The sequence below is a fragment of the Pan troglodytes genome, chromosome 22 (assembly GCF_028858775.2).
Source record: "Pan troglodytes isolate AG18354 chromosome 22, NHGRI_mPanTro3-v2.0_pri, whole genome shotgun sequence".
Lineage (NCBI taxonomy): Eukaryota > Metazoa > Chordata > Mammalia > Primates > Hominidae > Pan > Pan troglodytes.
In genome coordinates this window covers 42,835,245-42,978,064 of record NC_072420.2, presented here as the reverse complement: position 1 = coordinate 42,978,064, position 142,820 = coordinate 42,835,245, and the positions used below count along the sequence as shown (strand labels likewise).

The window sequence follows — 142,820 nt, the reverse complement described above, 5'->3', positions numbered from 1 at the left end:
GAATGAAAGAGTCCACTGGGGATAATTCTGGTGACAGGGGATTTTGGGAAGGGATCAAATACATGTCTGGGGATTGATGATAGCCAGGGACTCGTGGAGACCAGCAATCGGATGGGTGCCGGGAAGGACAAAGGCCGAGGCCTGGCGATGTGTGGGGTCAAAGGCATCCAGGCGGCCGAGTGGACCCGTGGTCCTGGCTGGGGGGCACTGAGCACCCGGGCAGAGCTCATCCAGGGCCCCAGGGAGCCAGGCCAGGGCAGGAAGGGAGAGGTCACCATGAGACAAGCCATTGGGATCGTTCAATGTGTCCTTCCTTTCCCTCTTCCCTCACACCAGAAAGCACAGGCTGAACAGACCCTGCTGCCAGGTGCCCCTTGTGTGTGAGGGTCCTGGGCCATCATAACCAGCACCGCAAGCTGGGTGGTTTAAACAACAGATGTTTATTCTTGTTTATTCTCTCTCAGCTCTGGAGGTCAGAAGTCCAAGGTCAAGGTGTCACAGGGCCTCCTCTCTCTGAGGGCTCCAGGGAAGGGTTCTGCCTGCCTCTTCCGGCTTCCGGAGGTGCTGAAGTCCCCGGCCTCCTTGGCTTGCAGGCATATCACTCGGTCTCTGCCCCGGTTGCCATCGCCATGTGGCCTCCCTGCCCCGTCTGTGCTCACATCTGCACCCCTGTGTGTGTCTCAGTGTTTCTTCTCTTCTTATACTGACACTAGTCATATTGGATTTAGGGCCCACCCTACTCCATCTAGACCAGGCCAGATGGCGAGCGGATCCATCTAGACCGAGGGTGTCCAGTCTTCTGGCTTCCCTGGGTCACATCAGAAGAAGAAGAATTGTCTTGGGCCACACGTGAAATACACTAACACTAACGATAGTTGATGAGCCAAAAAAAAAATCGCAAAAAAAAATCTCATAACATTTTAAGAAAGTTTATGGATTTGTGTAGGGCCGTCTTCAAAGCCATCCTGGGTTGCATGCGGCAGACAGACCTCACATTGAACAAGCTTGATCTAGACCTTATCTTAGTTTAATTACAACCGCAAAAACTTTATTTCCAAATAAGGTTACATTCCGAGGTTTCAGGAGGGACGTGAATTTTGGGGAGGACACCCTTCAACTCAGTGTACTTGGGAATCACTTGGTGATAAAGGCTTGACTCACAGGTATGAGCCAAGTCCAAAGGCCGAGAGCGGCTGCGGCTTCCCAGTCTGGTGGTGGGAGGACCTGGCTCCCCATGGGGTCCCCTGTGCTGTCTGGGGCTGTTGAACTTGGCTGCCTGCACCAATGCATTCAGGGACTGTCTGTGAGAACTGCATGCCATCAGCCCAGGTCTGGTACAAGAGGGGCTCCCAGCTGTCAGCCCAGAACTGGCTCAGTGCAGGACTGCAGACTGGAGTGTGTCACACGGAAGGTGAGGTGACACCGTGCCTCCGGTGCCTGGGTGAGGGCCTTGCACCCTCCTCTCAGGCTCTGCTTCCTGGTAGAGCAGGTCTGGCTGCTGGGGAAGGGCCCATCTGGGTCCAGCAGGTGGGGCTGCGGGTGAGGTGCTCCTATCCACGGCGGTCAGCTGCATTATTTCTGGCCGTCAGTCCATGCCTTTCTGGGAACCCTTCCTGTCCCTTGCACGTGGGGCTGATGCAACGGTCCCAAACCCACAGACGCTCTGGGTTTAGAGGGCTCTGTGGCTGCTTCTCAAGACGAGTGGCTGAAACATCACCAAGTGCTCCTTGAGCTGCACAAGGGAACCCTGGAGCCCATGCCCCCTCCCGAGCCCACTGGGCTGCTCTGCGTTCTGACCTTCCTGTTTTACACGTGGTGGTGGCATTTGCTCTGCTCCTGGTCCCCACCCCCATTTGTCCTCAGTGGACTATGTGTCAAGACAGAAGCATCCTTGAATGGGTCACTGCGTTTGCCTCCCCAAAGCACCTACATTCAGGTCGTGATGACTCAGGAAGGGTCTTCGAGCCTCTCTCAGGGAGGCAGGAGGAAGTTCTGTGCAGAGCGAGGGGCGGCACCCATGGCAGCTGCAGACCGAGAGACAGCTGGGCAGCAGGGTGCTCCTGGGAGGCGTGCGGCCCTGGGCCACCCACGGGTGCTGATTAGCACAACTTCCTACTTCCTTCCTCCATCGGACTGTCTGCTGCTTGAGTAATCGAGTGACAATACCAGAAAACTGAGCGGTGATGCAGACCCTATAACCTGCATGTGCCATATCAACTCTGAGTTTTCTGTGGGGCAGTGAGTTAGTGCAAAGTAGGCAGTGTTATGGCCTTACTTGCCCCCTGCACTTTGGGAGGCTGAGGCAGGCAAATCACTTGAGGTTAGGAGTTTGAGACCAGCCTGGCCAACATGGTGAAACCCCAGCTCTACTAAAAATACAAAAATTAGCCGGGCGTGGTGGCGTGCACCTGTAATCCTAGCACTTTGGGAGGCCAAGAGAGATGGGTTGCCTGAAGTCAGGAGTTCGAGACCAGCTTGGCCAACATGGTGAAACCCTGTCTCTACTAAAAATACAAAAATTAGCCAAGTGTGGTGGCATGCACCTGTAATCCCAGCTACTCGGGAGGCTGAGGCAGGAGGATCGCTTAAGCCTGGGAGGTGTAGGCTGTAGTGAGCTGAGGTCGAACCACTGTACTCCAGCCTGGGTGATGGGAGAGAAGCCCTGTCTCAAAATAAAATAAAATAAAATAAAATGAAATTTGCCCCTCTGACCTTCACCCCTCCCATCTGGTGAACTTGTACTCATCCCTCAAGACCTAGTCAGATTTCACCCCACTCTGCCAGCTCTAATCATACTGCACCACAATTCATGCTTGAAGGCTTGTTCCTCCTCACCAGCCTGTGAGCTCTGAGGGCTGGGGCTCTGCCTGATGTTTTGGGGCTCCCACATCTACAGGCCGAGTGCCTGACCTGGGACCCATGCTCAGCTTGTGCTTGTTATATGCACGTGACAATGACCATGCATCCGGGAGGTGAAAGGTTGCAGCCCCGGCATGGGGGACCAGACTGTCTTCTTCTTGGATCCGTCCAGGAGCCCCTGCACAAGGCCCAGGGTGGGAGGGATTTGCAGGGCTCCTGGGACTACCCACACCCCCACACCGCACACAGCTGAAGAGGCTGCTGCAGGGATGCGGGATGCGGCTCCCAAGGAGGAAGGGGAGAGGCTCCTTTAGAGCCAGTCCTGCTCACCCCCAGGTCTTGGGCTGCCCAGGGGAGCCACCTGTCTGGGTGGGGCCCGATGCCCACTACCGCATGGCCTACAGCTCTGACAACAGCTCTGCTTTTTCTCTGGAACTGGAACTCCCCCAAGGGAATAGGGTGGCTGGGGAAGGCTGTGGGAATGCAGGCTCTGGAAGGCAGGGTGGGCTCTCCCGTGCCATCCTCTGTTCCTGTACAGAGCCCAGGGCTCCTGGGGAGGGGGCTCCTAGAACAGAGAGAGGGGACACACACGGGCCTCCCCATCGTCCTCTCCAGAGGTGCAGCCCAAATCCCCCTTCTCTGAGAAGCCTGTGCGTCTCCACCTGGCGGGACCCAGCTCTGGCCCCCTTGCCACAGCCTTTGCTCCTACCAGAGCCGGGACCAGGAATCCTCTCCTCTGCCATCATGGTTGATCTAGCGCACCCGGCAGGTGGTCAGTGTGTGTCCCAGGCGCCTGGCTGGGCTGTGCAGCACCACTTCATGCTGTCCTGTAGGGTGAGCACCCTGTGACAGGTAGGGAAACTGAGGTACAGATGGGACGTGACTTGCCCAAGGTCAGGCAGTACAGGACTTGGGACCCAGTCTTGGCTTCACCATCTTAACTCTGACATGATCCCGTCTCCCTTTGTGGGGGGACTCTTCAAGGACAAGAATGTGTCACCTTTGTTATTCCTTCCCCAGCCCTAAACCCTGGGTGTGGGCAGTAGGAGCTCAGTCAACATTCACTGAGTTAAACGGAAGCAAACCCCAGCAGGGTTCTCAGTGCTGGCCGCAGAGAAGAATCACAGACGGCAGAACCACCTGTCGGGGCGGGGCCCAGGCATTGATATTCTCCCCACTCCAGGCAATTTTGAGTGCAGCAGGTGGAGACCACAGCATCTGCAGAAGCCCCTTGCGGGGGTCCTTCCCCAGCAGGTCATGAGGGCCGGAGGGGCAGCAGTCTGTTCCTGGGGTGTTTGCACCCTCCTGGAACTCAGCCCTGCACCACGACCTGGCCTGGCCTCTGGGTACTAGGAGCAGTGGGAAGGCAGGGAGATCTCACCAGATCCCCCAGGGATTTCCCCTACAATGACCTTTTTAATAACATGAAAATCCTGCTGTCCATTGATGAACCTGGGTCCGCTGTCTCCCAGAAAAAGTGAGTGCCCCGAAAACAAGGCAGGCAACGCTCTTTCCTTCTTCCTCCTTCGCTGGCCTCAGCGGGAGTGGCACATCAGAGGCCAGGGGCCCTCAAATCCAACCACAAAGGGCGTGCTGAGCGCAAGGGCGGGGCCTGGGAGTCACAGGGCAGGACACATCCTGGTGCTCAGCACGTACGCCATCGGGCTCCCATGGGTCACTCGGGGAAGGGCAGTTTGTGGATGCACCCTTGGAGGCTCAAGGCCGCCCTGCACACACCACCGGGGACCCCAGCTGCAGGCTAAATCCGAGCAGCCAGGCGCTCCCATTTCTCGGGGTGATAAACCACGTCCACCCTTCAGACAGAGGCTCCTGGAAGGGCCAGTGGGGGTCATCAAAATGCCTCCCTGGAAAAGAAACACGGAGAACACAAAATCTAGGGGCCCGTCTTCCTGGAATGAGATTAGTCTCTTGCCCACTACCAGCCAGTCCACTGCAGGAGGTTGGGGGGTTGGGGGATGCTGCGGATGCCGAGGGCGGAGGCTTAGGGTCCTGGGAGTGGGTTAAATACCAGCTATACCAGGGATACTGGAGTAACCTCTGATAGGCACCGGAAATGTTGAGTCTTAGTTTCTTCCTCTGGAAAATGGATAGAATCATCGCTGTCTCATCTGATATGTTGTTATAAAACAATTCCTGAGATGTAGTCTTTAGTTTTTAAAAGAGCAGGCTGGGCAAAGGTGGAGAGTCAGTTCCTGTTTGTGTTAAAAATGTGGCCGAGTGCAGTGGCTCATGCCTGTAATCCTGACACTTTGGGAGGCCAAGGAAGGCAGATCACTTGAGTCCAGGAGTCTGAGACCAGCCTGGCCAACATGGTGACACCTGGTCTCTAAAAAAATACAAAATATTAGCTGGACACATGCCTGTGGCCCAGCTACTTAGGAGGCTGAGGTGGGAGGATCACTTGAGCCCCGCGGGGGCGGGGGTCTCAGTGAGTTGAGATTGTGCCACTGCACTCCAGCCTGGGTAACACAGCAAAACCCTGTCTCCAAAAAAAAAAACAAAAAAAAAACAAAAAAAAAAACAAACAAAAAAACCGTGCTTAGATCCAGAGAGAAAGATTCTGAAAGGATACCTAAAAAAGTGTTCACAATAGATCAATAGATGCCTCTGGATAGGAAAGGCTCTTTTGTATTATTTGATTTTAAAAATCAATTATGTGTACTATGTTTTTACTAACATATTTTCAATCAATTCATTTCATCCACTTATTAAAATGTGGTTAATAATTTTTAGGGGAGAAAGCAGAAAGGAAAGACAAGGAATCTCTGTGTTTCAGGAGTTGTGAGAGAGCTGCAGGGTCCTGACTCACTCAGAGCTGCCTGTCTCCGAGGCTGATCTGCGATGAAGCAGCCTGGGGCTCTCTTGTCATGGGACCAGGGGTGTTCTGAGGGCTCCTGGCTGGGAGGCTGAGATGGAATGGACACCACACCCTGGTCCTGCCACCCCACATGGCTCCTGCACCCTACACCAGGCCAGGCTAGGAGGGCAATTGACACATGTCCGCTCCCCAGTAGAGGACCCGGAACCAGAACTGGAATCCGCCCTTACCGCTTGCTGCCAAAACAGTGGGGGCTGAACTGACCTCTCCCCCTTCGGAGAGAAAAACTGTCTGGGAGCTTGACAAAGGCATGCAGGAGAGAACAGGAGCAGCCACAGCCAGGAGGGAGAGCCTTCCCCAAGCAAACAATCCAGAGCAGCTGTGCAAACAACGGTGCATAAATGAGGCCTCCTGGACCATGAAGCGAGTCCTGAGCTGCGTCCTGGAGCCCACGGTGGTCATGGCTGCCAGAGCGCTCTGCATGCTGGGGCTGGTCCTGGCCTTGCTGTCCTCCAGCTCTGCTGAGGAGTACGTGGGCCTGTGTGAGTACTGCCCTGACTGCCCCGGTGGCAGGGTGGGCATGAAGGGAAGGGATCCAGGATAAGGGGGGATTCTGCATTCATTTAATAATGGCCACCTGTCACATATACACTTTTTCCTGCACTAGCCCTTTGATGTGGGTCTTTATTGTCCCCATTTCACAGACAAGGAAACCGAGGCTCAGAGAAAGTTAACAACTTATCCAAGGCAGCCCTGCCCAGTCTGTGTTGAAATCAGGGTTTGAGCCTGAGCCCATCCCCTATGACCCCATAGCCATCTTTGCTGGAGATTTCTAAATTACAATATAGGTCTTTATGCATTGTTCCACATTTACAAAGAAAAAGGAAAGATGCAGGAGAAAAACCCTGACTTCAGAACACTGTCAATACCTGCAGGCACAAGGTTCATTTAGCCATTGCATAGCAACCCTGCCATGGGGTGTGGCTGCTCCATTAACCCGAGTTTGAAGGAATGAGGGTATGGCTTTTATCTGGGTGTCTTCTGAGCAGGGTCAAAGGCAGTGGTTCCCGAACTTGCAGCCCATTAGAATCACCTGGAGAGCTTTAAAAATCCTAATGCTTGGGGCACACCAGTTACATCAGGGCATCTCCAGGCAAGAGCCAGGCCTCAGCTGTTTTGTTTTGAGATAGCCTTGCTTTGTCACTCACTGCTGGAGTGCAGTGGCACAATCTCAGCTCACTGCAACCTCCGCCTCCTGGGTTCAAGCAATTCTTGTGCCTCGGCTTCAAGTAGCTGGGATTACAGGCATACACCACCATGCCCAGCTAATTTTTTGGATTTTTAGTAGAGATGGAGTTTCACTATGTTGGCCAAGCTGGTCTCAAACTCCTGGCCTCAATTGATCCTCCTGCCTTGGCCTCCCAAAGTGCTGGAATTACAGGTGTAAGCCACCATGCCCAGCCAACATCAGTCATTTTTAAAGCTCTGCAGCTGATTCCAGTGTGAGCGAAGTTTGGATGCCAGGAGGATAAGCAATTACGGACTGGGAGCAAGAGAAGGGAATGTAAGACACTGCACGTGATTGCCATTTTCCTAAGGAAATAGTTCGTTAATGAAACGCAGTGAACTTCTGCTGCACATACAGACATAGAGGCTTGCCTGAAACATGAAAATATTGGGGACTGAAGGATGTCCCAGGAGGGTGGGACATGCTCAACAATTCAGGAAGGGGAGATGCAGAAAAAAGTGAAAAGCAAGCAGCATGGGTTGCAATGATCTCTATGGCGTGTGCGTCTCCCGTCACGGTTTTCATTTAAAACAAAGGGGCAAGGTTTTGTTGGTCCAACAATGAAGGGGAACTTTGTTTCTGGGTTCAAGGGACCCCAGATTCCCCAGGGGTTCCTGCCAGCTGGAAGGTACCCAGGTCCGTATGTGACTTCCCGAGAAGGTGATAAGAGCGTGCCAAGGCGAAAGACACTTAGGCAAATGGCCAGAGTCCCCGAGCTGAGCATTTAACAGACTGCCTCTCTTTAAATATTCACAGGGAAAGTGCATCTTCCTAAGGGCGAGGGTTTCAGCAGTGGTTGAACTCGGCGGGGTGGGGCGGAGCGGGAGGATGCAAACTTGCAAAGTGAAGCAAACACACTCACCGCAGCCCAGCAAGGGCTCTGGCAGCTGACGGGGCTTTGTCTGGGACAGCTGCAAACCAGTGTGCCGTGCCAGCCAAGGACAGGGTGGACTGCGGCTACCCCCAGGTCACCCCCAAGGAGTGCAACAACCGGGGCTGCTGCTTTGACTCCAGGATCCCTGGAGTGCCTTGGTGTTTCAAGCCCCTGCAGGAAGCAGGTAAGGCCCCAGTGGCATCGTGGTCTGGGCCTAGCCCCATAAGGCAGGGGGTCTCAGGGCCTCTCTGTCCTTTCTGGGCTGGAGATGGAGGCACAAGGACCCCAGGAAGCCACACACACACACCTGTTCCAAGGCCTCAGAGCAGAGGCTTCACACTTAGGGCAGCCATGGCCAGGGGCTGTCCTTTTCTGTCCCCTTTATGTAAAACATAAAAGCAATTGTTTCAAAAAGGTGTTCAAAATGATGGCATCGCATAGAGGGAACTAATTTAGTAACTATTCTTGAGAGAAGTGGAAACGCATAGGTGTGGGAATCCGGGCCGACTTTCGGGCTGTTTTTGCAAACCGGCCCCCCAGAGTCTTGTCATTTGTGGCATCCCCTCCACAGATGGCAGGAGGTGCCCGCCCTGGGCGTCAGGCCTCGGTGTCACACCCCACCTCCCCCACTCTGCCCCCCACAAGGGTCATCTCCTCTCCCTCTCTCTGCCGTGGTAGAGGGCAGGTGCAGGGCAACCACCCTGGGGGTTCCCTCCCCAGGGGCGGACAGCCTGTGTGCTGTGCGGGTAACAGATGGCCCTGCACACGGGTTTGCCACCCTGGCTCCACCAGGCTTAGCTGCCCCACATCGTGGGTGGGGCGATCGGCTATAAGCCATCTGCCATGTCCAAGTGCCAGCTCAGCCCCCACGAAGGCCGTACCTGCGTGAGGTACCTTCCTGGAACCAGCATCCAGAGGAGCCTCTCTTGCCCTTTGTCCTAGGGTGAAATGCAGGAGGCTGAGTCCTGCTGGCCCTGGCTCCCTGATCAATGATGGGCCCCTGCCCAGGGCCTCCCTTCACCCTCCCCAGCAAGTCCAGCATGGGGGTGGGGGTGGGGGTCCAGAGAAGGCCAGGAGAGAGAGGGGTCTGTCGACTGTCCACTGCCAGTCCTGTTCCTTCGGCTCCACTGGAACTACACTCTCCTCTGAGTGCCAGCCATGGCCCTGCCAAGGCCCATCTCGCTTGTTATCTGCCTGATCCCTGGGTCCCACTATCTTGCTTAGCAACCCGAGGTGGGAATCTTGGCTATTCCCCCATGTGGTGGGGACTCAACACTCCCCGGTGACTCTGGGGAGGAGGCAGCACTAGGTGCTGGCCTTGGAGCCTGCCCTGACCTTGGGAAGCTGGGCAGCGTGGGTGGAGAGAGACTGCTCACACAAGGCTTTGCTCTGTTTGCAGAATGCACCTTCTGAGGCACCTCCAGCTGCCCCCGGCTGGGGCATGCGAGGCTCAGAGCACCCTTGCCCGGCTGTGATTGCTGCCGGGCGCTGTTCATCTCAGCTTTTCTGTCCCTTTGCTCCCGGCAAGCGCTTCTGCTGAAAGTTCATGTCTGGAGCCTGATGTCTTAACGAATAAAGGTCCCATGCTCTGCCCGAGGACAGTTCTTCGTGCCTGAGACTTTCCGAGGTTGTGCTTTATTTCTGCTGCGTCGTGGGAGAGGGCGGGAGGGTGTCAGGGGAGGGTCTGCCCAGGCCTCAAGGGCAGGAAAAGACTCCCTAAGGAGCTGCAGTGCATGCGAGGATATTTTGAATCCAGACTGGCACCCACGTCACAGGAAAGCCTAGGAACACTGTAAGTGCCGCTTCCTCGGGAAAGCAGAAAAAATACATTTCAGGTAGAAGTTTTCAAAAATCACAAGTCTTTCTTGGTGAAGACAGCAAGCCAATAAAACTATCTTCCAAAGTGTTCCTTTATTTCACAACCACTCTCGCTACTGTTCAATACTTGTACTATTCCTGGGTTTTGTTTCTTTGTACAGTAAACATTATGAACAAACTGGCACTTTTTTGTATTTGTTTGCTAATTAAGTTTAAACATCTGTGACACATTGGGTGGCCTTCTTTTCTCTTTTTTTTAAAAAATGGATGCAGCTATAGGAAATGAATGAGCTGGTGGCAGTGGGGATTCCATCTCACGTCCTCATGAAGCCTTATCCACTTCTGGACCTGAGTGTGGTTCTCTCCCCATCGCACTGTCTTGGGACACGGCAGCTCTCCGCTCCCACCAAGACGGTTTTAGATGTACGAAGGCCAGTGAGCGCTGCCTGCCTGGGCCTCCTGTGAGCGCTGCCTGCCTGGGCCTCCTCTGCTGCTCCCACTGCTGGGGCTCTCTTAGGGCCAGATCCACAATTCCACTGCAGTGCGGTCACAGCAGTGGGGTTCTTGCTCTGAGCTATCGCTTCCCTTTTGAAAAGAGACAACTGCTCCTTTAAAATAGCAGCTTTTGTTTTTGAGCTTGCACTCGGGGCCTGGTCCCTAGAGCTCACAACATCCCTAGAAGGGAGGTAGTATTGCCCTTGTCTTACAGATATGGAAAGAGGCTTTCTTGAAGTAGCTTGTCCAAAAGCCCCTACTGAGAGGGGACACTGTCAGGATGTCCTGGTCTCTGAATCTCAAGCCCTGGGTGTCCCGTCCAATGCCCCGAAGCATCAGCTGCCAGCCCTGGGAGTGAAACTTCCAGGGCTATCCCAGGCCTCAGAGCTCACACCAAGTGTGGCCTCCCTGCTCCGGAGCTCTGCTACTGAGAGCTGCTCTGGCCTGGACATCCTCCTAGGTGGGGCTCTGCATCCCTCTCCCTCACAGACCATGTCCAGCCTTTGAGGGCTGCAGGGATGGAAAGCTTGGCCCCAGGCCCTGGCCTCAGCCTCAGGCCACCCTGCCGCCGGCTGGATGACCAGCTCCGTTTTCCTCCTACCCCACCTGGTGCCCTGTCCCCGGGGACAGGGCTCTGCTGCCTCCTTGCCTCATTCATGGGCACCGCCCACCTACATTTCCAAAGAATTTCTTGACTTGCTCCACCCCGCCGTTCCTGGCATTGCCTTCTGCAGTCACTGCAGACACCTCCTGCACTGTGGTCCCCCCGGCCCAGACTCCTTCTCGCTGTGCCCTGAGAGGGAGGGCTCCCCCAGAACTTGAGCCAGGTGGGACTCCTCCTTCACCCACCACAGAGCTGCTCCCTGTCTCCAGCCTGAGCCTGTGCCTTCCTCAGACAGGACAATGCTTCATGCACATTCTAGAAGCTTCACCATTGACTCCTGCTGCCCGTGTGGGCTGGATCGAGGTTGCTTCCATCAAATGAAATAGCATCAGATGGAGAGATCTGCTGGCAACACCCGGCAGGACAGAGACTCCCCATAATCCAGCTGTGCAGGGCAGACCCCAGTGAGGAAAGGAAAGGGGCTGAGGAGGGCTGGGATCCTGGAATGAGCTGGACCGGACCCCCGTCTTTCTCTGTCTCCCGTGTCCTGCCTCCGACCGTCTCTGCCTCTCCCTCGCTTCAACTTCGGTTGCTATGGGGACCTTGGAAGCTCCCTGCCTTCCTCGCGAGCCCCAGGCATGGTCGGGGGGCTCTCAGAACCCCGGGTAGAGTTTATGCTATGAGAAAGAGCGCAACGCCCCTGACAGCACCCACCTGGGGGCTGTGACTTTCTCATAAGAGATCACAGACACCAATGGGGGAGCAAGACCCAAAGCAGCCCACCCACCCCCCAGCCCGACGGCAGAACGGAAACCTGGTCCAAACCACAAAGTGACCAAACAGCGCCCTCTACTGACTGCTGGAGTCACTGCGGCTCGCCACCAATCACAGCTGTGCCCTGCCCCTTCTAGATACAAATTAAGATACCCAGCCCCAGAATGACCTTGGGCTTCCTGTTGGTGAGGAGGATCTGGGACCCAGAACACATGATCTAAGCCAAGGGTTCCCAGTGGAGGCTGCTGCCACGGGGATGTTCGAGAATCTGTGGGTGTGTTTATGAATCGTATGAAAGGGGGTGTTGAGTGGACACAGGCCAGACATGGCAGGACACTGTGGTGTCCCCAGGTGTCCTGAACAGACCACTGCCTCCACCCGATGGACGTCCTGGCGTCCTGCTGGACACGCATGGTGGCTGCAAACCTATTCATGACGATCGAAACCCAGAGACTACTTCTGTGTTACATTTTAACATAGTTGTTTTGGTTGTTGTTTGTTGTTTCAAATGGCTTGAACATACCTGAATTCTCCAGGAGTGTACGTCATGTAAATCAAGAAGACACTGCATTTGTTTGGTTTGCAGCGTTAGCTGAGTCGTTCATTTCAAGCATGTCAGTGCCAGGGCTGCCTGTGTTCGCAGGTGGCCCATCCAGGGGGATTCAAGCCCCGGACTCCTTCATCCCGTCCTCTGATGTGGACGTGGGGAGCACGGTGCACTGAATTGGAATGTACTGAACATTACTCTCCTTTTATTTCTTATATTTTCATAAGGCCTCATGCATATTTAATTTCCAGCACTGGGCATCAGTTGACAACAGCTGTCCAGAGCCCAGGTGGCCTCAACGCCACCTGCTGGGCCTTCCCACCTCCTGGTCTGGGCACATCTGAAACCAACATCCGTCAGCAGCTCATGGTGAATTCAAATAATGAATTGTGACCCATAGGACCCAGGAACCATTTTTATGTCAAATACCTTCATCACTAACTTGGAAATGGTCCATGTTTCCAGAACCTTCCAGAATGAACACTTTGATTGCCAGAAGAAGCCAGAACATGGCTGGGCTCCTTTGCTGCTGGCGTGTGCTGCTGGTGGAAAGGGGAGAGAAACACTAAGCGTCTCCCCACACTGCAGCCGTTACACCCCATGATGGTTTTCCGTGCCATGCCCATGCCTTCCCCCTCCTCTTGAGTTGGTGGTGAAGGGTGTGGCTGTGGCACTTCTCATTTTCCACAGTTCCTCTGGAGTCTGCTAGAAAGCTCTACATTGTTCCATAATACGTTGGATATTCACTTGTATTCATCACTGTATTCCAAGGATTCCTAAATTTCCAATGGCGGGAATTTTGGCTTCAAGCTGAGACACCCATGTGGGCTTCCATAAGTAGCAGATGTACTGGGGAGTTCTTGCCTCCGAAATGAGTGGGGGAAGGACTGGGGAGGAAGAGCCTCCCGCAGGCTGATGGGGAGTCCCCAAAGCAGAGTGCCCCTCGAGGGACCCTGTGTCTGGTGGGAATGCCCTGGTTGGGAGCAGCCTCAGGGAAGTTGGCCTGGCGTGGATGTCATGCTGGATGCGGGGCTGTCGGTGACCTGGGTCCCTGCAGCAGGTCGTCTCTGAGGGACAGCTGAGTGGTAGGTGCATCTCCAGTGGCCAAGAAGCCTCTCTGCTCACTAGGTTTTTGCTCTGAGGCCCTGCAGGGCCCTGGGCTGTGACACAGCTGTGGAGGCTGGAAATTCTCCCCTCAGTCCTCCTTCTTGGGGGCTCAAGAGGCACTGTCATGTATTGGAAAGAGTTAGAGAGCCCTGGGGCTTCAAAGTTCCTATCAGCAAAATGGGACAATTATAATGGCTGTATCAGAGGGTTGCCGACAGCTGCAGAAGCAAGGTGCAGGCTGAGAAAGCTCATTCCCCTGTGAAGTCAGAGCCGCATCCCCTTGGTCGGCCATAGTTTTCTACTGCATTTAGAGTTCATGCTCCCTTTCTTCCTTAGGTTTTATTTTGTTTTCAAAACTGAAGTGTGCTTTATGCTAAGTGAAAGAAGCCGATCACAAAAAGCCATGTGTTGTGTGATTCCATTTATATGAAATGTGCAGAATAGGGAAACCCACAGAGACAGACAGTGTTTCAGTGGTTGCTGGGTAGGGGGAAGGATGGGGAGTGGCTGTTCATGGGGAAGGGGTTTCCTTTTGGGGTGATGGAAATGTTCTGGAGTGGCATATGATACTGGCTGCACAATTCTGTGCAATATTAGATACTAAAAACCACCAAATCGTACATTTTACTAAAACAATACTAAAACCCCCTGAGACGAACACTTTAAAAAAGTGAATTCTATGGCATGGGAATAATATCTCGATTAAGCACACATCTGTACATGTGCTGATACCTCTGTTGATTTGCCCATTTAGACAAAGCCTTTTTGCCCTGAGAACTGAAAGTTTATTTCCAAGGGCATACCGAGCACCAAGGTGTGGCTGGCACATCTGATCTTCAATGCCATGGGTCCTGCCAGGTGGCTGCCAGGCGGCCTTGTTCCCTTCCAGGTGGCTCCCAGGCTCAAGGGTTCTCTCTGCCATTCCAAGACCACACTCAGGCACAGGAATCATTTGCTTCTTCTCGCTGTGAGGCTGTCTTTGCCCCCTGTTGGCCTGAACACTGCAGCCTTTCCCTCTTGGGTTTTGTGGGGCACAACCGACTCCCTCTGCTCCCCCATCCCACTGACCTGTCTCCCTGGCCTCTGTCCTCCACAGGGGCAGGTGGGCAGGCCTCCTGGAGGAAGCATCCAACACCACATCCATTCATTCACTGCTCTGAGCCTCCCATCCTAGCCCCAGCCCTCACCAATCAGAGGAATTGTCTCAGTCCTGCAGTGTGGCGAGATCCCATTTCCCTCTGACACCTGCTCTCAACTATGGCAACCTGGCTATTTACAGATGGGGACATTAGGAAAAATGAGGTCCCAGAGCTCCCAGCGTCACAGAGATTATAGGTTGCCCAGCTGTGGTCCCTGCTGTGACCACCCGGCCCCCTGGTTGTGGCTTCGTTAGTATCTGCAGAGCAGAGCAGCAGGAAGCACAGACCAACAGCTGCTTGCACCGGGGAAAGGGCAGAGAAGGGAAATAAAGCAGCGGGGCAGGCCTGAGGGGATCTGTTGGTTCTTCAGGAAGAGTGCCCTGCCACAGGTTTACCTGCGTCTGACTTCACCATCTCTCTGTAGAATGAGGTTGTTAACAAGTGGCACCTACTGCGATGCCAGCCACAGTGGTGCTGTGGGGAAGATCAGCCCCCTCGTGCAGGGGTGCAGCCAATTTGGCTGGCAACAGCGCTGTGGACTCCTTGTCCAAGAGGCTGCAGCCTTGGGAGGGTTCATGGCACCCCACGCACCTGACATCTCCAAGAGTCACCTCTTTTGGGTATAACCCGGAGGCCCCAGGGCTGGAGGCAGAATGTCCGTGCTGAGTGGGACGACCTGGGCACCGTGAGAGTGGGGGGTGCTCCGTGGGATTGCAGGCCCCACCATTTTTACATTTTGGATATCCTTCTGCTTGGGGTTCCAGAAAGGCTTCTACAGCTTGAATGGTGGGTTGTAAGGATATAAGTAGAAGGATGTTTTCCAAATTTTCAGATTTATGAAGGCATGGCCTTTTGCAGAAACAATCTCAGGGTCCGTTGGAGGACTGTGGCTGCATGGACTCTGGAGCGCTCTGATAAAGATGTGCCAGGCGCTGCGTGGATTCTGGAGCGCTCCCGGTGTGGGGTACTGCTCGCTGCATGGATTCTAGAACGCTATGACGAGGAGATGCCACGTGCTGCGTGGATTCTGGAGCACTCCGGGTGTGGGGTGCTGCTGGCTTCATGGATTCTGGAGCGCTCCGGGTGTGGGGTGCTGCTCGCTGCACGGGTTCTAGAGCGCTCCGATTAAGGGGTGCTGCGCGCTTCATGGATTCTGGAGCACTCTGACGAGGGGGTGCCGCGTGCTTCATGGATTCTGGAGCGCTCTGGATGTGGGGTGCTGCGCTCTGCATGGATTCTGGAGTGCTCCGAAGATGGGGTGCCGCGCGGCTGCATGGATGCTGGAGTGCTGCGACAAGGGGATGCCGCGCGGCCGATAAGCAGGAGTGGGGAACAGTGCGCGTCTGGTCTGTGGCGCCTGCAGCGATTCCGAGCCAGGGAACGAGAGCTGCATGGAGTGTGGGCGGTGCCCAGCCTTTTCCCAGCAGTGGAGGGGATGGGTCATCAAATTGCTATTGGGCGCGGTGGCTCACGCCTGTAATCCCTGCACTTTGAGAGGCTGAGGTGGGCGGATCAAGAGGTCAGGAGTTCGAGACCAGCCTGGCCAATATAATGAAACCCTGTCTCTACTAAAAATACAAAAGTTAGCTGAGAATGGTGGCACGCGCCTGTAGTCCCAGCTACTCAGGCGGCTGAGGCAGAAGAATCTCTTGAACCCGGGAGGCGGAGGTTGTGGTGAGCCGAGATAACGTCACTGCACTCCAGCCTGGGCAACAGAGCGAGACCCCGTCTCAAAAACAAACAAAACAAAACAAAACAAAACAAAAACTGTTATCTGGTTGTCAACTCGAGTGACCTCATGGGGTGGGTGGGGGCGAGGTTATTGTGCTTGGCGGATGGTTTGGGGCATGGGATGGCATCTAGGGATGGAGAAACCAGGGCAGGAAGGAGGGGAGTGTGGGGGACCGTGAGTACAGAGGCAGCTGTTGTCTTCAGTGGATCACCGTGCAAGTGGGAGGGCCGAGTCTGCATGCCAGGTCACCAGGCAGCGGCTTTTTGCACTGTCTGGTTCCACACATGCACACCTTCCTCCTCGCCTACAAGTAGGGCCCAGTAGGGCCATGTCCCAGGTGATGATCCCAGATGACATCTGGACCCAGGCCCCAGCGCTGACTCACAGGGGGTCTTGACAGCACAAGGACCTCCAGGCCGATCCCTGGAGATGTTGGCACATCATCTCACCCCTCAGCCAAGTGTCTGGGGGGAGAAGTTTCCACTGGTCATGAGGGTCAGACCTGCCACACCACTTCCTGCACAACGTGGATTCTCCTCCTGTGTGGTCTCAAATCCTAAATGCCTCTCCCGGAGGAAGGGAGAGCCATGGAGTGGCCAGGAGCCCTGGCTGGATGGCCAGGGTCTCACTTCTGCGTGCACCACCAACCAGCTCTGTGGCTTTGGCAAGTTGTGTAATATCCCTGAGCCTCGGTGTTTTTAACCTGAAAAATGGGGCCAGTTGCGGCTCTCCAGCTCTGATGACGACAGTTTGATGAGATTGCGCATGGAAAAGTAGGGTACTGTGCCACCACGCAGTGCTCCATGGAGTCTGGAGCTACAGGCATCCTTACCATCACTCTTATTTGTCTTCCTCACTGGAATCCATCCTGACACTGAAGAGAGAAGTGCTCCATTGAGAGCAAGGGCAGGTAGGGAGAAAATACTAGATGCTCTACCAGACCCGACTCCCCCAGCAGGTCTGAGAGCTGGGGCTGTTGAAAGCAAAAGGAAAGAGAAGCAGAAATCTGAAAATAATGATGCTTTATTTGATTGACATCACATCATCATAAATGGCATCTAATTTCAGAAAACAAAGTTCAAGTCCGCAAAAAATGCATGTACAAATCTAAGGAGATAGGTCTACAGAAATAGACACGTGGCTCTGTGGTCTGTAAGGTGGAGTCAGGAACCTCACATCCTAGGGTCTGTCTGGGTTCAATGTTCCAGTGGCGTGAGACAACCAAGGAAACAGACACCCAAAAGAGCCGATGTTATTTTTGAATATATATATATGTATATACATGTACATATGTAAATATGTTGCCTTCATCTGTAACAGTGCAAACCTCTCACAGCGTGCAAAGCAACAGTGTTTCCTACAGTCAAGTAACTAAATCAGTGAAAAGTTATCCACACAGCATTATAAAAAGATTATATAATTACATAGCAGATATACAGATATATGCACGCGTTTGCACGCTGATTAGAGTTACTTGCATTGACTTTTGCTTTAGAGGAAATAAAAAAGGAAAATCTTTAAATAGTTCTTCATCAAATAAAAGGTAACAATTTGTAACAGATTCAACTATGAACAGGTATTGCGTCAATATGTCTACAATAGAAAAACATAAATATATAAAAACAAAGGCAAAGGGGTCAGCTACACATATTAACTTACCAAACATACATGTTCTGTTGAAAAACTGATCCCCATTCACACCCTCCAGGTGGGAGGATAAGACTATAAAAATGGGAAGCCAGTGTGTGGGTGTGGTGTTCTATTTTATTAGCAATTTGGATGATAGGATGTTTTGCTACTGTTTTTAGTTGGCCAATGACATAATAGTGAGATACTGATTATTAAGCCTGGGAAGCTGGTAGGTCATGGAAAAGAGACCCCAAGATGCATAATGACAGACATGTAAAAATGCAAACGTGTAAAAATGAAATCACTGCCGTGGTTACTACTATATTTTCAGACAAACCAATTTGTGGTACCATTCAGATTAGACGGCGTTCAGGGATCTCCAGGAGTCCATGGATATGGGGTTGTCAACCCTAAACCCACGTACTTCATAATTTCCTAACCTTCCCCTTCAAGGCCAGATGCATTTCAACCTGCCAGAAGGGGCACGTTAGGGCCCCCTAAGAGGCACGATTGTTTGAGTAACTTCCCCAGAAACGGACATGTCTGCTGCTGCCTCAGCTGCAGCACTGTCATTGGGCAAGCTGTTTTCTAGAGGCTCATAGGCAGGTGCGGTGAGCAGTGAAGAGTCAAATTAATTCTGAGCGCCGGCACTCAGAGCTTCAGAAGCCTCCTTAAAGGGAGATTTGTCTGGGGGACTAGAGGACTGGCCCCCACACAGGTCACCAGGGAGGGTCCTGCCTCACTGCTCGGGGGCTCACCAGCCAGGCCTCAGCATCTCTGCCCCACTCACCGGCCCTCATGGTAGTGGACCACATGGGTCAGAGGTGACAGCAGGTGGCTTACACATTTCCAGAGATCTGATCTCGTAACCTCAGGGACCATAAAATAAAAAGCATTTCTTACTGTGTGCAGTATCAGGGCCACGTTTAAAGTCATGTGCAAAGTTTAGGCCAAAGGCACTCAAAGTGATCAGCCAGATTCTCTCGTATGTTTGTTCAGTGCAGACACACAGACGATGGTGGCGCGCTATTGAGAGAAAACAGCTGAAAGTAATAATTTTGAGTTTTGCTACTTTTTGGGTATGTGGCTTGAGCTCATGCCTTTCCCAAGATCTTGGGGGCTAGAAGACTGTCCCCAGAACCACGAACCCCAGTGAAACAAACACATATATGCCCGTGGCTGTGTCCTCAACCTGGACCTGAAAGGCAGGTGGCCATGGTGGTGGCTTTCTGGAAAAGGGGAGGGGCTTGGGCAAGCTTAGCCCACAGCTGCAGAGAAAACCCTCAGGGCGGGCTCTGCCAGCGGGTCCAGCACGCCCTCAAAATGCAGCGCCCTCGTCCAGCCGGCAGCCCCTGCCTGTGTTTGCGAAGAATCAAGGTGCTTTTGTGCTTCTGTTCCTTTCTCTTCAGCTTTACAATGGCCATTCTACATGGAAAAGCCCCCAAACGGTGCCTCTATAAACAGTAACCCCTTGCCAGGCTGGAATGTGGTAGCCAGTGGCATGGACCGTTTTCTCCTTTTGATGCCAGGAGAGTATTTCTGAGAACAGGGAAGCCTCAGGGTCCTAACCCCAGCCTCTGCTCACATGTGTGTCATTCACATAAACCCCAGGCAAAGCAGGGTTCCTGGGTGGGCCTCAGGCACACTGGGGCAGGCCACACGTGTCTGTGTGAGGGGTGATTCCAGGTTGGCCTCTTCAGAGATAACGTAAAAAACTAGGCTAAGGCTAAACCCTTCTGTTTCCTCAAATATGGAAAAAAGAAACGGGCAGGATGTAGGATAGCTATTAGGAACTTTAGGTCAGCACAGCAGAAGGATGTGCGTGTGTGCCTGTCCCCACATTTCCTTCCTGCCCAGGACACGTGGATTTTAAGGACAGCCTGAATTGAGCTTGTAAGTGAAAATTAGACTGTGCCATGGGGGTGCAGGGTCTCTTATTTCTTCCCTGCTTCTGGTCCCAGGGAGGTTCCCCAAAAAGGTCAGCCCCACAAGTGGACATCAGAAGCCCCTGTCTTTGCAGGGGGCGATTATCTTGGAGGAACCTCCCTGGCGGGACAGCCCAAGCACAGTGGCTCGGAAAGGACCGTGACTTTAACGTTACTGGGACCCAGGGCGGCCGGGCCATCCAGAAAGGCTGGGGTTACTGAGGGGGGAAGCAAACTGTGCTTCGCGAGCTTGTCTGCACGCCTGGGGCAGCCTCCGATTGTGCCTGCCCGCCATAGGAGGAGTGCAGGGGCCACTGCGGGCCGATTCTGTGACCTCACCCAGCCCGGCTCTCTGCTCTGTGTCCCAGAGGTGGGAGGGAAGCTGGATTTGAAAGCCCAGTTCTAAGCCACTGGTGTCCCGGAAAGTCTTCACTCTGAGGGTCACTGCCTGGCCGGAGCTTGGGGAACCATGGGCTAATGCAGCACACAACACCGAGCAACTGCTAGGCCCTGCTCACCTCAACTTTGGGACCAAAACCTCTAGAGGGGCTGCCTTCCCTACTAGCAGCTGCCTCTACAGAGCTCAGCCTGGGAGATGGGTTTCCAGCAAAGCAGAGTAAGGAAGAAGCAACGTCGCCCTGCCAGAGCTACCGCCCCAGAGCCCCGGTTGAGGGAGCCCCTGCAAGGGTGGAGAGGACCAAAGGGAAGGTGTGGCCCAGTGCCCTCCTGCTAGCCCTGCCGCGAGCCTCCTCCAGGCACATTTCGAGGTCATGGCCAACATCACGAGGCAGGAGGACATGGGTGAGGATTCTGGGAGAACAGAAAACACAAAACTTTAAGACAATTCAACATAATACATGAACATCATCGAGAAACGGCTCATCTACAGCCACGTCTTGGACCAGAACATGAGTGACAAATCAGTGCTCTTCCCAGAGGGACAACAAACGCATTCTAGATACAGCCTAAGAATCCATCGACTTAGGAGAATGCAAAGCCAATCACTTGAAGCATCTGACGCTGAACACAGGTAAAAAGTTTTATATAAAATATTTTATTAGAGTCTTTATTCTTTATAAGTATCTAACTTTATATTTATACACTCTGCGCCTCCCCCGCCTGGCCAGTTGGGTTGTTTTGTCTAACGTTCATTGCGTTCTAATTTGGCTGGCATTTGACTAAGGCCTTAATGGGTTTTGACTATACTCTTCCCATCTGTACCACAGACCTGGAATGGGAGAGGTTTTTCTTTTCTTCTTGCAGTAAAGGCTGATTGAGGATTCAGAAGCTGGTATTCTATGGAGATGAGGGAAATATCATAGAATAATACTATCAAACACATGCCTGGAGCCAAGTCTGCACACCTGCATGTATATGTGTGCATGTATGTGTGTGCATGTATGTGTGTGCATGTGTGTGCATGTATGTGTGTGTCCATGTGTGTGTGTGTGCAGGTATGTGTGTGCGCGTGTGCTTGCATGCATGTGTGTGCATGTGTGCACATGTGCTTGTGTGTAGGTAGACATACACACCATACACACACACACACACACACCAGCCCCTGTAGAGCCTGAGCTAGTCCACAGGACTGTTGCAATAGGAGGAGCAGGCAAGGGCAGAGGACAGCCCCTCTCCACGGAGAGGTACCTGTCACGAGTACTCTGATGCAAGGCCACTGAAGGGCGTTAGGCTTGGGTTGCCCTCTCATCTCAGCCACCTGTTTGGTAACAGAAGGAATCACTGAACGAACAGCCACTAAGCTAGTATTGCACTTTAAGCCTTACAAAGCATCTCAGATACATTCATACGCCATGAACAGGAGGCAGTAAACAAAACAGGGACTTCAGGGTCCAACTGGGCTGGAATCCCAACTCCGCTCCTTCCTCATTCTGGGGCCCTGGGGACGTCACGGAGCCTCTCCCCGCCTCCACGTTCCACGTCTGCACCATGAGCACGGCTAAGCCAAGTGGCCACGCGGTTCCCTCCCACCACACTGGAGGGCAAGCCCACGTTGGAGTCCCCTCCCCCTCACCCCCAGGGCCTGGGACAGCACCAGGCGAGAGGGGTGGGTCAGTAAGGGTTTGAGGAGTGGGCAGGGGACAGGGGGTTCCGAGGACATCCAGCCCAGTGCCTGGAAACAGCCATGAGGAAAGGTGCTTGGTGCACCAGAGTCGTGCCTTCTCTTCCCACTGCAACAACCAAGCCCGGTTTCTGCCCCATGGGTGTGGTCTGTCCCTGATGTCAGGCTGGGGGAATGACTTTTTGTGGGTTTCTAAGATGAGTTTTCACCTCAAAGCTCCATGTACCATTTCCTGGTCCTGAAGGCGCCTCCCCCAGGTGATGTAATCCAATTCTGGCACTGACTGCATAAAACTTTGCACAGTTACTCCCCTTCCTGGGCACAGCTTCCCACTTCACCCACACAGGGAGTTTCGGAGAACTCAATCTCCAGTGGATATTCAGCCAGAGGAGAAGAAAGAGAGGCACAAAATGCTTTGGGTGAGGACAAAGGCAAAAGGCCCCAGCAGTTTCCCTGAAACCTCCATTTTCACCTCTACTAACCACTGGGGCATCTGCAAATCTTTTATCCAAGGTTTAATCCTTCCTTCTAATGGAAGAAACTCAATCAGAGATGAAAGGAATATCTTGGTCAATGCATTCAGAAATTACTGAAACAAACTAGATTTGGGGAGTTGGTCTGGGTTTAACGTCCAACATGTGAAAGATAGCACATTGCCGTGTGCGTCTTAACCACAGCTGGTTAGAAAAGTAAACCAGTGAGTTGTTTGATGTTATCTTAGGTCATTGGAATACGGCATTTTACCAAACTACCTTAACACAAAAAGCAGCGGGGAAATATCTGGGAAGCTAAACAATGGCATTTGAGCCAATGCTGCCAAAGGTTACGAGGAAAATGCCCAGCCAGGGACCCTTGCTGAACCTGGAAGAGGGAGGCTGGCTGCACCTAGGACAGATGCATCCTCTCTTCCCTTGGCGGTAGGCTTTCCTCCAGTCTACGGGGGAGGGCTGAGCAAAGCCATCCTGGGGCGTCAACTGCAGAATCCTCACCTACTCCAGTTCACCCTTCAAAAAATAAACCCACGTGGTCTCACATATCCTTTCCCTTCTTGCAGCCTAACAGCTCTCACGGTTCCCAAGCTCTTCCCCCTTAGAATTACCCCCGTCAAGCTCCTACGAGAGTCATTCCATCAGAGGGCTTAGGTGCTCTCCGAAACCAGATTTAAAATCTAGAGGCATCTCACTGTTTCCTCCTGAAATTGATGAGGCACAGCAAGCGGTCTCAGCAAACGAGACCAAGCTGCTTCTGGGGCAGGGCTGTGGGCCCCATGCAGTGCAGTTCCCGGCAGACACACCCCTATTAGGGCCATGAAGCCACAACACTAATCCACAATGGGGAAGGCTCACCTGGAGGGAATGGGCGTTTTCAACACTGACCTCACTTGATGTAGTTCTGAGTCATGAGCAAGGACTTTTGCCTTTTTCCAATTCTGCATTTCACCAGGCTATTCCTAGGTAGGTCTTCCCTATGTGCAATGTCTTACAAGAAGATCTATTTTGAAATTAAATGAGGACTTTTTATAAAGGCTAAGTTTGACTCTGGTTAAAAACTTAATCTGGAAGGCAATGCCATATTTGTGTAGAACAAGCACACTTAAAATTACACTTTAATATCTATCTCAATTGTGTTTACTAAAAAAGATCTAGCAGTAAAAAAGGAATCTCTAAGAATTAGCAAACTAAATCCATGTGTAAATAAAATTCAGACCCTTTTCGTTCTTTCGAAGTGGGAAATAAGACCTTCAGGGACATCGCCAAGGAATCCCACCACCTTTGACCTGGCATGGCCTTGGGCATGATGTACTGTAACTATTTACAGATGAGGAAAAATGTAGCTTAGAAAGGTTCACTGATTTTCCCGCAAAAACACAGCCTTTCCATCGGAAGCCCTGATTCTAGGAGAATGATATTCTAGAGGGAGTAAACAATGGCATTTTCCTAAAGATGGACTTCTTTGGCCAGAATCACCTTCTCTGCATGTAGTCAAACTGCCTCTGAGAGCTGACAAACTCACAGGCAGCCTTGTTGTGAATTCAAAGGCCACCTGACCTCCAGATAGGCACCTGTTCCTGCCCTAGCGGGATTTGACTTATGTGATTCAGTCATAGGAAAGAAGCGGTTTCCAATGTGCAAAGTTTACACAGGCCTAACACTGAGGCGGTGATGCGGTTGTGAGGTTGCAAAACCCAGAGATGAAATCTCCCACCACTCGAAATGCGTTGTTTGATCAAGTTTCAAATGCCTCCACATGCTGAAGTCTACTGACTTTGTCCTAAGCCCTTGGATTCTGATGCCATCTCGTGGCCTCCTCCCCTCTTGCACAGTTAGCCCATCTTTCACTGCTGGCCGCTCCTGCTGAGCCAACCCTCAAAGGTCGTGCCTGAATTTCCCTAAGCCCCGTTCTTCCAGGTTCCGTGGAGGCAGCTGAGGTGATACAGGAGGAAAGGGAAGCTGTTTGTTTGTTTGTTTAAATCAACCTAGGCAAAATTAAAGGTAGTCAGAAAGTTAGGAAGAAACAAACAATATATTTCGCTTAAAATAAGAAGCACATGGAAAAAGAAAGACTTTGAAAGAGTTGGCCAATGTCTTCTCACAATTTTTTGTATAGCTTTTAAAAATGTCTGCATGGCTCAGTGGAGATGGTGTCCACGTCTTCCCTCCACCTGGAACCTGCATTCAATCCTTCACAAGTGCTGTCTATGTATGAGACCAGCTGGGTGACTCGGTTAAACCCCTCGCCTCTCTAAACAAAGTACGTGATTTACCCTGAATCATTCTTCAGCAAGTACTAAAAAGGTATAATTTCTTAAAATGAATGCGATCGATCGACTTTTGGCTTGCAAAAATGACTTCTCATTGGAAAAGAGACACACCTTAGAAAGATGAAAATGTGAAAAACAACAGTCATAAAATGGAATCGCTCCATGCTCGGACTCTCTGCCACCAGACATCTGACTGTGCAGCCATCAGCTGAGAGGCTGCTTGCAGTTCCCCATCCAGGACCCACGGTGCCTGGTGCTAAGGAGCGACTGGACTGAGGAAGCCTCTCATCACCAGCTGTGTTGCAGCTTTAAATTCTGCCCCAGTTGTGGTATTTAAAATTCTGTATGTTAAAAAAAAAAAAAAACCACCAATCTGCCTACATCTTCCTAGTTAAAGCTAGAAAGGGGAATGGAGAGAGGATCCAACCCAGCTGGGTGGAGCGGCTGAGCACGAGACACCCACAAACCCAACGCGGTTCTAGGGGTTGGATCAGAAGAGTCTCTGCGTCGTCGGTCGGGCACAGGCTTGCCTCCTCGATTCTAGACGTGCCCTGGGCCACAGTGTCTAGTCTTCCTGTTTCCTGGCATTCAGGTGTTTTACCTCTCTGCCCGGATTTTGTACCTGAGGACAAAATAGGCAATGAGGCGGAGGGAGATGAAGAAAATCCCGAGTACGATGAAGTCCAGGTACAGCTTGGCATTTTCCACGTCCAGCTCCCGCAGGATGGCCTCTGACTTCTGGAAGTGGCACGTCTCGTCGATGTCACAGTGCAGATCTTCCCGGTCTAAGCCATAGATGGAGAGGATGACCCCTTCGAACCCATACCTAGGAGGAAAGGCCAGGCATGAGGGAGGACGCTCTCCCAGCCAGCCACGCCGTTGGCTGAAGGTCAGTGTTGTTCACCCTCCCTGCGATTCCCAGCTTGGCTATCCTCCCTTCCCAAAGGGCCGCCTTCCCCAGAATACTTCCTCACCGCCCACCACCTTCTTAAGACAAACACGTGCAACAGCTCCACTATGTTTTTCTTCCAATTTTGTTTCCTCCAGGGCCCCCAGCAAAAAAACAAGTTGAATGAGCGGTACATATTCACTGGTGAAATGCACTGAGAAGTCTTGCGTTCACTTCCGAGGTTACATGCTTCCTAACGGTTGGAGGGAATCGTGGGCCGGCCAACTTGCAAGGACTTGAGAGCATTTATATGAAACATTCCTGCCCCCTCTCTCCCTCTGCTCCAGTCCTGCCCTGTCAGAACAAAAGCACTCATTTTGAGAAGAAAGACGTCGGTTTCTGATTTCATGGTGTTGGAGCACACGTAGATTGTCGAAACTCTGTACAAGTGCTTTGTTTTCTTGAACAATATACCTAAGTCTGAACTGACATTCTAGAGAAGAAGAGCTTGTTCCCAACTTTGGATCTTAGTGTCACATGGAACTTCTGCAGCTCGGAAGATGGGCGCTGCCCCTGGTGGGGCCAGCGTGCCAACACCACACTCCACAGAGGGCACGAAACGTTGTAGCTAAGGACCTGAGGCACTGGGCATTCTTGTTCCAAGATATTAGGATGTTTAAAAAGATGTTTAAAAATGACTTGTTTCCCACCAGATTTCTTTCTTTCTTTTTTCTTTTTTTTTTTATTGAGACAGAGTCTCACTCTGTCACCTAGGCTGGAGTGCAGTGGCGCGATCTCAGCTCACTGCAATCTCTGCCTCCCAGGTTCGAGGGATCCTCCCGCCCTCCCGCCTCAGCCTCCGGAGTAGCTAGAATTACAGTCGTGCGCCACCAAGCCCACCTAATTGTTTTGTGTTTTTAGTGGAGACGGGGTTTCGCCATGTTGGCCAGGCTGGTCTCAAACTCCTGACCTCAAGTGATCTGCCTGCCTCATCCTCCCAAAGTGCTGGGATTACAGACATGAGCCACCACGCCCGACTCCCACCGGATTTCTTATAAAGGTTTTACAGTCAGCACTTGTTAGGAGCACTCGGCACTTCGGGGAGGAAGAACGTTCCAAAAAGATGGAAGCGCTTCCACCGAAGGCAGCTCTCGGCAACGCCCAGAACACTTGGGCCTGCCATGGCTCTCCGGGTGTGAAGCGCTGGTTTGTGTGGCCTCCTTGTTTAGTGTGTGTGTGTTGGTGAGGGTAGGAGGAGGTGGAACTAGCAGGAAGATGGAAGGCCTGGATCCTCAGATGTGTGATCTGCTCTTGGCCAGCAGCCCAGAGTGGCTTTTGTGAGCCCCTCACGCTGTTGGAGACGGTTCTTCCCCCGTCACCCTCGGTCCCCACGCCATGCGTGCCCCACACCCGCTACCTGACATAGGAGATGTAGGACATCCACTGTAGGTACGTGGGGATGGTGTCGAAGCTGACGAAGAACCCCGAGAACAGGAGCACCGGGATGGCTGTCACTGGGCCCACGAAAGTGGCCACCTGGAGTTGGGGGCACACGGGACAGATGTAGCAGAACCTGCAGCCTGGCCTCCTGCAGAGGAGGCTCGCCCACCCCAGCTTTCCCCCAGGCAGGGCCAGGGCACCTTCTGGGCAGGGTAATGAGGATGCTTAATGGGGCAGAAGGTGCAGCGTTCCCGAGGTGTGGGGTCACCATCTCTGAGGACCCCCCCGGCTGCCCTGCTGTGACGTGGCAGCCCCAGAGCCTCCTGCAGCCCAGGATGAGCTGGGACCCAGTGGATGTCCCCAGGCCAGAGAGGTGGGGACACACCCTCCTCAACAGACTGCCGTCTGCTCCTCCACAGCTGTCCCCGGGGGCTAAGTGCCTGGCCTGTGGCAGGTGTGTGGTGGGCACCCCTTCGGTCGGGGCACAGTGGAAGGACTGCAGCCTTCACAGGCGGGATGGACGCCTGCCTGTCAGCACCTCCGGGAGAGCAGCCCAGAGACGGAAGCAACCGCCGCGACTCAGGGTTCACAGTGAGCACAGGTCCAACAGGGGCACTGTGAGTGTGTCGGGGGTAGGAGGGTGTGTGGAGTGTGTGTGTGGAGTGTGTGTGTGGTGTGGGCGGTGTCTGCTGTGTGGTGTGTGTGGTGTCTGCAGTGTGTGGTGTGTGGTGTGGAGTGTGTGGTGTGTGGTGTGGTGTGTAGTGTGTGATGTTTCTAGTGTGTAGTCTGTGTGTGCAGTGAGTGGTGTGTGTGCATAGCATGTAGTGTGTAGTGTGTGTTTGTGTGTAGGGTGTGGTATGTGGTATGTACTGTGTGGTGTGTGTATGTAGTTGTGTGTAGTGTGTAGTGTGGTGTGTCTGCAGTGTGTAGTGTGGTGTATGTGTAGTGTGTGGTGTGTAGTGTGTAGTGTGGTGCGTGTGTAGTGTGTGGTGTGTGTGGTGTGTAGTGTGTGTGGTGTGTAGTGTGTAGTGTGGTGTGTGTGTAGTGTGTGGTGTGTACTGTGTAGTGTGGTATGTGTGTAGTGTGTGGTGTGTAGTGTGTAGTGTGGTATGTGTGTAGTGCGTGGTGTGTAGTATGTGTGGTGTGTAGTGTGTAGTGTGGTGTGTGTGTAGTGTGTGGTGTGGTGTGTACTGTGTAGTGTGGTGTGTGTGTAGTGTGTGGTGTATAGTGTGTAGTGTGGTATGTGTGTAGTGCGTGGTGTGTAATATGTGTGGTGTGTAGTGTGTAGTGTGGTGTGTGTGTAGTGTGTGGTGGGTAGTGTGTAGTGTGGTGTGTAGTGTGTACTGTGTGGTGTGTAGTGTGTGTGGTGTGTACTGTGTAGTGTGGTATGTGTGTAGTGTATGGTGTGTAGTGTGTGTGTGTGGTGTGTAGTGTGTAGTGTTGTGTGTATGCAGTGTGTGGTGTGTAGTGTGTAGTGTGGTGTGTGTGTAGTGTGTGGTGTGTACCGTGTGTGGTGTGTAGTGTGTAGTGTGGTGTGTGTGTAGTGTGTGGTGTGTACCGTGTGTGGTGTGTAGTGTGTGTGGTGTGTAGTGTGGTGTGTGTGTAGTGTGGTATGTGTGTAGTGTGTGTGGTGTGTAGTGTGGTGTGTGTGTAGTGTGTGGTGTGTAGTGTGTAGTGTGGTGTGTGTGTAGTGTGTGGTGGGTAGTGTGTAGTGTGGTGTGCAGTGTTTACTGTGTGGTGTGTAGTGTGTGTGGTGTGTACTGTGTAGTGTGGTATGTGTATAGTGTATGGTGTGTAGTGTGGTGTGTGTGTGGTGTGTAGTGTGTAGTGTGGTGTGTATGCAGTGTGTGGTGTGTAGTGTGTAGTGTGGTGTGTGTGTAGTGTGTGGTGTGCACCGTGTGTGGTGTATAGTGTGTGTGGTGTGTAGTGTGGTGTGTGTGTAGTGTGGTATGTGTGTAGTGTGTGGTGTGTAGTGTGTGTGGTGTGTAGTGTGTAGTGTGGTCTGTGTGTAGTGTGTGTGTGCATGTGTGCCGTGTGCAACCGTGCAGACAGGGGCATCCCAGCCCTGGTCTGATTAGTGACCCCCGCGGAGCCTGAGTGCCCTAGGCAGGGGTCCTGGGGGTGGCTGAGCAGGTGCACTGGGGCTGGCCTTGGGGCACACGGGTTGCAGCACCTGGCATGGGCCTGGCACCTTCCTGCAGTGTCATCTTTGGTCCCATGGCAGCCTTGTGAGATGGGCTCCATGGCAGTCCTCATCTAAGGTGAGGGCACCTGGGCCCTGGAGGCCAGGGAGCTGGCTTATGGTGGACTGGAGGTGACTCAGGAATACACTGCACCCAGCATGGGACCCTGGGGCCCTCGGGTGTTCCCAATCCACCCAGGAACACTGCTTTTGTCCAGAAGGACAGGCTGAGGCCGAGCGTCCTAAAGCCACAGAGGTGGAGAACCTGCAGATGCATGTGGGTGGCAGGTCGGGGGGCAGGGTGGGCGATGGGAGGAGGAAGGGGCCCATGGAGAGGCCGAGGGAACCCTACAGAGGCAGTGATGCATAGGTGTTGAGAGCTTGGCTCCCGAGTCAGCTGTGTGACCCCCTGACAAATCACTTTGCCTCTCTGGGCCTCAGTGCTCCCCTATGTAAAATGGGGCCAGCACAGCACCTAAGCGTGGCTGTGCTTGGGGCTACAGGAGCTCAGATCTGGGAAGCGCTGGGAAGAGCGCCCAGCACGCGGTCAGCACACATGAGGCTGCCCGCTGTGCGCACTGTGGAAGCCAGCTGATCCTGACCCTCGACAATGCGGGCCCTTCCCGTGGGAACGACCCCATCTAGGAGGGTCAGGGCAGAAGTAGGGGAAGGGATGGCAGAGCCCCCTAGCTCAGGCCAAGGTAGCTCAGGGAAGCCCAGCCGTCATGCCCTCACTTAGCGCCTCCTGGGCTGGCACCTGCAGGGACGTGGAGGCGGCTCCGATCAGCAGGCCCAGGGACTGTGCCACCAGGGAGGTCATGGTGCCCAGCGCGGCAAACAGCACAAAGCGCACGGCGTCGGACGGCTGCGACGTCATCCAGTACACGATGCTGCAGTAGGCCACTGGGAACATGATCTGGAAACAAGGGCCCGTCAGCCGCGGGCTCAGCCGCTTCCCACCACAGCAGGCCAACAGCAAAGCTCCTGGGCAGCCAGCCCTTCCCCGCAGCTCCCGCCAGAGCTCCCGAAGTCGGGCCATGTCACCCTGCATCCCTGGAAGGCCCTCTTACTCGATATAAAGGGTGTATAGGAGAACTCTTGCCCCCGTTTCAAATTCCAGCCCCTGGCTAACACACCTGAAAGGGCACGTCCGCCATGGTCTTGGCCAGGTAGTAGGCCTTCAGGCTGTACCAGTAGTTCAGGTGTTCCCGAAGAAAGACTCCCATCTCCAGGGGAACTAGGAGATAGAAAAGCAAAAAAGAAGGGTCAGTGACCATGCGCAGCGAGCCCGTTTAACATCCCAACAGGCGATCTTGAGCTGAGCGGCTGGTAACCCAGCTCTGGCCTAGGGCACTGAGAGATTGAACAAACAGAGGATGTGTTTTGCTAGCCTGAAAAACGCCACCCGTTTGCATAACCTGAAGAGTCATTGAGTGGAGAATCGGGATGGGGAGCATGTCTGTGAATACAAAGCATCATCTTAGTGATGAACGCAAGGATTCATGCCTGGCCTTACTCTTCCTGAGTCTGCCTCTTCTGAAACTCTGCATCAACGTGGTGCCTTCCTGTGAGCAAGGCTGCAAGCTGCTCTTGGAAATCAGGGGAAGCTTGGGGAGGAGGTACCTAGGGAGGAGCTGTTTACGCAGAGGTTCTGGAGAAGCAGCCGCTGTGTTCACTGTCAGCCCAAAGTGACCAAGGGCAGTCTCCTTGTGAACAAACTGGAATTGTGTGGAGATCCATCTAAGAGAGCTTATCTGCTCCCGAAGCGGGCTGTGCAGAGCTATCTTAACAATTGAACTAGGTAATGCTTAAGTAGTAGAGTTGGGGGGCTCCTAATTAGTGAATCTTTGAGAAATCTCCCTCCCATCAGCCTTCCATCATGCTTAAAAGTCTTCCATTTGGGATTCATTCCTTTGGCTTAAGTATTGTATTTTCTTATCTAACAGCAAATACAATACAACTTGCATCTGTCAACAAAGAAGATGATATTTTAAAAAAACAAAAACATTGTGTTTAGAAAACTCATCTGTTGGTCAAGGCATGACTTCAGGCCCCCATGCTTGGGTAGGAATTGAAAATAAGGAAGAAGGGGTCAGCGGTCTGTCACTCACATGTCAGAACAGTGGGCATGAGGGCCGCGAACATGAGGAACAGCATGGAGAAGAAGAGGAAGCCGGAGTTGCTCAAGACCTTCTTGGCTTCGTTCCCGATCCCCAAGTACAGCAGGCCAATGAGGAGGCCGATCCCAATGTGCGAGGTGATGCGCAGGTGTGTCAGGACCTGGGGGCAGACCCGCGTCTTACCCAGTGCGTTCGCAAAGCCGTCCTCGGCTCAGAGAACAACCCGGATGCGGCCTTTGGAAGCATGGGACCCTGAACTCTGTGACAGCACGTCTTAGACTTTATCCTGTCTTCTCCTCCAGAGAAACAAGCCAAACCCTAAAGCAACTCACATACACACACACACTCACACACACACACACATACACGCCTGCTCACACACATATATGCACACATGTCAGGCTTTTGTTGTGTTAAAACCGACATAATTACTATCCTTTGTAAAAGATTTAAAAATGGAGAACAAAGGAAGTCTACCGTCAGAAGAGAGGAAAGGTAAAAACAATGGTGAGGGAAAAGTGGCTATATCAGAGGCTCCAAGAACTCTGCTGTGGACGGCGGTGAGCCCCTCTGTCTTTCAAATTAGGTCCCAGAAGCCATGCCAGGCATTCAGCCGCTCCTAAGTAGGTGGCCAGATTGTCCACTTCTCTGGTGGAATTATGGTTCCCCCGTATTCACCACCTCCTTCCCTATAAGGAATTGTCCAACCCCCCATCCCAATCCTCATGATTCACAGTGCTTTCCTGAAGGAGAAATGGACTCGCCTACAGCCCTGGTTTCAGGCTCGGCCATGTGACTTGTTTAGGCCAATGGCATGTGAGTGCAAGTGATGACTTGCCACTTCCAACTGGAAGTTTTAAGGGCTGTCATTTGGTTTCTCTCTTGCACTTTTCCTTTGACATGGTGAAGAAGGGCATGTCCAGATAGGAGCTGTCCCAGGATGAGAAGACTTATGGGACAGAGCCATGATACAACCCACCGTTGCCACCCCTAACACAAGCAGGACACAAATATTGATGGAGGGAGACATGTACATTATGGGAGTGTTTGTTACTGCAGCATTACAGTGAACACTGACTATTGCAAATGGAAGAAAAGTAATTTGAAAGTTTGGTGATATGGTTTGGGTCTGTGTCCCCACCCAAATCTCATGTCAAATTGTAATCCCCAATGTTGGAGATGGGGCCTGATTGGATCATGGGGGTGGACTTCTCCTTTGGTTCTGTGCTCATGACAATGGGTGAGTTATTGTGAGATCTGAATGTTTAAAAGTGTGTAGCGCTCCATCCCACTTTGCCTTCCACCATGATTGAAAGTTTCCTGAGGGCTCCCCGGCCATGCTTCTTACACAGCCTGCAGAACAACGAGCCAATTAAACCTCTTTTCTTTATAAATTCCCCAGGCTCAGGCATTTCTTTCTTTCTTTCTTTTTTCCTTTCCTTTCCTTCCCTTCCCTCCCTTTCTCCCTTTCCCTTTCCCTTCCTTTCTTTCCTTTCTTTCTTTCTTTTTCAGATGGGAGTCTCTCTCTGTCACCCAGGCTGGAGTGCAGTGGTGCAATCTCAGCTCACTGCAATCTCCACCCCCCTGGGTTCAAGCAGTTCTCCTGCCCCAGCCTCCTGAGTAGCTGGGATTACAGGCATGTGCTACCAGGCCTGGCTAATTTTTGTATTTTTAGCAGAGATGGGGTTTCCCCACGTTGGCCAGGCTGGTCTGAACTCCTGGCCTCAAGTGATCTGCCTGCCTTGGCCTCCCAAAGTGCTGGGGTTACAGACATGAGTCACCATGCCTGGCCTCAGGAATTTCTTTATAGCAATGTGAGAATGAACGAACACATTCCGTCAGGACGAGTCTGAGAAAATGACCCACGGGTTCCCCAGCCACAGGAGAAGATGCGGGGCAGCCTTACCGAGTCCCTCATGATGCTGAGGAAGGTCCTCTTGAAGAGGATGCAGAACTGCGTGAGGCAGCTGGCAGAGAAGCTGTGGCAGCCTTCCATGGACGAGGAGTCCTGAGGACACAGGCAAGAGGGGAGCGGGTGAAAGCCAGTCCGGAGCCACGGCTCCTTCTTGCTCGGAAAGAGCTCTCATGCAGCAGTGCACAGTGCCACGTGCAGCCTCCCCCAGGGGGCTTCAGGATTTGCATTACCTTTCTCAACCCCTTTAATCGTTTTGTCTGCTTTACCTCTTCAGAGGGCCGGTGCCAAAGAAAAGGGTTCACCTCGGCATCACCCCCGAGGTCTCTCTTGTGGTCTGAGTCACACATGCCCTCCCGAACTGCTCTCACCAGCCGACTGTTCTGATCACCGTACTCGCCGGATGCAACCTCCATGACTGCAGGAGACACAGACGGGGGTCAGCCCGGGCTCCAGGAAGGACGCCCCAACCACCCAAATGCGAAAGTCGTTATCCAACTGGGAATGTTTTAAAGCGATTACATAGACGCTGCGTGGCGGTGCTAACGGCATGACGTCAAAATCATTTATCAACCAGCGTGCGGCTCTCAAACCCCCCAGCAAGGCCCTTTATCATGTCAGGAGACGGGAAACGCAAACACACACTGGGCTGTCAGTGGTCTGAGAAGTAATGAGCTCCTGCATCTACCGACTGCGCATCCAGCCAGTACTTACTGAATGCCTGCTCTGGGCCAGCCTCCAAGGTGGAGCTGGGAAGGGAGCAGAACGAAGGACTCCTCCCTGAGGGACTCCCCCTTGAGGAGCTTGTGGTTTGGCAGGGTGTGACGAGAGCCACGGCAGTTCTACAAGATGGCAGAGAAGGACGTGCCCATCGCCACATGAGTGGCTGGCACCCTGGGGACTTGGAGGTCCTGGGACCCTCGACCTGCACCTCTCAGATCCCAGTGAGAGTCTCCTGCACCGGCCCTGCCCGCTGCTCCTGCCTCTCGCATCCCAATCGTCACCTCCCCACTCCACCTGCAGACTCGCTCCCCTAAGGTCTCCCTCCACCTCGACTTCCTCTGCAGCCTGCAACTCCTTCCACACTCCCGTGGTGACTGACCTCCTTCCCTCTGCCTACGTCTGCTTTCTCCCAACCCCTCTGCCCTCTCCTGCCTCTGTGTCCTCCCTGTGCGATGCCTTGCCTCCCACTCCAGTAACGTTCTTGCTAAGGCCCAAAGCTCCCCAACACCCTTGCCTTTTCCGCACTTCCCTCTGGCAGAGCCAGCTACCCGCTTCCTCCCAGCTGGTACGGAGGCCACCACACCTCCTAGATCAAGCCACAAACCAGGACACATTGGCCCCACCGGAAAGTCATCCTCAAGGGCTCCAAACGAGCCTACAGCACTGCCAGGCAATGTTTCCAGGCCCCTCTGGTCACCCACACCCTCAACAGTGGGCCACACTCCCCTCACCTCCCGCTCTCTGGTCAGACGACATTGAGGAAATGGAATCCCCAGAAGGGAATGCCCTCATCTCTCCAGGACCTCTCTTCATCCCCACGCACCGTGTTTCCTCTCCTTCCTGCCCGCCCTTGCCTCCAGGTTCTCACCTCCATGCAGGCTTCAGACCTCACCTCCCCTGCCCCACTCAGCAGCATCCGTTAGTGACCCGTTACTGATCTGTTACTCTTCCTTGTGAGCGAGCACGAAACCAGAACCACAACCCTCCTGGGGCTCCCGTCCCCCCTTAAACCACACTCCCTGTACCCCTCGCCCTGTCTCCTCTCCATCACAGCCTACTCCTTGTGGGTGAGAGGCACTTCCGTGAACAGTGTCTCATGGAACACAATTTGGGAAATAGTGTGGTAGAAAATACGGAGTCCTGGGAATTGCATGAATCAAATATTTTAAAGAAAAATGACAGATTAAGGCTGATGGCTGGAAGGCGAAGGAGGAGGGAAGTCCACCTGGACTGTCACTATGCACCCTTATTTGAAAAAGCATCTTTGCAGAGGTAATTAGGATCTTGAGATGAATCATCCTGGACTTAGGGTGGGCCCTGAATCCAATGGCTGCTGTCCTCAGGAGAGGAGGTGATTAGGACATGGAGACAGGAGAGAGGCAGAGACAGGCTGGCCAGATGATTTTACCTAGAGTCTAGAGGAAATGAAACCTAATTTTTTTGTTCTTTAAACGTTTTATAACTGGATGACACTTGAGCTATTTGTGGTAGTCAAGTGGTTTCTGAGTTGGGGGCGTCAGCTAAAAGTGAGACCCACAGAGGAGGAAAATCCCCTTTCTGTCCCCCGAGCTGCTCAGGACTCCGCTTACCAAAATCTGCTGGGTTGTGGTAGGTTGGGCAGTTCAGACCCAAATCCCTCAAATATGGCACAAGATTGCAGACTTTTCCCCGGTACACACATTGTCCTTGACTCAGGACGTAAAGCTGGAAAAAAGGAAGGAGAAAAAGGGATCAAGCCCTGCCTTCCTCGGAAGGCAACCGGAGCCCTCAATCAATCAATCAACCAATCAATCAGTCAGCCCAGCGATCAGCCACTTCCTCTCCTGAGAGCTTTACATCACCCCCAAGGGCCCTATTAAGATCTGAAGGGAAAGCCACGATAAGCCAGGGAAGAATATCGCACGGCCAGGATGATTTGACTATATTGCTTGCTGTTTATTTTTCATGCTAACCCCCTGCTCAGAAAAAATTTTGGAGCTATACACATTTTATCCCTTTGTGACTATTTTTGCTTAGACTAATATCAAAACCTAAGTTTTTTTGTTTGTTCATCTTTTTTTTTTTTGATACAGGGTCTTGCTCTGTTGCCCAGGCTGGAGTGCAGTGACGATCTTGGCTCAGTGCAGCCTCCACCTCCTGGGCTCAGGTGATCCTCCCACATCAGCCTCCCCAGTAGCTGGGACTATAGGAGTGTGCCACCACACCGGGATAATTTTTGTATTTTTTTTTCTTTTGTAGAGACAGGGTTTTACCATGTTGCTCAGGTTGTTCTTCAACTCCTGAGCTTAAGTGATCTGCCCACCTCAGCCTCCCAAAGTGCTGGGATTACAGGGGACAGCCACTGTGCCTGGCCAAAACCTAAGATTTATAAACCAAATGATACTGTGCAAATGCTGTAACCTGTTATTAATTCTGGAAAACAAGTGTCCCCCCCCCCCATTTTAACAGGGGAGGTGATGAAGTTCTACAATGCTGGTGACACCCAGGATCCCATGACCGACCACCAGGACAGAGAGAGGACTCTGCTCACCAGCTTCCACTCCCCAGCCCCCTTTGCTGCCTGTGGTTCCACAAGTCTCACAAAACCCGGCACTTAAACGCTCTCAAAAATGAAGACACGCCATGAGCTAAAAGAAGGCCATGGGTACCCAGGGTTTGGTGTCATGAAGACATCCCACGAGGTAACAGAAGGCTGTGGGTACCCAGGGTTTGATGTCATGAAGACATCCCACGAGGTAACAGAAGGCTGTGGGTACCCAGGGTTTGGTGTCATGAAGATGCCCCACGAGGTAACAGAAGGCAGTGGGTACCCAGGGTTTGGTGTCATAAAGACACCCCACGAGCTAACAGAAGGCAGTGGGTACCCAGGGTTTGGTGTCATTCAGGCTGACCTGAGTGCAGCGGTAATCTGGCGGGGAGGGCCCGGGGCCCGCGTACCTGGTCGAACAGCTCGAAGAGTTTGGCGCTGGGCTGGTGGATGGTGCAAATGATGGAGCGACCCCCTTGAGCGAGCCCTTTCATCAGCGAGACCACCTGGAAGCAGGAGGCGCTGTCCAGGCCGCTGCAAGTCAAGAGGCACCGTGAGACGCCTGCGGGCGGCAGGAACTAGCCACTGCCCCAGGTTCCAGGGGTCCAGGGAGTTCCTGTCCCAGAGGGCTTGGCATCAGGGGCTGCAGCTGCAGCTGCCCCGTCCCAGGCCGGGCTCTGCTCTTGCTGTTTGTTTTGCTGCTCAGTGGCGGGGCACACAGCAGGGCTTTGCATGTTGCATTTTATTCCTGGTAAGAACGGAGGGACCCCAGCGAGCCTTGCTGCCAGAGTCCAGGACTGGGGGGTGGTCCCCACTCATCTGGGCAGGGAGGGACTTCACAACTATCCAGGCGGGACAGAGGTGGGGGGGGGGGTCCCCACTCATCTGGGCGGGGGGGACTTCGCAACTGTCCAGGCGGGACAGAGGTGGGGGGGTCCCCACTCATCTGGGCGGGGGGGACTTTGCAACTGTCCAGGCGGGACAGAGGTGGGGGGGTCCCCACTCATCTGGGTGGGGGGGTACTTCACAACTGTCCAGGCAGGACAGAGGTGGGGGATCCCCACTCATCTGGGTGGGGGGGGTACTTCACAACTGTCCAGGTGGGAAAGAGGTGGGGGTTCCCCACTCATTTGGGTGGGGGGGGACTTCACAACTGTCCAGGCAGGCAGCTGTGCCTCAGGTGGTCTAGTGCCCCGCAGTCACCACCCCCACTCCCCACCTCCCATCTATGGGGCTGGCGATGGGGGCATCACCCCATAGAAGGTGGCCTTGCTGCAGCCCAGGTGGGCTTTACTCCAGCAGGTGTTTCACTGTCCAGCAGGGTCCTGGGGGGACCTCTCTTCTCCTTTCCTAGCCCCTCAGATCTACTGCTATCATCCCCTCAACTCTGAAGTGACAGGCCCGGGGGACAGTGTGTGTTGGGCAGTCCCCCGGAGCCCACCCATCTCAGGGCATTCAGCCTGCAAGATGCTATTCAAGGGTTCATTGTGGTCTCTTTTCCTGAAGTATCTTATAGACACTGTGGGCTGGTACTGTGCAGGCCCAAGAGAAGAAAACAGGTGAGCCCCGCCATCCCCCCCTCAGAAGGCTGCTGTCACACTGCTGTCAAATCTCGCTGGACTTTGGAGAGGTGAGTGAGTGGCAGAAATGAGACAACGTAAAGTCTGGCTGAAGTCATTTCAGGAGAAGCCTGGTTCCTGGCCACCCATCCTGCCTGGGACAACTGGACAGGACACATGCAGGAGTCAGGCGAGCTCAACCTGCGGCTGGGGGCACCAGAGCCAGGACTCCAGGGTAGTGATTCCGCAGGGAGCCCCAAACATAAAGGGCATCACCCAGGAAAGGGGTCAGAGCGCCCGTGGGCATAGAGAGCTAGTGAGCAACCGAGGCAGGATCCTGTCCTGCAGGCGGGGTCAGAGCGCCCGTGGGTATAGAGAGCTGGTGAGCAACCGAGGCAGGATCCTGTCCTGCAGGCATCTCTGAGCCTCTGCTGTGCTAAACTGCAGGGCGTTTCCAGAACACACCTGAAGACACACCGTTTCCCAGGGCATCCCGTGACCTTGGCCTTCAGAGTGGCTGAGCCACGGGGAACTTGGTGTCATGGAAGAGATATGCATCATGAAAGGACGTTTCCCCCAAAGCCATACCCCCAGGGTCAACACAAGCCTTGCAGGTCTGAGCACAGAGTGAGTGAGAGAGGTGGCATAAGTCAGCTCTTCTGCCCAGTGGTCCCAGATGGAAGGAGGAACCGCCGGGTGAGCTCAACTCACCCCCTCTGAGGCTACATCAGGATGTCAGGGTCACCTGGAAGAACCGCTGAATACAGGGGGTTCTTCCTGCCCCTGGACACCAGCCCAGATGCTCCTGACTTACCTGGTGGGCTCATCGAAGAACATGACTGGAGGGTTGTTCACCAGCTCCAGCGCGATGGCCAGGCGCTTGCGCTGACCACCTGACAGGCTCCCGGTCCGCGTGTTGGCGCAAGACAGCAAGCCCAGCGCTGTCAGTATCTCCTTGACCTGGGGGCAACAGAACGAGAGACATTGGGAGCTGCCCGCCAAAGCTCACCACCTCCCATGGCCCATGCAGGAAGACCTGCCGGCCGCCCTCAGCCTGCTGGATGCACCGTGCCTGGCCCACGTGGAGGCCACGCAAGTCGAACCCACTCCAGGCTGCCCAGTGCCAAGTGGGGCAGGTGCCATTTCCACATCAGCCGTCCTGATGAGGGACAGAGACTGCCCAGAGGCTCTGCACTGCCCAGAGGCTGTGCAACAGTGCTGGGGTCAGATACAAGGGCCTGCATCCTCATCAGTCATATGGCCTCTGGCAGGTGCCCAGGGCACGTTCCTCACTGCTAAGCCTAGCCCAGTGTCCCATACGGAGAAGGTGTCCAGTCAATACTTGATGAATGGACACATGAGAGGATGCACAATTTCTGGTGGTTTCTGCCCAGAACGAAGGGGAGGGTCGCTGTGATGGTTACTTGAAAGAGTGGATGCAGAGTGCACAGAGCAGCATGGAGTCCGTGGGGGCTGTTCCCAGCACTCTTGTCATCGCTGAGGTAGGCATTAAGGGCAGGAACACGGTCACACACACCAGGGCTCTCGGGGAGGGGGACAGAGTCACTTTTGTTCTTGTAAATAGGTTTGACTTGAAAGCAAGGTCTCTGAGGTGCCAGGAAGGCAACGAAACAGATCTGCAGTACCCCTCAAAGCAGTCATGACCCACGGTAGCCACACCACGGCACAGGCTCTGGGAAGCAGGCTGCACGCCAGGAACAAGCAGGGCACGCGCACGGAGCCCTCCCTGTCTGCTCCGGATTATTGATCCTGTATTGACTCAGGGAACACGAAGGTCAGCAGATTTCTGTGCTGGCTTGGTGCTGCTTTCAGCCCCAGCATCATCTCAGAAGCAGGCCCTGGGTCAGCCACTGCCATCCCTGCCTCCCTACCCTGGGGACAGCCCACCTGGAGCTCCCTCCAGCATTCACCCAGCTATTGTCCCCACCCTGCCAGGGCAGCCCTGTGGTGGCCGGCCCCTGGGAGCCATAGCAAGCGGACCCTACTCCAGCGGCTCCTCTAGGGAGATGAAGTCATCTGAAGGGTGGAAGAACTCACGAGGAAGAAAATTTCCACCCTGTGCTTCTGAATTATTTATGCACGGTCGGTACAAAGTGCAGCTTCGGTGACAGAAAGAACCGGGGCACGGCTGCTGGACAGGCTGGGGCAGGTGGCAGTACAGGGTCAGCCGACCTGGGCTCCAGCCCTGTCCTGAACCTCCTTGCTGATGCCCTCACCCCAGCCCTGGTGCCTCTGCTGGATGCCTGGCTCTGAGGGCCGCCAACCCAGAAACAGCTTCTGGAAGGCTGTCTGGAAAAGGCTGGTGAGTGGGGGGCGTGCAAGGTGGGCAGAGCCCTCCTCCCAGCCGGCATCGACTGCTGGTCTTCCCAGGACGAGGCCTCCAGATCTTCTGGAACCACTGGGCGACGCTCTCGGCCGACTGAGTGGCTCTGGTGCTTCCAGGCTCACTGTGGGGGCCCCACACATGCGGCACATCTTCTTCTCTCCCTCCACCCTCATGGAGGGATGCTGGAAGCGGAGGCCGCTGTGGGTGCCTTTCCCTCCCCACCCCTGCCCATGAGATGGGCCCACCCCACTTTCTCCAGCGTCCGCTCAGGAGTGATGCCACCCAGATGGGTTCTGTTTTAAAGACTAGTCAGAAAGAACAAACAATGATCTCAGTTATTTATACATTTTCCCTAAACAAACAAACAAAAAACCTGCAAGGCCACTTGTAGCTCCAGCCCCCCTGGGGCTTCCCGGCGGGCACTCCAGGGAGGGTCTCGGCAGCCCAGGCTGCCCCTGGAGATCTCACTCCTGAGGAAGTGGCCTTGCTGGAGGGCTCTGGAGGGCTGAGGCTGCTTTGCTGGGAATTAAGGAAGGCCGTGAACAACACAGCAAAAATTCCACGATCTTCTAGAACATTCCATTCCATTGTGTTTCCATGAGACAGAGAGAGAACTTTGACCTAGGTGCACATCGGGGGTTGGAGGGAAGTGAGTGAAGGCACGAAGTTGCTGCCATGTTCTCCTGAAGCAATCCTGATGGTGGGCCCGATGGCGAGGCATGCACCTGTGCCATGGCTGAGGAACAGCTGGGTCTGCTGGTGAGGAGCATGTGCAGGACGCAGCGTGGCCTCCAGGTCCTGTGGGGAGGGCTCTCTGCATTGTTCAATCCAGCCGAAGAGGAATCTGAGGACGACGCCAGGGGCTCACCCCTCAGGGATGATTCAGCCACATGAGCTGATATTTTTGCCCTTGTAAACCCAGTTGAAAATAGCTGGAGGCTCTCATCCAGGCCGTGTCTTAGGCAGGGCCCAGGCACCACGAGGACACACACCTATGGGTGCCATCTGCCTTCGGGTCCCGTGTAGCTACTCCTGGGAGGCGCCTCCATTCTCCACCAAGATGCCAGCTTGTTCTGGGTCTTCCAGCTCCGGCAGGCCAAGGGACTGGCTTGCTGTGGCTTCAGCACGGAGCCTGCTGAGCAGCACTCACTGTGCACCCAGCCCATGGGGAGAGCGACTTTCACCAGCTACCCTGGAAAAGGCTGGTGGCTGTCGCCTTATGCTGCAGGGAAGCAATCCCACAGCCCCTCCCATATGGATCACATGGGCTCCATCGAGCTCAGAGACCTTAAAGAAACCATCCAGTTCAGGTTGCACTGCCCCAAAAGGCAGGTGGGGCCTGGCTTCCTGTCCCCACGTTACAGGTGAAGCTCGGCTCGGGGCACAGCAGGCAGTGGCCCAAGGCCATCCGGTGGGTTCCAGGAGGCCAGGATGGAGGGCTCCCCCGTGTGCTCAGCTCCACTTCACCACAGGGCCTCTCCGTGTTAGCAAGTCTCTCCGCCCTCCGCCTCCTGCGTCTGCTCCCCCCGCCTCCGGTGATCCCCGAGACCCTCTCCACCATTTGCTCTGTCCTTGGGCCTTATTTTGGGTCAGAGAGACAGAATTCCCTCTCTCCAGCGCCTCCCCCTCCAGAGCTCTTGGCTCCTCCTCCACGCCGAGCATCAGTGACCACTTCCACCGTCTCTCCTTGGAGCCCCCACAGCCGCCCCTCAGCTTGCAGGCCAGCATCTGGAGGGGTCTTTGGGACCTCGATGGAGGGCTATCCGAGACAAAGAGATTGGATTGTGCTTCCGACACCCCATGAAAGCAGGGAGGCCAGGGGATGGGAAGGAGGGCCCTGAAAGGCGGATCCAGGGGCACTGCATCCAGGCTTCGGGAGGAGCAGCTTCTTGAGTCTCCGGGTGGAAAAACCTCTGCTTCGTGGGGGCCCTGCACACTCTTGCTGGCCTCTCCTCTTGTCCTGTAGCTGATGGCAAGGAGGGCCCAGGACTGGGGGGTGGCAAAACTGACCTCAGACAGGGAGAGTGGAGGTTGCCCTGGCTCAATCCCAGGGCCCCGTTCTGTTGATTTGGGTTCATCTCCCATGGGAGACTTCGCCGAGACTCAGCTCTGACACCTGCTTTTCTCCATGTTCTTCTGTGTGCCTGGAACTAAGGCTCTCGTTTGTTACGTTCACTGCCGTAACGAAGCCCCCCACACCGGCTGGTTTCCACAACAGAAACTCCCGCCTCAATTCTGGAGGCCAAAGTCTGAGATCGAGGGCAGCAGGGTTGGTTCCTGAGGCCCCTCTCCTGGGCTGGCAGATGCCACCTCCTCCCTGTGTCCTCACGGGGCCATCCCTTGGTGTGTCTGGGTCCTTCTCTCCTCTTCTTACAGGGACACAGTTAGACTGGACTGAGGCCCACCCATATGACCCCATTTTAACTTCATTACTTCTGTAAAGACCCAATCTTCAAATACAGCCAATTCTGGGTTTCTGGGGCGTAGGCTTTAACATATCATCTTTTGGGGGGAATTCAGGCCATAACACTCATCTTCCATAACTTGGTATAAGTAACATTCTCGGGCTTGGGAGGTGGTGTGTGTGGGGGGGGGGCGTGTCTACGTTACATTGTTTAGAAAACACTATCCAGAGGGGGCTCTCGCCTTTCAGCCTAGACAATAAACTCACAAGGCTGGGTCTTCTGCCCCCACGAAGGGCCAGGAACACATGTGATTTCCACATTTTCTCTCTTTTGGGTTCCATTCATCCATTTTCTTTTCAATCTCAGAATAAAAGAATTCCACACAGAACATTTTCTGTAGCAACAAAGAATCATTTTCCTTCTCTCAGACGTTAGGCTCTTTCCACCTGCACTGGGCATTTCACCCCCAGCCCCGGTGACACGGGCTGAATCCTGAGTTTCGAAGGGCACAGTTGCTGGGGGAGGAGGAGCATTAAGGTTGTCCAACTCTTTTTTTCCATACCAAAGTGGTTTATATTTACTTAATATTAGCTATTACAGATGACCGGAGAGGGGGAAATGCCGGAAATAGAATTGCTATGACTGTTCCTCAGTATGTTTGACTCTGTCCCATCAATCACTTCATTTTATACCAGAACACAAAGGGCCATGTCGAGCCATTGGCACTAACCCGGCAAACCCCACTCTCAGCTGCCGCCAGACTGTGAGCCTTTAAGGGTGTTAGGAGAGAAAGATAATCTTATAGAAGGGGGGTTTCCCCAAATTCCATCTCACACTGAAAATCCCACCAGCACTAGCCGCAGTGGAGAGGAGGACAGTGGGTTTCCCGTGGAGGGTGTGTGAGTCCAGGCTGGTGGCCTCCTTCCTCTGTGTGGCTTTCTGCTGCTCCCCCTGGCTCTGCCCACCTGCATCTGTCCCTGCTCCCTGGGTTTAGGAAGCCAAAAAAAAAAAAAATGGCTAAAGGGATTAGAAAGTCTTCATCATCCTGGAAACGTATTTATTTTCTTTTTTAAGAGGCTGGTTAATAACATGTAAGAACTAAATTTCTTCTTGCAAGTGTAGGTGGGTGGATGGTGGTTATTTTTAAACGAATGACTAACCATCTTCATTGTTATTGTCTTATAAAAAATTTAATATCGATCATATTAAACACTAAAAGGGCAGCACTCTTGGTCTAACCCTGAAGTTGGCATCTTCTGGCCCCATGAGTGCCAAGTCTGTTGTCCCTCACGTTACATTCCAACTCCTGAATCTGAGAATCAAAGCCATGAGCGTGTGCACCAGATCTGCCTTTCTTGGCCTCTGGCTGCTGCAGGCCACAGCACTCCCTGAAATGTCGCCTGTCCCACACACAGAAGGCAAGGCAAAAACAAATCAACAAACAAAAGCCAATGCCAAAATGCCCCGGCAGGCACACCTTCCACATGCACGTCATGCACTTTCTGGACCACTTATGGGCACCAAACAACCCACTTACCATTTCCCTTCTGCCTTCATCCTTCTCCTGAAGCTTCAGATGTGCCGACACCTGCAGGGGACAAGGACAACAGTGTGGAAGCAGAACATACGGCCATTGGCAGTGTGAGCCTCATGCCCGCACTGCAGGCCACGGTGCAGCTAGCCAAGATGCAGCTAGCCACGGTGCCACTAGCCACGGTGCAGCTACCCACAGTGCAGCTAGCCACGGTGCCACTAGTCACGGTACAGCTATCCACAGTGCAGCTAGGCATAAGGCCACTAGCCACGGTGCAACTAGCCACCATGCAGCTAGCCACGGTGCCACTAGCCACCGTGCAGCTAGCTGATCATCATGGAAAACCCAAGGAGTTCTTGGCTTCTGATGCCCCTGCTTTAACAATGGTAGGATGGCAGGAGAGCAGTCCATGTGCGATGCTTCCTGCTATCTCAGTTGAATTTTCTGCTGTACCCAGGAGAGAAGTCAGATGTGGGCCATTTAGAGGTAAGAAAGCCCCAGGCATCAGGGGCTTGGCAACCAGCCTGGGCGGAACCAGTGGTGCGAGTTAGGAATTCCACAAACCGCCTGTTAAACTGCTGAGGCTTGAACTTATCCACAGGGAGAATCTTTACAGCACAGGAATTTACGAGGGCGACACACCAGGATGCCGCATTTTGTTGTTGTTGTGTTTTTTGAGATCCCGTTTGCTAACACAGCACTGGGCTCCTGGCCCTGCTTGGGAAAACCCAGAGTAGATCACCAAGCACAGGACGGGCCTTGCTTCCACCCTCCTGCCTCCTGTGGCCTTGGGCAAACATGCAACCTCCATTTCCTCACTGGAACAACAGTAAGGTTAAGCTCTGTCCACCTCATTAGCTAGAGAAGTTGCTGTGAGGATCAGAGGAGACGGTGAGATGCAGGGCGGTGGCAGGGAGGGGGGCGGGGTGTGGGGTAAAGAGGTCTCAGGCCCCAGAGTTGGACAGGGTCAGGCCCACGCTCCTGCCATGTGACACTGCCTGCCATTTCTCAGTCTGCCTGGCTGCAAGGGTGAAAAGCATAAAAATGCACAACTGTGTCTGATATGGGATCGGGACTCCGCAACGGGCGGCCAATATCTCCTCCGTGTGAGACAGGACCTTGAGTGGTAACATGTACCATAGCCTCAAAGTATTTCTCCAGGGCCTCATGAAATTCTCAGAATCAAAATCGAACTGAATTTGATTGTGAAAATAGATCATTTCACAGCAGGTTCGGTGGCGAGGTTGGGAGAGGACAGCAGGAGTCCCTAGTCGCATCTGTGGAGAATGCAGCCATTAAGCTGGGGTCCCAGTGAAGGGTCTCGAGCATGTGGCCATGGGGTTCACTCAAGAACTTACTGAGAAGTCAAACTCGGGCTACCCAAGACGCAGGAGCTGTTCAGGAATCAAGAGGGTGTGCATGGAGTTTGCACTTAGGGCATACATGGAACAGTGAACATTAGGGTCAAGAAAAACTTCACGACTGCTTTGCAGCATCTGTTCGCCAACTCCTCAGAGGTCCTCTGTGCCCCATCTGAACATCCATTTGGAGGCCAGATCAGCAGTCAGGGCTCCATGGGGCACACACCGCCCAGGGATGCTGGGCCCAGGGGAATGGCGTCTGCTTACCCACAGAACACGCAGGACCAGGGAACACGAATGGGAACAGCCCCACAGGTTCCTGCTTCTGTTTCCCCACAAAGAAGTTTAGGGAGCAGATCATGCGTCTGCAAACATAACCTGCTTCTCTTTGCTGAGCTAAGAACCCCTTGGCACTGCCCTTCACGTGCCACTCTCAGACACCATGGGGAAGAAGCTTTGCCCAACCCAAGTCAGGGTCTCTCCAGGTGGAAAACCAAGGCGAACCCCCATCTACTGACCAAAGCACAGAGCAGATCAAGCTGAGGATGTCCCCTAGGGTGCCAGGAGAGACATGAAGCCTGGGGACTCTTCTTTTGCAGCGAACAAGGAGGAAGCAGAAATATAAACAGTCCCCCACATAAAGCCAGCCATGACTGGCAACTGAAGCTGCACACTGATTTTCAATCTCCTCTTAATGGAAGGATTCTGGTGGTTGCCTCTGCTCACAGTTAGGTCTGTGTGGTTTCAGTCACCATGAGTTGGGCCTTTAAAAAAAAAAGGCCCCTGCCGGGTGCGGTGGCTCACACCTGTAATCCCAGCACTTTGGGAGGCTGAGGTGGGCAGATCACGAGGTCAGGAGTTCAAGACCAGCCTGGCCAACATAGTGAAACCCCATCTCTACCAAAAATACACAAATCAGCCGGGCATGGTGGTGGGCGCCTGTAGTCCCAGCTACTTGGGAGGCTGAGGCAGAAGAATCGCTTGAACCTGGGAGGCGGAGGTTGCAGTGAGCCGAGATCGTGCCACTGCATTCCAGCCTCGGTGACAGAGCGAGACTCTGTCCCCCCCCCACCAAAAAAAGGCCCTGGAAACCCAGACACATGGCACTTGGCTAGGTCGCAGTCTGTTCAAGGAGCACAACCAGCTATTCCAGAAATCCAGGCAGAGGATACCCCCTGGACCCTTCTGTGGCCCCAAGAGGGGAAGATATTTTTAAACTTCCCCAAATACTGGATTTATCCACAGAGGACATAAGTGAAGACACTGTGGTGAGGCTTTCTAGGAGTGAAAAGAAACAGTGACCAAGTTGAATTGATTAGGCACCAACTGTATGCCAGAATTCTACCCCACCTTCCCTGTATTTTCCCTTTCAATATTTACACCAACCCCGTACAGTCTTGCAGATGAGGACACTGAGGCTGTGAGGATAAAGCAGGTGCACGGCAGGGAAGCCGAGCTGGCAGTTAAAGGTGCGCCTTTGGAGACAGACAGCCCTGGCCACGTGTGGCCATCAGCAGCCGTGTGACCCTGGGCTCCTGGCTTCACTGGGGGAAGCTCCATTTCCCACCCACTTTTTTGGGATGACATATCTGGTGTGTGTAGAGCTATGTGCTCAGGGCCTGGGACCCAGGAGATGCTTGGCCACTGCTGGTTTCATTTTCCCACCTGGGAGGCAGGTGAGTCAGAGGAATAGACCCTTGGTATCCTGACCAAGGCACCAGGCGAATGGGTGCTTGGGCCAAAGACACAGAAAGACTCAAGGATGACTGACAGGAAGGAGAATCCCAAGCACTGGCCTGCAGGGGAAATAGGATGGTGGCTGCCCTGGAGAGGATCACCCAAGCCAGCCGGGTTAATAACCTTCTCAGAAACTTGACCCCAACCCTGCCAAACAAAGTCCATTAAACTCACAGTCTTGGGGGGTTTTGGGATGACGCTGCCTGTCCCAACAGCAAGTCTGGTGTTAGAACTCCACTAGAGGGAGGTTGCTGACCCTGTGCAGGCCGCGTGGCAGAGCCCTTGAGTCCCTCGCAGCTGGGCACTCGGCCAGTGCTGTGTCTAATGTGGGGGCTGGGGGCAGATGGGGCGGGGCAGGGTGGAGCTCACCATCATGGCCTCCTGCACAGTGAGATGCGGCAGCAGCATGTCATCCTGCATGATGTAGCAGGACACCTTCCGGAAGCAGCGCAGGTCCCGGGGCAGGCCGTTGATGAGGACGGCCCCCTTCATGCCCGTCTCCCTGCAGAGCCAAGGACAGGAGAAGCCGTCAGCCGGGCTCCTGCTCCTTCTCCACCTCCCAGGGCAGGAGAGGGGAGCCAGAGAGGGGGGCTTGCCTCCCAGCATCTTCCCAGCTGAACCACTGGCCACGGGGACCCCGAGGGGCAGAAAGGGACCGGACCTCGCTAGCACTGCAGCGATCGGGAGGAAGACATTCCACAGAGAAAGCGCCCGCTGGGAAGAGGAAGCCGCACGCAGGCCTCCGTGGGATGGTGTGTTTATACTAAGGGTAACGGCAGCACTTTCTTGACCTGCCAAACAAAGATTCGCAGGGATGGTCCTATACGCAGCCGCGAGGTCGGGATGTACAGCCCCTGGATTTGTGGGGGTTTGTAACGTTGGCTTCTGAACAATTCTGTGTGTAGCTCAGGCTACACCCAACTGCCCAAAGGCCGGACCTCTGCAGACTTCAGGCCTGGGAAGGAGCAGAGAGGGGCCTGGGGCCCGGACCAGCTTAGCCGAGTGGATGGCCCTTCTCCACCAGGGAGAATTCTCTCTGCTGAGCAGGCTGAGAGCCTCCCAGGTGCTCATGCGAGGCGGGCACGGCCTCACCAGGCACACTCATTCACTGGCTGGTTCATCGGCTCCCTGCAGACCTACTGTGCGCCTCTGCTGCCTGCCGTTCTGGGAGCATCAGTGCAGCCCGGGAGCTGGTGCATGCCACAGGCAGTCTACACACTGTGCTTCTAAGGATCCAGTCTTTCTAGCCCTACCTCCTAGACGTTATGGGGAATAAAACAGAGGCGAATCTACAGAGACTAATGAAAGCATGTCTAGCTTCCAACTTTACTCAGCTTGTTACTATGACTGTGGGCCTGCGGCCGGGTCTCTTCTCTTCTCCAGGCACAGGCTGGGGTCAACTGGCTTCCCCTGGATCCCCAGGTTGAAGGCCCCATCCTGAGTGGCCTCTGCAGCTCCGGGATGCCAAGCACCCACACAGGCTGCCAGGAGCTGTGGGTGCATTGATGATCTGAGAAACAGCCACCCCTGCAAGAATACTCCACTCCTCTCTGGCCCTGCCTCACTCTGAGGATTCAACTTCAACCTTTAGATGTGACTGTCACAGGCAGGAATTTGCCATAAGTGAGGTTTTTTCAAACCCCAATTTCTGGCATTAAGGTGTAATTCAGAAGCTCTAAGGAAAAGGGTGATATTTGCCATTTTTTCAGTAAATGAAATTATTACTATTATTACTATTTGCCAAAGTTAGTAAATAAAACCAATCAGACATGAAAATAACTGACTTTAACAGAGCATTTTCTAAACACTTCTAAAGATTCTAAGTTTTCTAATCATTCCCAAATGGATGACATTGGACACAATGGTCGCCAAACTTCTTTGTTTTTTGTTGTTGTTGTTGTTGTTGTTTGTGTGTTTTTGAGATGGAGTCTCGCTCTTGTCACCCAGGCTGGAGTGCAGTGGCGCGATCTCGGCTCACTGCAACCTCTGCCTCCTGGGTTCAAATGATTCTCCTGCCTCAGCCTCCTAAGTAGCTGGGATTATAGCACCTGCCACCACGCCCAGCTAATTTTTTCTGTATCTTCAGTAGAGATGGGGTTTCATCATGTTGGCCAGGCTGGTCTAGAACTCCTGACCTCAGGTAATCCGCCCACCTCGGCCTCCCAAAGTGCTGCGATTGCAGGTGCCAGCCACCACACCCGGCTCAAACTTCTAAACAACTAAGACCATCACAAGCCCCAGCCAAACAGTTCTCATTCTCTTCTGAAAATGCCTTGTCTCTCTTCAACTTGCATTCACTCCTGTTCTCTCCAAGTTCTCTGGCCACCCCTCTCCCTGAACTTGACCTTCCTACTTCCTCCTGTCCCTTTAGCCAGGATGAGCTCATCCAGGGTGCTGATGTGGCCACTGTGCCCAGGGACCCCTCTCTGAGCGTGGCTCTCCACCCATCATATGGCCCTTGGCAAGTGCAGCCTCTCAATGTCACTCTCTCCCCTGGACTACTGCTGTAGACCACAGCCTGCTCCAGGTGATGGGGCTGATGGAAGGAGCTCCACTCTTCCCACTGCTGGCCTGACACCCGGGTGAGAACTTTGCGCCCCGGGCAGGGCTGCTTACCTGTATCCAGCCAGGATGTTCATCAGCGTGGACTTCCCAGCCCCGGAAGGACCCATAATGGCCACCAGCTCACCACTATTGAACTTCCCAGAAATTCCTTTCAGAAGGGTCTTGTATCCTGCAAAAAAGCGGATCATATTCATATTCATTTCATTTTATCTCTAATGCAGTAAATATGCAAATGTTCAAGTACACATGACCAAGGCCAAAGGCAACCTTTGACATGCATCGTAGAAAAGGCTGCATTCCAGGGAAGAACATGAACTTCGTGTCTTTCGAATTCCCTGGTCTACGTCTTCAATTGCATTTCACGGGTTATAATAATGATAATAATTACCAGCACATGTGTAATGCTTTAGAGCTCACAAAGCACTTTCCCACTCATTGTCTAGTCTATGGGGAATCCACCATTCCCGTCTCAGAGTGAGGAAGCGATGTCCGGTGGGCCCAGGTGACCTGCCCAGGCCCTCGGCCAGTATGGGCAGAACCCAGCTCTGAGCTGCAGCACTACCAGCTTGCTCCTGCCCCGATATGCCATGCATGTGTCTGTATTAATTAATAATTCACTTAACTGCATCTACAAATTATTTATTTATGCTTTATATATTTATGTAAGTATAAATTATGTATATATGATTTATTTATAAATAATCAACATATGATTAAATAATCAATATATTATTAATCCCTTAATTAATAATTAAGAAAGTTTGTCATTTTGGAGCCACACCAAACTGCTTTGGAATTTCTGCCAAGTCTCCATCTGAGAGCTTTATAAAAGGGGAAAAGCTGCACATCCCAAGCAAAGCCGCATTAATTTTTTTTTCAAATAGACTGTTTAAAAGTGCTGTAAATAATAAAACAGAAGCAACTGGATGCATAGATAATGTCTCCCAATCCAGGGGCACTTTTTTTTTTTTTTTTTTTTTTTTTTTTTTGAGACTGAGTCTTGCTCTGTCGCCCATGCTGGAGTGCAGTGGCACAATCTTGGCTCACTGCAAGTTCCGCCTCCCGGGTTCACGCCATTCTCCTGCCTCAGCCTCCCGAGTAGCTAGTACTAGAGGCGCCTGCCACCATGCCTGGCTAATTTTTTGTATTTTTAGTAGAGACGGGGTTTCACCGTGTTAGCCAGGATGGTCTCGATCTCCTGACCTCGTGATCCGCCCGCCTCGGCCTCCCAAAGTGCTGGGATTACAGGCGTGAGCCACCGCGCCCGGCCCGGGGGCACTTCTCAGTGTAGTATCAGATCAGAATCCACTGTTAAATGATCAAGAATCACGTGAATGCCATTTTAGCTTCCACACGTTTCAGGGGACCTAATGAGACAGGGACCTGTGGGGTCCTTGGCCCAGTCCCGTGTTTTAGACTTTCTCCCGGTCCCCAGCTGGGCACCCAAGCCTTTATGTTTCCAAGAGTCTGGCCCAGGGGAGTTTGCTCCCAGCTGTCTTCCTGTCTTTCATAGATAGGACACTGGAAAATGCCAACCTGCCACCAGGTGCTGCCTTAATTTGGATGTGGAGTCCCTGAGGCCTTGTTTAGGGGAGTCAGAGAGCTGCGGAAGCCAGTCAGGAAGCTTGGGACTGCCACTCATTACAGACAGGGCGGTTGTCGCCCCAGGGAGGGTGAGGAGAGTCATCCCAGTGGGGGTAGGGGCACAGGAAGAAAGGGCTGGGGCTGGAGAGCAGCTCAGAGCTGCAGGTGAACCAGCTCGTACAATAGGACTGTGGATGACAATGCTTACAAACACACAGCACTTGAGGCCTACACAGATTAGCGGGGCTGGAGGAGGACCGGGAACCCCAAGAATAGCCCTTCTGCTGAGCCACGGGTGCCCCTCAGTGGACAGGCAGACAGAGGAGCTGGGTGGGGACCACATAGACCCTTCCTCCACAGGAGCAAGCTCTCTGCACCATGGAGTACTGCGGCACTTCAGGGACCCAGGCCCCCGGGGACCCACGCGATATCCCCAAGAAAGCACTAAATGCTGGGTACCTGCTAATTACCATCTCTTGTCTATTCAGGGTGGAAGTGGGGCTGCTCCCCAGCAAACCTCCCTTAGGCTGTGTCCTCTCAAACTTATGAGCTGCCTGAAGACGCCTGGTCACTGAGCTCACCAGCAGCCATCATCTGACTATGGCCACGACCCACCTGAGGGTTCATGCCTCGGGCTCTGAGAAGCCTCTCTCCCTCCGTCCAGGGCAGGCAGGGCCCACCTCTCTTTCTGGGCACAGCCTCTGAGCTCTCACCTTTGACAGTGCCTGGGGCTGACCCTCAGTGCTGGGGCTCACTGGGGCACCCGATGATCACCCTGGCTGGAGGAAGCACATACAGGCTGCAGTGACCCCCAGGACCCCAGGAACAGGACATGGCATGGAGGCTGGGAGCATTCGGCCCTCTCATGGGAAGAGCAGGACAGGTGGTCTCAGGCTGGTCTTGCTATTGAGAACCAGCAAACTGGAATTTGCACCAAACAGAGAGTGCACACAACTGGGGCTGCAGGGGTCCACTCCACCTGGCCCTCATGGGGTCCAGCAGTGGACACAAAACCCAATTCAGGGCTGTACTTCTCTGATATTAGAAACTTATTTTTCTTTCTTTCTTTTTTTTTAAAAAAGACATGCATTTGGAATTGAAGAATCTTAAAAGTGGCTCTGGAAACAAAGTCCAGTAAACATTAGTCTGCCCTGCTGTGGGACAGCCCGGGTACAACAGTGACCTTGTGCAGATCTAAAAGTGAGTCCTGGGCTGAGGGGCCCAGGAAACACCAGTCAGAGGCTTCCTGTGGTAGTCGGGTTTCCTGAGTATCCAGCGCGCGCACACACACACACACACACACACCTACCTCTATTTATGTAAGGAAATCACCCTCCCCGCAGAGCCCTGCACTTGGTTCCCATTACAGAAATATAAAGCGAAGATGCGACCATCCCACCCCGCCTGCCCTACTTTCCCACCCCTGAGCTCTGCTCAGCCCACTTCTTGGCATAATGGACATGCACCTGCCTCCCTGTCCTTGTGGGCTCTCGTTCACAGGGCACACTGTCTTCCACTGTTCCTCTGGCTGGGATAGTGAGTGCCCAGGATAACAAGTGCAGAGACTGCCAGAGCCAGGCCCAGTGAAGGCCCATCAGCCCCGTGCAGGATGCCCAGGTTCAGTATTTGAAACAGCCAGATGGTAGCCCAGACCAGAGCTTAGACACAACCCAGGCCAGACCAGAGCCGCAGACTAGAACAGCCAGACCAGAACTTAGACAGAACCCAGACCACACCCAGACAGAACCCAGACCACACCCAGACAGAACCCAGACCACACCCAGACAGAACCCAGACCAGACCCAGATCAGACCCAGACAGAACCCAGACCAGACCCAGACAGAACCCAGACCACACCCAGACAGAACCCAGACCACACCCAGACAGAACCCAGACCAGACCCAGATCAGACCCAGACAGAACCCAGACCACACCCAGACAGAACCCAGACCACACCCAGGCAGAACCCAGACCACACCGAGACAGAACCCAGACCAGACCCAGATAGAACTCAGACCAGACCCAGGCAGAACCCAGACCAGACCCAGACAGAACTCAGACCAGACCCAGACAGAACCCAGACCACACCCAGACAGAACCCAGATCAGACCCAGAAGGAACCCAGACCACACCCAGACAGAACCCGGAGCAGACCCAGACAGAACCCAGACCACACCCAGACAGAACTCAGACCACACCCAGACAGAACCCAGATCAGACCCAGACAGAACCCAGACCAGACCCAGACAGAACTCAGACCACACCCAGACAGAACCCAGATCAGACCCAGAAAGAACCCAGACCAGACCCAGATCAGACCCAGACAGAACCCAGACCACACCCAGACCAGGTCTAGAGAGAACCCAGATTAGACCTAGACAGAACCCAGACAGAACCCAAACCAGACCAGAGCCTCAGACCAGACACTAAACGGAACTCAGATAAAAACTGCAGACCAGAACCCGCGAGAGTGCTAGGCGGGCAGGGCCGGCCTCTGTGAGCCTGGGTGGGAGGAAGGCTCCAATCCCCATTTATCTTTAATCAGTGTCTGTTTCCCCCTTTCCCTGCACCAACCCTAAAGTCTTTATCAATTGCTGGGTTGTCTCTGAGCACTGCATGCTAAGAAGAAATGATGCAACTTAATCCTTTTTTAGGGGACATAAATTCATAGTCAATTAATCAAGGCAAAAAAAGCCATAAGTTCAACCAGACTCCTCTGGGAAATGGAAAGAAATGGGAGGTGAGGGCCATCGAGAACCAGAGGAGAGAATGGGGTCTGAGCAGGGCCCCAGGCGCCAGACACCTGCTCAGGAATTAATTCCCTAAGTGACACCAGCAGGCTACGTATCTTCTTGGGGCCCTAATGTCAACATCTGTAAAAGAGAACTGGACAAGATGGTTTCTAGTGTAGTCTTAATTACCCTAGAAAGGAAGCAAATGCTCTATGAGCCTGTGAAAATCCTTGCTCCTTAACACAAAATATGGGAGCTTAGCAAGGGGCACAACCAGCAGTGCCCGGGGCTGTGGTCATCGCCAGAGGACAGAGATGGGAGGAGGATAGAAGAGTGCTCCAGATAGGGTGGCGACGGACTGCCCTTGGAGCTGCAGACCTACATGATCAGAGAGGAGCAAATCCCTTGGGATATTCCAAAGACAACCCACAGAGTCTATCTCTGCCCCTTTTACAGTTTGTTCCCTAAGATGATGCCTACTTGGGAGAGACAGGAACAGAGCATGCTGGTCCTTCAGAGCTACTCACTATAAAAGGAGCAGTGGAAGCACCTTGATCCCAAACCCTCCTAATCAGACTCACCTTGGCTGAATTTCATATTGCAATTCTTTTATTTTATTTTATTTTATTTATTTATTTTGAGACAGAGTCTCGCTCTGTCACCCAGGCTGGAGTGCAGTGGCGCAATCTCGGCTCACTGCAAACTCTGCCTCTTGGGTTCAAGCGATTCTCCTGCCTCAGCCTCCTGAGTAGCTGGGATTACAGGTGCGCACCACCATGCCAGGCTAATTTTTTGTATTTTTAGTAGAGACGCGGTTTCACTGTGTTAGCCAGGATGGTCTCAATCTCCTGACCTCGTGATCCGCCCACCTGGGCCTCCCAAAGTGCTGGGATTACAGATGTGAGCCACCACACCCAGCTTCATATTGCAATTCACAAGTCCACTGTCAAAGCAAAACCAAGAGCAAGCCCACTCATCCAGGCTTAAGAGAGAAGAACCCTGCCCAGGAAGGGGAGGCCTGCAGATTAATCCCTCAAGCCACGAGGGGCAAGCTATGGCAGTGCGCGAGGGGGCTGCCTCACTAAGGGGGAGGCCAGGGCCGGCAGGACACCACTGACTGTAGAGGTGGAGAAAAATGTCTCCAGGCCATCCCAGCCTGCGGTCCTGAGCCAGCTCGCAGTCCGGTGTAGTGGACCAGAGGTGCACATCTGGAAAGCCTGAGAAGTCAACAGTGGTCAGGCCGCCCTGCGGTGTGTTAGAGCTGACCCCTTTCCAGGGCTCATCCTCTCACAGCCCCGGAGGCTGGAAGTCCTCACTGGAAGTGTCCTCAGGGCCGTGCTCCCCCTGAACGTGCTAGGGGAGGACCTCCCCTGCCTCTGCCAGCCGCTGGTGCTCCAGGTGTTCCTTGACTCGTGGCTGCCTCCCTTTGATCTCTCCTCTGTCTGCGCATGGGCCTCTCCCCTGTGTATCTGTGACTCTGTGTCCAAATTCCCATCTTCTTATCCAGACAGCTGTCATATGGGATCAGGGGCCCACCCTACTTCAGCATGACCTCATCTTAACTAATGCCATCTGCAGTGACTCTGTTTCAAGTAAGGCCACATTCTTAGGGAGCAGGGGTTAGAACTTCAACATATCTATTTGGGGGACGCAACTCAACCCACAGCAGAGCACAATGCTAGGGAGAAAGCGTCACCCGGGGCTGCTGCACTGGATGCAGCCTCCAGGAGGAAACTGACCTGTGGGTGCAGGAATGAGGGACGTGAGGGCCTCAGCACTCTGGACTCTGTTATCGGGGTGCAGCCCTGCCCGAGCACAGCTGCAGCTCCTATGAACCCCTGTGTGCACTCGGAAAGATGGTGTGAAGCTGTCCTGCATGGGGATGGGGGGCCAGCACAAGCGAGCACCAACAAGCTGGCTCTGATCCCGAGGAGCTCAGCCAAAGGGCCCAAGAGGTGGCACCCTCCCACCCACTGTCTGCCACCACGGGCAGAAACCATGAGAGCTAGTGGCCTCAAGGCCAGAGATGGAGTCCTGGTGTTGTCAAGGCTTCCCAAGACCCAACCCTCCCCATGCACGTGCCCCCAGTCAAGACCCTGGAGAGCTCCCCAGAGCACACCAACCAGCACCCCAAACAGCACTCCTCTATCTCTTCTCTCCTGGTCCTCCCCCTTTCCCCATGTGGCCATCTCTCCCCCACCTCCTTCCCTCTCTCCTCTGTCTCCCTCTCTCTCCTCTCTGTCTCTCCTTCTCTCTCTCTTTCTCTCCACCTTCTCTCTCTCGCCCTTCACCTTTCCTTTGCCAGCATCCTCTGAGAAGTAGGAACCTCACCTTTCCATCTCTAAACATTCGGCCCTGGCCCAGTGTAGATACTCAAGTGTCGCTGAATGGATGGATGAATGGATGAATGGATGAACAGATGGATGAATGGATGAATGGATGAATGGATGGATGGATGGACAGACGGATGAATAGATGAATGAATGGATGGATAGATTGACAGATGGATGGATGGATGGACAGATGGATGGAAGGATGGATGGATGGACGGACAGAGGGACGGACAGATGGATGGATGAACAGATGTTTAAAAACCACGCAGATGAAGCATTTAGTAATGTTTAAAATTAAGTGAATATTAAAGAGTTTCCTGAGTTATCCCCTCCTTCAGAATGAGCCACTTTTAGAACATTAGAGATTCAGAGACAGCCTGTGCAGACATCCCGAATTCCGGTGATCATGAGTATAAGGAGATAACGCTGGAATGAAGCTGCCCCTCCTAAAGGCCAGCTGGCCAACCCCAAACCAGGCACCCCAGATGAGCAGGGCATCCAACAGCCGCCATGTGACACACGTCTTCTTCTGCTTCCAGCTCTGTCACTGCCCTGGAGGCCCTGAGAATGTCAGCTCCATGAGGACGTGAGCAAGACCAGCTTCTTGATTATCATGCCCCGCGAACCTGGAATGGAGCCTGCACAATGGTTACTGGAAGGAAATGTTCGTGGCACTCACAAGACAGGAAGGGCTCTTGGCACAAATAAACCTTGAGCAACATCCCGTCTCAGGCAACGCCGTGGCCTTGTCGTCTCTTCCCACACCTCCCTTCTGACAGGACAGACCCCTTTGGGACCACAGCCATCAGGCAATGCCCAGAGGCCACTGCAGGCCCAGCCGCCTGGCCCCTCCCCACAGTCTAACGGCAGGATCAACCTACTTCAGGCATTTTTACGGGGTTGCTGGCTCCGTCTGTCTTGTGTTACATAAGCACAAACCCCTCCCCAAGTGGGCGAGACAGAAGTCATCAGGAAAACTGTAGACAATGGCCATGGAAATGTGCCTGTTGTGTTCACTTCTGAGTAATTATGTTTTGCTGTAAATGTCGCTGAGGTGTAGAAAACACAGAGAAGTGCGCAGACCATAAATACACAGCTTCACATGCTTTTCCAGATCGAACACACCAGGGTCCCAGCCCCCAGATCAGAACTGGGACATGGCCCACTCCTAGGAGCTCCCTCACATCCCCTTCCTGTCACTTCAGGGATAACTACTTTTAAATCTAAAGTAAACCCCCAAAGGTGTTGATTTTTAAATGAAGAAATACAACTTTTCCAAAACAAACAATAAAAAAGACAGTTTCCTCCCTTGGAAATGAAGGCAACATTCCTTTGCCCATGGAAAAGTCAAGGCACCTTTCTGAGATGGAGATTACCCCCCAGTGATCCCATGAGCCCTGTTAGCTGCTGTGGCTGGGCTACACCACTTGCCAGACAGCCCCTGGAACAAGGGGGTTCGGGTCTAGAAGGAATTTCAGGACGGCACTGAATGTTTACATTTCCTACATTAGCTAACAGTGCTTTGCAAAGAGAACCGATACCTGTCAACTGTCAACACCTAGGAAGAGTCAGGGGACACGGCAGCATCGCTCGGGGCTAGGAGAGTTTTCCTCACTCTGTAGAAATGTGCCCTTGAAGGAGGCACAGGCAGGGCCAGCCCAGTCCCCGGGCAGAGGCCATGAGTCACAGAACGGGCCTCGCCAGGCCAGAGCTCACTGGGGTGGGCACGGCGCCAGCCTGGCTCCTGTCACTCCGCTTAGGCCTCACAGCAAGCGAGTACTGCATCCTTCTCCATCTTTTACAGGTGACATACAAGAGCTTGGAGAGGGTTAATGACCTGCTCAAGGTCACACGGTAGGTCAGCAGAGGATCCAAGATTCCAACCCCTTCTGCCAAACCCGGAGGCGGCTCTTGCACCCGGGGCCAAGAGTGCCTTTGCCAGGCCCCGCAGAGCGGTTCCCAGCCGTTCCCCTCCTCCCTCCCTCCTCCTCCGAGTGGGCATATTCTCATTGAATCAATACAGTCAGCTCAATCCAGAATTGTGCATTTAGCCTGATATCGCATGAAATATTGAACAGAGGATCAGAAGGAATTTCAAGCCTTTCCCCTCATAAAGAAGAAACCCCGTGGGTCACCTAAGGCTAAGAATACCACCCAGGTGTGGGCAGGGTAGCTGGCAGCGCTGATGCAGTGAGATGCTCTGAAAGCTATGGCCGTAAGAATTCCTATGCCCATTCAAAGAGATCTTCACTTGTGCAACTGACCTTTATCTTTCAATTTATTTTTCATTCCACAAAACATCCTCAGAAAAAAGAAGAATTCTTGCCAGGGTGTGGGAAGGTCTCCTGTCCCTTACGGAGGACTCAAGCGCTGTTTACATGAAGGACTCCTTGCAGCCTCTGCTAGGAAGTATGCTTCCCCAAGCCAAATGCATGCTCCCTAAGGCTTCGTGTGAGAAAAACCTCTCCTACTACCTGCCCAGCAACCAAGGGATCTGAGCCCCTTGGGAACCATTAGCCCCCCAGTCCTGGTTACCTGCAGAACATAATAAGCAAGTGACTAGCTCACTCAGGTTTCATTGAACGAGTTGCAGTTTGGAAAGGGGCCGGCTGCTTCTCGAGAGACCCTGGGGAAGATCGGTCATTGGGTTTTGTTTCCCAGCAGCACCAACAAAGGCGTGTTGTCCATCTGCACTGGGCTGGGCTGGGCTGGGACCAGGTGAAGTGGGCACCCACAGAGAATCAGGGCCTTGTTTTGTGGTTTTCCAAATGTCAAATGTTACTCTGATAGCTCAGCGTTCTGACCTCTCCGTGAGTTAAGTATGCCATAAACATAAATGTGGATAAACAGCAGGGACAAGAGGCCATCCTGTGTTTATGGAGCTCCGCGGCCGAGGTCGCAGCGTGTTTCGCCATCCTTGTCTTGTTCACTCACCCGCCAGCTTCCCGAGGGGGCCAGGCCAGGCAGGACATTCCTCTTCCAAGCCAGAGCGAGGCAATGCGTCTCCTCACAAGCGGGCAGTCCCCGATACACAGAGGGACTCTCGCTCGGGGCTTCAGTGGAGAGAGGGGGTGGGGAGCTGCCCAAGCCTCCCCCAGGCCCCTGTGGATTCTGTGCCCCTTCGACCAGGCCAGGGAGTCTGCGATGGAGTTTCCTATCCTGCTTGTCTGTTTTCTCAGGAGTCATCCTTTCTCATGGGAGAAGATGCCATGCAGACAGTACTGTTCCCACCGGCCGCTCCCGTCACCCCACATCCAGGAGGTCAGCTTTCCAACCGCAAACATCAAAACACTGTCACCCTGGCCTGAGCACAGCAGGGTATCTGAAATCCCCTCACAAATGCCTCCGTTTAGTAAATATGCAGCCAGCAGGACTCCAGAGCTGCCTGGGTGGGGCGGGAGAGGGGGGGTGGTGGAGAGGGGGAAGGGGGACAAGAGCACCCCCCCCACTCACCGTACTAGAAGAAGAAAGAGGGTAGAAAACGGGAGAGAGGGGCCGGGCGCGGTGACTCATGCCTGTAATCCCAGCACTTTGGGAGGCCGAGGCGGGTGGATCATAAGGTCAGGAGATCGAGACCATCCTGGCTAACATGGTGAAACCCTGTCTCTACTAAAAATACAAAAATTAGCCGGGTGTGGTGGCAGGCGCCTGTAGTCCCAGCTACTCAGGAGGCTGAGGCAGGAGAATCACTTGAATGAGGGAGGTGGAGGAGGTTGCAGTGAGCTGAGATGGTGCCACTGCACTCCAGCCTGGCAGAGCGAGACTCCGTCTCAAAAAAAAAAAGAAAATGGGAGAGAGGGAGGCACACAGCTGTGGGGCTGTGGGGAAAAGTGGGTAGCTCATGGGGGAACAGAGGTGGGGTTTGCTTTCTGGGTCCTTGTTCAGTTTCTGGGATGCCTCTATTTTCCTTCCTTCCTGCTAAGGGATATTTTCCTCTCCTTGGCTCCTTGGCAGGAGCTGCGTGGGGCTGAGTGCAAAGACTGAGAGGGGAAGTAAGAAGTCCATCCTGCTGCACTGTCACCTCTAATGCCACCAGTTGGTGTGCGTTTGGTGGAGGGGGTCACTGGGGAGTTGGGGCCCTCCCATGCGGCTCCTCTCCTCCCTAAATAACATGGTTTTAGATATTCTGGTGAGCTCTTTTGAAAATCTTTTCAACTTCAAAAGAACCCAAACAAAATCCTGCAGAGGGAACCCTGGGGAGGGAGACTCTGCCACACTCAGGCTCCCCGGCTTGTGTTTCTCAGGTGATGAGCCCCTGGCAGGAGCAGCAGCGTCATGGGTCTCAGCATCTCAGGCCCCCTCGAGAGGGGCCCTGGCCCCGGCCGGGCTACCATTCAGCTCCGTGGTGGAAGCTGGGTCCTAGAAATGCTTGCCGCCCAATGCCACCTGCAGGGTTGAAGTGAGCATCTACTCTGAATGCCTTTAGGGCCACGTGACCAGCTTCACTCGAGAAGCAACACAACTCATCCTCACCTTCCTCCACGGGATCGCCAGGAAACCCCCAACCATAGGCCCTTCCTGCCCCATGAGCTGCTGACAAGACTTTGCCACGATAGCAACCGCCCCCAGGTGATGGGGCCCTCCCTGGACTTGGACTGACCACGTGCAGGATGCCGCACTGGCCTGAAGAAACCAGGAGGGAAGGGGAAGACCAAGCCAAAACCACCGTCCAACCCACAGCTGCTGAGCTTCAGGGCCGCTCACGCCTGGGGGCCTTCTTTCTCCCGCTGTGCCCCTTTGCCATTGGCCTCTCTCTCCCCTGCTCTTTTCCTTTCTTCCATCCAAAGGGAGGAGGGAATGGGCTAATGAGAAAACACCCCACCTCTGCCTCTTCCTAAACCGTGACCTGTGGCAAGTGGCAAATCTGTGAGCTGCTTGCCCTCAAGTATACTCCCATCACCGAGTAACTGTGTGGATTACATGCACGTGCGAATGCCCACTGGTTTGCAAACACGTGGCTCTAGCAACCCTGTCAGTTTTTATCAAATGAGTGACAGTTAGGAAACAAGGTAATGGCCAGCTCCGCAGAGGCAATGCCACTCGATTTGCCTCCATAGCCTGAGGGCCCACATGATGACTCCAGCCAGCCAGCCTCAGTCAATGCACCTTGAGTGGACGGTTGGATGGGGGCATGATGACAATGCTTGAGCCCTGTAGGCCAGACATTGGCACCCTTTTTCCCTGAAGAGCTGAATCACAGACATTTTCGATTTTGCAGGACACGCAGTCTGTCACAAACACTGAGCTCTCCAGTTTAGCAGAAGCTAAAGCTGCCACCTGTACATGCATGGCTGTGGCTACTGCAACAAAACTTCACTTACAAACTCAGGCAGAGCACAGATCTGGTCTCCAGGCTGTGCTTTGCTGACTCTGCTCCAGAACTTTGGAGCTGAGCCCAGCACCAGCGACATCTGGGAACACAATGTCGTCTCTCTCACACCAAGACATGTCTCCCAGGCAGGGGCCTTTGCAAGGTGGAAGAAAATCCAGCTAAGGCTGGGGATGCACCCTGTGTTCTTGGGGGAAAACAGGGTATGAGAACAGGACAACTGAGGCAGGTCTGAGAGAAAGGCAAGCTTGGATCACCACCAGGAACAAGGGAAAGCACTGGCTATGCCCTCAAGGAGCTCCGAATCCTACGGTTCTCCAGAATTCTGGAGTGAACGACTCAAACTCCCCTCACATGAGAAGGTTGAGTTGTCAGCTGATAAAGAAAGTTCTGGAGCAGCTCCCTCCCGGGTGCTTCTAGACAGCCACTGTGCCCTCCTAATTAGGGAACAAAGCTGCTGCTGGGGGCACCACCCAGAGCTGCAGCTTTCAGAGCCACCTGCAGGGGGCAGCCCTCATCCCGAGTCTTACAGCAGCTGCCAGCAGGCGCCCCGCTCCCCTGAGAGGCAGAGGAAGGCTGACCTCGGCTGTTCTCTAGTAGAATGCTCTAGAGGAGGATTAATGGAGGGATGGATGGAGGGATGGATGGAGAGGCTGATAGAGTGGATGGAGATATGGGTGTTTCCAAAATTCAACCGGATACACAGGGAACATGTTCAAGGCAACCCCCAGTTGCAAATCCCAAGTGAGTTTCAGGAGTGCAGCACTGGGGACTCAGGGTGTGGTGAACTCTGGATGGAGAGAGGGATGCATTGAGGGATGGAGGAAGGGATGGAGGAAGATATGGAGGGAGGGATGGGGGGATATGGAAGGTGGGATGGAGGGAAGGATGGAGGGAGAGATGGAAAGAGGGATGGAGGGAGGAATAGAGGGAGGGATGGAGGAGGGATAGAGGAAGACATGAAGGGAGGGATGGAGAGAGAAATAGATGGAGAGATAAAGGGAGGGATGGGTGGAGGGAAGAATTAATGGAGGAACAGATGGAGGGATGGTTGGAGAGGCTTATGGAGTGGATGGGGAAATGGGAGGAAGGATGGATGGAGTAAATGAAGGGATGAGTGGAGGGGAGGATTAATGGAGGGATGGATGGAGAGGCTGATGGAGTGGATGGGGAAATGTGTGGAAGGATGGATGGAGTGGATGAAGAGGTGAGTGGAGGGATGAGTGGAGGGATGGATGGAGAGGCTGATGGAGTGGATGGGGAAATGGGAGGAAGGATGGATGGAGTAAATGAAGGGATGAGTGGAGGGATGAGTGGAGGGGAGGATTAATGGAGCGATGGATGGAGGGAAGGATCTTCATGAAGCCTCAGTCTGTTCCTGAAGAACGCCTTTTCTAGCATGGGCCTCGCGGTGCAGGGAGACCTCTTGGGACTGTGTATGCAGTTCAGTGGCCAGTGTAAGCACATATTCAAGTATGACATTCTTCTTTGCCACACATTTCAACACATTCTGATTTCTGGAATATTTCATCCACTGTGGAAGGCAGTAAGCATTGTGGGAATGTGGCCAAAGTGAGGAGGCTGGCTGGAGTCTGGAGCTCTCAGTACGGTCCTTCCCCAGGGTCACTGCCACGCCCTATACAGCTGTCTCAGCAACATGCTTTAGGACAAGAACGCTTCAGGTGGAGGGTGGATGGCCCCCAGCACGTCCACTCCCACTGCCAAATGAGCTCCAAGTACATCCTGCTAACACTGTTTGTAGTCACCAGTCCTGTATCTGTATGATAGCACCAGGCAATGGAAGAATAACTCAGGCCAGATGCTGCAGAGGCTGCGGGTGCCATGGATATTCTACATAGACTCCAGCCCAGCTGGGTTCCCAAAAAGTTGCCTGCAAATTGATTGACTGGAATCTCCTGGGGAGTTTGAGAAACGCTTCTGAAGGAATTGGCCTGGGGCATGACCCAGGAGATTCCAGTGGGCCCTGAAATTTCCAAATCGGCTCTAGATTCGGCCTCTAATTAGCCGTGTGACCTTGGGCAAGTTCCTTGAGTTTTTAAAATTTGTTTTCTTCATCTGGTAATGGGCATGAAATGAGTACTTCACCTTAAGGGTGTCTGTGAAGACCAAAGAAGAGAATGTGTTCAAAATGCCTCATATTGAGCCCGGCATGTAGAAAATGGTTAATAAACACTGGCTGCTGCTGGAGTTGCAATTAGAGACAAAACATCACAACAAAATGCATGCTGGAAAATGCAAGCAATGTGAGAAGGACGGCAAGAGGGGCCTGTCTTCATTTCCGGGAGTGACAGCTGCGCTGACATAGCCACGTGAATTAAGAATCCTGACTGGGTCCTGGAGCCTGGGGAGGGCATGAGCTCCCACCAAGGAGAGTGGACCTAAGGCTTAACATTGCAGACCCGGTTCCTTAAGCTCGTGATCATTTCTGAAGAGCCAGAGCCTATTCCTGCAATGCTCCCAGATCCCTCTGAATGCAAAGAAGCCATCAGTCTCTGGGAGGAGCAGAAAGGGCTGCCTGGTGGGAACCCTGTCCCCAGCACTCTGAGAGCTGACCTGTGCCTGTAAAAACTGTGAGAACTGCTTTCTCTTCATGGGTCAGTGTCCCAGAGAATGCAGACGGGATATTTGTTGTGACATTATTTCTCATCACCCAGGCACGCAGGTGACCTGGAGCCACAGCCATCTGTAGCCAGTACACCCAGCCAGGGTGTGGATACTCTGCGGCCTCTGGATACTCTGACAGGAACATGTGAGTAGGGACCAGACACCACAGTCTGGCCAAGAGAATGGCGGTACAGACAGACCAACCTCTCCTGACCATGTCCCGGAGCCCCAGCAGAGAGGGCCCACCCTCTGTAGACTCCGGGCAAAAGTTGGAAGACCACCTCCTGGCGGGAGGGCAGGCAGGTAAGTGTTCTGCCTGTTGCACTGCTAGCATCTTTCTTGTATGGGAAACCACTTATGAGGTTTAATCTGCCTAAATGATCGCAGCAGCCCTAAAAGGGAGGTATATCACGCCCAGGTTTCACAAGACAGGGAGAAGCTTGGGAAGGTCACGGGCCTCACCCAGAGACCCTTGGAAAGAAAGGGTGCACACCTGGATCCAAGTCAAGGCACCTAACTCCCAGTGGCTCCCCCTAATGGCTGCTACTGCTCTAGGGGCTCCCTGGCTCCAGCTGGTTCACTTTGGGGGACACAAAGAGATGTCCTAGAAAACAAAGTGGACATTTGTCCAATAACAAAAGTTCCCAAAGACTACACTATCAACCATAGCCCCATTCTCTGCAGAACTCACCAGTTAAGAAGGAGAAGGCTCAGGGTGCTGTTCCCCGGGAGCCCGAGAGGCCACAGCAGGAGAACTGGAGAGATTTTCATTGACAGTCGGGCCACATCCCCTCTAAACAGGTGAGGGGCTTGAGCATGGATTAAAGGGAAAGTCAACACAAACAAAACCAGGAGAAACAATGAGTTTGGGCTCTGAGAGCTGCTCTGTGATTTCTGTGAAAACATCCCAGCCCTAAGTGGGGAAGAGAAGAGCTCACAGCTGAAATTCTAACTGGCGTTTCAGCCTCCTCGTGCGCTCCTCCTGCCTATTACAACAGAAGGGGCCCTCAGTGAGTGCGTCTGCCCTGTACACACAGTGTGCACACACACGCCATGAAACACACCCACACCATGCACACACCATGTGCACACAGGCACACGTGCATGCACACACACCCACACACGGACATGTGTGCACTCACACCATGCACTCAGACACACATCACATACACGTCCACCCATACACACGTGTGCATCATGTGCACACACACCATGTACGCACAATCATGCGTGCACAGACACACCATGTACACACTATCATATGTAGGCACAGACACACCATGTACATACATCCTGTGTGCACACACACGCCCCCTGCACACCGCGCCCCACTGGCTGACTAGTTCATCAGATCACTAGCAACGGGGCCCTGCCCCTGCGCAGGTACTGAAATATAACTGGAAATCATTTACATCTGCCTGTCAGGCATGAAGCATTTTCCATCCCTGCGGTATTTTTATACTTCTAAAAGCAGAACTGGTCTTTTTCCAGGCTTCTAAACCTGGCTGGAACAATTAAGAATAAAATCCTTCCCATTATTTAAATTATGCCAATAGCACCAATAAGGTTGCCAAATGATCTCCAAGTCTCACATCAACCTCAATCTGAAAACTACACAGCAGGACCCAGTTTCCCCACCCAAAGCCGTGATTTTTCTTTGGATGCCAACATTGATGGGATGAGCCCAGCTGCGCTACACTCCCTCCCCTCCCCCTCGCTCCCCATTCATCTCAGCCCAGAGCTGAAAGGGGCTTCTGCTCAGAACGGGCTGTCTTGTTCTCCCAGACCCCTCTTCCTCCCTCCCCAAGAGAAAGCTCAAGGCAGAAAGGACAGAAATCCATATTCTATGACATCCAGTGACATTTCCTTTTTACTCTACTTGTTTCTTCCCCCTATTGCCTAAGGGCCTTCTCATCGACCGCCTCCATTTTCATGATCATGTGGCAAAGCCACGCGCTGATCAATCCTCTTGCTTTTTGCACCTTCTGAAACAGGAAGGGGGCTTTTGTGCCAACAAGAAGAACAGGAAGAAGGTCTGGGAAGTTGGGCTTAATAACATCAAAATGGATCTCAAAACACACGTGAGGGATTCTAAGTCACAGGGGGCAAGAACTGCTCATAAAATGAAGACAGTATCATTTGCCCACTAGTGTGCAAAGAACAGGCCACCCCTCCCTACCACCCCTCAGTGAGTGTGGGGCAGGAAGCCCACTCTGGCGCCAAGAGAACAGCTGATTTAATTTGTCAGACTATGAAAATCTGCCACTGGATTTCGAACGGATGCTGTGCTCTGAAGTCCACTGGATGACAGGCAAAGCTGCAAGCATCTATGTGGTTTCTCCAAGCATAACTTTAATGGCCTTAACATGGTCACCCGGCCACAGCCAAGGATTGTTTTCTTGTGTCATCCTGGTTCTGGGGTCTCCCTCACATTCAGCATTCCCCATCCATACTTCTGTCCATTTCTCCATCCCTCCACTGCCCCCAGTCCCTTTCCTTCGCCAGCCTCCTCATCTCGTGGGTTTCATCCCTGCCCCTAACTCTAAGCAGCAGCAGCAGCTGTCTCCTTCCTGCCTGCTTAGATCAGATATTTTGAACTGTGCTACGCACAGCTCAGCATCTCACAAGTGATGGGGAATAGTCACATCAATAAATATCATGCAAAGGGAGTAGTTACATCAATAAATATCAACAAAATGATGTTCAGTCTCCCTTAGGCACCCCAAGGAGGCACTCACACCCCAAGGAGGCACACATGACCTCCTCACTTCCCTATAATCCCAACAATAACAGCTGGCAGGTCCATTGATCTCACCCCCAGTCCTACAGAGGGTCCCCTGATGCTCCTTCAAAGCCAAGTTACCCTGCAGACAAGGGGCACAGTGGCACAGTGACGTCAGGGTTATCTCAGTGGAGTCCCTCACGTGCGGTTTCCCTTTAGGGTTCCCTAGGAAACAGAGTGGCATGGGGGTCATACCAGGCCTTCCAAGACCCTCGCTCTCTAGGAGGGGCTGCTTGCCTGGGGGTCCAATGGCATCGTGACTGCCTCTGCCAGATGGGTCTGGCCAAATGAAGGCATTTCTCCATACCAAGACCCAAAGCGGCTCTTGACAGAGGCTTCAGGGGAGAAGCAGAACCCACATGATGGAATGCACATTCTTCTGTACCTTCCTGAATTGTACCAAGTGGGGTCCCAGCTTTCCCCCAAACCACATGATGGCTGGGATGATCCTCCCCCCACACCGGTGCCGGCTCATCTCTGGTCTGGTTCTCTGATCTTCTCTGGGCATCTGCCTTAGCTGGAGGTGCTGCTGCTGACCTGGTCTTTATGTTTCTGCCCTTTACCCCAGCTCTGCCAACTTCCGGCATCTCCAGCTGAAAGGATCCTCCCTGGATGCAGGGCCAGGCAGGTGCAATCCCTGGGAACAGCCTTTGTCCCACCAGCTCCTCCAAGGCTAGCATCTGGATCTTAGACACCTCGCCCACTGCATCCTGAAGCTCTGACCATGTCCCTCCCTGTGTGCTAATGCGGCATCCAGGCGTGCCGGGACTGGGAAGGCGAGTCTCTCCTGCCAGGTGCTCTGCAGAACACATAGGTGGCAGCTGCTGCCATGAAACTTCTTCCCACTGCTATCCTCAAGCAGCAGCTTCCCCAGCACCAGAACCTCACTCACCCCAACACTACCTGGGCGGGGATGATGTCAGGGAGGAGGGCTTCCCTCTGATGGCTTTCCTAAACCTGCTGCCAATGGGGGTTAAAATCCAAGTGGGGAAACCTTAAAACGCCAAACCCAAGAGGTGGTTGCTCGGAAAGTAGGAGGGAAAGCCCGGCAATGGGAGGGTGATCCCCAAGCTGCAGTCACCGGGCCAGGAAGGTGCCCCTTGTCCTTCCAAGCACCTTTTCTATGATTAAAGGTTTATTTGGGACACATCTCCAAGCTGAATGACATCAGAGTCACCCCCGCTAAAGAAAAATCATAGTCCAACACCAACCAGAGACCATCCAAAGCAGCCATGGCTGAGTCTCAAACAGGACAATGAAAGAAGTGTCCCTAACCTGCCCCAGCTGCCCGGCGGCCCTGGCTTTGTGTTTCTCTGTGCTCTCAGGCATCCCAGCCCCACACACTGGCTCGCACTTGGCCCGTCCACACACAGACATTAAGGAGCTGGGTTCTGCTTAATGACAGCGATTATCGCTGCTCTAATATATCAAATTACTATCCTCCCAAACCCAAATTCAAACTCTGAAAGAAAAAGGAAAAACAAGCAGAAATCCAGCACAGGCACAATGGTAGGTACAGGGAGATTTGGAAAGCTTCCAGAAGCAGGAGTTGGCTGGCAACCACGAGGTCTTATCGCTCTCCCTGAACATTTACATTGCTGAGATTTCTGGAAAGAATGACAGCCAACAGCTCCTTCTTGTCCGGGCAATGGCACAGATGCTCTCATCAAACCCTTGCCCCCGTGCATGGCCACATCCAAGAAGCATTGCGGGGAGAGCTTCAGAATCAGCGGTTCACACAGCTGGGGTTTCCAGCAACCCAATGGCATGGTCAGGGTGGCTGCCAAGCAGAGGGATGCCTCTGAACTCAGCTTCCTGAGCTTCCCTGGTCCTTTCAGATTCGACGGACACGGAGATGATGCCACATGCAAGCCTTGGGCCTCGGCTCTGTGCTTGTCTTGTAAAGTAAAGCAAGGACTTTGGGCCTGCACATGACTTGGGAGGCCCTCCCATGCCCAAGGCCAGTGTTGGCGTGGCCTGCCTGGGAAGAGTAGGGGCTCCAGTGGGATTCTGAGTCTCCCAGCTCTCTCTGGGTGGGCCCCCACTGTCTCCCTCTAGGACCGACTGTGCCTAGGCCTGGGGTTCAAGGCCTTCTTTCCACAATTGGGCCCTTCCAGACACGTTTCCCATTCCCCCCACCTCGCCTCCACTTCCCCCACACCAGGCTGGTCTGGTCAGGGTCTCCCAAACATGCATTGGCCGCTGCCATTCATCCCATTGAAAAGGACCACCCTATCCTCATCCCAACCTTGTCCTGCCCGCTCATCGAGCCAGTTTTGTGGCCCCAAGAAGCAAGTAAACTTCACACGGTGGCTGGCCACAGCTCTAATCCTACATCGAGTCCTTATTCATCTTCAGACTTAAGACAACTTAGTGTATCTCGCTGAGCCTCTGTTATCTCATTTGTAAACTGGGGTAACAACATGTACCTCCTTCCACCTGGCGCTGCTGGGGAGACAAAATGAGATCAGGACTGTGAAGCATTTGCCACCTGGTTGGGCCTCCATGAATACAGGTCCTCCCTTTCCTGCCCAAACCTAAAGCAAACCTCCTTCCTCCAAGCACTAGGGCCATTCACATCTATTTGTTCAATTTGCAGACTCATCATTTTACCATCAGGAGAGTCAAAACAGTAGGGCCTGGAGGCAAACTAGTCAGGTCTGAATCCCACTTCCCTCCTGGGTAGGTCACCGACCGACCGACCATGGGCCTCTGTATTCCAGAGGAGATAGTGACAGCCCTAGCTCCTCACAGGGCTATGGTTGGGCAAGTTCATGTCTGCTGGGCGCTGAGCTGTCCCTGTGTTAGTTTCTGTTGTTGCCTTTGTGTTGTGATCCCTGCCGTTCCTGCCAGCAATACCACTTAGCGCTGCTGTTGCTTCCCTTCATGTGTCTGGTGGGTCTCTCCCAAGCTGATCCCTGCGGGGTCTGGGGGCCACCTTCCTATACCCCGCACACACCCCTTGTTGGGCTCCTGACCCAGCCTCCATGCCAGCAGCACAGCATGCCAGGGAGGAAAGGGGTAAGTGCAAGAGAGACAAAGCACGTTTGTGTTATGTTCCGATCAGTGAAAATGAGACTCAGGAAGGCCCACATGGAGGGTACCGCGGGAGAGACCCTGATCTCACACAGGCAAGTTCTGTCCACTGGCGCTCACTGTGTGTGTGACCCAAAGAATTAAAATCTCAATGACCATGAGCGGCCACCAGAGGAGGCCTGCAGGGAGGCTCATGGGTGGCCCCTGACTCATTCCCTGGGAGGCCCCAGCCCTGTTTTCAGGGCTTTCCTCCAACAGGCTAGCTGGACTGTGCTCCTCCACGTTTGGGCACCACTGCATGCAGCTGCCTATCTCTGGGAGCCTGGAGTCCCCCTCCATGCAGGATGCACACAGCACCCACGGGAAACCAAAGACCACTGAGGCACGGGGCAGGGAGTGGGAAGTGAACTGGGTTTGGATCTGGCTTCCACCCCCTCTATAATGCCTTCAAAATAAGACTGGAAGCACCAAAGTCCCCAAAGAGCTGGGTCCACTCTGCTTGTCCCCTGGGAACATGGCTTCAATGGGGTGTGCCACCCCAGGAGAAGGTCAACACGCACAGCTAGAAACCCTCAGTTCCTCCTCCAGTCTTCATCTCTCCTCCTGTCCCCAAGAGTCCTCAGTGGTTTAGACTTAGAATCCTTTAAACGCCCCCTCCCCCTGCACCCCCATATGTGTTCACACGTGACCCAAGACACACAACACACGGGCACCTTCCTCACCCAGTGAGGACTCTTCATCCCCCTCTCACTTTTTTTTTTTTTTGAGATGGAATCTCACTCTGTCACCCAGGCTGGAGTGCAGTGGCGCCATCTCGGCTGACTGCAACCTCTGCCTCCTGGGTTCAAGTGATTCTCCTGCTTCAGCCTCCCAAGTAGCTGGGACTACAGGCGTGCACCACCATGCCTGGCTAATTTTTGTATTTTTAGTAGAGATGGGGTTTCATCATGCTGGCCAGGCTGGTCTCAAACTCCTGACCCTGGTGATCTGCCTGCCTCAGCCTCCCAAAGTGCCGGGATTACAGGCGTGAGCCACTGCGCCTGGCCCTCCCTCTCACTTCTTTACAGCTCCATACCGTCTTTTTACTTTTTTGGTTTCAAACTGCCTTACATTTACAAAATGATGATGCTGATGATGACAATCGCTGATGCTTATATAGATCTACTATGCCTCACGGCACCATTCTAAGCTTTCGCATACATTAACTCACTTAATTCTCAACACAGAACTCATTTAATTCTCACCAGAACCCTGCAAGGTCCATATTTCAACACACCCAGATGAGAAAACTGAGGCACCAGAGACCTAAAATAACCTTCCCCAAGAACCATAGCTAGTAAGCAGAAGTGAAACCGACCAGAAACAGAACTTAAACTGAGTGGTCTGGCTCCGGAGTCCACACACAATATGACACTTACTTTCTGTGCAGATCACTTGCTTGTGAGATGTGAGGAAGAAAAATAAATGAATAAATCAATGAAAAATAAATGTGCCCACGAGCCAGCCAGGCGGTAATCTCAGCAACACACCCCAGGCCCGGCGCCCCTCCCTCATCCCAGTCCCCTGCCTTTACCAGATGTCCCCACTCTCTTGAATGGTATTACATCCTTGTTTTTCTCTATCTTGCACCACGTTCGTATTTATCCTTTAACAATTTTGGTGACTTTTGAATGTTTTGAAGTTTTTAGAAAAGGCATCACATTGCATGTGTTCCAGGAATTGCTTTTTCTCCCTCTCCATTATCTTGTCCATGAGATCTGTTCTTGTTGATGCCTGTAACTGTGCTTCATTTCTTTTCTGGGCTGTATAATATTCCACTGTGGACCCATCACAGTTTGTTTATTCGCTCTTTTTTTTTTTTTTTTTTTGAGAGAGGTCTTGCTCTGTCACTCAGGCCAGAGTGCAGTGGCACAATCATGGCTCACCGCAACCTCAATCTCCCTGGCTCAAAATGTCCTCCCTCAGCCCCCCAAGTAACTGGGACTACAGGTGTGCACCACCATGCCCAGGTGTTTTTTTTTTTTAATTTTTTAAATTTTTTTATTTTGCAGAGGCAGGGTTTCGCCATGTTGCCCAGGCTGCTCTCGAACTCCTGGGCTCAAACAATTCACCCGCCTCGGCCTCCTAAAGTTCTGAGATTACAGGCGTGAGCCACCACACCTGCCTGGTTTATTCACTCTTCTTTCAATGAGCATTTGGGTCATATCCAGTCTTGTTGTTGTTATGAACAGTGCAGCTGAGAGCGCTGTATTCAGGTCGAAGTGAAAATGCTGGGCCACAGAGGGTGCGTATCTTCAACTCAGCTTCATGAAGCCAAACGACGTCTGTGGCAGCTGCCCTGCACCCCCCACGGGTGGTGTCTCACAGTCTTCCTTGCTCCAGGGTTCTCTAGTTTAGACAGAACTGCACTTCACTTCGCTTGCCTCCACCACTGCTGTCTGGACAGGGCCCCAGGAGTCCTGCAACAGACACATCTCCGCTCTCACGCCAATCCTCTAATGCGGCCCCTCAGCAACTACTATCTTTCCAGATTTTACAGAGGAACTGGCTGGGGGATAAATCACATGACGACAGAGATCATGACAATCTTACTGCAGCTTGAACAGGTTTAACAAATAAGCAGAAAGAAACCTAATCTTCTTTATCCTCTTCTCTATGCTTCCTACCACTTTTCTTTTTCAAAATGTTGCTCTCTCATGACCATCTTTGCTTCCTTTTCTTTTGTATAATATTAGTGACCTCAGGCTGCCCCAAGAAAATGCCACAAAATGTGCTGTCTCACCGTTCTGGGGGCAGAAGTTCAAAATCGAGGTGTCCGCAGGGCCACACTCCCTCCGGAGGCTCCAGGGGAGGGTCCTTCCTTGCGTCTCCCAGCTCTTGCTGGCCCCAGGCGTCCGTGGGCTGTGGCTGTGTTACTCCAACGGCTGCCTCCATCTTCATGGGGCTGTCTCCTCCACATGTCTCTGTCTCTTCTCCCCTGCATCTCTGTGACTTTTTCTCCTCTTCTTCTCTTGTAAGAACATGTCCTTGGATTTTGAATCCATCCTAATCCGGGGTGGCCCCATCTGGACATCCTTAACTTAATCACATCTGTCTGCAAATTGACCTTTTTCTGAATAAGGTCACATTTACAGGTTCTGAGAGTTGGGACATGTATGTACCATTTTGGAGGGTCACCATCAACCCACTACACCATAGTCACCAGTCTAGTCCAAGATCTCCACCCAAATGCTTCCCAGAAAGTCCATTTCCAAGACTGCCCATCACCATAGTCTCCCGTTACCTAAATTCTAAACACCACACCCGCTCAGTTCTCCACCGGGTGCCCCCGGGTTCTGCCCCTCCTTGTGGCCTTTTCCAAAGGCTGTGATTTCTCCAGAGATTCTCATCCTCCTCCAATTCCTAGAACCCTTCTCTGGGCATTATTCACTGTCTTAGATAACCCCTGCCTGATAGTGAGGGCTCCTTGTGTCCCTATCAATTATAAACTCATTGGGGGACATGCTATCTTTACTTTTTCCTCCCCAAGACGGAGAAAAAATACTTTGCTTATAACAGATAATAAAAGTTTGTTGAATGAAGAAAAGATGTTTTTTCCCCATAATGAAAATAGAAAAAAGAATTTCAAATATTTTTATCCTGAAAATTACTCAGAGAAAGACACAAACTCACCAAGAAACAGAAAGAGGACCAGCTAGAAATTGTTTCTGGGAAGTTTATAATAGTTCATATACCTTACCTTAGACAGTCACGTCTAACTTGAAGTAAAACAAAGTTTCTTTAGAATAGTTTTAAAATCACGGTCAAATTCTAAGTCTTGTGGCTTCATTTTAATTGTAGGATTTTTTTTTCTTTTAAAAACTTATCCCAGTCTGGTTGCCTGAGACTTTTTAATTGATGATGGAATCAAATCTTCTTGCTCAGAACAAATAAATACAGGCATATAAGATTCAAATTTAGATGTGGCAGTACCAGAATTTCATCTCAAAAACTGGTTATTTTAAACTAAAAATCTCAGCCTGCGCCTTGGGTTTCTAATCTATGAAATGTGGAGCGTGGACTATATGAATCTTTAAGGTCTTTTCCTGACTTAAAAAAAGTGCTCTCATTAAAATATAATCATACATGTATGTCTTTATGTATAGAAGCATCAATACATACATATTCATATATATACACATACGCCATTGTATCTTGAAATTACATGTTACTTTCTGAAAGAAAAAATGATGAAGAAACTTAAAAGCTCATGAAATGATATCCCATCCCTTTACGTCAGTGAGGAAAAGCTGGAACTGAGAATCTCTTTCTTTTAGCCATCAGAGCAAAGCAGCATTGTTTATTATTTTTGCACATGGACTGAGATCATTTTACGAAAATATTTATTAACAGGTAAATTATTAGAACAGCTTTATTGTTTTGCCAGTATCTTAAAGAGGTGACAAATATCTCCATAAGCTTTCCTTTTCAAAGCTATCCTATATCCAGTGACAACTATCATTCCTCTTGAGAAATGGCTTTATATCTACAGCCTCTGTAGAAACTGGTGCATTTATTCTTCTAAGTGTTTGGATGGCAAATTCAGTCACTGCCCCGTTCTGCAAATCCAAAAGCTGGCATCTGTAGCTTAAATGAGTTCCCCAGATGTCAGTGTGGATGGGTGGAGAAGGGACCACTCTCCCTGTACTCATCAGCTGGCTCTTGCCACCTGCCCGGAGTTGCCACTCCCTCCCTCGCCGTGTCCTCCGCCTGCCCCCACCTCTCTAGGATGCTCCGGGGGCTGCTATTCTTGATCGAATTCCAGGCCATTCCGAGGGAGAAGGGAAGCCGGCCATGTGGTCTTGTGCTGCTGAGTCAGCACTTTCTGCTGCCTGGTGCCCTGTCTCCTCCTCATCAGAGTCTGCTGCCTGGTGCCCCCTCCCCTCCTCATCAGAGTCTGCTGCCTGGTGCCCCCTCCCCTCCTCATCGGAGTTGCGCCAAGATGCTTAGATGTGCAGATGATTTTCAGAAAGCATGGATCTCAGGAATAGATAAGGAAATACAGCCCCAGTTCTCCTGGTCTTATCTCAGCCATGAGCTGTGCTCTCTTCTCTGTCTCTGATGCGACTCCTGTTTGCAGATCCAGCCTTCTGGGCCATTCCCTGCCTCCCTCACACCACATGGGAACCCAGCTCAGTCCTGTCTCTCCTGTGTCCTCTGTCCTTCTTCTTCCTGTCCCCGTGGTTGGCCAGGGAGGCCATCTGGTCTGCACTGGATTGCAGGATGTGTGGCCGCACCCACCCTTCAAGAACACTTCACTGGGGTTAAGATGTTGTTTGGGGTTAAGCCGGGCTTAACATGCTGCTTTTTAAGTTTCATAATCCTTGTATCTGGACTGAATGCCTAAAACCAATTGGAGAAGAATGCAATTTTCTGGTTCCTTAATAATTTTTATAACTACAAAAACCACAACCCAACAGGTTCCTTGTAAGTTAGACCTATATGCGAGCCAGTGGAGAGGCTCAACCTTCTAAGTAAATCCTGTTTTCTTTGGTTCTTCCGTCTGTGGCTTTTCAGAAGTCCTCGGATGCAGAAGTTCACATCACCCTTTCCACTCCCTGGTACAAAGTGTGGGGTGTCTAGATTCACTGGAGGAGGCCCTCCAGGCAGCCCAGGGAACAAAAGGTCTGGCAAACACCACTCTTCACTCCAGACGCTCAGCTCCCACTGCAGGCCTGAGCTCGTGGAGTGCGTGGGGGCAGAGCTGGGACATGATTGGGGAAGGAGATCCTCTTCCTGAGGGTCGTTCTCAGAGGGTGGTGGATTCCCACATGGAGTTCTCACCTGTGGTTTCAACGCACCCCTTCCACATGGAGTTCTCACCTGTGGTTTCAACGCACCCCTTCCACGGATGGCTCCAGCCAAGTTAACAGCCCTCTCTGAAGCTCGGGTTCCAACAGCAAGCTGGGGACTTCACCTGCCTACGGTCGTTCCCTTTGTAAGTGTGCCTCTCCCATAGGGAAGGTCACTCTCAGCTCTCAGTGGGTGTTCCTAAGCTTTTTGTGGCTCGGAAATGGATGTCATGTAAACAGCCCTGTCCTTGAGTGTCAGTAGCAAGAAGGTTTCACACCTCCCAGCTCATTCTCAGACCACCACTGCCATGTGCCTGTTCCAGGTATAATTTTTAAAATTCACGAATTGTGATCCTTGCAACTCAAAATCTGCCATCATTTTAGATGAGGAAAAGCTCAATTTCTTCACCAAAAAAAAGAGTGGGAATTGCAAAGTAAGACAAGACTGTAAATTAGACTTTAGGAAATGCAGTGCAGAAGAGAAGCTTTTGAAGTCTTTTAGCTTTATCAATTTATTGGCAAGGCAATGGCTGTGTTAACTGTGTTTCTAATCTGGTCCTGAGAGCTGGCACAGAGGACGGTGGAAATGGCCGACCTTCTTCTGTTAGGATCGAGTGTTACTAAATACTGAGAGAAGGGCTCAGGCAGGCTCTTCTCAGAACCTTGCACTGGGAGGGGACGAAGGAAGTTCAGGGTCTGGATGCCCTTCTGAATCCCTGTGAGCCCCCATGTCCACTCCTAGGATGCCCTCTCCACCCCCAGCTAACCTCATGTTCCAGCCTCTGCAAATAATTTTATCACTTACAGTGATGTTTTAGCAAGAAAAGAGCAATTTAAAACATTTTTTTAAAGCCAAAGATAGGCCAGGCGTGGGGGCTCACGCCTGTAATCCCAGCATTTTGGGAGGCCGAGGTGGGTGGATCACGAGGTCAGGAGATTGAGACCATCCTGGCTAACATGGTGAAACCCCGTCTCTACTAAAAAATACAAAAAATTAGCCAGGTGTGGTGGCGGGCGCCTGTAGTCCCAGCTATTTGGGAGGCTGAGGCAGGAGAATGGCGTGAACCAGGGAGGCAGAGCTTGCAGTGAGCCGAGATCACGCCACTGCACTCCAGCCTGGGCGACAGAGTGAGACTCCGTCTCAAAAAAAAAAAAAGCCAAAGATAAAGAGGGCTTACAAAAGAGGAAAGAAAATTACTAGTTTAGATAGAAACTGCACTTCTCTTTGCTTCTCTCCACCACCGCTGTCTGGACAGGGCCCCAGGAATCCTGCAACAACCTCTCCACTCTCACGCCAATCCTCTGTTGCAGCCCCACAGCAACTACTGTCTTTCCAGATGTTACAGAGGAACTGGCTGGGGGATAAATCAGATGATGATGGAGATCATGACAATCTTACTGCAGCTTGAACAGGTTTTACAAATAAGCAGAAAGGAACCTAATCTTCTTTATCCCGCCCAGGTGATATTATAAACCAGCACGCACACACACACACACACACACACGCACACACACGGTATTAAAATATGGTTCTGTGAAACAGATTAAGATAAAAATAAAATCTGCACTCTCTTAAATAATAATATAAATTGCTGAATCCAGGCACTTCTGCCCTGTTCCCTGGCGTGCAGCAGTCCACCACCCCCGAGGAGGTACTCTGGAGGACATGAGCTTTAACTCCCCTCCCTGCAGAGGGAGGGGCCGACAGGCTCCCCACATTCATAGTGCGACTCGTGAGACACCACCTGGCCCTGCTGTCTGCATCTCTGACCACCCAGGTTCACAAGGAAAGCTGACTTTGAAGGCCTGGGAGTGGTGAGATGCTGAGGCTGCCTGACCATGGGAGAGCAGGGCCCTCACTCCTGCCTGTGGTGCAAGTGTGGGTGATGCCACCTCCTGCTCCAGTTTTCCCAGGGCTCAGGGTGGCTCCCACATGGCCATCAACTCCTCTTTACTCTAATTCAGCAGTTCTCAAAGTGGGGTCCCTGGACCAGCAACAGCAGCATCGCCCCATACTTATCAGACACGGAACCCTGCCTGCCCCAAACCTGCTCACTCAGACCCCCGGGGGTGCAGCCCAGCCACCTGCATTTTCACAAGCCCTCAGGGCCATGGTGGAGCTCGCTTGATTGCCTCATTGCACTTCAGCCTCTGAAGTCACAAAAACCAAAAAACACAACAAACAACGATATGGTTCACTGCCCCGGTTCATGGTCGGCTCTAAAGGACTGGGATGTGGAAAGTGTGAAATAACACAAGAGCTGGAACAGAATGAATGTGCCCTAATGGCCAGCGTTCTCCAGCAGCCAAGTCACCCAGCCACCTCTCATCATGCTCCTTCCGCCCTCCTCAGCGTCACCGCTTGGTTCCAGGTACCACACATCTATAATACAGCTCCCTCCTCCTCTCTCATTGTGCAGTTTGAGTTTTTGTTTTGTTTTGTTTTTAGGGACAGGGTCTCTGCCGTCACCCAGGTTGGAGTATGCAGCAGTGCTATCATAGCTTACTGCAGCCTTGAACTCATAGCCTCAAGCAACCCTCCCCGCTCAGCCTCCTCGGTAGCTGGGACTACAGGTGCACACTACTATGCTCTGCTCATCTTATTTTCTGTAGAGACAGCGTCTCGCTATGTTGCTGAGGCTGGCCTTGGACTCCTGGGCACAAGCAGTCCTCCTGCCTTGGCCTCCCAAAGCACTGGGGTTATAGGCCTGAGCCACTGTGCCAGGCCCATTGTATAGTCTTTTAAAAAAGCCAATATTTCCTAAAGGAAACTCAGAAAATCAAAATACAGTAGTAAGAACTGCATGTGCTTTGTAACTTTGCTTAAAATAAAATGTACTGGAGTCTACTTTGTGGCTGGCCCCATATGCTTTAGAAAGGGATTTCACTGTTTTGTGCTTTCAATGGCAGGCATATTTGTAAAACAAGTAACCAAAAACACCATGGGGAGTTCTTTTTTTTTTTTTTTTTTTTTTGAGACAGGGTCTCGCTCTGTTGTCCAGGCTGGAGTGCAGTGGTGTGATAATGATTCATTGCAGCCTCAACCTCCTGGCCTCAAGTGATCCTCCCACCTCAGCCTCCCAAGTAACTGGGGCCACAGGCATGCCCCATGCCTGTCTTTTTTTTTTTTTTTAATAGAGATAGGGTCTCTGATGCCCAGGCTGGTCTCGACCTCCTGCTCTCAAGCAATCCTCCCACCTCAGCCCCACAAAGTGCTGGAATTACAGGTGTGAGCTACTGCACCCAGCAGGGCATTTTTAATGCAAGAGAATCCCTTAGGAAACAGTATAAAATTATAAACACCTTAGGGATTTTGGGTTTTGTTTTTTTTTGTTATTTTTTTTTTTGAGACAGGGTCTCGCTCTGTCACTCAGGCTGGAGTGCAGTGGTGCGATCTCAGCTCACTGCAACCTCTGCCTCTCGGGTTCAAGTGATTCTCGTGCCTCGGCCTCCTGAGTAGCTGGGACTACAGGCGTGCACCATCATGCCCAGCTAATTTTTGTATTTTTAGTAGAGATGGGGTTTCACCATGTTGGCCAGGCTAGTCTCAAACTCCTGACCTCAAGTAATTCACCTGCCTCAGCCTCCCAAAGTGCTGGGATTACTGCCCTGTGGATTTTTTAACTCCTCACAGAAACACGCTCTGATGAATTTCCCCGTTTCTGTTTATGATGAGCTCACGGATGTTGTGGGGAAAAAAGCATCTCCACTGTGCACTTGGTTTTTACGATAAATGGATGCTGAAAGCTGGTGGCCCAGCCAGGGTCATCTCCGTCAGAATCCTGACAGGCAGTCACATCTGAACGTGGCCAGTGCTCTCACTACGTGTCTGTGAAAGTCAGAAGGATAAGATTCCCAGAGACCAACATGCTATTCACCAGGACTGTTGACTGTCAGCCCAGAGTGTCCATTCCAGATCCCAAGCCTCCTGGATTCCTTCAGAGGGTCTGCCCATGCCCTGAATTCCCTCCTAACTCCCCACCTGTGCCCTCGGTCCCCTGGGTGGTGCGGGAACGCACATCTGGTGGGTGTGAGCAAGCGTGGCCCGTGCTGGTCACGCCGCTTACTCTCCCTGAAGATGGACAGTAGGGCTTAATCTGGTCCAGGTCATGAGACCTGGCTGGCAGCCTCCACCATTAGATAACTCCCAAGCTCATCAGACTTTTCAATGATGCGGCTTCATTCTCATTAGAATTAACTTTCTGGCTGGGTGCGGTGGCTCACGCCTGTAATCCCAGCATTTTGGGAGGCCAAGGCGGGTGGATCACCTGAGGTCAGCAGTTCGAGACTGGCCTGGCCAACATGGCGAAACCCCATCTCTACTAAAAACACAAAAATTAGCCGGGTGTGATGGGCGCCTGTAATCCCAGCTACGTGGGAGGCTGAGGCAGAAGAATCACTTGAATCTGTGAGGCGGAGGCTGCAGTGAGCTGAGATTGTGCCACTGCACTCCAGACTGGGTGACAAAGCGAGGCTCCATCTCAAAGAAAACACAAACCAAACAACTTTTTAAGCCATAAGTGTGAAGGCAGTAAACATTTTAATGTTTCAAGTTCACTGAAAAGGGCCATGGCCCTAGGCAGTCACTGGCTGCTTCATATGATCTCAAAGAGCAAACAGGAGGAGCCAGGGGTCAACTGGGCTAGGCTTGGTCCTGGGGTCCACCTGTTGGCAGCAGGAACTTGAACTCATCGCCCACCTGTCTCCAGGCCACAGTTTCCTCACTGATAACATGGAAGCAGTGCCTCGTGTGGCCGTTGGAGACCCAGCGTGGCAGGCACCGTGGTCTGGCATAACACTGTGTGACCTGCAGGCTGCAGCCGCCCTCATCCTGCCACCTGCCCTCCTCTCCTGCCTGTCCCAAGATGAGCACACACAGCGTTCTCCAGTGCCCTGCAGAAGGCACCATGGGCTCCCACAACCATGGCCCAGGGGATGAAATGACACCATGCTCCCTTTCTAGGGCTCTAATTTGAGTGGTGAGATACTGGAAGCCTGGCAATCACCAGACACCCAAAAATGACCAAAGGGGAACCTTCCGGAGCTTAGGCCCCTTGCCCTGCTTGCTGATTCTGCAGAGGCCACGTGACAAAGGCTCATCACCCAAGTGGTGTGAGCATCTACAACACAGAGCAGATGAGCAGTAGCCATCGTATTAGCCAGGGGCCAGGCCCCGGACGGTCTTCTGCCCCAACCGGAAGCTGGCTCTAGGAGCATGGGTCACCAAAGACACACAAAGGCAAGATGTAGCCCAGCCAGGGGACCAGTGTGGGGCTCTGGAAGCAGCTACCTGGGTCACCTCTTGTCTCTGCTACTTACAGCCCTGTGACCCCGGACGAGGCCCCTACACCTCCCCTTGCCCTTCCACTCTCAAAGGGCAGCAATGAGGCTCATGGGAGCACATAGGTGTGAGGCTCTGAGCACACTGCCCGGCGCCTAGGAAACACTAAATCACCAGTGGCCACCAACTATACCTTTGCTCTTTCCCTTTCATTTCTAAAGCCTAAGGTATCAAGCCACACTTCACATTTAGAATGAGAACTAAAAGGCTTTGATCCATCTTAGTGATTCTAAGCTATTATGATTTTATTACATCACATATAAGAAGGGTAGCCATGGTTTATTAAGTGCCACATGCTGGTCACAGTGCTTCATAGGTATCAAGCTATTTGATCTAATAAGATGGATATTTTTATTATTAATATTTCCTTTTCACAGGAGGGGTAAGTCACCCAGTTGCCCTGCTAGTAGGCGGTGGAGCCAATTCTGAACCCAGACTCTCTTACTGTGGAGCCCACATTCCTGAGCTCTATCCTATACTGCCTCCTCCTTTACTGAGGGCATTTTGCTAAAAAGTACTACACCTGGAATCATTTTATTGAAAGAAATAGCAGGAGAAAGAAAATTTTAACTAAGCTCCACATATAGTTCAATTCATGTTAACCTCCTTGTTACATATTAATTTAGAATTACCACAAAGGAGAGTAAGTGCATTTTCTATAAAGCTACAACATTAATGGATTTACATTAAATATTTGCAAATCCAAGAACAACGTTCACGACCTGCCAATAGGTGCGAGACCGTGGCTCCCACCAACCCCAGAGCTGCTGCCACCTCTCCCTGCCACGAGCTGCCAACCAGAGCAGTGGGCACAACATCCTCAATTTTCAGTCATGACCATCTAGCCACAAGACTAAAACACGCAGGAGCTGATAACATCTCACATCCTCCTAAGATAACCTGCATCAACCTCGCCCGTGAGCCAAATTCTGAAGTGTAATGTTGCTTGCCAAGCTTTGTTTGAATGGTGGAAATTTCCATCCAGTAACTCACAAATGCAGATACTGAAATATAAATAGTTCAAAGATGCAAAGCTTGTCATCCAGCGATCTGAAAGTACTTGAGAGATCTCTCAGAAATAATAAGACTGTTACCTGTCTTGTACACGCAAGTACACAAGTCTCAAGATAGAGGGATTTAACGCGTCTGAAATTAGTCATAATATGAGCCATGAGGAAGAAACCAGAAGTCTCAGAAAAGGAACCATACAAAAATTCTCTTGGAGGACAACTCCAGGGAGCATGTAGCCTGTCTTGGGGGAAAGCAGAGAGCTCAGGGTGTTGAGATTCAAAATCCCCATTTTGTGTAAGAGACGGCACTCTCTGTGATGCCCAGGCAAAGGCCCTGACTGCTCCCGGCCACAGCATCTTCCTCCCTCAAAGAGAATGGGTAGAAAACCTGACCGCAGGGTTGCTGTGAAGACAGAGTAAGTTACTGCTCACAGACTAATAAATACCAAGCTAATACTATGATTATTAGAAAGAGGAGTATTTGGCTTCATGAAACCAGGAACACGAAAATCAATTTTTAGCAAAATTTGACCTGTAATATTAAAATACCTTGAGCACTATTGTGTGCCAGCCCTGGCTGTAGTGATGACCTCTGCTATTCCTCACTCCAATCCTGAGTTTGGCACTCGGATCAGCCCTGTTCTGCAGATGCAAAAACTGAGGCCCAGGGTCACATGGTTAAGAAGAGGTGGAGCTGGCATTCAAGAGTAGGCTGCTTGACCCAGAATCCAGGCTCTTACCATTCCCCAACCACCCCTCTGTCCATCCACGGTGCTGTGAGGCCAAAGAAACAGCCCTCAGAAACCACCTGCGTGAAGCTTAGTCAGAGGTGGCTCATGGGTTTGACACAGCAAGGGAAGATCAAAACAGCCCAGCATCTCAAGGCTCTTGGTTTTCCTCTCTACTTCTCCTCTCTACCAAGCTGTCTTTGAGGGTAAAAGTATAGGCTCTTCTACTGTGATTTAGCTTTTTGTGATTCCATTCATTCATTTGCATGCCAGCTATGAGCCAGGCACTGGCTGGGCAGCCAGGGTAACTTTGGAAGCTCAGAAGAGAAGCACAAAATCCCATGCTGAGTGCCATAATCCCATGATCGTAGGGGCAGAGGAGTATGAAGAGTAACCAAGAAAGACTCTCCTGGCCACAGGGTTAAGGGTGAATGAAGGAAGGCTTCCCCTAGCCTGGGGAGATGAGGTGGGTTCTTGGTAGAGAGAGTGGCCCAAAGAAAGCACAAATGCTAGAATGACAGGCAGTTCAGCCTGGCTAGCCCATGGGGAGTGGCTGCGGAGACACAGGGCTGGGAGAGAAAAAGGGCTCCAAGAGAGCCCTGCTGGCCAGGCTAAGCTCTTTGAAATTCATATTCTAGAGACTTAGCCAACTCAGATATTGAGGTATAGTTCTCAAGAAGCACAGAACGCCCCTGGGAAGAGAGAAGGTGACAAAATGATGCTGCCCATTTTCCTCTCTAAACCAGATGAAATTCAGAGAAAGGCTGCTGGGTTTGGGCCGGGGCACATGGCACATTTATGACAACTGAAGGGGAGGAGGCCTAGAGGCACAAGGCTGGATGGCCTCCTGCTCATACCATTCAGGACACGGCCATTTTCTGGACAAACTCTTTCGCAGGTCTTCAGAAACAGGAAACCTGCAGCTTCTGCTGTGATTCTTAACGTGAGCGCCGATAAATATGAAACTTAGTGAAAGGGCTCCTCCCTTTTTCACCAGACTTTTGTGTAGAGTACATTCTCATGTTACTGACACTCATCCTTACTGTTTTTAGTAATGTAACACCATAGTTATCATAGATGTACCCTTCCTTCTTGTTGCAAAAGTTTTCATCCACCACCATCTCTGGTTTCCTGTGTCCCCCTGTTGGCTTAGTGGGTTTAGGCTTGGAAACTGTAATTTCTATATGGGCTTACAGAAATGCCAGCTCCACAGTCACAAAATCAAATAAGCAAGCAGGCAATGAAAACCCAAGAGTGCAAGGAAAAGCAAGCCCTTGGGTCTCTTTGCATTTGGTCAGGAGCCCAAAAGGTTGAGCAAAGCGTCTGAAAGACAATGTTTAACATTTCACAAAACACCTAAATTATGCCCAAAGGAACTAGTCCCGCCGGGTGTCTAGAGAAGGCCCTGGTCTCCAGAGACAGCAAAGCGTGGCACCTCCGACTCCACCGAGGTGGCCCCAGGCCTTGCAGATACTCAAACACAGTACAGCTGATGGAAATGATGTTTGTTATCACACTTCTGGGTTCACACACACAAAACTGTAATAGATGCCCTGGAAAACACTCCGTAAAGTTCAGCTGTCATCTGTCCTTGCCTCTAACCTGCCTAGGGTAGAAGTGACTCGGCAGGCAGCCGGGAAGCGTGACCTTGCCGCATGATCTCCGGATTCCAGCCGGCTTAGCGGAGCCAACGCTGCAGATTCCCAAGGGCAATTCCAAGGTTCCAAACCCCACCCTGGCCACTTTTCAGTGCTGACCCCAGAGAAGGCTCAGACATGCTTGGATCAACCCCAGGAGGCCCTGGCTCCCTTACAGCTTCACCCCACACTGTCAGCTAAAAACAAAACCAGCACGTTTCATAAGGAATCAAAAATCAACTGTCTCCTAGGAAAATTGTGCCACCTGAAGTAAAGACCTGTAAATCAAAAATAAAATTCAAAGGCCCCCTGAACCATGGGGATGGACTCCCTCCTTGGCCAGGGCACTCTAAAATTTCCCCTGAAAGACTGGTTCAGGCCATGACGGGAAGTGGCGGTCCGTCTGACATGCCTTATCGTAGCCTGTAACATTAACATCAACACAGACCTTAAGTCTGATACGAAGCATTTACAGTCTGTTCTCTCTCAAGCCTGCTGCCTGGAGGCTTCATCCGCGTGATACAACCTAGGTCCCCACAGCCCCGTATCGTAACCCAGTCATCCCTTTCTATCGATAATAACTTAACCAATTAGAAAAAAATTTAAATTTACCTATAACCTGGAAGTCCCCCTTTGGGCTGTCCCACCTTTCTAGACGGAACCAATGTACATCTTAAATATTGATCACTGTCTTACGTCTCCCTAAAAGTACGAAACCAAGCTGTTCCCGACCCCTTTGGGCACGTGTTCTCCGGGTCTCCTGAGGCTGTGTCACGGGCCATGGTCACTCAGGATAAATCTCTTTAAATGTTTTAGTTTGACTCTTTTCGTGGACACACCTCTCTGATTTAAACTGGAGTCTGGAAGATTCCCGCAGTCCCCCGACGCAGCTGAAGCCACAGGGGCGCAGACTCCACACACCCGCGGGCAGTTCCCCTGCGGACGCCACACCAGCATTTGCGCGCCATTTCCATTCCCGGGGTCTCCCAGTCACCGCTCAAGCCTGAATGGAGCGCAGGCCGCCCCGGGTGGCAACACCTCCACCCTCAGGTCCACACTGGCGACCCTTCCTACTGCCAGCGCTCTCAGGCTTCCTGGACCGGTGTTCCTGGACCTGGGGAGGAGAACACCAGCACGCGCGGGGCGCCGGGATTTGCATGGCCCGGGTGATCCCCTATGCATAGGGCCGCCCCTGTCCCAGGGAGGCTGCGACCCCCGCTCGGGGCTGCAGCTGCCTCCTCGCGCTTGGCAACAGCGCGGGGCGCCCGCAGCCAATCGCGCCGCTCCCCGCGCCGCCGCGCCGCCGCGCCGCCGCGGAGGTTACTAGCGAGCGTTGACCGGTAGTAACCCCGGCGCGGGCGGTGGCGGCGGATGGGCGGGCGCTGCACACGCGCGGCAGCGCGCACCCGCCCCGCCCGCACCTGCGCGCGCGAGGGGCTCCGGCAGCGCTGTTTTCTCCCGGGCGTTGAGCTCGGGCAAAGGCGCTAACGTCACCCTGCGTCCACAGGCCTGCAGAGTCAGCACCTGCACCAGCCAGAGAAAGGACGGGCTTTTTTACTCAGTATGGAGAGCCTGCGTTAGAGCTGACACTTAGTGGGCAGAGCCCGGCCTTCCGGGAGCCTGCACATCACCAAGGGCCAGGATGAATCCCGCCCTGGGAGGGAACGTCTGGGTGGAGGCCAGGTGGCCTGATAACCCCAGGGCCAGGGTGGGCAGAGGTGTCCAGTGCAGCCCCCAGCCAGGTGCGGGGAGCTCCAGACAAAGGACAGAGGCCAAAGATGCCCCCATACCTGCATCCATGAAAGAATTCCCGGAACACGTGCCCCAGGAGGAGGAGAGGCCTTTTGTAGCTCCTCATTGTCAGCAGGGTTTGGGGTTTATGTCTTGGGTAAGGAAAACTCAACCCAGCTTATTTTATTATCTGGGTCTGAGCGATTGCGAAGAGATGAGTTCTCGGTGGCGCTTATAGAGGCAGGGAGTTGGGACTCCAGGTGTTAAGTCCGGTCCTGGACCTGCCCCCTACCTGCCAGCGGTCCTGGGCAGGCCCTCGTTCCCCCTCCACCCTCCTTCCCTTCTGGAGAAGATGCCCATACTGATGTGTGTCCCATGCTGCTCCCCAAAGGCTTAATGAGGCAAAGCGCCAAATAAAGCAAACACGATTTGCTCAGTAAACACCAGTTATTTTTAATTAAAACAACAACAACAAAAAACACTTCTCCCAAAACAGTGGGAGGAGAGAAATAACAACTGAGAAATCCCATAAAAACTCCTGCCAAAAGGTTCACTTTCAAGATAGGCAGTTGAGATATCAGAGAGGGGGACTTTTTTGGTTGGAAGGCACCAAGTTGCCTTATAACAGTAAAAGAAACAGAAAGAACGTGACTCAGGTTCTGCCCTTCCAGCGGGTTCCACCCTTATCAGTTTACAGACAGCAAGAACCTTCCAGCAGGGGCGCCTGCCCACTGACCTGCACCCTGCGGATGCCGCTGTGATGCCCACCTCCCAAAGCAGGACTCTGACCTCATTTCCTGCAAGGGCCATGTGCTTCTTATTTCCTCCTCTCGAGGTAGCTCTGGATTGTAATGTATTTGGTTATTGTTCTGTACTTGGCTGGGCTTTTCCCCTTGATTTGTGAGCTTATTTCAAGACCAAGATTAACTTGGTCTACGGAGTTTCAAAAAACAGAACCTGGATCCACAAATGAACATTGCTCAAATACAGATTGCAGCTCAACAGACAGAAGCATTTTCTAAGAATGAGAGTTGTGCAAACATAGCCCGGCTGCCTGGGAGGTGTCAGTTCCTGGTTGCTGGAAGTGCTCAGACAGAAGCTGGCTGTCCCTTGTCAGGAATGGTGCAAGAAGGCTCCCTCCACGGGGCAGGAGGGCGGGCTACAGCAGCACGACTCCTTTTGGCTCCAAGATTTGGACTCTAAATATAGGTCTCAGCTGGATGTAATCACAGCCCTGAAGTCACCCTGGTGTGTCTTACTTTTGACACCAAATGCCATTTACCCCACAGAGCATGGAGGTGACAAACAGCACACAGCTGACAAAGTGGGAAGTGAAACTCTTGGCTGCAGGTCAGACTGGATCCCTGCAGGCCCGCCTGCCACCACTCATGACTGAAAACCCATCTTTTTGCCTTTTTTCACAATGTGAGCAAAAACAGTCGGCACTGGGTACATTTTATTTGAGAGTAAGTTTCCTATGCAGGTGTTGGAACTTCATCAACTGAGTTTGATGAATGCACCTCCATGACAAATCCCTAGTTTTACGGTTTAGTCCTTCAAGATATATTTAATCTGACTCACATGGTTTTCTTTGTTCATAGCTAATCTGTTGATTCTAGAACTGAACTCAGAAAGAGCAGGTGTATGGTTACTAAACATTTTTTTTTCCTGCCAATTTATAAACAAAAGAAACGGTGTCATGTTCAGCAAAATGTCACCTTTGGTGATTTCTTGGACTGGTGGATTAGGTTCTGGTTTATAGGGAGGGCCTCCATTTGAGAATGTGAACTTTTCAAGATACAAGCCTATTCAAGGCAGTGGAGGAAGGCAGGGGGGCACCCACCATGCAGGTGAAAACGATTGTGGTAAGAACATCCTCCAGCAGTTTAACAGTGACACCAACCCCCACGGAGCAGAGCACAGTCCTACAGAGTTGCACTGAAGGGGCCAGATGGTTCAAGAACAGGAGCACTCTCTGGGAAAATGACAAAGTATTAACATGTCCAAATAAAGAACCTGCCAATCTGAGGGTGGCAAAGAGAAAAGCAGACCCCAAGGCCAATGTTGGCAGAGCCATCTGAGCCTTGTCCAGGGAGGCTGCCACCGCTAACAATGCCACACTTAGGAGTCACACACCCAGATCCCAGGCCCAAGCTGGTGAGGGTTTGGTTTCCCTTGCAACGTGCTCACAGGGAGAGAATGTGCTGGCTGGAGGGGAGCATCTAGACCCCTTGGATATGAAGCCTGTCCAAGAAAGTAGCAAACCCCTTTGGTCTTGCACATGGCGGCTAAACATTCATCTCTCATGAATCTGCTGTGAGAGTTGGTCCATTCTCAAAATTTTTTCAAAGCCTCTTTGGGGCCCTGTAAGGCAGAGGGGTCAGAACGGTGCCAGAAGACCTCATCACCAAAGGAGTGCTACCCCTCAGGGCCTGAGTGGTAGCCCACCCACCTGGGGGCCACTGAGAGCCTAGGAACTGGCCCCAGCAGGGAAGAGAAGGGTTCTCCAGTCCTCTGAATTCTCCAAGGCAGACTCTTTGTCAATGCCCCAGCCTCAAGCAAGCCATCCCTGCAAGTGGCCTGGGGCCACGACACTGCACCAGGGGTCAGCTGTCACCTCCATTAAAGGCAAAGGACTAAAAGAAATGTCCTGTGGGCCCACAAGAAAGCCCACTTTAGCATAACAGCCTCAAAGAAGCACAAAAGTAACTCACTTATGCTAGGGAACTATCCATCCCCCTTCAGCCTGAGCATCTGCCCCTCTCAAAACCCCTAGCGACAGGATCTCCACACTCTGCCTTTAACCGGGCTGCCTCCCCTCCCTGTTCTAGCAGGTTGGATCAAGTCACCAGCACTTGGTTGGAATCCAGTCTTCCCTTAATGGAATTCCTGAAAGGATTTATTCATGGTGCCTTCCATGCACTTTGGCCTGTCATTACAGGCCTTGTGAAATGGCTATAGAAATTAAGAGAAAGCAACCCCGAATTTGAGAAAGGTGTCCAAATGCATTTTTATAGCGTAGAAGCAAACCAGTACAGATAATCTGACTTGGCGCTGCCCGGAATATTTAACCCCTTCCTGGTTTTTGGCAAGGATGAGGCTGGAGGGTTGGGTTTCAAAGCAGGAGGCGACGTTGCATTCCATCAGAAAGTCACCATGTGGAGGCCACGGCCTGACTGCAGATAGGAAAGAAAACGCTCTAAAGCCCCAGATATGACTACATTTGTTCTCAACCTGAACTTCGCCTCAAGGTAATCTTGGGAGGTGAATTTGATTTCTGAGAATCACTTCACCTGTTGGAGAGAAAGCACGCCATGCACATCAGCCTCCCCTTCCTGGTGAGGAGAGGGAAGCTGGAGCCTCTCCAGAGGGACAGGAAATCCCTATAAATGGCCAATGGCCGCTGACATCCAAGCAGGCCAATTAAAAGGAAAATACATCAGTTTACAGCCAAGGCAACCCCAAACCATTTCATAATATGGGGCTAGGCACAGCTGTGCCTTGGTGGTCCAGTCTTGTGCCCACGTCAGAGCTAAGCACTTGCTACGCTCCTTTTTGGCCTGAAATCCCACAGACCTGGTTCTGAGTTCCTTCCTCCCCACTCCTATGACCTTGGTCACGTCTCTGAGCCTCATGTCACAGGTTTCCACAGGAAGAATGTGCAGATCCTTCCTGAATCGGTCCCATGAGCCAAATGGATTGAAGAACGGCTATCATTCAGTCAACTACGCGTGGGAACCGCCGGGATCCCCTGGGGGATGGGCAGTGTACGAGTACCCAAGCATTCCGTTTGATCACTGTGGCCAATCACACCCTAATAAAATGAGACCCTTGCGTGAATGGGCTCTGAAAGCAGCTTACGATAAAATCTGCTCATCCCCATCATCTTTACCTAAGAAGAATTTTATTCTGTGAATTTACTCTTAACCACATTCCTAAATGTTCTTAACATAGTGTCTACTCTGTAGGAAGCAAAGGCTGCTTTCAAAAGAGTCACACCTAAGGGTGAGGAGGAACAAATAAACCAGATCACTCTGATCTGTCCCCAGCGCAGTTTGTGTGACAGCACCAAAGCTGATATTGTTCCGAGCCATTTGTCCCATCAACACAAGCTGCATGAGTGAATTCCTTGAGGGAAAGTAATTACTGCATCCGAGGCCGGGGAAATTATCCTTGGGGTGTACTCCTCTCTCCTGAGAATAGTTCCTCTCACAATTATGTTCTCTGCTAGGAATCTATTATATGATCTAGTTTTCCCTCCAAAGACATCATTAGTCATATGGTGAAAATGTAACTACAATTGAAAATACAAGATGTTTTGTTAAAATGCCATATTCAACACTTAGTAACTGTCAAGCTCAAAAGTTTTACAGAATCAGTGCCTGGCATCTCTTCTTAAAAATACCGCTACTGTTTCCCGCATCGCCTTTCTTGTAAGGATTGTGAAGTTCTCCTTCTTTAAAATAATTACGTAGGACTTCATAAAGTTATTCTGGTCACAATGCTCAGCTTTGCTAGGGCGTTGTATGTTGAGTTTGTATCGCAGCACCATGTTTTGGGGGAAATCGTGTGAGAAAAAGTCTTTCCTGGAAACAACCGGAGTGGTCCAGTGTCTTTGTAATGGGAAGGAACTTGGAGTCAGAATAGCTGGGTCCTAGCCCTGGCTCTGCCTTTGAGTGAATCAGCTCTGTGCCTGAGCTCCTGTTTCCTTTGCCCTACTGTGAAGCATGGAACCAGGCACTTTCTTTCTTTCTTTTGTTTTTGTGTGTGTGTGTGTGTTTTTTTTTTTTTTTTTTGGAGACAGCGTCTCACACTGTCACCTGGGCTGGAGTACAATGGTACGATACCGGCTCACTGCAACCTCTGCCTCCTGGATTCAAGCAATTCTCCTGCCTCAGCCTCCCGAGTAGCTGGGATTACAGGCACTCGCCACCACGCTTGGCTATTTTTTTGGTATTTCTACTAGAGACAGGGTTTCACTATGTTGGCCAGGCTGGTCTCGAACTCCTGACCTCGTGATCCACCCGCCTCAGCCTCCCAAAGTGCTGGGATTACAGGCGTGAGCCACCGCGCCCGGCCAGAACCAGGCACTTTCAAAACTGCTTCACTTCTTACCTTCGGAGACACCTCCCCAGCAATGCCAGGACATCCAGCCTCAGCGTGATCATTACAATTAGCTCAATGCATCAAACTGAATTTTTAAAAGTTGAAAACAATGGACTTGATACAGACAGCAAAATGAATACACTGAGAGCAGTCAGAGAAGTAGCCCCTGACCCAACGTCACACTTGGAGTCGCACAGAGATGATGCCAAATACAAACTCCGCCACTGGGAGAAGAGAGACATGCAGAGCGAGGCTGGGCTCTGACTTCTCGGCCTAACCTAATCGTGGCTGGGGACTGAGACCACCGCCAGCAATTGGAGGGACAAAAGCAGGAGCAGGAGGAACCCATGCATGGGAGGGGCAAAAGAGGCCAACTTGGAGGACCAGCAGGCGCCAAGGCGGACCAGGAGGGTGGCGACCCGTGTGGGTGAGGTCCAGTGGGATGCAGCTCCTACTGCAGCCCCAACACAAGATCCGCATTTAATGCACACTGTTATTGATTGTCCTGGCTTTTAGTTGGGGAAATATGGTACCCAAGTTTGGAGCCAACTGGACGCAGCACCCAAGAACAGGCTGGTGTTGGGAGAACAGTGGGCACAGAGAGGGCTTCTGCAGCTAGCACCCTTTGACAGGAAAAACTCTTCAGCAGTGGCAACCGAACCACCAACAGCAGGAAATCCTGTGGGCACCAGAGCCTCCAGGAAGAGCTCTGCTTCCCTGCTAGCTACATGGACCCTGGCACCCCATAAGGCCCTGTGCTAGACAAGGCATGGCCACCGTGTCGGAGTGCACAGAGCTAGAAATTGCTGCCCTCATCCCAGCCCTGCCCCTCTCGAGCTCAGGAGCATGGGCAAGTCCCTTAACCACCTTTGCCTCAGTTTCCTTTCTATTCTGTGTGCTGGAGTGATAAACCATCTAGACTCTGAATTGTAGGCACCAGGAACAAAGGAAAGGATGGGGCACGCAGGGGAGGAGGAGCAGGGAGAGGGAAGACAGATGCAGGTGCTGCTGTGGCTGGGGAGGGCAGTGGGTAAGAAGCCAGACAGCAAAACTACCCTTGGCCCCTGCAGAAACCAGCAGCTGGAACACACCAGACACATCCTGTCTGTCAACCCCTCTGGCTCCACCCATTTCTGACTCATGGGCAGGTCCCTCGGGGGCCCATTTCGGGCTCTTCCCCTGCCTGAGCACACAAGGTTACTGTAGGGCAAGTCTCTATCTGGTGGCCACCCCGCCCGGGCTGCGCTCCTAAGAATGGACAGTTGGGGCTCCTCCCTCACTACGAGCCATTACCAGCTGGCTAACTGTGATGATTCATGTGATCAGTTTAAACACTTAGAGAATATAGGGGTGACAAGTCACATACTGGGTGATGTGGTTTGGCTCTGTGTCCCCACCCAAATCTCATCTTGAATTGTAATCCCCACGTGTCAAGGGAGGGACTGGGCGAGAGGTGATTGGATCCTGGGGGCAGTTCCCCCATGCTGTTCTCATGATAGTGAGGGAGTTCTCATGAGATCTAATGTTCTAAATGTGTGTGGGTTCTTTTGCGTGCTCTCTCTCTCTCTCCCCCAACCCCATGCCACCATGTAAGACATGCCTTGCTTCCCCTTCACCTTCTGCCATGATTGTAAGTTTCCTGAGCCCTCCCCAACCATGCCAAACTGTGAGCCAATTAAACCTCTTTCCTTTAAAAATGACCCAGTCTCAGGTAGTTCTTTATAGCAGTGTGAAAATGGACAAACACACTGGGTAGGGGAGCGATACTCTTTGCTTGCAAACACTGGCTACACCTGTGTGCCAGGCTTATGCCAAGACATTTCAAATCCAGATGCCACCAGGTTTCAGATGTCTTCATTTCTGCATTACAACCCATCTTCATTTTACAAGACACCTTTCCCAGCATTTTCTACCGTCACGACAACATTTCCAAGACCACACATAACGGACAGGAATTGCTCTATGTTGCTCACTGCTTTGCCATAATTTGTCTATATAGACAAACGACGCCAAAACATGACGCAGTGTCCTGGTTTCTTGATACATTTTTCTATAAAATATTTCTTTAAGTTGAGAAGGAGAATTCTAGAACCCTATGTTGAAATTTCAACATGATCAAAGGAGTGGGCCCACATCTGAGCCTGCCACAGAGCTGCTTTCTTAACAGAGCAGGCTGGTATGCTCTGAAAATGCAAGTATCACATCACAGTGCTATACTGTTGTCTGTTGAGAAGGTACTGAATCTGTTTCTGCTTGTGCAAACACAGACATACAGTTACCCAGCCACCAACTGGGCTTGCAGGTCCCAGGGACCAGTCTGTCAAAGCTCTAAAATTGTGATTACAATGAAGATGGGACTGCCCATGCTAAGGGTCTCAAAGACTTAGCTTCAAGAGGGTAGAAAAACAAAAAGAAGATAATAGGGAAAAGAAGAAAGACAACTGAAAATTTAAAACGTGAGTCTTGATTGGTCTTCTTCAAAATGAAAGAAGGGCTGAATCCAGTTTTAAGTTCAAAGTCCTAAAATATTAGCATATTCCAGGGGTACCTGAGTCATTTGTATTGTTCCAAAGTCCTCCCAGATTTTCAAATTGCTTTCCATGATTCAGTAGAAACTAGGGACCATGGTTTCTTGATGAAGTCTGACACGTCCTCTGCCTATCAGCTCCCCCAACCCACCTGTCTGATCCACTTAGGAGCAGACAATGAGTGCTTGGAGCAGAAGGAGATGAAGGATAAATTCCACAGGAAGAAACAGATCAGGCTCGAAAAAAACACACCAACCCAGGGCGGCATTAACTCCACAAACTGTGAAACTCTAGAGCTAGGGAAGGTTGCTGAGAAAACTCAAACTACCACTCATCAATTCCCTGTAACATGCAACAAGCTAGTGGCAAACTCCTGCACTGTGTGGCGTTCCAGACACCTCCTGAGCTCTATCCTCTCTGTTTTTTCTATTTTTATGTATACAGCTCTTTTCAACAGTTTAGTTTTCTTTCTAGCCTACCACAACCACCCACAAAAGAATCCTTTCAAGATGGGTCTCTGGAGAGGTCAGTCTAGGTCACCGGCCACTTTTTAACACTTCACGCTTGGGAGGGGGCACCTGTCTCCCATTTTGCTCTGGGCGGTTGAAAAACAGTTCCATCTTGAAAGATGGACATGAACAGCATCCACAAAAGAGGACTCTCTCAGCACATGCCAGAAACAGGCACACTTTGACATCCGTCAATCTTTGTGAAATTCTCCATAATGACATCGCAGAATTTCAGAGCAACCATGAACTTTGAGATCACCAAATCTAACCTGTTCATTTTATAGGAGAGGAAAATTCAGGCAGAAAGCAATAGAATAAATTGACCACAGCAGTGACGGCGTTGGGAAGAGAAGCTCAGCCTCTCAACCTCCAGACCCCGATTTTGCCCAAACAACCTGTTGCCTCCTTCAGAGGCTCCTCCCAGCTTGATACACAAAGCAGCCGCCCTCCCTACCTTTCTTCCTCCACCAGGGTCCTTCAGGAACCGAATAGGAAAGGTCCCTGAATTCAATGTTCACAGCTGCCCTCCGAGGCAAGGAGGAGAAGCGCTGGGCTTCTGTGAGGTTATTATCTACTTTTTTCAGATGTCCATTCAGCAGGTCCGTCTCAGTGGCCTCCATGTTGCTGGACACCACCTCATCCACTGAGACACACACCGACTTGGGCTCCGTCATCTCTGCAGAGTAACTGCTGGCATTCTAGAAAAACCAGAGGAAGCAACAAGACCTGTTATAAGCTGCATCAAGAAAAAGAACATGAAGAGATTCACCATGAGGCTCAGGGTCATTGGTTATTAATAGCAACACTTCTTCCACTGCAGGAGCACCTTTGGCCCCAGGAGAAACGTGCCTACCTACAGTAATTTGTCATCTCCGTCACATTTTCTTCTATTAAAAAATGCTTAAGGTAAAGTGTTACGCTGATCTACAAGTCTTACTTTGGAATCATAAAATCTAATCATAAAACTATAATCCATGAATCATCACTTGCCTCAAAGAAGAAAACACTGGCCACCATAGGCATCGATCTATTTACAGTCCCCTCAATTTAAAAACCTCAATAAAGACACACCAGGTGCCTAAGAAATAAAAAACCGAGAAACTTATATTTACACTGAGCTGTTTTGTGCCTTTCTCACGTAATCTCATAAAAATGTCTCAGGAGCAATGACATCACCTGAGCTGCTGAGTTTTGTGGGGATTGGCCTTTGTATTTTGCATTTAAAATTTCCAAACCACTTACAATTCTACTCTCTTGCTACCTCTTCATAATAGTGCTGAAAAGTTGGAATGGTTAACATTTTTAAATATGTTAGACAAACAAGGAAACTGAGATATAGACAATTTAAGGACCGTGTTCCAGGCCTCACAATCAAGTGAGTAGCAGAAGTTATCCCAGAATTTGAGTCATAAAAAAAAAAAGATAGGTGTTCATTTCACTGCATCATAAGAGTACCTAATCTTTTGTAGCTACCATTGGCTTTTAAAGCTTCCATTGGGAGTCAAACGAACTGTAACCGATTGCCAAGAACCCAGAAGTATCTATGCAAAGAAAGAAATATCCTTTTTCAATGGCCTGGCAACCGTGAGCAAATCAATAAGCTTCAGGTACCTTCAAAACACAGAAGAACCCTGGGGGAGCAAATTGCTGTGCTTTTTCTTGCTGTCTTCCAAATCGAGAGAGAACATCTCACAGTGCCAAAAGCACACACACACCCCTCCCAGGCATCTTCTACCTCTGAAGTCCTTCATGAAATCAAAACTTAGCTCCTGGGCTATAATATTGTGTGGCTAAAACTAAAGGTGCCAAGTGAAACTCTGACAAAGCTGAGCTTGGTCTGCTGGTCCCGGGCATGTGGGGTGTCTTGGATGCCAGCGTAAGTGGGTTCCCCACATTCCCGAACAGAGCTGGGAGGGTTTATGTGTGTCTGACAAGGGATCCGCCCTCCTTAGGGGTCTGGTGTGATGATAAGATGCAGACTCCAAGGGAGCGACCCCGAAGCCTCCTCCCAGCTGGTCCCAATGCCCCTGTGGCAGGGCCTCTTGGTGGAGCTGCTGCGCCATGCCCCTCAGCCTGCCCTCTGGGGTCCCATGCTGCTGCCCCAGGTGTTTAGAGCTCACTTTGATTCCAAAAGAGCCCCCAAAGCACCAAATCTGGGCTTTGGAGGGGGGATGTCAACAAAGCTGTGGGACAAGACAATGCGCTCTAGGCCTGGTTCCGTGTGTCCATTTCCATCCCCACCTTGCCACACAAGTAAAGACACAGAACATGCTGGGTTCTTCCCAATCCTGCTGGCAGACGTGGGCTCTGCCACGTGACCCCCGATGGCTGTGTGTGCAGTTGAGGGTAAGTCCTAGGGGGCTCGAGCAACTTCTCTCCCATTGTGGGTCCTCTCCACCTCCACCCCAGGAGGCCAGCTGCCACACAACATCTGCACCCTCTCCCCAGGCACCCATTGCAGGTGTGGGGCCCCTGCTGAAGCCCAGGGACAGATGCTTCTTTCTTGTGGCTGAAGCCCACACTAATACAGTGTGAATGGCCACCACACCACCCATCTACATTATCATGAGACCCTGACTTTCTCTGCTAGACTCACTATCTGCTCACTCACTCACTGTCTCACTCACTCATTCACTGGACAAACTGAGCACCAGATAAAGCCCTGGGGTCAGCAATTAGCCAGGCAGACATAGCCCCTGACCTGGCAAGCTCAAGTTCAAGATCTGGCCCCAGGCAAGAAAACAGGCAACTCATTACAATAGGTTAAGGCAAGAGCCAGGAGGAAAGCATAAGTGCCTCCAGATTGTTGAGAAGCTCAGCTGTGCTTCTTGATGCTTTGGTTATTTTCCTCTGGGCCGTCGCCTTGAGGACTCTTGGTGGGTGCATTTTCCCCATGTGTGCCTATGATCTGCTTCTTTCATTTTGAGGAAGACCAACTAATTACAATAGGTCAAGCCAAGAGCCAGGCGGAGCGCGTACTATGGGTAACTCAGAAGGGATATCTAACGCAACACAGACCCTGAGATGGGGAGACGCAGGACGAAATCTTTCTGCAGAAATAGAATCTTAGCTGAGTTTAGCAAGGTGACATGGAGGGGTGCTGGCTCCTGGTGGCCTCTGCTAGGAAACAGCATAGACAAAGTCCCACCAGCATGAGACAGTGAAGCGTTCAGAGACCTGTAAGAAACGCGGGGGCTGGAGCGTGGATTTGGGCTGGTAGGGTCGGGGCAGGAGAGTAGGGGGCTTTAGAATAAGATGAGACTAGAGGGGCAAACAAGGTCCCCATGGGGAAGGGCTTGCCAACTTGGTTAAGGGTTTTGCATTTTATCTAGAGATCTTTGGGGAGCCCCGAGGGAATAACAGAACCAGAACTGCAGAAGAGTCTCCTGCTGTGAGCCAGGTGGGGTGATGGTGGCCTGGATCCGCTGGTGGTAGTGGGGGTGAAGGAAAGGGGACAGGCCAGGAGGATAAAACTGGGTGACTAAACTGATTTGGGAGTAAGAAAGAGAGAAGCCAGAATCAAGTACTTGCAATGTAAAGTATTAAATAATAATGGCTTGTGCATGCTAGGTAAGTGATTATAAACAATAGTGTTTATTGATCCAGCAATTACCATGTGACTATTAAACTCTAACCTATATAGTTTATGCCTCTTATTACCTCCACAACTCTAACAGGGACAGGGGTGCTGGGAGGTGGGATGACCACCTCCATTTCGGAGGAGGTATCGGAAGCACAGAGACATGGTCTGAATTGCTTAAGACCCCATGATTAGGGCGTGGCCAGGCTGGGGCCCTGCTCTGAGATGCTTCCAGGTCTGAGACCACAAGCCTCTGTAATGGCCCTTGACTATTGCTTAGCCTTCCACAGGTGAGTTGTGGGTGTTTCGGCATCTTTCAGCCCTTGTCCATTATAGGAAAATCCACACCAAGGAAATCATACAGCCCCATCCCCAAATAAACCAACAGCAAAGCAATGCATACAGTTGACCACCTTTCCTCCACAGCGTCTAACAGCCTCACCCAATTAATAAGATCATGAAAACTGCGTGATGCGAGGCAGTGGCCTGTCAGTCTGAAATAGACCAGCTCTCTGGAAACACATCCTCCGATGAGAGCTGCTGGCAATGTAGGTTACAGCGAGTTTCTCCTTAGCCTCCTGAGCTCATTAAAATTAAAACACATGCATCTTCTCTCTTCATTTTTTCCTTTCACTCTTCTGTTTCCCTATCCTACTGAAGCATTGTCTTTGACCTTCCCCCACCCCCGCACCGGGCCACATACGATTTGTGCTGCACAATACATTGTACGTCATAGTAAGTTCATTCATAGATGTGGAATGCCAAAGAGACCCTGTTTGGATTGTTCCTGGCTGCTGTTCATGGGAATATTTTCCTGGGCGCTGAGCAGAGTGGCCTGTGATTGCAGTTTGAATCCTGGGCAGATAGAGATGCCTGTTTAGCTGGGGAGGGTCTGTAGCAGTCAGTAAGCCACCCACAGGCCGTGGTGAGCCGCATTCACTCCATTTCCACCAGGAACACAGAGATAGAAACTTTTTCTCCTAGCATTAGGAGGAAGTCAGGAAACAGGAAGAGGAGCCAGTCAGCAGCACAGTTAGCATGCAGCTCTCTGTCTTCTCTCTTTGGTTCACTGCTGCCAGCCTTGGTACCCGCCTAAGCATCCTAAGCACATAAGAGGAAAATGCACTGACCAAGAGCCCTCAAGGCGACTGCCCAGAAGAAAATACCAAAGGCATCATACCCTGAACTGAGCCAGAGACCAGACCGCACTTGAGGGGTCACTCGGAATCCCAGAACACCTCCAAATACCACCCTCCCACTGGACGCATTTGCCACCCCTTGTATGCCCACCAAACTCAGGGGCTCCAGCATGTTCCCCCGAGTGCCTGGCTCACCCCCAAGTACCTCCTTTGACTCACAGCTCAGAGGGTCCACACCAGGATGGACCCCAGGGCAGGGAGGTGAAGGAAAAGCAAAGCTTAAGATCCTGGTATCTCTGAAGGGGTCTTTGTTTATGACTTGGCCAGAATTTATTTAATTTTTAATTTATTTTTCTTTTAACCCTACAGCCCCCAGAATTCCCAGGTGGTCTCTCATTCAAGGACTAGCCGGGGCCTAACTCTGCTTAGCTTCTACCATCAGATTATTGCTTTCAGGGTGGGACAGCTGTGCATGAATAGAAATGTTTAAACTTTTTTCAAAGTACCAAGTTTTCAGAGAGGAAAATAATTTTCAAAATAAAATAATGTTCTCCAAAACAATGAGCCCAGCCGTTACTGTCTCCACGTGATAACAAGACAGTTGAGCTCCGGGGGCATATTATCAAATGATAATATAACATTTTTAAAAACTTGGTATTAAAAATCTGTACCTTAAAACATCGGATTCATTATTTTTCCACATGTCCATTATAGGAAAACCCACACCAAGCCACCTTTGCAGCTCTAGAAGGAATTCAAGAGTTAACTAGCATCTAATACAAGATCTATAACTTTCTCTACCTGCAACTAACATCAATAACCTCCTTAATTTTCCATGGTCAACCTCATTTAGAAATCCTAATAGATGAACAAGTGCAAAAGGCAGAATTCCCAAGTGTTGCCCAAAGATTCAACCAGAGAAAAGCAAGTGTCACCGGGAGGGAAACGGCTTTTCCGTTTTGTTCACTGCCTCTTCTACGTAGAAGCCACGCAGGGAAGGCAGGGCAGCCCAGAGAGGGGAGTCAGCCTGCGGGTCTCCAGCTCGGGCTCTCCCCTCCTCCACCCACCGCCTGGCCATGTCTGCGGCCCCATTCTATCGTTTACACAAAATCATTATATAATGAGCTGGCGAGGCTCCGTATGTTCTACAGTAACCTGTTTGGAATCATAGGATGCAGTTGTCACAGCGGAGCATGCGCAGAAACCTGGCCTTTTTTTTTTTTTCTCTTGAGCGCAAGGCAAGAGGTAACTATCGGTCAAATCCTGCTGAGCCCTGCTGACTTCAAATACAGGATGCTAAAAATGAAATACAGGGGAGGGGCGGGGTGAGCCCCGGAGCGTGCCATGCACTGTGGGCTTACAGCCTCGGGGAAGTAATATCAGGGTAGTAACTACACAGATACACGGCGTGGAATACGGAAGACTTTCCATTTGTACTTTAGCTACCTATACGATGTTGGTGTGCTGGGCGTAGACATGAAGGGCGCTAGGATAAGGTGAGGTGGGTGGCTGGAGGCCTGATGATTGGTTTGTTGTTTGTTCCTAATGCCAGAAAACCAGAAAGGGAGATTCCTGACCACCCCTGGGAACAGCACTTACAGTAACTGTGTCCAGCAGTGAACTCGCCGACACCCCGCCATCCCTCTCCGGAGCTCGGGGAAGTGAAATGCGCATCCCTGTCCCCACCGCGTCTCTCTCTCCGGCGCGCGCAGAAAGGCGGCCGGCAGGAATCCGGGCTTGCCCCTCGCGGGTCTCCCCGGGCCTTCGCCGCCGCCTCCCCGAGTGGGTCCGGGAGAGGGTGTCCCCGGGAGTGCAGTCGCAGGCTCCGGCTCTCTGGGGGCAGCTTCCTCTTTTGTTCCCCCAGACCTTGCCTGGCGTTCCTGGGGATGGCGCGAGAAGTCCCCGGTCCCCAAGCCCACAGCCGCACGCGCGGGGCTCCCCTTCTTCAAGTCCCCTCTTCCCTCCGGCCCAAGCTGCGGCCCCTCCCCAATCCCCAGTGCGCTCCGGGTCCCCAGCTCCCCACGCCCCCCGCCCAGAAGCCATCAGGTCAAGGCCATAGGTCCAACTTGTAGGGCAACTCGCTGCCCCCGCCCCACTCCCGGCCCCTCCACCTAGTCCGTGCTCTCTGCCGGTGCAAGGGGCATCCCGAGGCTCCAGGTGGCCCGGGCGGAGGGGCAGGGGCAGCGATCGGAGCCGGGCGCCACTCTAGGGTGCCCTGGGTCAGCGCCCAGAGGACGCGCTCCAGGGAGGGGTGTCAGGTCGAGCTTGCGAGTCTTTGTGTGTTTCCTGCTCTCCTTGAAAATAAAACCGTTCCCGGCGGACGAAGGATTCGCTCACTCACCATGGCGGTGCCGACCGAGAAAGCGGCCATCAGACAGGCCATGCCCCGGGGGCGGCTGCGGCGGCTGCGGCGGCGGCGGCGGCGGCGGCGGCGGCGGGGACGAGGCTTGAGCTGCGGGGCCGAGGCTGCGCTGGCTCCCGGCTCAGCCGCTGCGCGGGGTGCGGGCTGCGCTTGGGCTCCGGCTGGGATCCGGCTCCGGCTCTGGTTCCAGCGCGCCCGACCCCGCCCCGCGCGCGCGATTGGCCGGCACCAAGGGGGCGGGCGGGCCGGCAGGTGCGCGTGCTCTTGTTTTGCTCCTGCTGGGGGCGGCGGACCAGGACCCCTGAAGCGCAGGTTCCGGGAGCGGCCCCAGCAGAGGCCTCGCAGGCGGCATGGGAACCCCCTGCCACCCCGGAAACCCCGGGTCCCGAACTCGCGGGGGCTGGGCCAGCACGGGTGAGGCTGCGGGGACACCGGACAGACGCCGGGGTTCCCAGGCTCGGAAATCCACTGCCTCCAAGCCTCAAGCGGCTGTGTGATGGGGTCGAAGAGGGGGCGTCCAGGGAGGGAGAGTGAGGGCCAGGGGGCTTCTTTCTTGCTGCTGCTTCTTCCCTCCCCCCCCCCCCACCCCGACGGTGTTGGGCAGCTCTCTGCCAGGTAGGAGCTTGAGAACTAAAGAAGAGATAACCACTCCAACGCCCCCAACAGCACCGGTGTGGGGTGACCCCTGGCAGTGAGGCAGCGGGTGCACTCACACATATGACATTGCTGTGCGCCAGCCATGGTGCTAAGTGCTGGGTTACAAAGGGGTGCTGAGTGAAGATGCCTAGGCCTCTGCCCTCTGTTCACCCCCGAACAAAAACAGAAAAGCCTCATTTTCCGCAGACAGAGGTGTTTCCAGAGCCGTGTTCAGAACCCGGCCATAGCTGTGTTCATGGAACTGTATAAGGAATAACACCAGGGCACACTCCCATGTGGCCCCAGGCTGGAATATCAGATGGTCCAGCATCTCTAAAGCCCTTATTATATATAAGTGGGGCCATTTCCTGGTATCCATGGTGACAAGGAATTCTTTACTCCCAGTCTCAGGCCCTAATGCTTTTGTTCAGTTGTTTGCATGTTGGGACGAAAAACAGGAATGCATTTCTTTTCATTTCCAGCACACCTGGGTCCCCCCTCCCAACCACACCTCAGATGAGCCAGGTCTCTGTCTTTCTCCTCACCTAGAAAGGAGGCACAGCTTTTTATGCCAGGCAGGTGGACTTCACACCCACAGGTCAGATGACTGTAACCAAATTCTGCCGCTCAAATCGAAGGAGAGAAAGGAGACACGGTTATGAGTTTAAGTGGGAGGCCTTGCCTTTGTCTGAATGGTGTTGTCTCAAGAGTCATCCAGCCGGGCGCGGTGGCTCACACCTGTAATCCCACCACTTTGGGAGGTCAGGAGATCGAGACCATCCTGGCTAACATGATGAAACCCCGTCTCTACTAAAAATACAAAAAATTAGCTAGGTGTGGTGGCAGGCACCTGTAGTCCCAGCTACTATGTAGGCTGAGGCAGGAGAATGGCATGAACTTGGGAGGCGGAGCTTGCAGTGAGCCAAGATTGAGCCACTGCACTCCAGCCTGGGTGACAGAGTGAGACTCTGTCTCAAAAAAAAAAAAAAAAAAAAAAAAGAGTAGATCCATTACCTTGATTTTACACTTGGCTGAAATGAGGAAATCTGACTGCTGTGTTTACCAGGTGCCACTGCCCGGGTGCCAGGCCTCGGAGGCCGTGTGGTGCCTTAAACATACACTGCAGGGAGGCCAGCAAAGCTTGAGTGTGTTGGGAAGAGGATTCAGATCCACAAACCTAGGGAGCGTTTACGCCAAAACACAGAGAGGAAAGTGCCTGATGGCTGGAGATGGGGACTGGTGCCCAGCCCTGGGACCCACCTTGCTCCAGGAACAGACGGGCCCTGGAGCACGAGAGGAGGCACGGAACACAGCCGGGGAGGAACTGTCCATGTGGCCAGGGCAAGTGAGGGTGCCTGCAACGACATAATTTCTGTCCAATATCCATCCTCCTCACTTCCAGGAATGTGCCCAGAATTTCCTTCTAGACATTCCCCCTCTTCTACCTCCCCCCAGTTCTCTGCCCGAAGATTTATGCAGGATTGATCGACCTTCAGCTCGAGAATAGGCAATTGGCTTCAGCTGGTGGATGGCCCCCATCCAGCCTGGCCATCCTGGCTGGTCTGGAACTGGAAGTGTGAGGCAGTGCTTACTGGGTTGCTGGGAATGGCCGGGGGATGGTGTGTGGAGCGTGAGGATGAAGTCAGAGAGGGAAGATGCTATGCTGGGCCCTTGTTGGCTTTGGCTGCTGGATTTTCTGTTGCAGGATAAGTGAAAGGGTCCTCACTTATCTGTCTGTACAGTGGGGTCAAAATCCCCACCAAGTGGGAAATAAGGCAAGGCAAGCACTTTCTAGCATGCCCAGCACCGAGCAAGCATCCCACTCTAGTCACTGCTGTGTTCCCCTCCAGCGCCCGATCGGGGAAGAAGCCAACAGTAGCGTAGCACAGGTCTGTGCCGTTCCTATCAAGGCTCTTGGTTGTAAAGGACAGAAACTCCAACTGGCTTAAGCCAAGTACAGAAAGGTTCGGAGTGCAGTGGTTTCAGGACTACTGGGACCAAAGACCTTTACTACTCTGTCCTCAGCCCCTGGTCTCTTGCTGTCTTCACAGCTCTGGCCTCCCCAGGTGGTCTCCCCTCTGGCAGACTGTCTCCGCATGGCCCCCCAGCAGCTGCAGGCTTGCTCCTGTCACCTGGCAGCAACCACTGCATCAGGGGGTTGCCAAACCCTGATGGGTCTGGCCTGGTTCACATGGGATGAAATGAGAAGGTTAACCCCAATGGGACCCTGCAGAAAGACTGGGCATGGGTGCCCAGCCAAGACCTTTCGAGGCATTCTAAGTAGAACCCTGAGGATCAACCAGGCAAGGGGAGCTCTCGACAGGACCAGCTTAGTCCCAACCCCAAAAGAAATTTCTGCTAAGGCATTGCTGACAGCTGATAATGTCCAGTGGGGAGCCACTTCCTGTCTGTATTAGTCCATTTTCACACTGCCGATAAAGACATACCTGAGACTGGGCAATTTACAAAGGAAAGAGATTTAACGGACTCACAGTTCCATGTGGCTGGGGAAGCCTCGTGATCATGGCGGAAGGTGAAAGGCATGTCTCACATGGTGGCAGACAAGAGAGAGAGCTTGTGCAGGGAAACTCTGCTTTATAAAGCCATCAGATCTCATGAGACTTATTCACTATCATGAGAATAGCATGGGAAAGACCTGCCCCTATGATTCAGTGATCTCTGACCAGGTCCTTCCTACAACATGTGGGAATTATGGGAGCTACAATTCAAGATGAGATTTGGGTGGGGACACAGCCAAACTATATCACTACCTCAACTGGCAACCCACTCCATTATTAAGTGTTGTCACCATTAGCAAACTGAACCTGTGTCCGATTGGACTCCCTGTCACCCCGACTGCTCTGCGCACCACAGCAACATGGAGTCACTCCCCAGAGTAGGCCCTGGCCAGCCAATAATGGCACCAATGTTCTTTCCAGACCCTTGTTCTCTGGACCAGATGCCCTCAGTCTCTCCAATGTGGCTTCCTAGAAGATGCCCTTTTGTCCCACTTTCCCCTTCTCGGGATGGGTGCCAGTTCCTCGTGTCCCTCATGAAATTCAGGGCCACCAAAGAACACCTATTCAGTGTGATCAGGACAGAACAGGCCAGGGTGATGTGCTCCTTCCCTCTAGAGGGTCTGCATCTATTAGCACAGCCCATGTTGGCCTTGACTTGCAGCCAACAGCATCACCCAGTTGACTTCAAGTGGAGTCAATGGAAGTCTAGGTCTGTGGGAAGAGAACTCTTATTCCATCTGGACTTCCCTATGGTGTCCCATTTTAGAAGTGTCTGATTTATTTCTGTGGACTTCTAGCTGCTGAGGCTGAACATGAAGGGGAGAAAGGGGCACCCTGAGGACTTGGCCTCTGGCGTGAGGATCCTGCCCTTGGTGCTTGTGAGGGTGAATGCAGGGGAGTCACATGTCCAGGTGGGCCTGTGGTGGGGTGACCCCTTGTCCCTGGTGAGTTTCTGTAACCAACTGGGCCATTGGGGTGAGACTGGCTTGGTGACTTGAATTGCCCCATCTTCTGCAGGACCCCAACAACAGGTCTCTGAATCCCAGGTTCCCCTGCAGATCCCTCTGCTTCTCCACCTGGGCCGAGGCTGGTCTGCACGCAGCCTGCCAATGTGCACACAGACCTGACCTGCCTGCTGTGTCTTCGGCTGCCTTGTGCTTCACTGTGTGGCCATGGACATCTTGCTCACTTGACACCTCCCCATTTCATGGAGGAAAACAAAAAAACAAAGAAAGCTGTCCCTCTGCCCCTCTGCCCAGCTCCTCTCTGCACCATTCCCACTGCTGCCTGATGGCAATATGAAGTACGACAGTTTATGGGATTTTTTCCCCCAAATTCTGGAAACTGGGTAGGAGAATGGGGAGGAGGCTGCAGAGAGATGTTTGTCTGCTTGCCTGCTTTTCACAACCCAGATCTCTGACTCTGAAGATAAAAGTTCCCAGCCAGTTAAGAACAGAAGATGCTGCCCCAAGTGTAAGTAGGAAAGAGGGCTTATGGCTGTCCTGTCTGACAGTGGTGAGTGATGTGAGGGAGGGAGAGACAGGGATGAACACCTTGCCCTTGGCATCCCAGGCCGGGACAACACAGCAGGTGCTCATGCTCGAGACGCATCCCTGTGGCAAGCTTGCCTTGGGCTGGGCCTGGAGATCTCCCTTCTGGTCAGCCTGGCCCCGGGCCTGTTGGCTTCTCTGACCAAGGGAGGGAGAGAGTGTACGTGTGTCTTAGTCTATTCTGGCTGCTGTAACAAATATCGTAGACTGGGAAATCTGTAAACTACAGAAATATATTGATCATAGCACTGGAAGCTGGGAAGTCCAAGGTCAAACTCCAGCATCTCTGGTGTCAGGTGAGGGCCTGTTCCTCATAGATGGCGCCTCTGTGTCCTCACATGATGGAAGAGGAAGAGATGGGCCCTTCAACCTGTCTTATGAGAGCTCCACCCTATTCATGAGGCAAAGTCTTCATGAACTAATCACCTTCCAAAGGCCACACCTCTTAGTACTATCAGAGTATTAATCACACTGAGCATTAAGTCCCAACAAATAAATTTAGGGGGAACCCCAACATTGAGACCATAGCATTCCACCCCTGGCCCTCCAAAATTCAGTCTTCTCACATGCCAAATATGTTCATTCCATCTCAATAGGGCCCAGAGTCTTAAATTGTTCCCGGCACCACATAAAAAGTCTAAAGCCCAGAGTCCCAGCTACACATCATTTAAGTCAGATGTGAGTGGGACTCAAGGTAAATGTCCTCTTGGGGCAAATTCCTTCAGTGGTGAACTTGTGAAGTCACACAAGTTATGTGCTTCCAAAATGCAAGGATGGGGCAGGCACAGGACAGACACTTCCATCCAGAAAGAGAAAAACAGAAAAGAAGAAAGGGATAACAGGTCTCGAGTAAGTCCAAAACCCAACAGGGCAAAAAGCATTATATCTTCTTTGACTCCATGGTCCCACCTTCTGAACACTCTAAGGAGGGACTTAGGACCCCAGGGCTCTGGGTGGCACCTCCTACATGGGTTTGCTGGGCACAGCCCACACTGCAGCTCTCATGGGCTGGAGTCTCCTGCCTGTGGCTCTCTCAGGCTGGAGGTGCACGTCAGTGGCTCTGCTAGTCTGCAGTCTTCAGGTGGCCCTGCCCCCACACCTCCACTGGGCATTGTCCTGGTGGGGGCTGTCTGCAGTGGCTCTGCCCCTGTGGCAGTTCTCTGCCTGGACCCCAAGGCTCTCCAAAGCATCCTCTGAAATCCAGATGGAGTTAGCCATGCCTCCATAGCTCCTACCCTCTACACACCCATGGAGATGGCCCTGCCCAGAAGCCCAAGATTTATTGATTGTGCCCTCTGAGGGAGACACACTGCAGCAGGTGCTAAGGTCCTGCAGGCACTCCAGGCACCTCTGTGGGCATAGTTCTGTCCCCCAGACCTCGGCACCCTGGGCCTGTGATGGGAAGGCAGCACTAATAACCTCTGAAACGCCTTCAGGGTTATGCCGTCACTGTCTTCATGCGCAGCACCTGGCTTCTGCCTGTCCATGCTAATCTCTGCCCAAAACGCCAGTTTGGATACACCCTCGATCTCCCAAACATGCTTTTTTATTCTTTACAGTATGGTCAGGCTGAGAATATTCTGCAAGTTCTGCCTCCCTTTTGACTATAAATTCTGTCTTTAGGCCGGGCGCAGTGGCTCATGCATGTAATCCCAGCACTTTGGGAGGCCAAGGCGGGCGGATCACGAGGTCAGGAGATCGAGACCATCCTGGCTAACATGGTGAAACCCTGTCTCTACTAAAAATACAAAAAATTAGCTGGGCATGGTAGCGGGCACCTGTAGTCCCAGCTAGTCGGGAGGCTGAGGCAGGAGAATGGTGTGAACCCAGGAGGCGGAGCTTGCAGTGAGCCGAGATTGTGCCATTGCACTCCAGCCTGGGCAACAGAGCAAGAGTCCGTCTCAAAAAAAAAAAAAAAAAATTCTGTCTTTAATTGATTTCTTGCCTTCTCACATTTTACCATAAGCAGTGGAGAGAAGGTAAGCAGTGTCCTCAAGACATGGTTTAGAGTGTTTCTTCCACCAAATATTCAAGTTCATCCCTTGCCACTCTGACTTTCACAGAACATGAGGACACAAACAGTTCAGTCAAGTCCTCTGCCGTCTGTCACAAGAATGGCCTTTCCTCCCGTTTCCAGTAACACGTTCCTCATTTCTGTCTGACACCTCAACAGAGTGGCCTTTACCATCCATACTTCTATCAGCATTCTGATCACAGCCACTTACATAATCTCGGAGGCTCTGTGTCTTCTTCTCAGCCCTCACTAGGATCACCCTTTATGTCCACTCTTGGCAGTCCAGGCCTTTTGAGCCTGTTCCTCTAAACTCTTCCAGCCTCTGCCCATTACCCAGTTCCAGAGCCTCTTCCACATCTGCAGGTCTTTGTCTCTGCAACACTCTGCTTCTTGGTACCAATTTCTGTCTCAGTCCATTTGGACTCCTATAACAAAATACCTTAGACTGGGTAACTTAAAAACAACAGAAATTTATTGTTCACAGTTCTAGAGGCTGGGAAGTCCAAATTCAAGATGCCAGAAAATGCAGTGTCTGGAGGCCTGTTCCTCATAGGTGTGCCTTCTGTGCCCTCCCGTGGTAGAAAGGAAAGGGGCTCCTTTCAACCTGTTTCAAACCATTTAATAAGTTCATCAATCCCATTCCTCATGGCCTAATCACTTCCCAAGGACCGCATCTCTTTTTTTGTTATTGTTTTGTTTTGTTTTGTTTTTTGATTTTTGTTTTTAAGAAAGAGTCTTGCTCTGTCACCCAGGCTGGAGTGCAGTGGCACAATCTCAGCCCACTGCAGCCTCTGCCCCCCAGATTCCAGCGATTCTCCTGCCTCAGCCTCCTGGGTAGCTGGAATTACCGGCGCATGCCACCATGCCCAGCTAATTTTTTTTTTTTTTTTTTTTTTTTTTGCATTTTTAGTAGAGACAGGATTTCGCCATGTTGGCCAGGCTGGTCTTGAATTCCTGACCTCAGGTGATCCACCTGCCTCGGCCTCCCAAAGTGCTGGGATTACAGGCATGAGCCACCAGGCCAGGCCCAGGATCACATCTCTTAATGCTGTCACTATGGGTATTAGGTTCTAACATATGAATTTGGGGAGGATACCAACATTTGGATCATAGTAGGGAGAAAGAAAGGAAGGAAAGAAGAGAGGTAGAGACAGAGAGAGGAAGGAAGAAGGGAAAGGTGAGTGGAGAAAGCAAGAAGAACAGGAGCGGAGGAAAACCATGCCTTAGCCCTTCAAGCGGAAGCCTGGGAAAGTGGGTCAGACACAGAGACCATGTCATCAGGGAGGGCAGCAGCATAAGGCTGGTTGGATACACCAAATAGCAACTCTGTGTGTTGGTTCATTTGAAAGAAATGGGAATGCTGAGGCCAGGTGCAGTGGCTCACACCTGTAATGCCAGCACTTTGGGAGCCTGAGGCAGGCGGATCAGGAGGTCAAGAGATTGAGACCATCCTGGACAACGCGGTGAAACCCTGTCTCTACTAAAAATACAAAAATTAGCTAGATGTGGTGGTGCATGCCTGTAGTCCCAGCTACTCCAGAGGCTGAGGCAGGAGAATGGCATGAACCCGGGAGGAGGAGGTTGCAGTGAGCTGAGATCACGCCACTGCACTCCAGCCTGGGCGACAGAGGGAGACTTGGTCTCAAAAAAAAAAAAAAAGAGAGAGAAAGAAAGAAATGAGAATGCTTAATCTCCACTGTTTGTTTCCTATTTTGCTGGCACTCTTGACTTCAATGGTATTCTGCCTCCAGCATCCAGATACGCTCCTTCGCTTCCTCTGGTGAGCCAGCCCAGCTATAGAGAGGACCCCTTCTTCACCAAGCACACACAGCCTGTGGGAGGTCAGTGCAAAGGAGGGCCCATGAGATGAGGGAAATCAAGGAGGCGAGGGAAGTGCAGGGTGGAGGGAGGGGGGCCGCAGATGCCTGGAAGCTATGGTGGCAAGACAGATGATGAGAGATGGTTTCAGTGGAAAAACTGCAAGTAGATATTTCATAGATTAAGTTAAGACAAGACAAGTTAAGTATTACAGACAAATTCCTTTTGTTTTCTTCCATTAGCATGGAATCAAGAGTGGCTGGGAAAGATCTAGGAAACCATTTCTTCAAATGAAGAAAGAGTAAATAACATCTGGCCACAAGATGACCTACAAAGTTGAAGATTAAGACAGAAGTCTCAGAGACAGACACCGGAAAATTACTGGAGGCCTCCTTCCCACAAATAATTAAAAGCTTCCCATCACACCCATAACGGATACCTGCTAGGAAGTAACTGGAACCACTGTGTACCCCACGTTTCCTCCAAGGAACCTCCCACCCCTGACTCCGTGTGGTCAACCATAAAACTCAACCCCCACCTGGAGCCTCCCAGAACATTCCATCCCTCTGGCCACTACTGATGTTCTGGAAAAGACACACAACCCAGCAGGGCCATCAGAGTTCTTGCAGGGACTTCCTGGACCCTAAGAGGGAGAGGGTTTCTTTCCCTGTTCCCTTTGGCATTGATGTAAGGAGAGTGTTTGTCTGGCTAGGAATTAAGTAAACACCCCCAGGGAAGTAGAGCCGGAGATGAAGGAAGTGACAAAGCCCTTTCATCAGCCCTTTCATTGCTGGAGCCCCTACATCCTGCCCTCCTGAGTTCACACCCATTGTCCATCATTGGCCCTTCCCAAGTGGCTGGGCAACCATTTTTAACTTTTGATAAGTGCTGGGCCCCAGAGCCAGATGGCGGCTCTTTAAACAAACTCGTTCTTCTCCGTGCCTCTGTGACCTCAGCTATTAAGCGGGCTGATGATCCATCCTGTTCACCTCAGAAGACTGTTTCAAGGATGAGAGGTGTCAGCGTTTGAAAGCCATGGCCGGCACATAGTGTGCATCTTATAAATGCTGGTGCTCACTATTATTATTCTTTGTTACGGATCCTCTACTCTCCCTTCTGACCTTGAACTAGTATGAATTAGATTTCAGTCACTTGCAGCTAAGCAGTCTTGATTACGATCATCAGTTTGACAAGGAAGTTAAAAGTCAGAGGCCCAAAGCCACTCTATGAGAAAATCCTTACAAGTAGTTTCTAGATTGACCCTCTAACCCTTAGCTTTTTCTTCACCCAGTATATGCATTATCTCTCCAAAGAGATGATAAATTCCAGCATCTCACTAATATTGCTTTGCTCTAACATCATTCCCTGCACGGAGCCTAGCTGGAGTAGGTGCTTAATAAAAACCATGAGTTATGTTTGGACAACCTCGAATGCTTTAGAAAGTGTTGTAATGTGCATGATTGCATTTTGCCTCAGAATGCCCTGTGGGGTAGGAGGGCAGGTGCCATCGCTGGACCCTCATGGGTTTTACACTTTCACACCAGGCACCAGGCAGCCCACATTTTGCTATTTCTATCAGTCAGATGATCTGTGCCTGGTCCCTCAGAGGCAGCTCCTCCATGCCAAGCCCAGGTCAGGTCCAGATCAACTCTCCATGGCTCCAAAGGCCACAGCTCAAGTGTTCAGTGGACTCAGCCCCCTGATCACCTGAGCAGAAGTCCTCTTGCCTCCCTGAGACCTCTGAGCTCTCCTGGTGCCTGCAGACTCCACAGCTCCCCTTTCCAGGCTCCGAGACATTTCTCCTGACCCTCCTGCCTCCCTCCCCCAGAACCCCAGCTCTGCATTCCTCCTCTCCAGGAGGGCCTGGGGCAGTCACCTTGTGGAGCCTAAGCTTTCAAAAGCAAAAGTTTGATTAGAGAGATTATCTTCTGCATGCCTGGAAACTTCTGCCTCAGGTCCTGCAACTCCCTAAAGGCTTTAGGAGAAAAACAACTCATTTTAAAAAAGAAAAAAAGACATGACTACTTTTTAAAGGGAGGGGAAAATTGCTAGAGCAGGGAAAATTAACATCATAAATTATCTCAGTAAATTATCCTGCTACATGAAAAAAAGAAAATGGAGGCTCCCTGAGGTTTGTAACCTCCTTAGGGCCATAAAGCCCAGAAAAAGGATCCAGGTCTCCTAGCACCTGGCTAAGTATCTTTTCCACACGTTCACTGCTATCAGGTATTTATTGGGTGAAGACGGCAAACCTATTCCAAATGGGCAGATTTCTACAAGGAGCACAAGTTCAATCTGTTCAAGGTCATAGGACAGGCTTGTGGGAAGATGGAATAGACATATTTTTCCCTACTTCTCCCTCTAAGCACAATTCAAAACCTTGGATATTACACAAAACCAACATAAGGAGACTCTAGAAGATAGGAAAAGGAAGGCAAACCATCCAGGGTTCTTGGGACCCAAAGAGCCACACTGTGGTGAGGTCCCTAGATTTTTGTTTTGCATCATATGTCCCAGATTTTGAGTTGAAGAAGCTGAAAACCTGGAAATGCAAATGAGCACAGACCAAAAAAAAAAAAAAAAAGTCCCAACAAAAGCCTGCTCTCTCTAGCCAAAAGAATAGGAAAAGGGGAACCTAGAGGACAGAAAATTTTTAGACAATAACTTCTCTGCTTCAACCAAACATTCCAGAATAAACTGTGGTCAAATGTCTGCCCATGCCAGCAAAGAAAGAGTGGGGAGTTCAGATTTCCACCCTCCTCAGGCTGTAATTAGGCACATAAACCAACTCCTACTCTTCTAGCCATAATATATGTGTCAGAGAAGGCCAATTAGGAAGTCTGGACTTCTGCTCCCACTGGGCACTAATGAGAAGCTCCTCGTCCACCTTGCTGGGGTGGTGACAGGAGACCCAGTAGAGTCAGGACTTTCACCACCACCCAGGGTAACAAGGATACTCATCACCCTGTGATGTCATGAAGACCATGTGGGGAACAGTAGTTAAGGTCTTCTACCTCCCCCAGCTAGGGAGGTATCAGTAGAGGCCAAATGGAAAGCCAGAACTTCAACCCCATCCAGTGGTAATGAGGAGCCCCTCTTTTGGGTGTCAACAAAGGCTGAGCAGGGAACCTGGACTTCTACCCTTGCCTGGTAGTAAGGTGGCAGTGCCGTGCCCCCGTCCCCTCCCACAGTGATGTCAGAGAAGCCAATTAATGGATGGATGCCAATCAATGCATGCCAATGCAAAGATGACAGCAGTGTTAGAATTATCCAACAAATGTTAACAAGCAGCCGTCATAAAAATGCTTCAGTGAGCAATTATGAGCAGACTTGAAAAAATAAAATAGAAAGTAGAAAGTCTTAGCAAACAAATAGAAGATAAAAAGAACAAAATAGAAAGTTTAGAATGGATTACCAATATTAAAAACTCAGCAGATGGGCTTAATAGCAGAATGGAGGGGACAGAGGAAAAAATCAATAAACTGGGAAATGGAACAATAGAAATCATCAAATCTGAACAACAGAGAAAAACAAGCTGAACAAAAAATGAACACAACTTGAGGGGCCTGTAGGACTGTATATACAGATCTAACAGAAGCCCAGAAGTGCGGCTGAGGGGTTAAAAAGTAATCAAAGAAATAACAGCTGAAAACCTCTCAAACTTACCAAAAGATATAAACCTACAGATTCAAGAACCTTAGCAAACTCCACACAGAATAAACCCAAATAAAACTATACCAAGACATATTACAGTCAAATTTCTGAAAACGGAAGACAAAGAAGAAATCTTAAAGGGAATGAGAGAGAAACAATACCTTACCTATAGGGGAAAAAGCAATTTACATGACAGCATATTTCTCACTGAAAACAATAGAAGAAGACAGAAAGAATTAGCACAACATTTTTTATTTCCTGAAAGAAAAAAAAAAAAAAACTGGCCACCCAGAAATCAAGATATTCTCAGATAAAGAAAAACTAAGAAAATGTGTCATTCATAGACATAACCTAAAATAATGATGAAATGAAGTTATTTAAACATAAATAAAATGGTAAGAGAATGAAACTTTGAACATCAAGAAGGACAGCACTTTGAGAGGCTGAGGCAGGAGGATTGCTTCAGCACAGGAGTTTGAGATCAGCCTGGGCAACATAGTGAGGTCCCATGTCTACAAAAAATTTTAAAATTATCCAGATGTGGTGGCACCATGCCTGTAGTACCAGGATATAGAAGAACTTAATAACACTATTCAACAATAGGATCTAATCAATATTTATATAACACTCCACCCAACAACAGAAGAATGCACATTCAAGTATCCATAAAACAGATACCAAGTTAGACCATATTCTGGGCCACAGAGCAAACCTCAACAAACTCAAAAGAATTGAAATTGTACAGATTGTGTTTATTTATTTATTTATTTATTTATTTTTGAGACAGAGTCTCCCTCTGTCACCCAGGCTGGAATGCAGGGGCATGATCTCAGCTCACTGCAACCTCCACCTCCCAGGCTCAAGTGATTCTCATGTCTCAGCCTCCTCAGTAGCTGGGATTACAGGTGTGTGCCACCATGTCTGGCTAATTCTTGTATTTTTAGTAGAGATGGGGTTTCACCATGCTGGTCTCTAACTCCTGGCCTCAAGTGATCCTCCCACCTCAGCCTCCCAAAGTGCTGGGATTACATGCATGAGTCACCATGGCTGGCACCAGACTGTGTTTTCTGGTCAAAGTGAAATCAAATTAGGAATCAATAACAGGAAGATATAAGAAAAACTTCTGAACAGTTAGAATCCAAACAACATACTTTAAAATAATTTATGAGGCAAAGAGGGAGTCTGAAGGGCAATAAAAATACATTTACCTGAATGAAAATGAAAATAAAAATACATGAAAAATGAAAATAAAAATATCAAAATTTGTGGGACACAACTAAAACAGTCGGGAAAGGGAAATTTATAGCACTGAATTCATATACACTGGAAATGAGGAAAACTCTCAAAATGATAATTGAAACTCTTACCTCAAGAATGTAGAAAAAGGAGAGAAAAATCAGAAAAGAAAGCAAATAATCACAGAAATCAATGTAATTGAAAAGAGAAAGCCAGTAGAGAAAATCAATGAAACACAAAGCTGGTTCTTAGAAATAATCAATAAATTGTTTTTCTTTCTTTCTTTCTTTCTTTTTTTTTTTTTGAGATGGAGTCTTGCTCTGTCACCCAGGCTGGAGCGCAGTGTCATGATCTTGGCTCACCATAACCTCCGCCTCCCAGGTTCAAGCAATTCTCCTGCTTCAGCCTCCACGTAGCTGGGATTACAGGTGCCCACAACCACCCCCAGCTAATTTTTGTATTTTTAGTAGAGATGGGTTTTTACCATGTTAGCCAGGTTGGTCTTGAATTCCTGACCTCAGGTGATCTGCCCTTCTCAGCCTCCCAAAGTGCTGGGATTGCAGGCATGAGCCACCATGTCTGGCCACAATCAATAAAATTGACAAACCTCTAGCAAGATGAGCAAAGGAAAAACAGAGAAGATACAAATTACTGATATTAGGGATGGAGCAAGTGACATCACTACAGATCCCACAAGCATCCAAAGGACAATGTGGGAACACTACAAACAACTCTGCAATCATGCATTTGACAACTCAGATGAAATGAACCACTTCCTCACAAGATGCAAACTACAACTCACTGAATATAAACAGACTATTTGAATAGTCTCATAACTATTAAGAACATTGAATTTAGTTTTGAAAACTCAAAAAAACAACAACAACAACAACAAAAACAACACCTAATCCTCCTGGCCCAGATGATATCACTGGAGAATTCTAGCAAACATTTTAAAAAATTAACACTAATTCTAGGCAATCTCCTCCAGAAAACAGAAGAGGAAGAAATACTTCTCAATTCATTTTATTTAGTTAGCATACCCAGGTATCAAAATCAGACAAATATAATATTTTTAAAAAATACTATAGTTGATCATTGGCTGAGGCAAGAGGGTTTCTTGAGCCCAGGAGTTCGAGGCCTTAGTACACAATTGTCATGCCTGTGAATAGCCACTGCACTGCAGCCTGGGCAACACAGCAAGACTACTACACTGCAGACCAATGGCCCTCATGAATATAAATACAGAAAACCCAAACAAAATACTAGCAGACAGAGTCAGGAATATATTTTTAAAATTATATACCACATTCAAGTTGGGTTTATTCCAGAGACGTAAGGCTGGTTCAATAGTTGAAAGTCAATCAATGTAATATACTATATTAATAGATAAAAGAGGAAAAAAATCACATGATCACGCCAATTGATGCAGAAAAAGCACTTGACAAAATTCTTTACCCATTCATGGTTAAAACACTCAGAAAAATCGGAATAGAGAAGTTCCACTTGATAAACAGCATCAAGAAATCTACAGTTAATAATATAATTAATAGTGAGCAACTCAATGCTTCCTCCTTAATATCAAAAATAATGCAAGGATGTTTGCTTTCACCACTCTTATTCAACATGATGCTGGAATTTCCAGCCAGTGTGGTAAAGCAAGAAAAGGAAATAAATGGCAGACAGATTGGAAAGGAAAAAAAAAGCAAAACTGTTTCTATTTTCAAATGACATGATTGTCTACCTAGGAAATCCCAATCTATCCACAAAAGCACTCCTGAAACAATAAGTGAGTTCAAGCAAGGTTGCAGGATACAAGATAAACATACATAAATTTTATTTCTATGCTCTGTCAATGAACACATGGACACTGGAATTAAAAACGTGACACCATTCACAACTGCTCAAACAAAATTCAATACTTAGTAGTAAATGTAACAAAACAGGTACAGGACTTGTATGCTAAAACCTACAAAATCCTGATAAAAGAAGTAAAAAAAGAACTAAAGAAAAAAGGAGAGAAATACTGTTTATAGATTGGAAGACAACGTAGTAAAGATATCAATGATCAACAAAATATGCATGTTTAATGCAATTGCTATTAAAATCCCAGCAAAATTTTCTGTATATATAAACAAGAGTAGTCTAAAATTTAAAGAAAGGCCAAGGAGTTAGAATAGTTGAAACGATTTTGAAAACGAAGAATAAAGGAGGAGAAACCAGTTTACCTGGTATCAAGACTTATTTTATAGCTACAATAATCCAGACTGTTTGCTATTGGCAAAAGGACAGACGCAAAGACCAATGGAACAGAATGGAAAACCCAGAATCACACCCACTCAAAGATACAAAGCAAATCACTGGAGGAAGGACGGCTTTTCCAGCAAGCGCTGCTGACACATTTGGGTATCCACGGGCAGAAAAAAAGAAACTGGACTTAAATTTTCTTATATAAAAGTTAACTCAAAATGCATCATAGATGTGAAATAACCTTTCAGGGAAAAAATATTAGGAGGAAATCTTTAGGATACGGAGCCAAAGAGTTCCAAAAGCATGACCCATAAAATGAAAAATTGATAAACGGGACTACATCAAAATGAAAAATGTTGACTCTGAGAAAGACCCTGTTAAGAAGACGAAAAGTGTTAATAACAGACCAGGAGAAAATATCTGCAAATTTCATCTCCAACAAAGGATTAGGATTCATAATGCCTGAAGAACTCTCAAAATTCTCAAATGTTCTACATCTATGATGCATTTTGAGTTAACTTTTGTATAAGAAAATTTAAGTCCAGGTTCTTCTTTTTTTCTGCCCGTGGATACCCAAATGCGTCAGCAGCGCTTGCTGGAAAAGCTGTCCTTCCTGCACTGATTTGCTTTGTATCTTTGAGTGGGTGTGATTCTGGGTTTTCTATTCTGTTCCATTGGTCTTTGTGTCTGTCCTTTTGCCAATAGCGAACAGTCTACACCAAGAGATAGCTGTGACTGTTGAAATCTGGGCATTGTGGCTCACACCTGTAATCCCAGCACTTTGGGAGGCTGAGGACAGAGGATCGCTTGAGCCCAGGAGTTCAAGACCAGCCTGAGCAACAGGGTGCGACCTCATCTCTATAAAAAATTTTAAAAATTAGCCAGGCGTGGTGGGTGGGCACCTGTAGTCTCAACGACTCAGGTGGCTGAGGTGGGAGGATCGCTTGAGCCTGGGAGGCAGAGGTTGCAGTGAGCTGTGATCGCGCCCCTGTACTTCAGCCTGGGTGACAGAGCGAGACCTTGTCTCAAACGAAAAAAAAAAAAGGGAGAGAGACTGTTGTGACTGTTGAGTAAGATTAAGATGGGGGTGACTAAGTTGCCTGGGAGCTGCCGAGAGAGGGATGGGGGGAGGGAAGTGTGCATGCATTCAACAGCGTTGCACCCTGAGATCACACCCCTCCTGTAACCTGCCGGCCCCCGGTTTTCACTGCTCATCTCTCCCCAGATGGCTTTACTCCTCCATGCTTCCTGTGCTGAATTGTTGTGTAGAAAGTTATGCAAGGAAAAGTGGGTGGATACATGCACAAAGGCACTCCCACCAGCCTGAGATCTTCAACCCTAGGTTTGTAATATTTCAATATTCAGGTTTTCACTAACATGAAACCCATCTGAATTTACATATTTATTGTCAACTTCCCTCACAAGTCTCTGGGAACAGCCTGGTGAGGGGAGTCAGAGGGGTCTGGAGTGGAACCCTGGCCTCCATACTCAATAGCAGACCAACCCGAACAAAACCTGTCCCCAGGCATGGTCCAGGGGTGGGGATCCATCCGTGGGTAAACGCTGCTGCTGCATGGAGATGACATTGCAGAGGGCAGGGACAGGCACCTGCACACTCAGCAGGACACTGCGCCCTGCATGGACCAGGAGAACCACAGCATTAGGGTAAGGTGGTTTGGGGGACAAGGGCAGAGTTCAAGTCCCCAGGGTGGGGCACCTGGAGGGATGACCCTGAAGGGCAGAAGTGCCGAAGGCTGGAGACGCAGGTCCCCAGTTTGCCTCGGGCTGGCCCCTCACCAAACTACACTGCAGGAGCTCCCACAGCCCACACCAAGAATCATCTCTAGACTACATCAGGCCCACGGAACGAGTTGAAACAAGCCCAGTCTGGATCTGAGCTTTAGCTTCCAAATCCTTCCCTGTCTCTTCTGACCACACTTGAGGGCAGGGCTTTCTCTGTTTTGTCCACCCCTGCGTTCCCAGCATCAAGAACAGCTCCTGGCACAGAGTCGATGATCCCTGATGTCTGCTGAGCACGGGGCTGAATCTTAGGTCTCAGGAAGCGAAGTTCAGGTTGGTGTAGCGCTGTGGTGGAGTGGAAGAAGGTCGACAGAATGCAGCTTACTCAGATTAACTCAGGGTAGTTCACCCTGTCATGTAAGACAAGTCCCCAACCCCTGGGCTGCAGACCAGTCCGTGGCCCGTTAGGAATGGGGCCACACAGCAGGAGGTGAGCGGCAAGCGAGGGAGCTTTATGGCTTGAGCTCTCCCTCCTGTCAGATCAGTGGCAGCATTAGAGTCTCATAGGAGTGAAAACCCTATTGTGAACTGAGCACTCAAGGGATCTAGGTTGCACGCTTCTTATGAGAATCTAACTAATGCCTGATGATCTAAGGTGGAGCTGAGGTGCTGGTGCTCGTGCTGGGGAGTGGCTGCAAATACAGATTAACATTGGCAGAGAGGTTTGACTGCACAGAGACCATAATAAATCAACTGCTTGCAGACACGTATCAAAACCCTATCAGTGAGTGGCAAGTGACAGTTAAGCTACATCTGGTGGCAGGCTTTATAGTGGCAAGTGAGGTGAAAAAAAAAAGCACAATATGCTGGGCTTAACACCTAGGTGGTGGGTTGATAGGTGCAGCAAACCACCATGGCACACGTTTACCTATGTAACAAACCTGCACATCCTGCACATGTACCTCAGGACGTAAGAAAAATGAAAAACAATAAAATAAGAACAAAACAAAATACAAAAAACACAGTAGGCCGGGCGTGGTGGCTCATGCCTGTAATCCTAGCACTTTGGGAGGTCGAGGCAGGTGGATCACTTGAAGTCAGGAGTTCGAGACCAGCCTGGCCAACATGGTGAAGTCTCATCTCTACTAAAAATACAAAAGATAGCTGGGCGTCATGGTGCATGCCTGTTGTCCCAGCTACTCAGGAGGCTGAGGCAGGAGAATCACTTGAACCCAGGAAGCAGAGGTTGCAGTGAGCTGAGATCATGCCACTGCACTCCAGTGCAACAGAGGGAGACTCCGTCTAAAAAAAATTTTTTAAAAAGTGCAACGTAAAAGTATTGCATTTGAATCATCCCGAAAGCATCCCTCCACCCCACCCCCAAACCATGGAAAAATTGTCTTCTGTGAAACCAGTCCTTGGTGCCAAAAAGTTTGGGGACCCCTGATATATGAAGACTGCACGTAAAAAGGTTGAAAATCAAAGCCCCACACTTCCAGGAAGACTGTATTCATGCCCAACACTTGGTCAGAATTCTTCTTCACTGGCTGAGACAGGGAGGCTGGGAAGCCATGGGATGTACCCAAAGGCTTCTCTGGAGGGATCTAGAAACCCGTTGGGACCCTGCAGAGGAGTAGGCAATCCAAGCCACCAAGCCGGCCTCACCCCCATGGCCCGGCTGGCCGCACATGCTCACCAGGGGCCATGGGCAGCCCTGCCGCAGGCCCACCTGAACTTGTGACTCCCCTGCACTCACCATCACAGAAACCGAGTGCAGGATCCTCACACCGGACCCCAAATCCTCAGGGTCCCCCTTTCTCCCCCTCATGTCCTGGGCTCTGACTCATTCTCACTGCATCTCCCAAATCCAGGCAGCTCACCAATATTTGGTGTCTAACTGGTATAGGTCACAGATACTTTACATCACAGTTTAAGTCACAAATGATTGCTGCCTGAACTAGGAGATGTGGCTTACATTTTTCTTAATCTACATCTAGTTAATTACACTTATTCCATACATTTATATTTAAAAATATTTTCTTATTAGAAAGCATTTTGTCAGTGACTTACCCACAAACATAGGTAGTCCAGCTGCTGCCCTCTGAAGTGACATATATTTATTTTGCAATTAATAAAGGGAAGAAGAAACTCCCTTAAGTGGGACAAAATTTCAGTTTTCACCACTGCAGGCATGTAAAGCCCCCCAAACTACAAATGATGATTCAGTGTCTGTGTGATGCTACAGGGAGGATTGTTTTAAAATCAGCATGATGCAATTCCATGTGTAATAATATTGCCTAATGTAATTGTTACTGCAGAAAACAGGAAGTGAGCAGGGTTACTAAAGGGCAGTTCTGTTTCCTCCCAAGTCGCTGGGCGTAAAGCAGCACCTAGTACCTGTCCACAGAAGGACCCAAGTAGGAAAATCTACCCATCTCTCACTTTTGGTCAGATTATAAGTTTTACATTCGTGAATATAGTGGAATTTATTTTTTATAACACACATTGAAAACAATTACAGCAAAAACTGAAATTCCTCCAGGTCTACAGTGTAATAGTTTTAGGTAAATCAAATTTTCGTCTAGATTAACTTTAATGACACCATATCACAATACCTCTAGCCAATGATTATTGCAGCAAAGTGGGGGAAAGTGAGCTGGTGAAGCCTCTGAGATCTCAGCCCTGGAAGGCAGGTTAGCAGAAACCTGGTAACAAGGATGAATGGGATGAGGGCTGTATTAGGTGCTCTGTGCTCAGAAGTCTATCCATTAACTCACTTAATCCCCATCACAGCTCCATGAGCCAGACACTGTTATTATTCACAGTGGGGAAGTAAGGCACAGATTATTTTACTTGCTCAAGGTCACAGCAAGAAAGTACCCAATTCCAGAGTCAAAACAGGTGGGTGTGGCTCCAGAAGCTGCCCTTTTTTTCCTTCCTGTAAGGACTGCTTTTTAAGCAAAGTGCACAAATCTTTCTGTAAAGTCTGATGAATATTACATGTCTATGCACCTGTACATTCACCATCCAGATCCTGATATAGACCATTTGCATTGTGTAAAAATGTTCCTCTTCCATTTCCTAACCAATTACTGTCTCTACAGGTAAACATTATTCTGGCTTCAATTACCATAGATTAGCTTTGTTTATTCTTGATCTTTATATAATTGGAATACAGTATTACTACTTTGTGTCTGGCTTCTTTCATTCATATGTTTTTGTGATTCATGCACATTAGTGCTTGAGTCCATAGTTTACTCTTTTATGTGACAGAGTATCTTTTCATTCTCCTATTGGTGGACATTTGGGTTGTTCTCAGTTTGGGGCTATTATAAATAAAGTTGCCACTAGCATTCTTGTATCTATCTCTTGGTGGATACAAACATTCGTTTTTGTTGAGTGAAATCAACCAGAGAAATTGCCGGGTTATGGGACAAGAATGTGCTTAATGCTAGTGGATGCTATCAACCAGTTTTCCAAATTTTTACCGACTTATATTCTTGCCTGCAATGTGAGAGTTCCAGTGGCTCCACGTGCTTGCCCTCACTTTGCACTGTCAGTTTCTGTAAAATGTAGCCACTCTGATTGGAATGTGATGATCATATCATCAAGGTTTTAATTTGCTGTTCTGTACTGATTAATGATGTGCCGCTTCATTTTTTTTAAGTTGTATTGTTTTGATTTTAGTATTGGTTTGTAGAATTGCTTAATATTTCTAAATAGGTGCCCTCTGTTACACAGATGGATTTTGAATATGTTTTCTCAGTCTGTAGTTTGCCATTTAGGTTTTGTTTTGCTTTTTGTTTTTTGTTTTTCTTTTTTTTGATACGGAGTCTCACTCCGTCACCCAGGCGGAGTGCAGTGGCATGATCTCAGCTCACTGCAACCTCTGCCTCCCAGGTTCAAGCAATTCTACCGCCTCAGCCTCCCAAGTAGCTGGAATTACAGGTGCCCTCCACCATGCCCAGCTGATTTTTGTATTTTTAGTAGAGATGGGGTTTTGCCATATTGGCCAGGCTGGTCTTGAACTCTTGACCTCAGGTGATCCACCTGCCTCGGCCTGCCAAAGTGTTGGGATTATAGGCGTGAGCCCCTGTGCCCGGCTGACCATTTAATTTTGTAATGATGTCAGTTTTCGTCTTTGTTTTTTGATGACAGAAGTTCTTAGTTTTAATGAAATCTAATCACTTTTATAGTTAGTATGTGTGTATTTTCTTTAAGAAATCTCTGAAGAAATGAAGAATATGAAAATACATTTATTTGCTTTCTTCTAGAAGCAGCACTGTTTTCATTTTCAGATTTAAGTTTATGATGCATCTTGAATTAATTTCTATGTAGGCTGAAAGGTGCATTTTTTCCAAATGCTTTCTTAGTGTCTCCAGCACTAGGGATTGAAAACGCCCTCCTGTCTTCATTGCACTGGCTCTTTGATGTAACCAATGGCCGTATACGGGAGGAAGGTAAATCTCTGAACCATCTGTTCTTCTCCACTGCTCTGTTTATCTGTCCTTGTACCAGCACCACGCCATCTTAATTACAGTAGTTTTTAACTAAGTTTTGAAATATGATACTGTAAGTTCTCCAATTTTCTTCAAGGTTGTGTTGGCTGTTCTGGATGTTATTTCTGTATAAATTTTAGAATCACCTTGTCAATTGTCTTCAAAAAAGGGAGCAGGAGAGAAAGAAGAAAACAAGCATACTGGGGTTTTGACTATGCCACATTCATAGATTAATTTGAGGAGAAATGATATCTTAACACATTAAATGTCCTGATCCATAAATGTAGAATAGCTCTCCATTTATTTGTCTTTTAAAATTTATCTCTGCAGTGTTTTGTTTTGTTTTGTTGGGACAGGGTCACACTCCTGTCACCCAGGCTGGAGTACAGCAATCACGGCTCACTGCAGCCTCAACCTCCTGGGCCCAGGTGATCCTCCCACCTCAGCCTCCCAAGTAGCTGGGACTACAGACGTGCACCACACCTGGCTAATTTTTTGTACTTTCAGTGGAGACCAGGTTTTGCCATGTTGCCCAGGCTTGTCTCAAACTCCTGAGCTCAAGTGATCTGCCTGCTTTGGCCTCCCAAAGTGCTGGGATTACAGGCATGAGCCACCAGGCCCAGCTCTCTGCAGTTTTTTAAAGTTTTCAGGGTTGAGTTCTTGTTCATCTTGAGTTGTATTTATTCTTAAGTATTTAATATTTTTTATCTCATTGTAAATGATATATTTTAGTCTTGCTGTCTAAATGTTTGGTGTTAGTCTATAAAAAATAGTATTGACCTTTGTATATTGACTTTATAGCCCACAACGTTGCTAAGATCACTTGTTTCTGTACTAATCTTTATTTCCTTCTTTCTGCTTGCTTTGGGTTTAGCTTGCTCTCCTTTTTCTAGGTTCTCAGGAGGAAGTTTAGGTTATTTATCTGAGATTTTTTTTTACATACAGGCATTGGCAGCCATAGATTTGCCTCTCAGTGCTGCTTTTGCTGCATCCCGGACCTTTTGGTATGTGGTGTTTCTATTTATTTTCATTCATTTTAAAGTATTTTCCAATTTCCTTTGTGATTTCTTCTTTGAACTATTGTTTATTTAAGAGAATACTGTTTAATTTTCACATTTTAGTGAACTTTCTAAGATTATTTATTAATGATAACAGTTGATAGATTTGTTTAGAGATAGTTTGACTATGTTGTGCCTGAGTATAATCCTTTAAAAACTTATTCATCTGGCTTGGATCTAATTTCTTGACTCTGTGGGTTGCTGTCTTTCATAAGATTTAGAAAATATTTATCTATCATTTCTTCAAATCTTGCATCTCCCTGTCTCTCTCCCTCCCTCTCCCTCCCCACTCTCCCCCTTTCTCTAGGACTCCAGTCACACCTGTGTTGGCATTGACCATATCAACATAATGTTCTGTTTTTACCATTTTTTTCTCTCCATGATTTGCTTTGGATGTTTTCTATTGATCCATCTTGAAGCATATTAATCTTATGTTCTGCTAGATGCAGCCTGCTCCTTAAAGCCATCTGCAATACCCTCATGTCAAATAGTTATTTGTGCTTCTGGAATGTTAATTGGTGACTTTTGCAGATTCCAGTTCTCCACTGGGATGCTCTCTCTTTGCACCCCTCATGTCCATCTTTTCTCTGTTTTTAGCATATTTACAAGCATTACTTTCCAGTCTTTGGCTGCTCACTTCCTTCTCTGGAGCATGGCCCCTGAACACACAGCCGTTTCCAGAGGGGAGGAGGTGAGGCTGGCCTCCCACAGCTGCGCTGCCTGTCACCCACAGCCTGCTGCTGGGGTCAGCTTTGTCTTCCCACGTGTGCATCGTTTCTTAGAGTCCCCAGCATGCCATTTCCAGGAACCAGGCCAGGAGCTGAATGTTGCAACCCGTCTATAATAACAGCAATGCAATCACCCAAACTGTGGTGAGGTCACCGGCCTGTGACTGACAGTCAGGTGGTGTCTTTCCTTTTCCACAAACGACTTGGGAACCTGTCTTGGGCAAATCAGGTCTATACATAAAAATTGTTTTCATCATTTTCTTGAATCAGCCCATCCACATCCAGCAGGACACGCCCTTCAGCCACTGCTCTCTGGCCACCTACCTCTGGGTGCACTTGGATTTCTCAGCTCCCCCCATAAGAAGTTGTGACTCCCCCACCCCCAGCTCTCCCTAGGGGCCTGAGCCCCTCAGAGGAGAGCAGAACCCACTTCTGAGACAGCACCTTTCCTGCAGCCTGAGATCAGTGCGGCTCCCTTAGCTGCTGGCATTGTCTGCAGGCATCTCCATGAAGCCCATCATCGGTGTCATCCGCCCATGCTCCTGCAGCGCCTGCCCTTGGCTGGCTCCTGTGGCTTCTCCAGCCGGGGCAGCTGAGGCTGCCAGCGCCTCTAACGAGTGCCTCGGGTGGGAAAGGCCCGAGTGTGGGGCTGCCTGGGGGTGATCAGTGCCTCCAGCCACATTAACTCGCTTTAGGTGTGCTTGATTCACTCCTGAGAGGTGGAGGGCCAAACACTGAGGGTCTCTGTTCTCTGTTCAAGCCACTGTCCTTTCCTGTGTGGCAGCTGAGTGTGATGATGGGGCATTCCCAGCACCTGTGAGCCCAGCCACAGCATCACAGACGGGGGGAGCGGAGGGATGTCCCTGCCTTCCCTTTGCTCCATTGCCTCAGGCATTGGGATGATGGCACGTGCCTCTCCAGTCCCAGGTATGCAGTGTCCTTCTTCTCAAATCCACCTCCTGTTCCCCTGCAGGGACCTGGCCCAGGGGGTCTCCAGCTCCCGGAATCCCTCCCCGCAGCCCTTTCCCGATGATCTAACTCCATGCCCCACCTCCTGCCTATGGCAAGGCCCACAGCCTGGGATCCCTCAGAGATTCTGATGGGGTGAGACTGGGCATCTTCCCAGGCGATTCAAGTCTGCCTCCCAGACAGAGAGCACCTGAAACTGAATGTGTGCAAGAATCATCCAGAGTTTGCCCAACACACTGTCCACATTCTGACTCAATAGGTCTGAAACTGCACATTTTGGGTTTTTTTTATTTATTTATTTTTTGAGATGGAGGGCTGCTCTGTCGCCCAGGCTGGAGTGCAGTGGTGTGATCTCAGCTCACTGCAACCTCTGTCTCCTGGGCTCAAGCAATTCTTCTGCCTCAGCCTCCCCAGTAGCTGGGACTACAGATGCCTGCCACCACGCCCAGCTAATTTTTTGTATTTTTAGTACAGACAGGATTTCACCATGTTAACCAGGATGGTCTCGATCTCCTGACCTCATGATCCACCTGCCTCAGCCTCCCAAAGTGCTGGGATTACAGGCATGAGCCACTGCCCCCGGCCGAGGCTGCACATTTTGAACCAGCTCCTTGGGTCTAAGTGCCCACAGCACTTCTGTATTCCTTCTTGAAAATGGTATCATCGTAATGTCAGCCCTGGCAGAGCGTGCCAACTCCCTCCCTGTCTGTCATGAACACCTAACCCTCCAGCCCCACCCAGACTGGCCAGGCCTCCCTGCCTCTTGCACAGTGACTGAGTGTGATGCCATCACAGTTCTGAAGCCAGGCTGCCCTGTAGAATCACCTGGGGAGTGACTGTCACCCCTGACCCATAAGGCAGGAGCTTGGGGTGTGGGATCCAGGAAGAGGGGACTCCAGTGGGTGACCAGAGTTGAGAGCCATGCCTCAGGTCAGTCCTGAGCCACTGGAGGTGGCAATGCTGATGGTCAGTGTCCTCCGTCTCTTTCGCAATGCTTTGCCAGTCCCCTTGCACACATACCTCAGGGGCTTTGCACCCCTGCTGCAAGTGGCCATCTGCTTTCCTAACCTGGTCTGTTGGTCTAAGCCCATCAGGCTGCCCTCACTGCCGGCCTCACCTGCTGGTGCAGTCTGAGGTCATTGCAGGCAGGATTTGTGTATGAGCTCAGGCCACGAGGACATGAGGATGAGGGTTTTGCTTTGTTTTTTCCTGATGAACCTCAGGATAAGAAATGATTCACTCTGAAAAATACGCCGCAGACTATTTTCTTGCTCTGCTGAAAGCTCAACAGGTCTGAGAACCACAAAACAGCAAGGAGACTGTGGTGTGGAGACTGTGGCGTGGTGGCTGGCTGGGATGATGACAGGCAAGGGAGTGGCTTGCCCGCGGGGGCTTCACCCTGCTGGAGCACCCTGGGCCATGCTGGGAAGGGCAGGAGCTGTGTCTCTGAGGGCCCCCCGGAGCCTCCTGCGGGGACCTCCTCTGGTCACCACCCCTCTGCATCTTTGATGTCCTTGAGCTCGATCATCCTCTCCTTACCTTTCAGAACCTGCTCTTGGCATCTGAGACCAGCTGTTTGGCCCTCGCTCCTCTCAGGGGCGTTTGTATTCAAGCTGTGCTGTGTGCTGTGGAACTGTGTTCTGCCATTTAAAGCCATTCTGGCAGCAGTGGAGGAAGCTGTCTAATGGGGGTTGGGGTGGTGTCAGGTACAAGTCCTGGAGGAAACATGGTCCTTTCCATGTAAAGAACTTGATGAATAAAGAATAACGAAGATAATGAAGTTAATGACAATTAGCGTTTTTAGCATTAAAGATGTCATTCTCCAAAGCAGTCTTTTTCAAACAACTGAGTTGCTTTTTCTAGTCCTCCTGGAGTCTATATTCTAGAATATTCTGGGCAGGAGCCAGGGAGAAAGCCCAGGAGAGAGCAGGGTAACTGCAAATGCCTTCGGTGGGCAGGGCAGGCTGAAGCTGGGAAAGGGAGAGCTTCAGATGTGGGGGATTTTTCTTCTTAATAAAAATAAGGAGAGGTTTGAAGAAGGACCCTGTGGGGAGTCTAGCAAATCTACACCGGCTTGACGCACCTGTCCTTTTCAATTCACAGAAAGAGCTGCCCTGAGCGCTGACTCTGGCCCACTTCCAAAAAGAGTGTTAAAAAGGTGTTAAAAAAAAAAAAAAAAAGGGAGAAGGGTTTGGGAATAGGAACACGAAGAAGGAAGCCAGGGGAATTGGATTTGACGGCAGGCAGCCAGAGGGGGTGGTGTGGGAACAGGGAAAGCAGGTCACAAATTGTCACACATGGTGGTTTCTGTACAATAGGTGTGGGGAGAGGGTGCGTGAGGGAAGAAGCGGACAGCCAGGTCCAAAGACAGCGAACACAGGGCCCAGTGCTTCACTGCTTTGCCCTGAGGCCGGCTATGCTGCCCTTCCATATTCTGATCTTTGGAGAACCTGCCCAGGCAGTGTGATTTAGTGAGCGGGCGTGGCTATGAACCACATTGACACGTGGCTACGAGCCACGGTGATGTGTGAAGGCACGCCTGGAATGTATGCCCCTCTGTTTTACCGGACAGCGGGGGCAAATCGGGCAAATTTGTCTGCAAGAACAATGACCCATTTTAGATATTGCCCCTAGTGGGAACCCCTCTCCTGGGAGCTTATACTTGGAGAGAACCGGGCTCCTTCATGATTTCATTTGTAAGCCTGGGAGGGCTTGAGATGATTGCAGACCGGCCGCACCTGCTTCCTCAAAGATCTTCACTTTCTGCACTGCCGTTGACCTTGTCATGTTAACAAATGTCTCAGGCTCTGGTGGCCGATAAGTTCTGGGATGTACGCTGCTGTTGGCAGTGGGATGTTTATTGTGTGTGTGGTTTTTTTTTTTTTTTTTTTTTTGAGACGGAGTCTTGCTCTGTCGCCCAGGCTGGAGTGCAGTGGCACGATCTCGGCTCACTGCAAGCTCCGCCTCCCGGGTTCACGCCATTCTCCTGCCTCAGCCTCCCTAGTAGCTGGGACTACAGGTGCCCGCCACCATGCCCGGCTAATTTTTTGTATTTTTTTTAGTAGAGACGGGGTTTCACAGTGTTAGCCAGGATGGTCTCGATCTCCTGACCTCGTGATCCGCCCGCCTCGGCCTCCTAAAGTGCTGGGATTACAGGCGTGAGCCACCGTGCCCGGCCTATTGTGTGTTTTCTACAGAGAAGCAGCTGCTAGGATGAGGCCTGTCCACAGCAGGCCAGGTAAGCATGAGCTGGGACAGAAAATGAAACAGCGCTGCCAAACTAACATAGAAAGTCACGTTGGGGCAGAGCATTTTGCTCCCCAACATGGGAAAAGGGCTCCTAAGAGGTTCCCAACTGTCAGCAGCAGAATCTTACATCCACAACACCTATTAAATAATTGCAGGATGTGGAAAATGGAAAAACCACATAAAAATATCTCATGTAGCTGGGGTTGAAAGGCATATGTGTGTAGTAGGCTGCCATTTGATAGAAATCACAGACTGTTGTTGACCAAATCTCAAATCTGCTCACCAAGACAGTCCAGGTGCTGCCCACATGGCTGGGACAGTCCCAGTGGCCGCAGGAAAACCAAAAGGCCATTTGTGCCTCATGGGAGCCGAGAGGAAAAGCAAACCTAGTCAGTGTCTCCCCAGGGTCCAGAGGGTTTTGAAGGCAGTAAGTTGGACAGCTCGGGGTCTAGATGAATGCTCCTTCTCAGTGTGCTGTGAACCTCCCACGGTCACCTCTGGATGTGGACAGCTGTTCCCTACCTTCAGGTCTCCAGCTGATGGCAGGGGGTCTGGGGATGGAAAGCGGAGCTGAGTGGAGTGGGTTGCACAAGGTGGCATGGAACACCTGGTGTATGGGGCCACAGAAAGCTCACCTGCTACCTGGAACCCATGAGATCCTGAGCTGCTCAGGGCAGTGGGCAGGGCCCTTCCAGCAGAGCAGAGCCAGAGGCGGCCAGGGACTAACAGTGCGATTCCGTTTCAGCCTTCCTGGCTCCTGGCTGCTCTTTAAAAGTCAGACTGGGGGCCCTGTGTACAAATGTGCCCTGATAGCAAAGGTTTTGTCTTTAGAAACCATCGAAATCTTAACTTAAAAACTTCGAATATTCAGATCTCTTTATAAAACCTGACGGAGAACTGGAGACAGGATCTTTAAAGTTGCTGGGGCTAAAAGCCCACCTCCTCCTCAGCCGCAGCTCTGCAGCGGGTGCCCCAGCAGCTTGCAGCAGGCGCCACTGTCCACTTCTCTGGTCTGTAGGCAGCGCACACCATCCTGGGTTGGCAGTCCCAGGAGAGCCAGTGCTTTCGTGGGCTTATTGTTCAGCAGTGAGAATGCATTTTCCCATCTATGCAGGGGTGAGGTTCCCAGGCCAGTCCATAAAAGCCTGTTTTTGTTTCATTTGTAAATAGATTGCCTCACTGTAATTCCTCATGGTACCAAACTGTAGGACTCAGTATAGAGAGCTCTGCAACACTGTGGGTGTTGGAAAAATATTCCAAATTTGGCCCCTGGCCTCCAGGGCTATAGGCTTGGTCTTCCCTTCACACAAGATCTCTGGCAGCCCACATGCCACAGCCACACAGGTGCTGAGGAGTCCACTGGGATCCAGGCGGGGTTTTGTGCAGGGGCAAGTATGGCCCAGCATCACCTACAGGGTGGTTCTTGGCCAGGGGGGTAACCCCAGGGCCGAGGAGGTGAGATGGAGATGACAGGATATTGGTTAACACAGTCATTTCTGAGGGTTGAGACTTGAGAGCTCTGATGGCTTCTAAACTGTGTAGCAAGGGCTGATGAAGCGAACACCAATAGAGCTCCCGTCAGCACAAAGGATCTCACCTGAGGAGGAGGCCATTCGGCTTCATCTTACATGCCCAGTCCGATCTGCCAGTACGGTTGTCACTGCCTTAATTCCTGTGGAGCCAAGCCCACACTAAGCGGGGCCTGAGGCTCTGATTGATTAGTGATGTCTGCCACGGAATGGGGCAGAGACACTGTGCTGGGAATTTGCCAACCCTGGCCACATCTTCACTGGGAAAGTCAGTACCTGCCATACTTTTAGAATTCCCCATGGAAAAATGTGCTCTTAAATGCAAGCTGACACTTGGGTCATTTTCAGAAGTCCATACTAGAAGCATTATTTGTCAAGGATTCTACAATTGGGCACATAAATCTAAAAATGTTCTATGCCAAATGGCATCTATGCAATGTCAGGGAAAAAGCAGGCAGTCATGTTCTGGGGAAAAGATTTTGTTTTCTGTACACAAAATTAAGTGTAGTCTAGAGAGCTGAAATCACTAGTTTTGAAAAGTTGAATGTTTCCCACTTCCGTGTCCAGAAAAACTTAGCTACAAAGTATATTTACAGCCACTGTATATTGCACTTGAGTTGCTCCTGCAATTTTACGTTGCCATACTTCATAACTCTTCAAAGTTGTATAGACACTAATATATTTTGGGACATTAAATAATATATTGTCAACTGATTTACAACATAATTTAAAAGATGTATTATAACTGAAATGTAACAATTCAATCATTCTTTTCTCTTTTTTTTGAGATGGAGTTTTACTCCTGTCACCCAGACTGGAGTGCAGTGGCACAATCTCAGCTCACTGAAACCTCCACCCACTGGGTTCAAGCAATTCTCCTGCCTCAGACTCCCAAGTGGCTGGAACTGCAGGTGTGCGCTGCCACGCCTGGCTGATTTTTTGTATTTTTAGTAGAGATGGGGTTCCGCCATGTTAGCTAGGCTGGTCTCGAACTTCTAACCTCAGGTGATCCGCCCGCCTCGGCCTCCCAAAGTACTGGGATTACAGGCGTGAGCCACTGCGCCCGGCCCAATCATTGTCAATTTAAAGTGTTTTTCATTCATAACTGTCCCCTAAAATGATAGGTGTCAGTGAGTCTGGGAACTTCTCCATAAGCAGTTATTGAAGGGCAAACAAATGATTAAAGCTCTCAAGGGGAGTTTCCTGGGAATTCTAGGATAGCAGAGGATCCTTGGCTGACTGCGATATTCGTGCCACCCCATTGCAAGAGTGTGCACCATGGCACAGCTCATCTCAGAGGCTGAGACAGGGAACTGTTGTCCCAGAAGCATTCACAGGGCTTGCAACCTGCTTCCCAGCAGATGCAAGTGTTGGGCCTGGAGCTCGTGTGGGAAGGACTGACTTCTGAACCCACAAACATCAGCTTTCCACTGAAATCCACTGCAAAATGTCCATGCCTCTTAAATTGAAAAAAAAAATCTTTTTAGCAACATAACTGAGCTCAACCAATATGAAGCAACCATATGTAGGACATCTTTTTGAATGAAGGAAGGAATGAATCAATGATGAACAGATAGATAAAGAGATAGATAGATGATAGATACATAGATAGGTAGGCAGAGAGAGAGAGATGATAGATTTCTAAATGAGTAAATGCCTCGCCCAGCCCCCTTCTCCCTGGGCTATGTCTGACTTCCGCTCGTGGTTTCCATCTTAGCCCACAGCCAAAGCTCTTCCTGGTTGCTCAGTCTTAGAGCCAACTTCTTAACTACTGGCTGTCTCGCTGTTGCAGCCTAGGCTGTGTGACTTGATCACAGGAAATACACTGGTTTCTCTTTCTGGCTGAGTTATCGCTAACACTCCTGCAGCCCTTCTCTAACTGCAGAAGAGAAGGAGACAGTCGGCGAGGCCTCCACAAACTCTAAAAGCCTAGCAGTTCCAGACTGTGGGTGGTGGACAGTTTCATACTTTCTCCCAAGCAGATGTCTGTAAACTGCTTCCATTATTATGAAAGCAGTAACTACCTGTTACCAAGTGACTGCCCCGTGCTCAACACTTTACTTTCAGCACCGCCTAGCACTGTGGGGATTATTTAGGGTGGCTTTGCCAGGACTGGGAAGGAGAGGAGAGGAGTTCCTGGAAAGCGGGAATTTCAGTGCTAAAACCAGGACAAGGTGGTCACTCCAAAGTGATTCCCATTTTCCAGGTGAGGTAACTGAGGCACAGAGGAGCCCCTGGCTTGTCTAGGGCACACAGCCAGTGGGGCAGCTGACTTCTGACCTCGTTTACTCTGATTCTAGGGCCTGTGCTAGGAAGCATGGACTTCCTCCTGCATGTTCGTATCCACATAGAACTGTCCAGTTGTCTTTCTCAATGGTCCAGACACAAGCTTTCGGGCCCTGGGTGAACCCTGAAAGACATAAGGAATAGACATGAGCTGCAGCGTTCAGCCCCCCTGTGGGGTACCCACCTGCCCCTGCTGGGGTACACACAATCTGAGTCAGCTGCCCCCACCAAAGGATGCCTCCCAATCTCCCCCAGCTCTCACCTCTACACCAGGCCTCCCCTCCATGAGCACGACCCTCACCCTGCTCAAACTCCTGCACTTCCTCTGACTCAGGGTACTGCCCTGCCCATGCCAGAATAGACCCCTATCCTGCTCAGCCCACCTCATGACTTTAGGACCAAATTATTCAGAAAACAAAGAGAAGCGGAAGATCTCTTTCGAAAAAATAGGATAAATTATAACAAAATAAAGATATATGAAACAATGCTTCTAGCCTTTTTCACTCCCAATGCACGTATCAGATACTTAAAAATTGGGTGTATTTCTGCTATGGACTCCCAAAATCCACGTGCTGAACCCCTGATTTCCAATATGGTGGTATTTGGAGGTGCTGCCTTGGGGAGGAGATAAGGTCACGAGGGTGGGGCTCTCATGTTTGGATTGGTGCCCTATACAAAGAGAGAGACACCAGCATGTTCATGCTCTCTCAACCCTAACCATGGGAGACACAGCAAGAAGTCTTCTGTTGGCCAGTCACAAAGAGGGCCCCCACCAGACCCTGACCCTGCCACCACCCTGATCTCACACTTCCCAGGCTCTGGAACTGGGAGCCTGTTGCTTTTGAGCCACCCAGTCCCCATGGCGGCCTAAGCTGACTGAGACAGAAAGTGGCCCTGAGGAGTGGGATGCTGCTGTAACCAAGAACCACAAATATGGATGCAGCTTTGGAGCTTGGTGATGAGTGGAGACTGGAAGAGTTTGGGGGTCCATGCTAGAAAAAGCTGAGATAGCTGTGAAGGAAGCACTAAAGTCAATTTGCTGAGGGCTCAGAAAGGGGAGAGGAGAGCTGGAGGGAAAGCATTCATCTTCTCAGAGGACACACAGACAACCATGAGCAGAATGCTGGTAGGAATACCAAAGGCCATGTGGGTGAGGTCTCAGGGGGAAATGAGAAACATGGCGTGGGACAGCAGAGGAAAGGTGATCTTTGTTATAAAGTAGCAAAAAACTGGGCTGACATGTGTTCCTGTTCTAGTGTTTTGTGGAAGGTGAAACTTGTAAAAGATGGAATGGGATCTTTAGCTGGGAATATTTCCAAGCAAAGTCGTGAAGGAGTGGCTTGGTTCCTCCTGACTGCTTATAGTGAAATGTGAGAAAAGATAATGGATTGAAGAAAGAATTGCTAAGCAAAACAGAACTAGAACTTAAAGATTTGGAAATATCTCAGCCTATCTATGTTGTAAAAAAATGAGAAGCCATGTTCAGAAGAGAACACTAAGGCTGTGGCCTCCAGAACTGTAAGAAATAAATTTCTCTTGTTTAAGCCACCCACTGTATGCTGTTGTGTTATAGCATCCTGTATTAATCCGTTTTCATGCTGCTGATAAAGACATACGTGAGACTGGGCAATTTACAAAAGAAAGAGGTTTAACGAACTTACATATGGCTGAGAAGGCCTCACAATCACGGTGGAAGGCAAAAGGCACGTCTCACATGGCGGCAGACAAGAGAAGAGAGCTTGTGCAGGGAAACTCTCCTTTTTAAAACCATCAGATTTCATGAAACGTATTCACTATCATGAGAACAACATGGGAAAGACCTACCCCCATGATTCAACTACCTCCCATTGGGTCCCTCCCACAACACGTGGGAATTCAAGATGAGATTTGGGTGGGGACACAGCCAAACCATATCATACCCCAGGCAGACCAAAACAACATCCTTCCATAACTTCTTCTAATCATAACACATAAGTAATTGTGAGTGTGTGTGTCTGTGTGTGTGCATTATTTATGTGAGGTAGTTTTCCTTTTAAATCACTATGGAATTATACTAATCATATTACCTTTTCCATATCTTGAAAGCATTCCATGGCCATATATGCAGATCGTACCCATTATTTTATTAGCCACATCATCTTTCCTTGAATTGTAAGTGCCATAATTTATTCAGCTATTCTCTGATGTAGGAACATGAAATTTGCTGCCTTTTTTTTCTGCTAATACTGTTACTGGCATAATTTTCCTGCTAATACTAATACTGGCAACTCTAGCTTTTTCTTTTGTGTGCATGTTCTAGAAATGGTCAATAATATATTCTTCTCTATTAGTCATGGTTTTTCCTTAACTAGTAGTTTGTTTTTAAGAAATTGACAGTTTTACCTTATTTTTTCCTCTTATATTTGAAACAACTTGGGCTTATTTGTTTTTGAATGACCATGTTTTTTATCCCTGGCTGTCCTTAGATACTGAGATACTTGCATCTTTTTTTTTTTTTTTTTTTTTTAGACAGAGTCTTGCTCTGTCTCCCAGGCTGTAGTGCAGTGGCGCGATCTCAGCTCACTGCAAGCTCCGCCTCCTGGGTTCACACCATTCTCCTGCCTCAGCCTCCTGAGTAGCTGGGACTACAGTCACCCACCACCATGCCTGGCTAATTTTTTTGCATTTTTAGTAGAGACGGGGTTTCACCGTGTTAGCCAGGATGGTCTCGATCTCCTGACCTCGTGATCTGCCCGTCTCGGCCTCCCAAAGTGCTGGGATTACAGGCGTGAGCCACCGCACCCGGCCATACTCACATCTTAACAGATCTTAACAGGAGAGTAGCTTCCCGTATTGCTAAGGAACTATTCTGACTGATATAAGGGGAGAATGAGGCCTCATCAACCTGGAAAGCCAAAAAGCCATGGCTTTAAGCAGTGGTATACTGATCCATACCGAACAATCAGATTTGGGGGTTAAAAAAAACCTCCCTGGCTTGTAGAGTTTGCCAAATTCCATGGTGGAAATACTCCTACCACTCACCAATTGAAAGTGCCCAATATGACTTCCCTGGACACATCAGGAAGAGAGGTGCAGCTGCACCCTGTCGTGGAGTATTTCCACCATCAACAACCTCCAGAACTGACAGAATAAAATGAGATAACATAACTAGGAATTGATAAGGTTTGAGGATTGAGGATTTAGTACTCTTGGTTTTAAAATAATCCAGTTTTGGACCAAGAGTGGGTTTAACGATTGGTCCCTACTGGCCAGCGGTGGCCACTGCCAGCTCCACTGGCGCCAAGTCCCTGCAGTTTCACTGGAGCCATCACCTCTTCCTCCTTTTCTTCCCCCACGGCCAAACGCACACCAATGACACTGTGAGGCTTACCAGAGCAACGAAATATTCCACCCAAGGAATTCCTCACTTCTGGGCACAGAAATTGCTTATGGTTTAAAAAAAAACTATTTCCCAGTCTCCTAACCATTAAGGTTTTAAAAAAACATGAGGCCCAATTGTCCAGTGGGTCCCAGGTATGTTAACTCAGGGAGCTCCTCTTCATTTTTCTATACACACACTCACACCCCACGCCATGCACACAGACTACACACACCACACACATGCCCCATATATACACCACACACACAAACCACACATATACACCACACACACAAACCACACACACACCACACATACCCAAACACACATTCACCCCATGCACACCGCACACACAGGCACATACACACACCACACATATACACCACACACCACACACACACCACACATAGACACCACACACCACTCACACCATACACACACAACACACACATACCCAAACACACATTCACTACACGCACACCACACAGATGTGTGCACACACGCCACACACATCACACATACAAACGACACACACCACACCACACACCTCACACACATCACACAAACCACACACCACACACACAAACCACATACACCACACACCTCACACACATACCATGCCACACCACATCATATACCACACACACAACACATACAACACAAAACACATACCTCACACACACACACCATAAACACACACCACACCACACACCTCACACACACACCACCCCACATGCCACACAACACACACACTACACATACCACACCACACATCTCAGACACACACCACATCACACTACACCACACACCTCACACACACAACTACACACCTCATACACATACCACACACCTCATACACCTACCACACACCTCATACACATACGACACACATCACATATACATATACCACATACCACACAAACACACACACACACCACCATACATCACACACACCATACCACACACACACACACGCACACAGTGTACCACACACCATACATCACACACACCACACACCACACCCACACACCACACCACACACCACACAGACACTACATACACACTACATGCACACCGCACATCACACACCACACATCTCCCATACATACACCACACCACACACCAGATATATACCACACAAACACACCACACACACACCCCACCACATACACACACTACACACACCGCACAGACACACTCACACCACACACACACATATATTTTTCCGTCTTCTAATAAACCATTGGCTTTGAATAGCTTATCTACTAAGCAGTCTCAGAATAGTTTGTATGTTTTTACACTTGTCTGCCTAATTTGTTTAATGTCATGAAGTCCCGTGCCAGAGTGATGTGTGCCCTGACAGTCGGGCCGGCAGGCCTGGATTCCAGCCCTCATCCCTCAGCTGACCAGTCCCTGATGCTGTGCAGGCACACCACCTCTCCAGACCTCTTCATGAATAGGCAGGGTGGTGTGGGGACATGGTGCTGCCCCAAACATAAAACCTAGAAGGACAAATCCATAGCCAAATCCAGGTTTGGGATGCCCATGGCTGAGGATGGCTGGCTGGGCTCTGGGGCTGGAGGCAGGTGCTGGAGGGTCAGGAGTGAGGTGGGGATGGAGACAGCTCCCTGCTTAAAGCAGGGCAGGGGTCAGGCCAGCCCTGCTGGCGAAAGTGACTGAGAAAAAGCTGCTGCTGCTGCTGGCTGGGCTGGGCTGGGCTAGGGCTCCTTGGCCAAGGACACTGTGGGCAAGGGAGGGGATGGGTTTCACAGATGGCAGTGCTGAGACTCTGCTAGAGAAGCCCCAGCCCCTAGGGAGAAGGAGGCTGGCCCAGGTGAGCCTTGGGATGGAAGGGAGCTGGCAGAGAGGGGGCCCAGAGCTGCTCCTTGGTTGGGGGACAAGAAAACAGAAACCCAAGTTCTCATGCAACATGAGCTTGCAAACCACAATTCTAAAACACATGGAGACGTCTAACAATCCACTGGCTTTGAATACCTTACTAAGCCTTCATAATAGTTTGTTTAAGTTTTTACAGTTGTCTGCCTAATTTGTGAGGCTTTCAAAGCTCCCCCCACTATTTTTTGAGATGGAGTCTCACTCTATCACCCAGCTTGGAGTGCAGTGGAGTGATCTCAGCTCACTGCAACCTCCACTTCCCGGGTTCAAGCAATTCTCCTGCCTCAGCCTCCTGAGTAGCTGGGACTACATGTGCGTGTCACCACGCCCAGCTAATTTTTTGTATTTTTAGTAGAGACAGGATTTCACCATGTTGGCCAGGCTGGTCTCGAACTCCTGGCCTCAAGTGATCTGCCCGCCTCAGCCTCCGAAAGTGCTGGGACTACAGGCGTGAGCCACTGCACCTGGCCTTTCAAAGCCTTTTTTAATGCCATGGAGTCACATAACTGAGTGAAGAGCTATCTGAAAACCACGGCCAGCAGACCTGGATTCCAGCCCAAATGACCAATCCCCAAAACTAGCATTGGAAACATTAGAAGCATGCATTCACATCAAAAAGAATTAATTTTATAGGACATTCTGGCGGAAATACTGAAGAAATTATTTAAATGTAAAAGAAGCAGAAGAAATTATTAAACAAAGAAAAAAGATATAAAAAGAGAATCACATTAAAAATTTTGAAAATGAAGGGTAGAATAATTGAAGTTTAAAACAAACCTTATACCTGGCAAAAAAAGTAAAAAGAAGGAATTAATATAGATAAAAGTAGAAGTCACTGAGTTAGAAATCAGACATAGGTAGAATGGATGAATGGTCTGGTTCTTTGAAAAACATCTCCAAGAGAGAAAATTCAAAAGCCAACTTAGTTCTTTAAAAACAGGTTTAAAATACAAAAGTTGGTTTTCTGCTGATTCTTGAAGCTGCATCATTGTAGTTTGTTATACGATGCTCTCTATTTTATGTTTAGACATTTCCATATAAAAAACTAAAAAGAGAGAAGAGAAATAGTAAGAAAACATTAACCAAAGAATACATGTAAATATCAGAAAAATAAATGTAAGGCAAAACCATGAGCAATAAATAGAGTGTCAGTACTCAATGACAAAGCTTCAGTTCACCAGGACAATAAAACAAACATGTCTGTAGACAGGAGAGGGCCTTTCCCCAGCTCTCATCCTCACTGTCTCATGGATTTTCCTAGGAATGTCAATTCCCAAGTACTTCTGGCCTGCCCTGCCTTCCGTATTTCCAGAAATGCCTTCTAACACAGAGATGCAGTCACTGCTAGTTGCGAGTTATACAGAACATCCCAAAATGACAGAGCCCCAGAGACATAGGTGACACCAGCCGCATCTGTGACATGAGAGAACACAGGCATGTTTCAGGCACAAGCAGAACATTTACAAAAGTTTACCTAATTCCAGGACACAGAGCAAAACTCAAAAAATGTTAAAAATTTGGTTTCATGAACGTTTTATTATTTATCCACAATTAATAATTAAACACAAAAGATAACTGGGGAGAGGGAGCACATGTTTAGGAATTAATAAATACACTAACTCACTCATGGGTCAAAAAAGAAACTATGTTGAAGTTAGAAAATAATACAAAAATTAACTCAAGATGGATTAAAGACTTAAATATAAAACCTAAAACCATAAAAACCCTAGAAGAAAACCTAGGCAATACCATTCAGGACATAGGCATGGGCAAAGACTTCATGGCTAAAACACCAAAAGCAATGGCAACAAAAGCCAAAATTGACAAATGGGACCTAATTAAACTAAAGAGCTTCTGCACAGCAAAAGAAACTACCATCAGAGTGAACAGGCAACCTACAGAATGGGAGAAAATTTTTGCAATCTATCCATCTGACAAAGGTCTAATATCCAGAATCTACAAGGAACTTAAACACATTTACAAGGAAAAAAAACCCCATCAAAAAGTGGGCAAAGGATATGAACAGACACTTCTCAAAAGAAGACATTTGTGCAGCCAACAAACATATGAAAAAATGCTCATCATCACTGGTCATTGGAGAAATGTAAATCAAAACCACAATGAGATACCATCTCACGCCAGTCAGAATGTCAATTATTAAAAAGTCAGGAAACGATAGATGCTGGTGAGGCTGTGGAGAAATAGGAATGCTTTTACACTGTTGGTGGGAGTGTAAATTAGTTCGACCACTGTGGAAGACAGTGCGGCTATTCCTCAAGGATCTAGAACCAGAAATACCATTTGACCCAGCAATCCCATTACTGGGTATATACCCAAAGGATTATAAATCATTTTACTATGAAGACACATGCACACATATGTTTACTGCAGCACTATTTACAATAGCAAAGACTTGGAACCAACCCAAATGCCCATCAATGATAGACTGGATAAAGAAAACGTGGCACATATACACCATGGAATACTATGCAGCCATAAAAAAGAATGAGTTCATGTCCTTTGCAGGGACATAGATGAAGCTGGAAACCATCATTCTCAGCAAACTAACACAGGAACAGAAAACCAAACATTGCATGTTCTCACTCATAAGTGGGAGTTGAACAATGAGAACACATGGATACAGGGAGGGGAACATCACACACCGAGGCCTGTCAGGGCGTGGGGGGCAAGGGGAGGGAGAACATTAGGACAAATATCTAATGCATGCGGGGCTTAAAACCTAAATGACTGGTTGATAGATGCAGCAAACCACCATGGCACGTGTATACCTATGTAACAAACCTGCATGTTCTGCACATGTATCCCAGAACTTAAAGTAAAATTTTTAAAAAAGAAAATTAGAAAATAATAGTTTAGCCCTAATAAACTATCTTAAATCTTAAAGAGTACAGATTAAGTGTTTCTTAAAGTGATATTTGAAACCCTAAAAGCTTACATTAGAAAACAGGATAGGCTAAAAAAAAAAAAAAAAAGGAATTAAGCTTCCAGCGTAAGAAATTAGAAAAAGAACAAGCAAATAAGCACAAAAATATCAGAAGGAAGAAAATAATAAATACCAAATTGACAATGATAAATTAGAAAGCCGACTGCAGCGGGCCCCTGTGCCCAGCTCAGATCTATGCAGTTTTTGTCTTGTTCCAGCTGTGGCCTCAGCCAACAGCTGCATGGGGGCTCCATTCTCTGCCAGCTGACGGCCCTCTCTTGTTACTTGGACAAAGAAGTCTGAGGGAATTCCATGCCCTCCTCAGTAGGTCCCAGCAGGGTCAAGAAAAAAAAATCAACAATTGCTCAGAGCAGTGGCAAACATTTTAGCATCCAAGAAACAAAATAATTCTTTCAAGCACATGGGACCAGGTTAAATAACTGTAAATAAAGTTTTAGAAAAAGTTTCAGCAAGTTTTTAAAATTACCACCATTCAGAGCACTTTCTCAGACCTCAATGCAATTGAGTTAGAAATCAACAATACAAGCACTTCAAAAGTATGTTAGAAATTAAGGGCCGGGTGCGGTGGCTCACGCCTGTAATCCTAGCACTTTGGGAGGCTGAGGTGGGCGGATCACCTGAGGTCAGGAGTTTGAGACCAGCCTGACCAACATGGAGAAACCCCATCTCTACTAAAAATACAAAATTAGCCGGGCGTGGTGGCACATGCCTGTAATCCCAGCTGCTCGGGAGGCTGAGGCAGGAGAATCGCTTGAACCCGGGAGGCGGAGGATGTGGTGAGCTGAGATCACGCCATTGCACTGCAGCCTGACTCCGTCTCAATTAAAAAGAAAGAAAGAAAGAAAGAAAGAAAGAAAGAAAGAAAGAAAGAAAGAAATTAAAATGTCCTGTTAAATGACTCTGGGGTTAGGAAATGGCAATTTCTAACCCAAGAATCATTTGAGTTAGGGGATGCCAGCTCCACCTGAATCGATGGATGGCAAGAACATGTCATATTGTCATAGATGAATATTACCCCTAGAAGCAATTAAAATCAACAAACTCAAAAGTGGGTTTTCTGTAAAAACTAATAAAATAGACAAGCATCAGCCAGAATGACACAGAAAGGGAGGCAGGGGACAGAAAAGACAGAGGGAGAGGAAGAGGGAGTAAAGAGAACAAATTATGACTA

The 142,820-nt window shown here is 50.5% G+C and overlaps 2 protein-coding genes across 12 annotated transcripts; one reads left to right on the top strand and one right to left on the bottom strand.

Moving 5' to 3' along the window:
• Positions 1-5,993: 5,993 nt before the first annotated feature.
• Positions 5,994-9,476, top strand: TFF3 (trefoil factor 3). The gene is made up of 3 exons (XM_531572.6): positions 5,994-6,240; positions 7,898-8,044; positions 9,260-9,476. Exons 1-3 carry the CDS (start codon positions 6,009-6,011, stop codon positions 9,271-9,273), a joined length of 393 nt encoding a protein of 130 aa, XP_531572.2. The 5' UTR covers positions 5,994-6,008; the 3' UTR covers positions 9,274-9,476.
• Positions 9,477-24,214: 14,738 nt separating this feature from the next.
• Positions 24,215-102,070, bottom strand: ABCG1 (ATP binding cassette subfamily G member 1). Of its 11 annotated transcripts, none has more exons than XR_010154423.1 (16): positions 101,675-101,871; positions 95,069-95,312; positions 49,824-49,941; positions 47,577-47,709; positions 44,113-44,163; positions 38,638-38,783; positions 36,675-36,798; positions 35,327-35,441; positions 33,248-33,432; positions 33,009-33,110; positions 31,094-31,262; positions 30,119-30,219; positions 29,740-29,898; positions 26,778-26,896; positions 25,446-25,714; positions 24,215-25,297 (listed from the first exon to the last, which is right to left on the bottom strand). XR_010154423.1 is itself a non-coding variant. In XM_003319090.6 (15 exons), exons 1-15 carry the CDS (start codon positions 101,714-101,716, stop codon positions 25,069-25,071), a joined length of 2,037 nt encoding a protein of 678 aa, XP_003319138.3. In that variant the 5' UTR covers positions 101,717-102,070; the 3' UTR covers positions 24,215-25,068. The 11 variants fall into 11 exon arrangements, 7 of the variants coding, with proteins under 7 accessions (XP_003319138.3, XP_514918.5, XP_003319139.4 ...); XR_675884.5 differs by lacking the exon at positions 101,675-101,871 and adding an exon at positions 100,933-101,286; XR_010154424.1 differs by having other exon boundaries at positions 25,209-25,297; positions 33,284-33,432; positions 101,675-101,897.
• Positions 102,071-142,820: the final 40,750 nt, after the last annotated feature.

Excerpts from the sequence above, each read along its gene's own strand:
- TFF3 (XM_531572.6), top strand. The coding sequence starts at position 6,009 with ATGCAGGAGAGAACAGGAGCAGCCACAGCCAGGAGGGAGAGCCTTCCC. Across the intron at positions 6,241-7,897 it reads TGAGGAGTACGTGGGCCTGT|CTGCAAACCAGTGTGCCGTG; the intron begins GTGAGTACTGCC and ends TGTCTGGGACAG.
- ABCG1 (XM_003319091.6), bottom strand. The coding sequence starts at position 101,376 with ATGGCTTCTGGGCGGGGGGCGTGGGGAGCTGGGGACCCGGAGCGCACT. Across the intron at positions 36,799-38,637 it reads TTCTTCGATGAGCCCACCAG|CGGCCTGGACAGCGCCTCCT; the intron begins GTAAGTCAGGAG and ends CTTGACTTGCAG. Across the intron at positions 31,263-33,008 it reads TCAGCATCATGAGGGACTCG|GTCCTGACACACCTGCGCAT; the intron begins GTAAGGCTGCCC and ends GTCTGCCCCCAG.